The sequence below is a fragment of the Mustela erminea genome, chromosome 12, assembly GCF_009829155.1.
Source record: "Mustela erminea isolate mMusErm1 chromosome 12, mMusErm1.Pri, whole genome shotgun sequence".
Classification (NCBI taxonomy): domain Eukaryota; kingdom Metazoa; phylum Chordata; class Mammalia; order Carnivora; family Mustelidae; genus Mustela; species Mustela erminea.
Window position 1 is genome coordinate 12266977 of NC_045625.1, and position 116754 is coordinate 12383730.

The window sequence follows — 116754 nt, forward strand, 5'->3', positions numbered from 1 at the left end:
GGGCTGTTTACCTCCCTCTCACCGAAGCCTTCACAACAGCTCCAAGAGAAAGGGATCATTATCTCCGTTGCAAAAGAGGAAACTGAGGCTCAGGGACTTCCCTAGATCTTATGGTGAGGGGGAGGAGGATAATGAGGAGGAGGGGGAGGAAGGAATTGTAACTGTGTAGCAGACGTTATGCTGGGGGGTTTGGGCACATGGTCTCCTCTCAAACTTGTAACAGCTCCATGAGATAAGTGTTCTCCTTGTCCCCACTTTTGTAAATGGGGACAGATAATTTGCAAAAGGCCGCAGGCTAGGAAGTGGTCGAGTTGGGCTTGGACCTCTGGTCTGCTTGATGTTGACATCCGCAAGCTTCATTCCCCACTACACTCCATCCTGGGTTTTCTGGGATCCTAAACCCTGAATCTCTAAAACAAACACCCAAATCCTGGCGGAGGCAGGCCAAGAAGACAGATAAACAAGCAGGAGGTGGGTGAGTGGAGAGTCCCCGAGCTCATCTGGGGAGTTTCCACTGCAAGGTCCCCTGTCCTACTGGCCTCAGCAGTAAGCAGCTGACGCCATCTGATTTCCGATCGGCACAGGATGGCTGAGCGGTCACACCACTGGCATCCAACCCAGCCCACCCCCTCCAACCACGTAATCTGCAGAGCATCAGACACCAGCTCCTGAGATGGGGACCCAGCTGCCTGGGACTAAGGAGGAGCCGGAGGAACCAAGGTGGGGAAAGAATCACTGTCTTGCTGAGAGTCGGCAGTGCCTCTGGAAGTTGCTGGGGCTGTGAAATGTCAGGCTCCCCGTCTTTCTCCTCCTCCACCACAGCTGAAGGAAGAGGAGCCGTTTGCATAGGCCTCCTGGGGTGTGTGAAATACTGTCCTAACTCCGCCCAGAAAATTCAGTAGCTCCCATGGCCCCCAGACCTTAGCCCAGCCTTCAAATCTCATCGTTCCCTGAGCAGCAGGTGCCATAGGGAAAGACATGATAGGGAGATCCAGAAGATTCGGTTTCTAGTAACACAACCCCCTGAACTCACTGTGTGACCTTTGGCAAGCCACTCACCCTCTTGGGCCTCAGTTTCCTTCCTAGTTAAATAAGTCTGTTGAATTAGATGTGCTGGGGATCGGGGGCAAAACTTTTGGAGTCAGACAGAAATAGATTTGGAGCCCAGCTTCATTTATTCTTGCTGTGTGATGGGGAGCCCGGCCTGGGTCGTCTCTGAGACTCTTTCCTCAACTAAAAATAAGAACTAAAATAGCATCAATTTCCTGGGGCCACTGTGAGGATAAGACCACTTAGCAAAATTCCAGGCACTCAGGACCAGGCACTTGGTCAATGATCACTCTTGGTGGATCATGATAAATCCAGTTTTATCAGCCTGGTCCCAGATGCAAAAAACAAAAAAACAAAAACAAACAAACAAACAAACAAAAAACCCGAAACCAAAAACAAAACAAAAAGCCCTATTCTGGATTGTTCTGGACACAAAAAATGACATAATGGGGAATGGTGGCAGTCAAGTGCTCTCCTCGTGCACCAGCAATGCATGTGGCCACATATGACAACATCCCAAACATGGAAGCTGGAGAGAAGAAGGAGAAGGTTCATCAACCCTCAGAATAGGTTGTGTCCTCAGGCCAGGTTCCAGGCAGGAATGCGGTAGAAAGGAGAGACGCACTCCCCCAACACTCCCCCAGAACCTTCCACCCCTCTCACCAGAACTCTGTCACATGACCTCACTTGGCTGCAAAGGAGAATGGGAAATGGAGTTCTTGGATTAGGCAGGAACGACAGGGTGTTGGAAATGGAGAATGGTCCAGTGAACCTCCAGCACCTGCCAGATGCGGAAGGGTCTCTTTCCGGTGTGGGCTGTGGTTGCTGATGTATGGCTTCTTCGGGAGAACCCCGGAAGAAGTATATGCTGCTGAATCCAAAGATGAGCAGACTCTTTTGTCCCCAGGATAGGGTCTGAGAATTACAGGTCTGCAGCAGGTCAGAGCCAGGAGCTGCCCCCTAAGACAAGGTTCAATGCACCCACCTCCCTCTGGTGACAGACTCAGAGACTCAGAACAAAGCAGGGACTTGCCCAAACAGGTTAGGTATCTGTCCTTTTGTAAAACGACCAGCCTTGGAACGAGTCACACACAACAGTTGAGCCCAGTTGCAAGGACATCTCATCCTTCGAAAACTGGTACTCAGTAGACTGCAGATTTTAGTGGGCGAGAATATGCACTTCCAAACAAGCCTTCAGTTCTCAGGCAAGAGCCTTAAAAGTGCATTTTCTTGAGCCTTTCAGCTAGAACTGGACTGACTCATCGCTGGCATGGAATGTGTCCTCCTGCTTTTGCACCTCGTTAATAACTCACCGTCACTGAGCTGTGCATGGTTTAGGAAAATATTTTCACTTGCATCATCATCTCTTTTGATTCACACAGCAGTCTTTTGATGTTGGTGTTTTTAGCCCTGAATAAGTCAGGGTTATTTCCATTACAAATGACAGAAATCCGATTGCAACTAATTTTGGCAAAAGAAGGGGGAGAGTTGGCTCCCAAGCTAAAAATCTGGGGACAGGTATGGCTACATCCAGGTGTCAGGTTCTTTCTGCCTTTCTCGGTTCTGTCTGTCTGTCTCTCTCTCTCTCTGTCTCCCTGTTTCTCATCATGCTTTCCCCTCTTGTGGGCTTCAGCCTCAGGCAGGTGCTCCCCAAGCCCTCAGGCTGCTCCAGACTTACACAATCCTAGTTCTCCAATCTCACATGAGAAGACAATGAACTTTTGGGACTTCATCAAGATCAAAAGCTTCTGAACAGCAAAGGAAACAGTCAACAAAATGAAGAGGCGACCCACGGAATGGGAGAAGATATTCAAAAATGACACTACAGACGAAGGGCTAATATCCAAGATCTATAAAGAACTCCTCAAACTCAACACACACAAAACAGATAATCACGTCAAAAAATGGGCAGAAGACATGAACAGAGACTTCTCCAAAGAAGACACATAAATGGCTATCAGGCACATGAAAAAATGTTCATCATCACTAGCCATCAGGGGGATTCAAATCAAAACCACATTGAGAAACCACCTTACACCAGGCAGAATGGCCAACATCAACAAGATAGGAAACAACAAGTGTTGGAGAGGATGTGGAGAAAGGGGAATCCTCTTACACTGTTGGTGGGAATGCAAGTTGGTACAACCACTTTGGAAAACAGTGTGGAGATTCCTTTAGAAATTAAAAATAGAGCTTCCCTATGACCCTGCAATTGCACTATTGGGTATTTGCCCCAAAGATACAGATGTAGTGAAAAGAAGGGCCATCTGCACCTACCCCAATGTTCATAACAGCAATGGCTACAGTCACCAAACTGTGGAAAGAATCGAGATGTCCTTCAATGGATGGATGGATAAAGAAGATATGGTCCATACATACAACAGAGTATTATGCCTCCATCAGAAAGGATGAATACCCAACTTTTGTATCAACATGGACAGGACTGGAAGAGATTATGCTAAGTCAAATAAATCAAGCAGAGAGATTCAATTATCATATGGTTTCACTTACTTGTGGAGCATAAGGAATAATATTGAGGACATTGGGAGATGGAGAAGAGAAGGGAGCTGGGGGAAACTGGAGGGGGAGACAAACCATGAGAGACTGTGGACTCTGAGAAACAAACTGAGGGTTTTGAAGGGGAAGGGGGTGTGGGGTTGGTGAGCCTGGTGGTGGGTATTATGGAGGGCATGTACTGCATGGAGCACTGGATGTGATGCATAAACAATGAATTCTGTAACACTGGAAAGGAAAAAAAAAAGACACTGCCTCCTTCTCAGACACTTCTGATTGTTCTGGCTCAGCTCAGGTGCCCATCCCTAAGCCACATGGTGTGACCAGGAAGATGGAATATCCTGATTCAGACTGGCCAGTCCTAGACCATGTACCCACGTGAACTGAGAATGGGAGAGAGGTGGTTCCCAAAAAAAAAACCAGGGGCTGCTATCAAAAGAAGAGGGAAGGAAGGCAGGGTAGGCAGAAATAATAGCTCTCTGCTTCTCCATTTGACAGCCAAGGAAGCCAAGGCTCAGAGAGGTGAGTGGCTTCTGCCTGAAGCCTCGGGACGGTAGGGAGTGAAGGTAGGAAGTCAGACTTCCTTACCTTTGGCTTGAGTCTGGATGAAGAAAAGAGGAAAGAGCTACGTAGGGGAGGGTACTCCTGCCTGTTGGAGCCCAGCAGATATCAACGCCTCCCCAAGAGGGAGGAAGAAGGGTTCTGAGGAATGCTGGTATCGAAAGCTGTTTCTCCTCTACCCTTCCTGGTATTTGCTTGAGCAGGAAAGAATGTTCACTTAACAATTTCAAGGCGTGCCAGACACCGCTGGGCACTTGACATCATTTCTCCGACCATATTTTTTGGAAGTAGAACCCGAGGCTAAGAGAGGTAAAGCAACTTAAACAAGTCACAGCATGTTGCAATGGCAGAGCTGGGAGTCAGTCCAGGTCTGGAATGACTCCAAAGCTTGGGCTCTTTTCCTTAATGCTTTCTCAAGGTGGGGGGACTGTTAATTTTTTTGTGTAGAACTGCCCCTCACAGGGCAAGACGTTTAGCTGGCTAATATTAAGCTCGGTAAGGGCAACAACCTAAAATTACCCCTTGCATTTCCAACTCTCTCCCCTCCCGGAGGCTACCTCTGGCTCTGGAGAGGAATCACCAAACCATGAGGACCAAGTCTGGTTCCTTTTTGTGGACCCTGGGGGCCGACACAGAGGAAATATTTAATGTTTGATGAATGAATGAAACACTCTGTAGTAACACAGGACTACGTATGAATTCCAGCTCTTACCACTTACTAGCTATAAGGCACTGAGCAAGTTATTTAACCCCTATGTGCCTCAGTTTCCCCCTCTGCAAAATGGGGACAATATTAGTACCCTCCTCACAGCATTGTTGTGAAGATTAAATGAGTCAATGCTTATAAAATGCTTGGCACATTGCCTGATGCTTAATAAGAACTGTATTGTTTTTTTTTAAAACCAATGAGCCAAAAAATAATAATAAATGAATGACTATATTTAATATATACACACGCACACAATCAGGAGTTTACAGTTTACAAACACTGTGAGTTTTTCGCCTCAGACTGCCTCCATTACCCTGCAAGGGAATGTTACCCACACTTTACAGGAAACCCAGGCTCAGAGAGATGAGGTGACCTGGCTATCGTCTTCTGGTTGTCCAACTGCAGCTCCAGAATTTCAGACTCCGGCTTCTTTGGATCTTGGGTCCCCTGCAAATGTCCATTCGTAAGCCAAGAACGAAGGAACCAATGAGGGAGCTGCAGGGACCCCAACTTCTCAGAACACCTTGAAAGAGAAGGGTTGTCCTGACCCCACAGCCACCAAGGACCACTCTCCCCTCCAGCCAACCCAAGGCTCTCTCACCGCGCTGCCCAGTGCTGTGTGTGTGTGTGTGTGTGTGTGTGAGAGAGAGAGAGAGAGAGAGAGAGAGACCCACAGGTTTGGGAGGAAAGAGGCTCAGCCATGCGGCCAGAACCACAGGACCACGTGAAAGAACTGGGTGGTGAGTGAGAACTGGTCAGCTGCCTACCCACAGCGGGAGAGAAACAGCAGCTCTGCAGGCGCCCAGAGTCCCCAGGCCTGCTCCCCTCCCCCACCCCCTCTCAGGACAGCAACGGGCTCTCTCTCCTCTGGGCATCTCGCAGCCAGAGCACAGAGGGGCCCTCACTGCTCTGTGATTTTTCAGATCCACACCACCCATCCTACAAATAATCACGAGATGGCATCTGGGCCAACTTCCAGGCCGGCTGCTAGAGACTTCGGCTCTCACAGAGCTCTCAGCCAGGGAGGTGAGCCTCGGAAGAAGAGAAGAGAAAGGTTGAGGAAGGAGTCTCCTTGCAAGGCCACCCCCCACCCAGATCCTTCAGAGGATCCCAATTCCTAAATTCTGAAGGTCCACAGACCAGCACCTGATCCTGCTTCCTAGCAGAGGCTACAGATGCCATGACCAGCCTTTGACAAACATGGCGTCCCTGGGAGCCCACTCCTTCGGTGTCTCCCCTCCTCACCCTCCCAGTACACCCCCATCCTGCTTTAGCTCCTCAGGCTTTCTTGCCCCTTTTGCTGCACATCCATGCATTTTAGATGGTCTCTTGCTCCCTTGGCATAAAGGAAAAAATGCAGACTTTAGAGACATACCCACTAGGTCTCCATCACATTAGCTGTGTGACCCTGGCCATGTTGCTTAATTCTGTGGGTCACAATTTCTCCACTACAAAAAGAGGGATCATGTGATGATTTAAAAGTCTGATGGATATGAAAATACTCAGCATATGGCGGGTGTTCAATAAATGCTATATTTCCTTTTCTTGAGGGCTGCCACCGAAGAGTGGGGTTAAGAGACTAACAGGATATAGCCTCTGCTTTCCCCCTTCACTCTCCTTTTTAAAAATCTTGCCAGGGGTTCACACAAAGAGAACCACTTCTCTTTCTATGGGGCATACACGCGCATGTACACACACACACACACACACACACACACACAGGAATATTATTCAGCCATAAAAAAGAAAGAATTCCTACCATTTGCAACAACAAACTTGATGACTTATGCTACCTGAAGTAAGTCAGACAGAGAAAGACAAATACTGTCTAATCTCACTTACATGTAGAATCGAAAAAAGCCAAACTCACTGGGGCACCTGGGTGGCTCAGGTCATACTCTCAGGGTCATGAGATCAATCCCTGTGTCAGGGTCTGTGCTGAGCAGGGAGCCTGTTTCTACCCCCTCCCCTCTTAAAAAAAAAAAAAAAAAAAAAAAAAAAACCAACCTCACAGGGACAGAAAGCAGACTAGTAGTTGCCAGAGGCTGGCAAGTGGGGAAAACGGGTGACAAAGTGTATGAACTTCCAGTTAAAGATAAGTTAGTTCTGAAGATCTGATGTACACTGTGGTAACAACGGTTAGTAACGCTGTGTTGTACACTTGAAAGTTGTTAAGAGAGTAGATCTTACATGTTCTCAACACACAGATATAGGAAGTAGGTGAGGTAATGGATGTGTTAACTAACATTCTTGTGGTAAACATTTCACAATGCACAATCTATCAAATCATCATGTTGTACACCTTAAACTTACCAATGTTGTATGTCAAATACATTTCAATCAAGCTGGAAAAAAATTCCATGGGATATTGATTCTCAACAGGAGATGCCCTCACTAGGGAGGCATTTAAGAATCACCTCTAGGTGTTTTTTCAAATCACATACACACACACGCACACACAAATGCACACACGCATAAGTACACATTCAATGAGATTTTGGTATTCCATTCTTCTGATGGCAAGATGTAAATCGAAGCCTTAGTGAACCTCCACACCAGAGGAAGTGCAGAGAGGAAAGAGTTTGGGAAACACTGAAATAGATCATTTATATGCCAAACCATCTCAGGCTCACAGATCTGCTTAGATCTCAGCCCGGCATATCTCCCCTCACCAGGTCTCTCCTTGGTATCTCACTTCATTTCCTTCCCTGGCAATATAATTTAGATTATGCTGGATCTGGGTTCCTCTTCACTCCTGTTTGCTTGGAGTCTTTTAACTTTCTTATCCACACCAATCCAACCTAACTGAACTCAACTCAACCCACCACAACTCTCCTAAACTCAACTCAAGTCAACCCAACTCAACTTACTTCCACTTACCCCCACCAAATCCAGTTCAATAAAACTCAACTCCACTCAACACAACCCAACTCAGCTTAAGTCTAAGTTCGATTCAAGGCAAACTAGCTCAGCTCTGCTCCACTCAACCAAACCCACACCCAACTTCCATTCAATCCAATCAAACTGCATTTTATTCACCCCACCCACTCCTACATGATATAACACAACTCTACTCCACCCCAACCAAACCAACCACGCTCAACCCAACCAAACATAATTCAACTCAACCAAACCCATGCCGCCCAGCTCAGTTTTTCTCCCTTTGTATCTCCTTCTTTCCAACACTTAGTATCTGCATTCCAACCCTGACTCACTAACAGATTTCCTATCTGTCCCTAAATAGTCAGACCCAGAGTTAATGCCTCCTTAAAAGAAAGATGGGGAAATTTTGCTTTGGACTTTCCACCTTCTTGCTCTTCTCCCAACCCTAACTGCATCCTCTTGCCTGTAATAACCTTCAATCATCTCTGATTCCCCACCATTTATCCCTACCCTTTAATGAAGCCCTGGGGCCATGAAGCCTCAGATGCCCCTAGCCTGAGGCACTCTCATCTCTGCACACATTACCCCCAAGGACATGCTATCTGGAGAACATTTAGATCGGGGGTGGGGGGGCAGAGGGTTCCAGTCCCGGAGGAAATCGGAAGGTCAGAAGAGTGACCACCAGACCGGGCACAGTGTAGGCAACAGCAGGATCTTGCTTGACCCCCAGGAAGCAGAACGCTCTGCTGCTGCCTTTCCTGCTCACCCTCCTGACCTCTTTCTAATCCTTTATGGCTGCCCTGTTCCTGTCTTTATCTCTCAGTCTTGGTGTCTGTATCTCTGTTTCTCACTCTCTCTCTCTCTCTGTCCTCCCCGTTATCTCTGCCTCTGTCCACGGATGGCCTTGTCTCTCCATCTCTGTCTGGAACATGCTCTTCCTCTTTCAATATCTCTCTTACCGCTAACTCCCTCTTCTTGACTCTGTCCCGCTCCATCTCTGTCTCTGTTTCTGGTGCAATCAAGTTCAGGTTCCATGCCTCGGCTGGGGAGCTCTTTCTCCTGAACACAGTTGCCTCCATCCCTTCATCCCCTCCACCTGCTCCCTATCAAGGGAAAAGCCGTCATCCCAGGCCATCTGCGGGCCACTCCGGCCCCGGAGCTCAAGCTGCTTCCCCACCCAGGAAATCACAATTGTGCCCGCAGAGCTACAAAGGAGTTCAGGCCAGTTATCTTGTCTTATGGATGAGGAAACTGAGCCCCAGACACCACAAGGGGCTTGCCAAAGCTCATTTAGAGTTAATGGAGCAAGAACAAGACACTGTCGACTACAGACCTAAGACTCCGAAGCCAGAGGAGAAAGGTCTGGGTACCAGCCTGGCTGGGACGTGGATGGAAGGAAGTGACACCTGTCCCCAGAAGCCACCTGCATGAACAAGGACATTAACTGCCTTCCAAACCATCTCGGAGCAGCACTTCCCTGTCTGTCTGTCTGTCTGTCTTTCTGTCTGTCTCATAGCAACACGTATTCTTCAGGGGAGGGGGAGGGCTGGGCAGGGATGGAGGGTAGGGAAGAAAGGAGACAAGAGCATTCCGGGTGCCCTTCTGGTAAAGTTCGTTCACATTGACCCCGATCCTTCCTGACAATTCTGAGAGCATTAGCAGGAGGCCCTCAAAGGCCAAGGGGAGAGGAGGGAGCCAGGGATTGACCTCCTGCAACAGAACGTTCTATAGTGAGGAACAGGGCTGGGGGTTTAGTCAAACTACAGCCCCAGTCCAGCCTCTGATACCTTGGCTGCAGGCTCCCTGCCCAGCCAGGCACAGCCCCAAGACTGTCTGGGTCTTCATGAAGGTGAACCTTCGGGCCCAGCCACACGCCCGGACTGCATTCCTCCCCAGCCCCACCCGGCCCTGGCCTCCTGGCCGCTTGGGGCGTCAGCAGGAACCAGACCTCCCTGGTGGGTCTGGGCCAGGCCTGAAAAAGGGCCCTTATCCAGAAGGAGGCCCCCACAAGCTCCTCCAAAGCCCGTGACTCTGCACATCTCACTGCCCTGGGCCTGCCTCAGCAGCACCGAGTTCCTGGGCTGGCACTGGCCCGGGGCTTCCTCAGAACCCCAGAAGAGCTGAAAATAGAAAAGGAGAAGAGACGGCTGTGGTCAGTGTGGTGGGCAGAAGAGAACTTGGGGAGCGGAGGGGAACTGGTTCCTAGGCTGCGGATAGACGCCACCAAGACCAGCCCTGGCCTGACCTCCGGCACCCTCGCATCCCTTCTCTAAGCCCTGGCCTGCCTGCCTCTCTGTCGAAGGGGCCTCTGATCTTGGGCCCAAACCTCCGTGGAACAGATCAGAGGACTGTGGCCCAGAGAGGGAAGGAGGTTGCCCAAGGACAGGTAGCAGGAGAGGGAGCCAGGATCCCGGGCTCCTGGGATCGTGTGATGATTTAAAGGCCCGGCTCCTTCTCCAGCAGGTGTTCGGGGCGCAGTTCTTTCTGGGCCCCGAGCCTGCCCCATCCACCCACAAGGCCAGATTCAAGTAGTTTCCTCCCCGCATGAACTGTCCCAACCCGGGAGTGCCCTGTTCCTCAGAACACATAATGAGACTTGATTCCCAGCTCCCTGCAGAGGCTTTAGGAAGGCCAGGCCCTCCCAGTTCTTCCTGCCGCTTTTCTGCTGACCTCCGCCTTGGCTGGCTTTTCCTTCCCCTTTCCCTACCCCTCTCTCTCCACTGCCACCATGGGCCCAGTAGAGCCCGGGGTGATGGGGGGGGAGCCCTAATTCCACCCTCTCTCAGCCCTGCTGGGACCTCCAGACAGATCCCTGTCCGTGCAGCAGACCCGGCAGGGCTGGAGCCCTCTCCCTGCCCCGCCCCCACCACCACCTCCAGGCAGCCTTCATTCTTAGAAGGTCCTTGGACACACGAAACCGGAATCTGCTTCCCTGACTTCTCTGCTGCTGCTTCTAAGACCTTCCTCTGCCCGACGTCCCCGCAGAGACCAGCAAGCTACAGCCTTTCCTGACGGCGCGGTCCCTTCAGGAGTCTGCACGGTGAGTTTGTCTGACTCCGTCCCACATATCCCCTCCCCTGGCTGACCCTATCTGTACCCTTTCCCAGGAGTAAATAGTAACTATGAGTGAAAGAGTCTCGAGGGAGTTTTGTGAGTCTTTTAGCAGATGATTGAACCCGAGGGGAGTCTAAAGCTCTCACCCACTCGCAGTGAGTGTCCGAGGAGAGGGCGTCTCAGGCACAGACTGGGCTCCCCGGCCTTGCACTTGGCCCCGTGTCATTGCAATGCCTCCCACAGTCGTGCATCTAAACCCCATGACAACCCTCCAAAGCAGGTGTTCTTGCTGTCAGTCTTGGTTCACAGATAGGGAAACTGTTAACTCACCTGACTTAAGGGGCACGGAGGGTACATGAAGAAGGTGATTTTGAAAGCATGCAGCCAGGCCCACTGTTGTCTATGCCTGTCACCACTGTGCTGTCCTGTCCAACTCAGGGAGGCCGAGGGGGACACGTGAGAGTTTGTAGGGGAGAGTTCGCAGAGGGATTCCTTGGTAAAAAAGCTAAACTTTGACCTGGGGCCAGTGGGAAGCCATTGGTGATTTCAAGCAGAGGATGAAAGGAGTAGCTGCGGGTTTTGCCGAGATCCCTCGGGGGGGGCAGCATGAGAACAAGTGGGGAGAAGACCAAATCTGGCTACTGCAGCGGGCCAAGCACAGGGAGTGCGTTGGGGGACAAGGGTGGTGAGACCCGAGCCTTGGTCTTGGTGATGGAGAGCAATGGACACCTGAAAGGCAGACTTGACAGTATTTGGGACAGACTGGATTTGGGGAATAAGGGAGCAGGAGGAGCCAGGGGTAACACCAAGCACTAGACAATTAGGGTGCTAAGTCCTTGATATGGGGGTAAGACAGAGGAAGAATGGATTTGGGGTGGGCTGTACCACCATTAATAGTCCTAGAGTCCTGAAGGACAGGGCTGCCCCTACCCCAGGGCACAGGGCCCTTTGTCTGGACCAGGACAGTCGCAGAGCTTCAGAGTAGGGAAGCGGTACATCACCTACCTCAGCATTGCCACCAGGTGGCAGCATAGGCCACCTTTTCCCAGGAAGGACCCTTAAAGAGGAAGAATGGAGCATCTTCAGGCAGCAGATGCAGACACATGAGGAGACCTGCACATGGGCAAAGGGCCTCCTCAGGGGCCTATAAATGTGAGTTCTTGCAAGTGCAGCATGCAGAGACCTCCCCCCACCCCCACCCCCACCCTGCCGATCTAGGAGGCAGGAGTCCTGGGTTCTAGATACCACCTGTGACCCAGAGCCAGCAGTTTCTCCCCTATAAAGAGCGCAAGCCCTGCATGGGAGCCAGAAGCTGGCAGGGGGACTTGGACCTGCTTCTCTGGCTTTCCACCCCTAAGAGCTGTGGCTTTCACACATTGTTTTAGAGGCAATGTCTTTTTTTTTTTTAACAAAATCCCAAGTGTCTCATGTATGACACAAGAACAGATTCATACTGATGTGCTCGAGCTGGAGTGGACGTGCTTCCCAAACCCACCCGGAGGATGAAGTCCAGACCCCTCACCTCGGCATTCAAGGCCCTCCGCTCCCCGCCTCTTCACTCCTCCACCCGTCCACTCTTCCAGCCCAGGCTGGACTTGACCTTGGGAGTGCACCTCTCCTCCCCTCCTGATTCAAACCTTCCTCATCCCTAATGTCAGGCTCCTTGTCACCTCCTCTGAGAGGGCTCCTCCAAAGCCCCTGGGGCACTGCCCTGCATTTCAGCCAACATGCACCTGCTGTGGCTGGGTCCTTCCAACAGGTCAGCAGCATTTCCTCTTGCTCTGAAGGTCTCATGTTCTATGTATGCTCATGCCCATCTCTCTCCCTGCTCCTGAGCACCCCCGGGTGGGGACCACGCCTGATTCCCCCATAGTAGAGTATATCCAGCCTCATGCAGCTGGGAGCTGGCAGACTAGTCTCTGCCCCACCAGACCTCCCCAAGCCACATTAGCAAATAGTTTATCTTTCTTGGGTCTTTGCTTACCTCCCCCAAGACCCCCATATACGAGGGGGCTGCTGTTATCTGACCAGAACTCTGTATAGAATCAGGACTAACTACATCATTTGTGGGGTCCAGTGCAAAATGAAAGTGTGTAGCCTCTTTTCAAAAATTACTTAAAATTTAAAGACAGTGATAGTAGACCAATCACACACCCATGGAGGCACTCCTGACATTTATGGCCTACACAAGGGGTCTCAAACCTGACCAGCCCACAGCCAAATGTGGGGTTTTGTCTGCCAAGAACATAGTCACTTTTTTCTTCATTCAAGGGCACTGTCTTCTGGTCAAGCTGGGTCTGGCAAGGCTGCATCTGCACAAAAGGGAGTGATTTTTCCTTAAGTCACACAAAGTTAAGGTCTTGGCCAGTGGCAGCCCTGCCCACATTTGCTGAGATCTCTTGATCCTGGCACATGAGCTACCCTCCTGGACTTTTGGTTGAATGAAGAAAGGGGACCTCAAATTGTACACGAGACATTGAAGAGCAGGGTTTAGGGCAAGCTAGTACACAACTGTGGCCCATTACTGTTCCATAGACAAGTAAATGAATGACCAAGTGAGCGCTTAAGACTAGATAGACATCTAAGTCATGGAGTTGTGGAATTACAAGGCTAAGAGAGACTGAGAAATCCTCAAGTCTGGGCCATTCAAACCATGTTCTCCAAAGCTGTAGGAATCTGCAAAGGTGTGTTGGAGACATGGAAAGACTAGGCACTCAGGGATCCGGTCCCCTTCCTGCCCTTTGACCTTTTTATCTGTCTCAAATCCTGGGCTTCCCATATAAACTTTTCTTTCTTTCTTTCTTTTGCTTTCTTATTTTATTTTATTATTCTTTTTTTATTTTTCATTATGTTTAGTTAGCTAACCTATAGTACATGGTAAGTTTTTGTTGTATAACCTTTTGTTTAAAGAAGTTTGCTGGCTCAGGAAGGACAAGAGACTTGCCCAACGTTCCGAGGCAGAGCCTGGGGAGAGGATCAAAGAGGTGAGGTCAGAGGTCAGCATGAGGGCCCAGATGAGAGCCTGAGGCTATAAAATCCAGAAAAGTGGAATCAGTGTGGAGGACCCCAGACAAACCAGAGGGAGGAGATCAGGGATGGTAAATCTCAGCTCTGAGAAGAGAATCAAGGTCAAGTTCTAAGTTCAAAGGCCAAAGGTGGGGGCTCGTTCTTGCTTTATTCATTCAGTCGGTATTTACTGAGCACCTACTATGTGCCAGGCACAGTTCTAGACCCTGGGATACAGCAGTGAACAAGACCAAGTCCCTGCCTCCACACGGCTCTCATTCTGGGAGGCAGGGGTCTGTGTGCAGGAAATAAACATTATTACAAGAAAACAAATGAGGCCACCAGCTAGAGATAAGTGATACAAAGAAAACTGAACAGAGTAGGAGAGAGACACTGCCAGTAGGTGGGCTAGCTCCTATAGAGTGGGTCAGGGAGGGCCTCCCTGAGGAGGTGACATTTGAGCTGCACTCTGAATGAGTTGGGGCTGCCAGTGTCCCAGCTGGGGGTGGGGGGCGGAGCTGCCTGCCCCGAGAGCCTGCAGATCCACACAGTGAAGTTGGGCAGGCTGGGCAGGAAGTCTGGCCCCCTGTAACCGTATCCCCAGGAAGGAGGAAGCCAGGAAGGCGCTTTCAGCAGTTGCATTCATCAGGGCCAGCGGCGGTAACCCCCGGGCAGCACCAGAGCCTCCTCAGGGCCCCTATCCACCTTTAGCCGCCTGGGGAGGAGACAGCCAGGGAGGGAGGGCAGCCTAGAGTGGGCCCTGGATTCTCTTCCAGACAATAAATGCTTCCAGGTTCCTGGGGAGCATTCCTTGGGTCACAGCCGCATCTGATGTCAATTACCCCCGGTGTAGGGTTCCAGGGCTGAGCGGGGGCAGGGGTAGAGGGAAAGCCGCTTCTCCGTAATCAGAATCTCCTGGCCCAGCGGTAAAGGCACCCTGGGACAGGTCCCCCCCAGATTTAAGGATTCAGGGAGGGGTTCTCCCTGGAAAGAGAGGTCAAGCTGTGGTGGAGAGCCTCCGCTTCATAGCCATTTTGCTGTGTGACCTGGTGCAAGTCACTTAACCTCTCTGGGCTCCTGTGGAAATGATGACAATTCCACCTTTCCCTTCCCAGCGAGGCAAGAGTACCGTCCAAGTCTGGAGGGCAAAGCTCAGTGCTGTGGGCTGGGCTGGGGTGGGCTGGAATGGGGTGGGGTTGCTAAACCCTTACTTTTTCCTGCGCTGATTAGATCTTAACCCTCCAGCAAATACGTCCCCACCCAAGATTATGGTGCCAGAGTTGCTGGGATTAACAGATAAAACAGACCAAGGGCATGCTACCCCCACCTCCAACCTTCCCCAACTTGCTTGGGCAAAGCACTGTACCTCTGGGCCTCGGTTAACTCATGCCCCCTTCCAGAGGGGATGTGAGGGTCAGATGAGTAAGGAGCCTAAAGCCGGTTTGGAAAAGATACACACCAGTCCACGGTGTTCACTGGGTCACATTTGCGATCAATAACAACCACAAAATGGCCATACGTATTTCTACGCACCCGGAGAAAGACTCTGGATTTGTAACATCTACTTGATGCGGGTTTTTGTGATTGATGACCTTGAGCAAGACGTGCCCTTCCAGCCCTCAGTTTCCCCACCCACACTGGCGCCTGCAAAGCTCCACCCTGAAAAAGGTTTCCCTCTGGCTCCTGTCCCAAGCAGCCCCATTTGCACAAGGGGGTGTCACCCAAGCCACACGGGTGAGTTTTCCCCTATTGGGTAAAGCATTCCCCCTGCAGTCTGAGTTCCACTAATGTACCTTTTCTTCTCCGGGGACTGCAGCACAAGGTTGGGTTTTTCGCGTGACAAGCGAGCGGGAGGGGGCGGGGCCGGAGGTAGGCTTCCAGCGGCGGGTGTTCATTTACCAGGAGGGAGAGCAGGCTCGGGAGGCGGCGAGCCGGGATTCGAACCCGGGCCTGCGGGCCGCAGGGGCGGGGCGCGTACCTCCTTCCCGGGCTGCGGGCCCGGAGCGGATGCCGGGGTCAGCGGAGCGCGGGGCCGCCGGCCGGCCGGCCGCTCCGCGGACGCTGCTTTCTCCTTTTATGTCCGTGCGGGGGCCGGGAACTCCCTACCCGGGGTCGCGGGCCGCGAACAATGCGCCGCTTCCTGCCGCCCGGCCCCGCCACGGCCCCGCTCCCGCCCCGCCCTGCGGCCGCCGGGAAATGGGCCGGAGCCCGGGCCGACTGCGCTGGGACACGGGGTCGCGCCCCGGGAGACTGCAGGGCCCGGCGAGGGCCGCGGGCGGGGGCGGAGGGGAGCCGCGCTGGCCCCGGGCCGCAGCCGGGCACGTCCGTCAACTACACGTGCGCCCAGCGCGCACTCGCCGGGGGGTGGCCGGGCCATCCCTCCGTCTCGGCCACCCGGCTGCGCTCCGCGCCCAGGTAGCGGCTCCATCCTGCACACGCCCGGCACCGGGCTGCGCTCCGGGCGCACCGACGTCCCCTTGTCGATTCAACTGAACATCTCCAGCGCGCCCCGCTCTGGGCGAGGCCCTGGGGACTCCGTGGTGGACAAGGGTCAGCAAAGCCCCGGGCCTCGTGAATCTAACGTTCTAGTGAGGGGGGAAAACACCCCAAATTCCTGAATCACACAGTATATTTAAAAGTGATCCTTTTTTCAACAAAAATGAAGGGAAATGAGGTCTGTTTTAAGTAGGGTGCTTATGGATATTTTAACTGAGGTGGCATTTGAACAAAGACCCACAGGACACGTATCCCAAATATATACCTCTCAGAGAGGATATGCAACACCCCCCCCCAAGCAGATGCACTGCACAAACGTATACACTGTGTACATCAGCATGCCCACACATGTATGAGTACTCACCAGTCCACAGGCAGTGCATTGTACATGTACAGTACACATAGCCACTACCTGCCTGTCACCCCCGTGCATGCCCAGATGTGCACGTTGATGACCATGCCTGCATCTCCCATACCTACCATCACCCCCATTTCCATATAGTCTTCAAGTACAGAGCTCTGTGTCAGGCTCACAGATGCCATACCTCAAGTATAGGGTTTTTCTAATTTCATAAAACACTCGCCCATATGGTAACACCATAATACATGTATTTTCATGTCTTGTGTCCATTATGTAACGTAAGTCACATATGCATATACCCAAGTACACTCTACACACACAAGCATACCTACATGGGCCTCTCTTGCTCATACAAACATACCGTCTGTACATTTCCCACGTATTCCCTGTACCTATTTTATACATCCCGTTTACACGGCCACGTGCCAATAATCGTAATAATGTTTACAGAGTACTCACTATGCGCAGCACGGTCATAGGTGCTGAAGTTGGAGTATTTCATTCAATCCTTAAGGCAACTCTGTGTGACAGGTACTACCTGTTTAGCCTAGCCATTCAAAGCTCACACAGGATCAGGATGCCCTGGGTTTGAGTCCTGGCTACCCCACTATGTCACCTCCGAGAGCCTCGGTTTCCCCGTCTGTAAGGTGGAGGCAACAATCATCCTTCAAAGGTTATTGCGAAAAGCCAGTAAGAAAATAACGCAAGAGAACCGTATAGCACAATACCAGGCACACAGCAAATGTTCAATAAAAGTTACCCAGCACTATCTGTATCCATTTTGGAGAGGAGAAAAATGAGGCTCAGAGAAGTTAAATGACTTGCCTGGGGTCACACAGTGTGTAAGTGGAGGAGATAAACATCAAGCACAGGTCTATGGGACCACACAGTTCAGGCCCTCGAAATATTCTCCTGCTGGTGCTTCCATATTACACAGCAGAGACACCACACACACACACACACACGCACACACACACACATGCACACACACACAGCTCATACCATGCAGACTCCATATGCTTGTATCACATAGCTCCCATGGTATAGATATGAATTCATTCAACATTTATATGATCAAGTTCCATCCACAAAGCCAGGCACCCATCTAGGTATCTAGGTGCTGGGGGCACAGCAGGCAGCAAGGCAGACTTGATCCCTGCTCTCATGGCCCTTATAGACGGGCACACATGACTGTGAACACACACTACCTACCATCTGCATCCGTACAATGTGTCCACAAGCAGATACCCTGCACCCAGAGCCGAAGGTATGACTTACTCGCACACCTAATTGCTAAACCAGCTGCCCATAATCCACGGAACACAGGTCTTACACCATTTACACATGTTCAGTATATCTATACCACGTGTACACATAGACCTCCTATGTATGTGTCATTCACAAGTGGTCAGGGTATACACTGCCCATAACCTATGTCTACATATTACACATAATCAGCCTGTGTCACTCGTGTACCTGTTTCCCTTTCTGCCCCACGTGGGCAGCTTGGGAGGCCCAGGTCAGCCCCTCTGGGCCAGTCTGGGTGGGGGGCACAGTGGAGGTCAGAAAGACAGGGCCTGGACCCCCATCGCAGGGGAGAGAAGGTGGCCCATGGCTTCATGGCTGGCGGCCAGGAAATTATAGTCGACACCAAACCAAAGCGGCCCCTTGGCGGACCAGGTAATCAGGCCTCTCCCGGATTCAGCCTGACAGCTTAAATGTTCTAATTCCGCTGCCAGGGGCCCAGCTCCCAAACTCCGGCCATGGCCCAAGCCTCGGCCCTCCATCGTAATTGGACCCACGTTTTCATTACTTTGAGATTAGACAGGTCCCCTCCGGCCGGGCTGGCCGCAGCTGCACGGGAACCATCCCCCAGCACGACTGCATTTACCTGATTATGGAGTTTATTTTATAGCAATTGCTCTGGAGTGCTGGAGGCCCCCCTTCGCTCCGCCCCCTGCTCCCCAGACCCCAGAGGCCTCTACCAACCCAGGACGAGGAGTGTCTGCCTAATGTCCTGAAGCCACCTCCCTTCGGCCCTGCAATCCTGGAAGTACCCTCCTCTGGGCTCCCCTGCAAGGACTAGTTCCCTTTTCCAAAAAATCACTTAAGGAATTTGAAGAGAGAGGGAGGGAAGAGTGTTCTAAGACTTTTCTCCCGCGGTGCAAAACGGGAGCGTGATCTTCCTTGTTTCATGTATTCATTCAACAAACATGGGTCCAAGGGCACCTGGGTGGCTCAGTCATTAAGGGTCTGCCTTTGGCTCAGGTCATGATCCCAGGGTGCTGGGATCAAGCCCAGCATCTGGCTCCCTGTTCAGCCGGGAGCCTGCTTCTCCCTCACTCACTCCCCCTGCTTGTGTTCTCTCTTGCTGTCAAATTAATTAATTAATTAATTAGATCTTTTCAAAAAGGAAAGAAAAACAAAACATGTGTCCAATTCCTGAGCTAGTGGCCAAGGCTAAAGGCCAAGGTGAAGACGTAACTTCATTCGACACTGACTGTGTGCCGGAAAGGAATGTGGCTGTAACCGCGCTGCTTTCCTAGACATCACAGTCTAGCCGGGAAGCCCGGCAGCTTTCCTAGGGCTCGGTTGATGCTCAAGGGAGGCCAGGAGACCTATAGGAGGACACAGAGTTAAGAAACGGGGTTGGGCTAGGGCGCCTGGCATGCCTCTCTTGATCTCAGGGTCATGAGTTCGAGCCCCATGCTGGGTGAAGAGATTTACTAAAAAATAAATAAACTTTAAAAGGTGGGAGTTGGGGGGGCGGGGGTGGTTGCGGTGTGCGCCTGGCTGGCTCAGGCAGGAGAGAATATGACTCTTGATCTCGGGTCGTGAGTTCATGCCACATGTCGGGTGTAAAGATTACTTAAATAAATAAACTTTAAAAAAGGCGAGGTGGGGGTTGGGGATGGAAGTATTTGAAGCAGAAAACAGTGCAAGTGCAACACTCTGGAGAGAGTGAGAGCCTGGTGTGTGTGAGGAACTGGAAAAAAAAGATAATGAAGTTCAAGCTTCGGGTGTGCAGGGCAGAGGGAAGATGGGGGTGGGGGAACAGAGGTCGCCAGGGCCCTAATCATAAAGGGCCCTCCTTAAAATTGCTGGCACTTCTCCCCGAGGCTCCAGGAGCCGTAGGGTGGGGGGGACCACGCTGGAGGGACCCCCTGCATAGCACATGGGAATATTTTAAGTAGTTGCACAGTTCTGAATGCCTCGTGCATAGTAACTCAGCTTATCCACCTCAGCCCCACGAGGGAGGCAAACACTCCAGGCCCACGATCCCTTCCTCACAATGCTGAAATCCCCACAGCTTCAATGACCAAAAGGTTTTTACACGGATTTGGAGACAAACTGTGTGGTGCCCAAGTGACTTGAACCAAGCAGAAGTTATTTTTGTTAATTTCCCTGCCTGGTTTGGGAAATGGAAAATTGGAAAATATTCATGTTTTGTTGGGAAAAAATATATGAATTTGATTATAAGAAATGGCCCAGACCCCACCGGGTGGTGGTACAGTGTATGGGTTATGTTCTCTACTAGACTTTATTCTCGGGGAAGTTCAGAAACCCTCTGACTTCATACCTGAATAAGGGACTCCAGGCTTATACTAGAACCCTCATTTCACAGAGGAGAAAACCATACAGAGTGGAAGTGATTTGCTCAAGATCACACAGCAAGGTGGGGTCAGTCTGATTTCAGTCTGACATCCCGTCTTTTGGTTCTTTATGCTCTGAAATGGGGGTCTGAGCCTGACCCCGGGGACAAAGGGTCCTGCAGACATTGATGAGAATGTAATCGAGGCGTTGGGTGGGGGGGGGCGGTCTATGGCCTCTGACCTCCCGCTGTGCCTGTGAGCATTGTTAGTTCCCTTCCACAGGTGGTGGTGCCAGCATCAGAAAAGGGAGCCATCTTGGCCAAAGTCCTGTGGCAAGAGAGTCACAGAGGAGGGAACGGGGCTTGGGGCTACAGTCCCCAGAAACCTGGCCTTCCCACTGTCCTGAGGACAGTCAAGAAGGAAGCTCGAGCTGCACCTGGTGCTGCTGAAGAATGGGATCCCAGCAAAAGGTAGGTCCAGGTCAAGAGCCCGTAGCCCCAGGCTGCCCGGCAGTAGAGACCTGGTGCCCTGGTATTACCCTGTCTGACAGCCCCCATCCCATCTCCAACTCCAGCAGGACTGCCTCAGCCACACCTCTGCCCCCTCTGCCTATTCTCGGAGTCAGTGCCCAGCCCCCTCCAGGAAGCCTTCCCTGATCATTCTGAGCCGAGCTGCTGGCTTCTTGATATTTGAACCCTCTGACCATGCCTTCTTCACTCTCCTTCACTAACCAAGTATTTTAGCCTCACTTGCCCAGAGATGAATAAGGAACCACCTGAAGGAGATGAGGTTTGGGACGCACACACCCCTGTGCTGGCAGATCCTCAGGTGTAACGTCCCCATCCTGGGCCTCTCCTCCCACCCCCCCTGGAAGTGCACAGCCATCAGCCCTGGCCTCCTGACCACACACAGCTTACTCCCCACATCACGCTCCAGCCTCGTGCCTGGTATTGAGCCCAGGTCTGCACTCTGAATGTCCCCGAGAGCATCTGGAGGACAGACCCAGATGGCAGGCTGGAGGCCATCTCCGGGGAGAAGCTGCAGGAATCGAAAAGACCAGCCGTAGAAAAGGTGACTTGGCAGAGCACAGTCCCCAGTGCTCCCCTCAGGGGGTGTCCCAAGGGAGCACAGGGTCAAGGTTGGGAGAGTTCATGTTCATGGACAGCACCTGGGCAGCAGGGAGCCGAGGAAGCTGGAAGAGGCTCATTGCGGGGGCGGGGGAGTTGCTCCTCATCCCCGGGGAGAACTAGTGAGAACTGCTATCACTGTCCTCGCTGCAGGAATGTGGTGGAAAGGATTTCATCACCAGACACACAAGGGATCAGGAGCTTTCCGAGACCCAATTTTCAGAACACCCCGCCTCTCCACCCAAAAAAAAAAACGGCGTAAGAAATCAAGGAAGTAGTGAAGGACCGCTGCCTGGCCTCCAAACTTTCCCACCTGCCTTTTGAGTTTTGTGGGCTGTAGCCAAGCCCACAACGAGGACTGTGAAGGCAATAATAATAAGAACCATTGCATCCGTTGGGGGCAGAGCTACCGTTCAGCCGGAATGCTCTGCTGAGGCCCTAGGGTCATTAAACCCCGTGAACTGTGTCCCCACCAGTTGCTAAGGAGCCTCTCGGTCCCCAAACGTCCTGAGCACACCCCTAGGGGCCCACCTGCCTGGGTTATAACGCCACATCCCATTCTCTGCCCAGAAGGCCTGCCTCTGAGCATCCTCGCGTCTAGTTCACCTGCAGGAATATCATCCTGAAGGGAGATGCCCTGCCCCCTGGGGCGGCACCCCCTCTGCCAGGGCCCGTTCCCAAAGCCTGAGCAATCAAGGCCTGCTCCCTCCCTGGGCTGGTGCAAGTGCCCGCCTCCTCCGGGCGCCTCTCCGGCTGCAAACCCAGCTCATTTGCATGTGGATCGCGCCTGCCACCATGGGTGCTGGGGTCAATTGAAACTCAAGAAAAGAGAAGAAATTTATGCAAAACTGTTGATTGCATTTGTATGTAATGAAATCATCCAATATTCATCTGACTATAGAATCTAATCTGAGAAGAGAACTGAAGGACATGAGTGTCACTGCAAAACCGTAATGAGCCACTGTAGTGATTAAAAAAGCTCTTGAGCCTTCTGAAAATCCAGGCAGAAATAGCGTCTAATCAACTCTGAATATAGGAGGCGAGATTGGGCTGGCGCGCTGCGCACGGCCCGCCGCGGCGCTGGGGGTGCGAGGTAAAGCCTGGCGGCCACGGTCTGTGGGTGCCAATCGCCAGGCCACAATCAGCCGAGTCCTCCGTGCACAAAGCAGTCGCCGCCTCTTGCCACGCACAAGGAGCCCAATCACTTCGGTTGTGAAGAGCGGCTTCGGGCTTTCACCCACCTCTGAAGCCTGGCCAGAGGCCCCGTATGGGTTCCTCGCTCCTGCCCTGGAAGGCAGGGAGGGTTTGGGTCTCTGGGACTGTCACACCTGGACACCCCTAGCGCCCCACCGGCCTGAGTCGGGGAGAGGGTCTGTGTTTCTCGGGAGCCCTGGCTCATTACCAAAATGTCACCTCCTCCATGCAGCATTCCCTGGCTGCTCCCAAGACACTGGCAACTCCCACCAAACTGTTGAACACACGATGCTCCCCCCCTCACCCCTGCTTTGTTTTCCTTCATAGCACTTAGCTCTGCCTGGCATTGTTATCCATCTGTTTAAAACCATCCGCCTCTTCTAGTAGACTGTGAGCTCTGTGAGGGCAAGGACTTTTCTGGAGTTTGTTCGCCACTCTGGAATGTGGAGAAGTGGGCTTGACCCTCAGTAGATGCTCCTGAAGTCAGTTCAGTGGGCAGCCAAACGTGTGTACTCAGTCTCTCCACAAATACTTGTTGCCTGCACAGTGCGTGATGAGTAAGGCAGTCCCGCCCTCTGGCGCTCCCAGTCGGGGCAGAAGGCACACACTGAAGACGTTTACCTATAACCAAATGGGACCCCGGGGGGGCTGGTTCCGTCCAGTGGCTGGAGGAACAGCAGACGGTTCCCAGCTGGGGGAGGGCAGGGAAGGCTGCCAGGAAGCAGGGAAATGAGGTGGCAATCTTAAGGATGGACAGGGATCTTAAGGATGGACAGGAGCGATCCAGGCAGGGCTGGGTCTGGAGTGCCCCCCACAGAGGGAATGGCATGTGCAGTCCCCAGAGTGACCAGCATCTGCGGGGACCCAAAGGAGGTGAGAGCCAGAGCCGGCTGGAGCCAGAGCAAGGGAGAGCCCGGTGGGAGATGGGGCTGGAAATACGGACCAAGTCGCACCTCGCAATTAAGAGCCTGCTGGGGTTTTTTCCTGGAGAGGACCCGGAGCCTGTGGCAGGGAGCAGCATGACTTGCATTTTGTCACCGTATGGAGAACGGGTCAGGGCGCAGCTCTGAAGGAACACACCTGGGCGAGGGGCTGTTCACATACCCTGGCGATGCAAGATCCCGGGGGGCCTCTGAGCAAGGCCAGGTCATGCCAAAAGCTGTTTTAAGATGATGAATCTGACAGCAAAATACGGAGCAGAAGAAGGGACCCCCGGTGGGAGGCAAATTCATTATCATTCATTCATTCATTCATGCAAGCATTCATTCATTCAGCCTTCCAGCCCTTCCCCATGTGCTAATCTACAGTTTCCAAACTGCTCTGCGTTTGCCTACCAGGTGACCGATTATTAAAACGGTTCTAAAGCTGGAGTCAGTAGCTTCTGAGAATCGGAGGGATTCTGTACCTCATAAGGCTGCTTTTTTTGGCCTGGACTTCCTGACATCAAAAAGGCCTTGTGAGTCATTGGCCTTCTTTAGGCCTTAAACTCATCAGTACAAAGAGAGAGCCTCTCAAGATGATCTCTTGGTTCCCTCCCTGTTCCCCAAAGTCTGCAGCTCTAGGTCCCCTGAAGGCACTCCAAGAGGACAAAGTCCAGTGGAATGAAGGTCCTGAGGTGAGGTCTGCCCTGCTTTATGGGAGCCAGGGGAGCTCCCGGCCCAGCCCTGCCACTCACTTGTTCTGCTGTGAATGACTGTGCTAGTCCCTCTCTGTGCCTTGGTCTCTGCCCAGCTGCTGCCTCCTTCCCGGGGGTGGAGGGGGGCAGGGTTTAGACTGGCACACAAGGCTCCTTCTGGGCTGCTGCCCACACTAGACCCCCCCCCCCTTACAATGGAATTCCAGGAAACTACCCTTCAAAAACAAACAAACGGGGGGAGGGAGGAAGTTGCATAGGGAGAGCTATGCATCCCCAGTGCCCACACCAGAGACACACACCCCCACCTCACAGGTCAAGCTGGAGTCCCAGTTCCAACACTCAGGGCCATCCTGTGACCTCGAGCAAGTCATTTAGACTCTCTGAGTCCTCATCGGTAACACAGCGGGTCTGAGAATCAAGTTAGGCCCTGTAGCTCGGGGCAGAGCACGGACTAAGTGCTCAGGAGGTGGGGTTGGGGTTAGAGTTGGGCCACGCCTGCCTGGATGGCGGAGCAAGACTCCTCCATCTTCCTCCTTCGGCCTCTGCTACAGCTGGGACTCACTGGGGGTCAGCGGAATTCAGGGATTCTTTTAACAGGTGGATTTGGTAGGAGGAGCCAAACACCTGGGCCTCACTAGAGAGGGGAGAGATGGGACGCCCCCTCACCCCAGCTTTAGGCTTTGTAGCAATGGTGCCCCCCAACACTAGCTAGGATCAGGGGATTTCCTGGTCACAGCAAACAAGACCTCCCAAACCTTTTTTAATAGAAGCTACCACCCCCTAGATCCCCATTCTAGAAGGAATGCTTTGACTTTCAGGAACCCACTCCTCTCTCCCTAAAATTGATTATGGATATTAGATCTAAGAAGTCATCAGAGCCTTGGTGGTTTGCCTCCTCAGGTGGTAGATGGGAGAGCTAAGTCCAGTCTCACAGACATCCCTGGGAGCTGCCTCTGTGCTGGTCCTATACTGGAAGTCCCTGTCCCCCAGGGCTCCTATCCAATGGGGAAGACAGTCCATGAACATCACCAAAGGCAACACAAGACGGAAAGTGCTTTGAGCCCTGAGAGACTGAGACCAGGGAAAAGGGAGACCACCTCTGACTGATAAGTAGATTCCCGGAAGGCTTCCTGTAGGAAGTGGCATTGAGCTGGGTCTGAAGGATAGCTAAGATGTGTCTCTTTCTCTCTCTGGAGGAAAAAAAAAGAAAAAATTGAAACAAAACGAGAAAACAAAGGAATAACCACTTCTATTTTCACAACCCCAAGTTAACACTTGGCCAAGTTTTCATTTTGATCCACATACATGAAATGACTTTCTGGTAACTTTAAGTTCTTCCCCTTGTCCCCAGTGGCAATTTCCATTATGAATTTGGTAAATATCCCTTCACAACTCTGCCTCTAAAAAAATTAATTTATAGTGCAAAATAGGGTCAGGAATAATTTTTTTTTAATTACTTCGTGTCATTCCAGTTTACATAAGGGGTGTCACACTGTCTCTGCGACTCTGTTTGCTTTTTCCACTGCCCGTTATGTTTCGGGGGCTCTCTGGTTCAAACACATGGCTGGGGCTCACCACGGCATCCCACGGATGCACCGTGCTTATGTACTCCTGGACTGGGTCGGGTTTCCACGGATCGAGGTCATCCAGGGAGGCATTTCAGGTAGAGGAAGCAGCGGCAGCAAAGGCTCAAGGATGGGAAAAGTGGGGGGGCGCATCTGGGGGGCTGGCAGGAGTCCAGGGTGGAGGGAGCACCAGACGTGTGTGGGGGTGCTGAGGGAGGCCTCAAGCCCCAGGCCAGGAATCCACTGCTGGCATGCTGGCCATCTGGGAGTGTGGGGACAGACCCCCCCCTTAGAACCGCCCTCCACAATAATTCCACTTATCCACCCTCCAAGTCCTCCCTAGGGAGGCCTCTGTTACTCTTTCCATTAATTGTCTCATTAATGACCCACTGAAGTCAAGTACCCATTGTTCTCTGGGCCTGGGGCAGCCTCCCCGGCTTTCTACCCTGGGGGATTTGTAAACGTCTTTCCTTCCCCGCTTTCCTTTGGCAGGCGTCCTTATCTGGTCCCTGCAGCCCTGGCCCAGGCTGCTGCTGCCCCTTCCTCCACCCACACCCTGCCCACGGCCCCGCCGCGGCCTCCCTCTGCCTCACTCCGTCTCCGCTCTCTGTACGTCTCTTCCCGGTTTTCTGTTCTCTTTCTTTTCTCTTTTCTTCCTTTCTTCTTCTCTCTCCCTTAACTGTGTTTCTCTCCCTGGATTTCTGCTGCTTTCTCTCTTCGCGTGTATTTATCTTCCTCTGTGTCTCTATCTCCGTGTCTCTCTCTGGGGGTCTTGGAAAATCTCTTCAGGATGATCGCCTCATTCTTAACCCTCTGTTTCTTTCCGTCTTTGTCTCCGTCTCTCATCTGTCACTACCTGCTGACTGTGTTGTGTGTCTCTCTTTGTCTCTCTGATTCTGCCTCTTTCTCCCTCCCTCTGGCCTTTGTGCATCTCTCTGTCTCTCCCTGTTTGTCTCATGTCTGTCTCTCTCCTCTCTCCGACTCACCTCTCCCTAGCCGTCCCTCCTCCCGTGGGTCTCTGAACCTTCCTGATTGACTATTGTCCTGTTTCCAACCCCACTGCCTGCTCACCCACTGGGTCCCTGACACCCACACTGGTTGGAGTTTCCCTCTGTTGCCTCGTTCCCTGGTTACCGCTCCGGCTTCCCTTGGGTGATGGTGTCAGGACAGCAGTGCTAGGAGTAGGTGTGACATCCCGTAGCTAGCAGACTTCGGGATTCATGCATCTGTTAGGTTAAAAACAAAACAAAGCCAAAAGAAAAAAAAAACACAACCCACAAAACCCGAGGTGACCAATAGAGGGTGTTTATCTTTCTAAATGGGAATTTTTTTTTCTAGAATCACCAACTTCTTCTCATTCTGTAATATAAAGAACACTTTAAGACCAGCAGTGAAAGCAGCAAAAGCAAGATCTAACAGTAATAGAATAGTCCTTTAAGTGAAATCAATATAATTTTATGAAAACATTTGCAACATTATGTGTATTTTACTTATTCTGCCCCAAATGCATGACGCTATTGTCAGGGACCCGTCCAGTCAGAAACCACTGCTCTTGTGCAAGCCCCTCACTGGACCCGTGGGGAAACGGAGTGACTTTTGCTTTGGGTAGAAAAGGCAAAGCTGGGACAGGACCCTTAGCTCTTGGCCAGTTGGCCACTCCCTCATCCCATGGGGCCCCTCTGGTCTCTTCACTGACAGAACTTCCGGAGGCTGCCTGGCTGGGGGTGTGGGGAGGGCAGACACCAGACCCCTGCATTCTGTGCCTTCCTCTGGTCCTATGTGTCTCTGAACAATTTAACCCCTTGCTGTGCTTCACTTTCCTCATTTGTAAAATGAGCAAAAATAATAACTAGCTTCCTAGTTATTATAGAACAACTAGCCTCACGCACAGGAAAGGTCCAGGACTGTTAGCCACGATTAGTATTATTATCACAAAGTGGAGGGGGGTAATTTGGGCCGAGGCTAGAGCCTGGGAGAGGAGGCACATGTACCCCCCACCCCAGGGTGGAGGGGGGGTGGTCAGGCTGAGAGCCGAATGTCACGGGGAATACCGGCCTGGGACCCCAGCAAGGCTGCTCTGGCGGGGCCGAGGGTGGCACGGCACCCTGCCTCTTCAGGACCCCACCCAGCTTGTTCAGGCACCCCAAGCCCTGGAGCCAGCGTTCCAGTCACGGACATGGGCACTCCCAGAGGGAGCAAAGGCGAAGCTTCAGGTGGCATTCATGGCGACAGAGGCGAGCAAGGGGACCCTGGACAGGAGAGGAGCCGGGTGGACGCCAATGACCATGGACACCATGGGAGGGAGGCAGCCTTCAGATGCCCAGAAATCCTGGAGGCTGACTCAGCGGATGAGGTTGGAGGTCTGAGCAAACAGGTGAGAGTAATTAGGGAAACTTTGGGTTATTGATGTAAATTGACTTCATTTGTATTCAAGGCCAGGCAGGCCCGTTACAACTGGACAAACATTTCCTTAACAGCTGCTCCGAGCCAAGCACTGTGCTGGGCAGGGGATGTTCTTTCCAGGGATTCGCACGAGGCTGTCTTGTGCTGGTGGTGGTCTGCCTCTGAGGAAGGCCAGACACCGGGCGAGGCCAGAGTGAAACATTTGACGCTTATGTTCCCCGGTGCGTACCACTCCAGGATGTGCCCGGAAAGGAGAGCGCTTTGAAGGTAGAACTGACGGAACCTGGTGACCTCCTGGATGAGAGCGTGAGGGACAGGGAGGCGCGGGTGGCTCCCAGTGTCTTGGCTTGGCACTCGGGTGGACAGCGAAGGCATTCCCGAGAGGCAGCGTGGGACAGCCAGTGGGCCTGGCGGGGACATGTATTCTGGAGGGGGCGGGCTGAGTTTGGGGCGCTTGAGGCATACGCAGGTCAATGGGCGCACACACATTAGGGGTCAGGAGAAACATCAAGACAGAGAAATGAATGAGTGTAAGGATTAGGACCAGAAGGAGCTGAGAAGGCTAGAAAAATTTTGCCTCTTGGGCAGGGCAGTGATCTAAGGCAGCGCCGAGCAGGCAAACAGCCTGAGACAAGACATGGGGGGGAAAGAAAGCGGCACAAAAATTCAGAGAAGGTAGTAACAGCATTGAGCTTAAGCACTAGTTGCCTTAGGGTACATGTGAGAGGCGAACCACAACTGAAGAGCTACGGAGGCTTAGATGGCAGAAGTTACTGCACGCCAGAGCCAGGTGAAGTCTGCACACAATTCGGCGTCAACTGGGAGCCACTGAGGGGTGTGGAGCAGGAGAGTGGTGTGACCAAGGCTATGTCTGAGCTTGAGCTAACCTGACAGCACGTGACGAATTAAAACAAAGACCTGAACAGAGAAATATGAGAGACAGGGATCGCCGCTTCTTTGTTCCTTCAAAGCAGTTCACTTGAGTTTGTTCACTCAAGCAGTGAGCCTTCTCTGTGCAGAGGCAACCCTTCTCCTCAACCTAACACCTAGCCGCTTATCTCCTAAGGATTCAGACACCCAACCACCTAGCACTAATACTGCATGCAAAAAAAAAAAAAAGAAGAAGAAGAGTAACTGTAGGCTTCTACTTAACATTTCAGGATTATCAGTACATGTGAATGAGTTTGGTCACCTCCTAAAAGAAACGGAGTTTCATACAAACATGCAATGGAACACTATTCAGCCTCAAAAAGGAAAGACATTCTGACACCTGCTATGATGTGGATGAACCTGGAGGAAGCTGTGCCGAGTGAAAGAAGCCAGACGCAAACACTCAGAGAGTTCTGGAGGCCTCCTCCTCGCACGATGTGAATGTACGTGCTCCTACTGAACTGCGTGCTTACAAATGGTTAAGGCGGCCAAGGTTACAGATATTTTGTCACAATTAAAGATAGAGGTCATTTTCTAAAAAAGCTTCCAAATGGATTACAGAACAAAACCCAGCTCTAAAACAGAAACCACGCCTAGAACAGTCATTTAGAAACCTACAGGTAGGGGCGCCTGGGTGGCTCAGTGGGTTAAGCCTCTGCCTTCGGCTCAGGTCATGATCTCAGGGTTCTGGGATCAGCCCAGCATTAGGCTCTCTGCTCAGCAGGGAGTCGGCTTCCTCCTCTCTCTCTGCCTACTTGTGATCTCTATCTGTCAAATAAATAAATAAACTCTTTAAAAAAAAAAAAAAGAAAAAAGAAACCTACAGGTAAAGGAATGGGAAAGCTAAACCAAGCAAATGTAAACAAGAAGCAAGTGGGGGCTGGGTGCTTGATAGAGGACAGACTCCAACTCAGACTGCAAGCATCGAGTGAGATGAAGACGAGCAGAGTCAGGCTCTCCGGGCACCAGACAAGTCGCAGGAAGGCATCCAGCAGAAATTACAGAAAGTGCAAGAAGCAATACGAATGCTAGTAATAGGAGACTGGAACACACCAAAAGGCTGAAAAAGAATACAGAAAACCTAATAGAATCTATAAAGTACATTTCCCGTGTACATATCAAAATTTGTACACCCCCTCCCCGCACCACACAGAGACGATACCCTTTAGTGCACATCATGGAAACTGACCACGTATTAGAGCAGAAGAAACCAGAAAGCTTCGCTCAATGCTTTCAAGGGGACAGAGGATGTAGGAGCACTTTGAAAACAGAAAGGGACCAAGCCAGTATCAGTTATTCGTGCCATCGACGCTATTTCTGTCGTTACTGTCCTTATCCGCTGGTTCTCTTTCAAGTTCTAGGGGAGTCTGCCCAGCAGGTGGGAGGTGGAAATGTGCAAATATAAACCTTCCCCGTCATCCCTTCTGTGTTTACGGTGTGCCATCTCCCGTGCAGCTTTCAAAACACACCTTTATTAGAAATAGTTAATTGTTTTATGAGAGGGGGCTTTCTGCTTCTATCACCTTCGGGGCCTGGAGCAGAGCATTTTGAGTAAGCTTTCTTGAAGACTTACCAACTGAAGTGCACTGAGTAAGGACCGACTTCAAAGTCAGATCTGAGTTTCAAACTGACAAGCTGAATGCCCATTCTGAACCTTGGTTTTCTCGGATGTAAACAGATAGGAGCAGTAGTGACACCAGCTGACACTGTTCAGACGTTTAACTGTAGTAACTCATGTGAAGGGTCAGGCAGGGGACCTGCTCTACGGTAGGCATGCAGTAAAGGTTAGTCTGAGGTTGAGGAAAAGTAGGTAAAACTCACCAAAACAGATGAACTTAGACTAGAGGTTCTTTTTTCTCAAAAAGCAGGAAAGTCATCTTTAAATGAAAACATCCTCCAATGCACGTAAAATGATTTTTTCAAGATTTATGTATTTGAGGGGGGTGGGTCAGGAGGCAAAGGAAGAGGGAGAAAGAGGCCCAAGTAGATTCATGCCTGGAGCCCCACATAGGGTTCAATCCTATGACTCCGAGATCAAGACCTAAGCCGAAACCAAGAGTCAAACACCCAAACTGACAGTACCACCCAGGCACCACTATAAAATGATTTTTTAAAATATCATGGGGGCGGCGCACTGGGTGGCTTAGTCATTGTCTGCCTTTGGCTCAGATCATGAGCTGGCTGGGGGTCCTGGGATCGAGCCCCACATTGGGGTCCCTGCTTCGGTGGAAACCCTGCTTCTCCCTCTGCCACTCTCCCTGCTTGTGTTCCCACTCTCACTGTGTCTCTCGCTGCCAAATAAATAAATAAAATCTTTAAAAAATAAATCATAGGGGTAGCAGTGAAGTAAGTTAAGGTACATCCATAGTATGGAATAGCACACTGCCATGAAAAAGGGGTGAGTTGTATCTCCAGGTTCACATATGAGTAGGTGGCCATCATGTGTTGTTGCGTTTAAAGAAAAAAAAAAAAAAGCAAGCTTCACAATATGAACAGAATTGTTTCATCCTCTGCTTTTTTAAAAATTATGTAAGTATACAGGTCTGGAGGGATACACATCTGATCATTAAAGGGGAGTAAGATTGGGAAGTTGGTCTAACTTTTTATATTTCAGTTTCTTTGGTAACTTCTAAAACACACACACACACACACACACACGAGCATGTAAGAAAGTAAAAAAAAAAACAAAAAAAACAAGACAAAAGTTTTTGAAGTCTCTTTGGTCTGTATGTTTCATGGGACTTGGAAAGCTGGTGAGCTGAATGGAGGAGGAGGTTAATCCTTCTGGCGAGGGTAGGAATTTGCATCCGCAGCTTTTCCTTGTGAAAGAAAGAGGTTCAAGGAAGGAGAAAGGGAGAAGGCATTGCCCCAGCATTGCTCACTACTCAGCAGACCTGAGCAGGTAGTCTCATCCTGGTCCCTGCCACCACCGCAGCCCGACACAGAAGAACAGAGAAACTCTTTGATAAATGTCAACTGAAATACAGCAATCAGCTGAAAGCCATTTGCTGAGCTGTCTGACTGCCCTGGGCTCGAGGTTTTCCTTTATTCATTTATCATGATATACAGCTTTGGCCAACATACACACAGGAGAGAAATTGTTGACATGTGGGACCCAAGTACAGAAAATCTTTCATTTTCCAACCCCTCCCCAACCCCGTCTGTTCACCAAATAAGTTTTTGTTTATTTAAAGACTACAGAGGATTTGGCTGTTAAGAACCAAATGCCTTTGGAGTGGAGTTACAACATAATTTATCATTTCCTCTGTTTATTAAAAAATCCTGCATCTTTGAGAAGCACATTTGCTGTGAGTGGGGGATTTCGGCCATGCCCCCGCCATGTGGCTTACCCCCAAAACGGCTCCTTGATTGCTGAGTCTATCCCTGTCCTTCCCCGACCTGACTTCTGATCGTGCGATGGCTACTCAGGGCTGGTGAATGGGGCTGGACTGAGGACAGGTAAGCGGGGCAGGAGACTAGGTTAGCTTCTTTCATTTTTGACCTGATTCTGACCTTGAACGCCAACCGGCTGTGTACACTGCGCTCTACCAGGACAAGCAGAGGGTGAAGAGCAGACTTCCCGCAAGGGACAGGATCTGAGAGGAGGCAGACAGCAAGGAAAAGTCGGATGCGGCTTCGAAGGAGTGCAGCCGGGCCCCAAGCTGCCCAAGTCGTTCCACTCCAAAGGCAGACATCTGGCAAGATGGGAATGAACTTCCTATCTTCCACCCGAGACACTGTGGCTAACGACTTAGTCCAGCGTGCTATGCACCCCTCCAAGACAGAGGTCACGTCTTACCCAGTTTTGCGTGCCCAGCACAGAGCACGCACGGTACCTGAAACACAGTTGGTGCTCACTGAATGGTCATGAAGGCTGCAGGATGCTGTGGGCCGAACACAAGCTTCAGATCAGGCGTCAGTCTGAATCCCAGCTCGGCCACTTGCTCGCTATGTAACCCTGGGCAAGAAATTTAACCTCTCTCGAGCTCTCCTGTCTCTGCAAAATGAGTCTGACAATGAATAATGAAACCCTCTGTCACTTACTAGGCTTGTTACTTTGGGGGTTATCTAATATTGTCAAGTCTCAGTTTTCCTACTTATAAAATGAAGATAATACATTATCTCGCAGATTTACCAAGATCAAAGGTGATGCCTAGAACTGTCCCTAGCTCTGTGTTATGAATGAGAGAATGAAAAGAGAAGAGCAGAGAAGAGAAAAAAGAAAAGAATATTACTAGAAAGAAAAAAACGTTACTTTACCCAGTACCCAAAGATAAGCCACAACAAAGCACTCGTCTATCAACAACAGGCAGCCCTGTGGGAAACCTATCTCATTACCAAGTAAATGTTGAGAACAAAGGCAAGAGTAGAAAATGACAGAGTGATGGTGTTATGACTGGAAAGAAAGGAAAAGCAGGCTGTATTTGTTGAGCAGCTACTTTGTACAATTCATTTACAACACATTTGAATGCCTACTATGGTCTAGGCATTATGCCAAGTTCTGAGGAAAATAAAGATATACAGACTAATTATCACAAAGACTAGTGAACGTTCAGATAAAAGCAGTGGGCAGTGCTGACAGCCAATGATGGGAGTCCCAGGCTGGGGGGAAAGGGAAGACTTTCCAGAGGAGGTGATACCCAAGCTGGTCCGGACCAGGACCGGCCAGGTAGGCCAGCAGAGGCACAACGGTCTGGGCAGAGAAAAGAGCGCGTGCGAGGATGACTCAGAGGCACAAGTATTGTTCCGGCGGCTTTACATATGAGTCCTCAGAGACCAGGAATCTGGACTCTCCATTCCTTTGTGGTGATTATTCTTTCCAATTGATTTTGATTTTATTTTTTGGTAAAAACAGGCCTCTAGCAAAGGGATACAGTCACAGGCGAAGGCCCACGTCAGCCCAGAGTTCAAAGCCGGGGATGGGGCCCAACTAACTGAAAAGGAGGCTCCCGAGATGAGAAACAGACGGTGGTGAGCCCGCTGATAGTCCTAGTCGCTTGGCAATGTCACCATCAGGGCAAATGCCCTAAGTAGAGGCCACCTGTCAAAGCTGGTGCTCTCTGAGGGCCTCCCAAGGCAGAGGGCCAGAGCAGAATGGGGTGGGCAGGGAACAGGAGGAAGACAGTGCCCGAGAGTGTCTAGTGTGTCACACTAGAAGGCTGAGCCTCACAACGACTGATAACGGCATGATGACAGCCTTCCGTGCGGACAGAGAAGAAAGGGGCCAATCTGCCCCCCATGGGATCCACCAGGAACTGGGCTCTGGAGTACTGCTGCCCCGGGGGGTCTCTCATCCAAGGAGTTCTTTGGTCTTCACTGCCAGATGCCGGTCCAGCTCTGCAACGGTGTCGTCGGCCATTTGGCTGATCTGCAGGAACACAGAATGAGACAGCCCGGTAACTGGGGCTGGGGAAGGGGAGGGGGACAAACATTCCAAAACTATGTAAAAGTTACCTGGGAAATATTGATGGTGACAAAATCTCACGTTATTTTGTCCCAGCCAGGCACTGTGCTAAGAACTTTATATACACACTCTTACTGATTCCCAACAGCAGCCCCGTGAGATAGATACTATTATTATCCCCATTTCACAGATGAGGAAACTGAGGCAGTTCGAGCACTTGTCAGGATACACAGCTGAAAGTAGCAATGATGAAATTTAATCCCTAGTAGTCTGATTCCACAGCCCAAAATTCTTAACTATTATTATAGAATACAGAGAAGTCAGCCCTGTTGGTCACCTAATGACCCTCTAGAATTTCCTACACCTCAGACACTCTGCTGTGTAAAGCCCTCATACTAACTGGTAAGACTATCAAGATCGTAGTAGTTAAGAGGGGAAAAAAGAAGTATTGAAAAAACAAGAAATACATCTGATTAACAAACATGGAAAATTCAACAGACACTGAAGAAACACCAATTAAAACAAGATATAATTCAGTTACCATAGTTAATGAAGTTTGATGTTGTAGTTTTTAATGACAACATTCCACGCCAGAAAGCTATGGTAAAATGAATAAGCTCGTATAGCAATGATAGGAATTAGAATTGATGCAAATGTCCATACCACTTATTTATCTATTTATTTATTTATTTATTAAAAGATTTTATTTATTTATTTGACAGAGAGAGATCACAAGTAGGCAGAGAGGCAGGCAGAGAGAGAGGAAGGGAAGCAGGCTCCCCGCCGAGCAGCGAGCCCGATGTGGGACTCGATCCCAGGACCCTGAGATCATGACCTGAGCCGAAGGCAGTGGCTTAACACACTGAGCCACCCAGGCGCCCCTGTCCATACCATTTATTAACCCCCCAAATCTCTCAACTGGGAAATTACCACATGAATGGAATCTGAAAAAAATTTCCAAAGTTCTATATGCAAAGATATTTATCTAGGCTTTATTTTTTTTTAAAAAGATTTATTTTAGAGAGTGAGTGGGGAAGGTTCAGAGGGAGAGTTTCAGGCAGACTCCACATTGAGCATGGAGCCTGATCTCACGACTGAGATCACGCCCCAAGCCAAAACCAATCACAAATGGGGCCAAAACCAAGAGTCAGTGCTTAACTGACTGTGCCATCCAGGTGCCCCTATCTAGGCTTTATTTTGAATAATGAAAAATCAGAAAATCTAAAGTGATAGAACAGGGAAGTAGTAGAATACATATGCCCAAAAGGGTATAAATATGAGTAACATTCCAGTACATATTTCTGAAATGCTTGAATGTTTACAGCAAGTATAGATTGCTTCTGTAATCAGAATAAAAGAAATAATGTTTCAAGATATTCTTTATAATATCATGGGAAAATGCTCATTATATATTTTTTTAAATATTTTATTTATTTGCCAGACAGAGATCACAAGTAGGCAGAGAGGCAGGCAGAGAGAGAGAGGAGGAAGCAGGCTCCCCGCTGAGCAGAGCCCAATGCAAGGCTTGATCCCAGGACCCTGGGATCATGACCTGAGCCGAAGGCAGAGGTTTTAACCCACTGAGCCACACAGGTGCCCCTTATGTTACCTTTAAAGAAAACGCAGGATGCAAAACTGTGCATATACATAGTAGAAATGATATCAGATATGTAAAAAAATGCATCTCTCTTAAAAATGGAAGGAAATGTGAAAATATTAATAGTGTTTATCTTTTAGGGATGGGAAGATAGGTAATATATTATTCATGTCCCCATCTGTCATATCTTGCAAAAGACCTAGTATATAGCAAGTGTTCAAGAAATATTTATTAAATAAATAATTATTAAAGTTCTCTGTGCTTTTCTATACTTCCCAAATTTCCAAAAATAAACATGCACTAAAAGTGAGGAACAAAATACAATACAATTTAATAGGTGTTGCTGCTTCCCTCCTATGTCTAAAAGAGACCAAAGACAGGAAGCCTTGAAGTATGGTGCCCAGGATCCGTGTCCTCAGCGGCACAGGGGCTGCCTGACATCTTGATTTGCAGACCACAGGCCTTGGCCAAGAACTAGGAACTAAATGCACTGGAAAGGGTAAACAAAAAAGGATTTGGAGCAATTGGTCCCAGGCACGGAGACAACCAGGCTCTCGCCATTGCAACAGCTGCACATTTTGCAGCAGGTGGAAGGCACGGCTTTGGGGGCTGCTGGGCATGCTGGAAGAGCGGCTGGGCTCCAAATGGCTGCTTGGTCCCTCCTCACTGGGCCACAGGCTCTGAAGATGCTACCATCCCCATGGAGAGCAGCTGCCTTGCACGGCAGGTGCATGACGCCCAGCAGCGCTCACTCCAGCAAGCCTCCTCCGGAACAATGGTGCGAGGGCAGTGTGGAGACAGGCATGGGGACTGGGGGGAGGAAGAGTACCTAGGCTAACACTGTGATAATGTGGGTGCTGGGTTAAACTCTTGGTGGGGTAACAGTGTGTAAGCTCCTGAATCTCAGTTTCCTCATCTATCAAATGGGGATGCCGGTCCCTTCCTCAGAGAGTAGTTGTGAGCACTGAACGTGTTCATGCCTATGCAAGCAGAGTTTAACCTGGTTATTTGCTATGCAAATACTGCTTGTGCTACTCTGATTTTTATTATTACTTCCTGACTTCAAATTAATCAATTAATGAAAATATTTACTAACTTTCTACCAAATTAGGCACAGAGTGGCATTGGGGACAGTCTGTCAGCAAGTTCATCTTCTCCATCTTTATCAGACTTCTTAAATAATGATGATGAACATGGGGTGCCAGGTGGCTCAGTTGGTTGAGCATCCGACTCTTGATTTTGGCTCAGGTCATGACCTCAAGGTCATGAGATCAAGCCTTGACTCGGGCTCTGCACTCAGCACGGGGTCTGCTGGAGGTTCTCTCTCTCCCTCTGCCCCTCCCCCTGCTCGTACATGCACTCTCTCCCTCTAAAAAAAATTAAAAATCTTAAAAAAAAATAAAATAAAATGATGAGAAACATCAAACAAAAAACAACGAGAACAGCACCACCAACAGCTCCCTCTTACCGAGTATTATTAGGTGCCGGGCACTAGGCTAAAAACTTTAAACACATTATTGCATATAACCCTCAAAACCGATGAAATGCTGTGACTACGTCCCTTTAAAAAACTGTGAATATTTGACTATTTTACCTGGCAGCTGCACAGTCATACATGGCATATGCAAAGGGGTTTTGTCCAAATCCAACAACCCCACATAACCTGCCTTAGCAGGTGAGACGAGCATTATCCCCATTTTACGGAGGAATAAACCAAGGTGTAAATGTTAAGTAATCTGCCCAAGGTCATGTTAGAAAGTCAGTGGCGTGACTGAGCCAGGAACTCACACACCCCGACCGCCAGTCTGGTGCCACTGCTCCCTGTGAGGCGTCCCCAGCACCTGGCCTCGTCCTTCCTCACCCCAGGCAAGCTGTGTGAGGGTCATTCCAATGGCCAATCCCAGCCCATATTCAAAGTCAAAGGGAGGGTAAAGGAATGGGACGAATGGGGTGGACAATGACCGAGGACCAGCAACCACACCAGCCACTTGAAACTATATGTGTCATCTGGTCCTCGCACCAAACCTGGGAGATGCACACCTTACAGATGAGGGGACAGAAGCTCAAAAAGGTGAAGCCATTTGCTCACCTTCGAGAAGTCAAAGACCTGAGATTTGAACCAGTCAGGCCTGCCTGACTCCACAGCAAGGGCCCTTTCCATTTTCATCTGCCTCATAAAGACTGGATCGTCACCATCTTCGTCGTCGTCATCATCATCATCATCACATTCACTCTTTTCTCACTCAGGGACGTGAAAGGCGGAGACAGGAAAAGGGGAGGCACAGTGCACGGAAGGGGCAGGCGGGCAGCAAGTCCACCTCCCTGAGGCCTGGCTCAGAACACCCACTGCCTCAGCCAGCCCAGCCTCCCTGCCTGCTTGCCCGACCGCCAGGAGCCCTTCCCTCGGTCAGCCCGCTAGCACCCAGCTCCACTGCAGAGCAGCACCGTTTCTCAGAAGGCGGCGGCAGTGAAAGGATCTTGGCCAGATCTACTGGTGTTTCTGCCAAGCGCTTTAATGCTCAGCAGGCCCATTTATAGTAAACTGAAGCAAAGGTGAAACAGCAGGCCGGCAGATGTCAGAATCCCCAGTGGGCAGGCCCTGGTGCTTCCTCAGCAGAGCTGGTCTGGGCTGCAGGATGGGAAGTTGGGGGTGTGTGTGTGTGGGGGGTGTCAGACGTGACTCTAGGGATAGAATCTATAACTCAATGCCTTCGTTTTTATACACCAAAGGAAACATTTTTAGAATAGAGTTTTTAAAAAATCTGACCTCAAAAGAATTTGGGAACATTTTTTTAAAAATCCTACAAAGAATAATATTGGAATTGTCCATCATCCCATTGCCTCAAATGACCACCATTAACGTCCTCAAGTAGAGAAGCTGTCAATCTTTTTTTTTTTTTTTTTAAGATTTTATTTTTAAGTCATCTCTACAATCAACATGGGGCTTGAACTCACAACCCCAAGATCAAGAGCCATGTGCTCTACTGACTGAGCCAGCCAGGCACTCCTAAGCTGCCAATCCTTTTATGATGAAAATTTTTATCACAAAAATCGAGTCATCGTATAATATTGTTGTGCGACCTACCTTAAAAAAATTAATTCCAAAAGAAATTTACCATGTCCGCAAAATATTTTTTTAAAGAATTTACTTATTTATTTGAGAGAGAGAGAACAAGTGAGCATGAGAGGGGAACAGAGGGAGAGGGAGAAGCAGACTCCCTGCTGAGCAGGGAGCCAGACATGGGGCTCAATCCCAGGACCCCCAGATCATAACCTGAGCCAAAGGCAGATGCTTAACCAACTGAGTCACCCAGGTGCCCCTGCAAAAAAATTTTTTTAAAGATTTGAGAGAGAGAGAGCATGGAGGGGAAGTACAGAGGGAGAGGGAGAGAGTCTCAAGCAGACTCCACATCTAGTGCAGAGCCCAACATGGAGCTTGATCTCATAACCCTCAGATCACAACCTGAGCCAAAACCAAGAATCAGACGCTTAACTGTGCGACCCAGGCAGCCTAGCAAAATATTTTTAAAACTGCCTCTATATGGATATAAAACAGTTTATTTTCCCACTGTCAGAAATTTATACATTTTTTAATTTTCTGCTATTATATATAATACATCAACAGACACCTCTGTAGGTAAGATTTCTTGACAATTTATTTTGGATAAATTCTTAAGCCTCTAGTCAGAAATACATGGATTTTGGTATATACTGCTATATTATCCTTTAGAAAGGCTGTATAGATTTATATGAAAACTAACTTAATCTTTTCTGTGGTGTGTAGAAGTAAAAGCAATACTTCTAAGGTCAGCAGCACTTCAAGCTCACATTAAAAATTCTGGGTTCAAATGTTATAGATTAGAAAAGATAAAAATTTTTAAAAGTACACATATCCTAAAAACCTTTGTAAGTGATTTAGGCAGTACATACCAAGAGTCTTAAGAATATGCACTCCCCTTGTGCAATAATTCTACAGTTGGAACTCTATCCTAGGGAAATGATCTCAACAAAGATTTATGTATAAAAATATTCATTCCAACCTTATTTATAACAAAAAAGTTTAAACAAATTCGATGTCCAACAAGAGGCTTATGAAAGTGAGTTATGGCATAACCACAAGACGGACTATTTTGCAACCATCAGAAATGACTGTTTATAGACAGTTTTTTAAGACACAAGAAAATGCTAATAGTTTTTAATGCTAAACAGAAAATAAAAAGCCGAGTACAAAACCATATGCACACTACATATTCAGCCATGTTAAAAACTATGTAGTTAAAAAAAAAAAAGAAGGAAAGCAGAAATACTGCAAAATGTTAAAAATACTGCAAAATGCAGTTGCTTCTGCAATGTGGGTTTATGGTGTGAATTTTCCCCCATTTTTTAAAAACAGTCTTCTGAACTCTCTACATTTTCTACAGGAAGTATACATTACTCGGATAATCAGGAACAAAGTAAACAAATAAATTTTAAAAAATTTGATAAAACAACAATCAGCCCCCTGCTTTGCTTATTTAAAAAACAGAAACAAAAACCACATACTCAAAACTCCAGCTTAGTGTCTCCTGTCAGGGAAAAAGAACAAAATAAAGTGTGCACAAGGCTGTCTCCTGAAGATTTTCTCACTCCACTTTTAATATATGACAGTAAAGGCAGTTATTAACAGTGATGGTAAGAACTCATCTTTAAATAATAATGTCTTGGATAATAAAGATTACTGCCCTGGGTACGTTATGTGCATACACTGTGATCTCTTGTAATATTACACGTCCTCACAGAGATGGCATGTAGGTCTGCACCAGAATGTTAACAGTGGTCATCTCTGGGTGATGAAATTGCAATTACTTCCTTCTGAATCAAAACAAATTTACACTAACATGTACGGCATAGTATCAGAAAAAACTAATAAAGTTATTTTCCTTTTGAAAAATAACAACAATCAACAGAAATAAGCACCGAGGAAACAAATCTAACCCGAGGAGGAAGGTGAAACGCGAGGTGCTCATGTGAAGGCTTCTGGCCATGTCTTGGTCACACGGGTCTGACCAAGAGTACTGCTCATCTGATCATTCTTCCCTTTCCAGGGAACGTGGGCTCTGGCCCCTGAGGCAGAGGCACAGTCTTGTTGAGTGAAGAGTGCCTGGCACTTTCCCAAGGTCCACGGGCTTACCGCAAAGAAGCACGGGAAATGTCAAGTGTTGACAGCAGAGATGGGAGTCCCTGGGGACGGACCAGGAGCTGGCCCAGCTGGGGCCAAGGACAGACTGCTACACGGCCTGACTGGTGCTCAGAGAAGACCAGCCTAATCTAGGAACCTCTTCTAGCTGGTGCAAGGCAAGAGGAGGGCACAAGGAGTGCAAGAAGGGAGCTCCGAGGGTCCAGCTGCCAGACACTCTAATGGTGCTTCTAGCACGTCCTTACCCTTTGCGGTAAGAATTACAAATCCCCTTCTACAGAACAGACTGCAAGGATTCAAGTAATGTCCTCAAGGTCACAGGATATCAAGTACAGAACAACCCTGATCTAACTCTGGTACCATCACAGGGATACACCATAAAGCTTCTAGATCCTTAATTACCATCTGTGTCTGCTTTTGCAAATTTATCTGGGGAGCTTTTAGAAAGTATACGCTCCTGGGGAGACCTACTAAAGATCAGCAGAGGCAGGAGCAGAGCCCAGGCATCCATCTAAAATTTCTTGCTAGGTGATTGTTAGGGCTGGTCTACAACTGGCATTCTAACTGCTGGTGCAGGAGAAGGGGAGCAGTTAGTCCACTGACGGCCTCCTCCAGATGTCCCTCTAACAGCGCTCATGCTCCTGCCTCCTTTCTCCCCAGCCTGCCCACACTCACATTCAATCTCCCGAAAATAATGCTTTCGTGGTGAATGTAGAGGCTCTGCGCAAAGCCCTTCGTATTATGCTAAACATTATTCTATCTCCTAAATACTGGTAAATTCATCTTTCGATCTTAACTCCACCAGTACACTCAGGTTCAGGCCGCCATTTCCTTCCAGGATTCCCACAACAGCCTCCCTGGCCTCCTTGCCTCCCCTCTTGATCCTTACAATCTGTCTTCTACCCAGCCACCATAGTCAGCTTTTGTAAACACAGATGGGAACTCCCCACTGTCTGGGAAAAAAAATCTTTCCAGGGACTTACTGAATCAGGATCACCTGGGGAGCATTTAAAAATGCAGATCTGCAGGGCCCCAATCTGGGCGTGGGGTCCCAGAAACCTGTATCTTTATAAGCTCCTTAAGTTATCGTAATGCTGTGGTAGATTCGATCATTGTTCAACAAATCTTCATGCCCTCCCCTAGACCTCCACAAACTTAGATATTTTTCTGTCCTGGTGCTACTGGGCTTAGCCCCTGTGATGTACCAAGAGGGGATTCAAATGTACTTGAATGGTTGGGCTTATGTTCTTAGCATCTGCTGTTGAAAAGATGTCCTGCGGGGTATGTCTGGGTAGCTCAGTCAGTTAAGCCACCTGACTTCAGCTTGGGTCATGATCCTAGAGTCCTGGGATCGAGTCCCGCATTGGGCTCTTTGTTCAGCGGAGAGCCTGCTTCTCCCTCTGTTTGCTGCTACCCCTGCTTGTGCTCCCTCTCTCTCTCTCTCTGACAAATAAATAAAACCTAAAAAAAAAAAAAAAAAGAAGAAGAGAAAAAGAGAAAAGATAAAACAAGATATAATAAGATGTCCTGGGAAACTTACTGACTCCAGAAGATTGACTCCAGAAGATAAAGGAGACTTGAACCCAATCCAACATCTGGAGCCAGGAGCCAAGCCCACTGAGCCCAGCCTCCGAAGCAACTCCCCAGGTGACCCACAGAAAGGAGACCAAGAAATAAAGCCTGGTCCTGTACATCACTGAGCTGTGAGATAGTCCATCATGCAGCGCTGGCGTGCTCACAACTGGCAGAGCTGCACAGCCAGTGTGGGAGAGTCTGGACAGGCTGGAGGTCCAGCTGCTCAGCCAGGTCTCCAAGCCCCGTTCTGATCAACCCAGATGGCTGCTGTGTTGTCCACTCCCAAGCCTCAGCCATCTTCATGCGGCAATCGCCCACTCGCAGGATGTTCTTTTACACAGCACACCTCTGCACGTGTTATTCAACCTGTCCCCAGGCTCTGCTTCACTGCAATCTGTTCGAGTGCCACCTCTCAGCACAGTAAGAACACTGATAAGTCCTCACTTGCCAGCACCCAGACAAGCCACCACACATGCACACAAGAGCGTCAGCGTCCAGCTCTGAAGTTAGTCTGCCTGCTCTGGGATCCATTTCTAGCGGACCCTCATGTGACCTGGAGCAAGTTATTTAGCTGTTCTGAACCTCAGTTTCCTCAGGACCTCTTTCACAACTGCGTATCACAAGGATAAATGAAATGATAGAAAGCATTCAGCATGGAGCCTGGAATCCAGGGAAGAGCCAACAGCGTCTTCTCTTCCTCCACATTCCCAGGGCTAAGTCTAGAACAGAGACTCAGCCAATCCTCATCATGTCAAGGAACGCATCAGGGGTATTCTATTTTAGTCTTCCTCTCTTCACACGTGACCAGGTGGTTCCCTGGGTCAGACCCACAAGTACCACATCTGCTGGCAACAGTACCTGTTTCTCTATGAGCCTAATGGTGTCCTCTGAGACCTTGTCCTTGGATTTCTTCAGCTTATTCATTGCATTGGTACGAACTTTCCGCAAGGAATCCTTGGCCTTGTTGGTGTTCTGCTTGGCCAGTTTCACCAGCATTTCCCTGTGCTCCCTGGTTACTCTGATTAAAAAAACAAAACACAAAAACATTCAACAAAATCATCCCACACGTTAGCTGCTAGCTGAGAATTTAGTGTCACTCTGTCTGCTAGCTGTGCTCTTCATCGTGATGATCTTTACGTTCCTGAAGCATGCCCGGGGTGTGCTTGGGGCCCAGTGAAGTTCCTGGAGAGTCAGGTGAGGACAGCCAGTAAGAGGACTGCTGAAAACTTGAGCCAGCGCACCCTGGCCACTTACCACATGCGTGACTGACTTGTCTCTTCAGAGTCCCCATCTGTAAGACGGAGATGGTGTGAAGGTGTTAAGACAGGATGCACGTATAAACTGTTTAGCGCTGACCCTGGCCCATGTGAACGGCTCAACAAAAGGAAGCAATTCTACCCCCTTCTCTCCCACTAGAGATGCAGCGCAAATGAGCGCCACAGAAGCTGCACCATACAATCTCTAAGTCACCTGAAACAAGTCAAGTTGCAATCTTCAGAATCTTACTAATGATTATAGCAAATTACTTATGAATCACTTGAAAACTGACCAAGACGCAACATGAGTCCCAACATGGGAGAACCGCCGCACCAGTTAACTTCCGCCAAGAAGCCGTAAGAGGGTCTGGCACGTGTGAGTGCTTCCTGGATGTCAGCTCCTTCCACTGTTCCCTTCCTCTTCGTCTCACCACCACGAGCACGAGCACAAGGAGGGCCTCCTACAAGCCCCTGCCACAAGCACTTCCTAAGCTGGTCCTTATGACTACCAGAGTACCAGGCACTTATAATTATTCTTATTTTACCTTCCCTCATCACAACAACCCAGCAAAGTGACCCCACGAGCTTGTTCAGTCTTTGTTTCTTCGTCCTCTGCACAGTGAGGACGACTCACCGACCATAGCCGGGGCGGGCACGAGGGTACTACGGTGAACACTGACCAAGGGAGCTCAGCCAGGGAAAGGGGCAAGCAAAGAGGCACTTACAATGGGCGCGTGGGATGTGGCGTGGGGAGGGAAGCCACAGGAACACTAAGGCAGCTCCACTGACTCACCAGCAACCATCCGAGCTCAGGCAGGCAGCAAAGTGAGGGAAGAGGCTCCTGAAGAAATAATCCCAAAATGTGGGAGTCTTTGGGTCTGCTCACTAGTGTTCTGGTTCTTAGCTTCCCCAGTAGGAAGGCATTTTTCCCCTACCCTCTCAAGTTTGGTGTGGTGCCATGACTTGGATTGGTCAATGTGAGTAGAAATGAAGGGGGTCACCTCGGGGCAGGAGCATTAGAAGCCAGTGTGGCCTCCAGCACATTTGTTCCTGTTCGCTGCAGTACAAGTGGGGATGGAGCGCCCATCAGCGTGGGTCCCAGAGTGACCACGATCAACAGTGTCCACCATGCAGCCGGGGCCAGAAGCAGATGGCTGTGCCAAGCCACGGAGACTTGGGGGTTGCCTGTTACTGTAGCATAACCCATCCGGTCCTGACTAACACACACACTGGGATCTGAAGAATGAGGGCAGGCTGCCTGTGCTGGCATGCCAAGGGGGGCTTCCAAGAGGAAGAAAGGGCATCTACAAAGGCTCGAAGCCGCAAAGAGACCATGCTTCACCTGAGGAATTATTAGAGCACAGATAATAAGAGTGACAGGAAAAGAGGCTAGAAAGCCATACCATGGAGGGTTTTGCAAGGTCTTCAACTGCATTTTACAGATGAAGAAAACAAAGCCCAAGAAGTTTGGGCCAAACCCAGGCTGACCTGTCTCAAGCACCAACAGTCTTAGAAAAATTCCTCTGTCCCCCGGGTCCTGAAATGGACCTCCCTGGCATATGGTTCCTGACCCTCAAATTAGCGTGGTTCTTGCTTGGTAAGGACGAACCCACATTCTGGGTATATGTTCCAAGTGAAGCAGTGATAAGCAGGTGTTAAAAGATTTAGTGGCATCTACCTGTTATTTTCCCCCTGACAGGATGAGGAAAAAAATTAAAGAATTTTGAGAAAAGATGAGCACTGAAGACAAAGCGGCCGCTGCATTATGAATCAATCCTTCTGGATTCAGCTATTTGAAGGTATTCTTGAAATAGAAATGATCCTGATTACTGCCATTATTAAGCCCGTCTCTGCCAGGTGAGTACTGTAAGTGCTGCACCTCACAGCCCCTCGCAACAACTCTTCCAGCTAGATCCCCATCCCCCCATCTGCCAAGGCGGAAACCGAGGCGCACAGATGTTGAGCAACTTGTGTAAGGGCCTGAGTGACAGGATCGGGATTCAAATCCAGATCTCTGGCCTGTGTGCTTTTGCCTCCTCCGTGCTGCCCACCCCTTGTAATCTATTTCAAATAAATTATGCACTGCTGCCATCACTTCTGCTTCCAGGCAGAAAGCTTTTCAAAGTCAGTAATATGAATCTTGGGACTGAAAAGGGCAAAACCACCATGTCAGGAGTTTAGGGATTTGGATCAGATCTTGTTACTTTTATGGTTTTTAATTCATTGAACAAAAATCATGCTGACATGTTTAGGTCTCTTTTTAGTTCTGCCAAAGCATATGTCAGTATAAGGAAGGAACAGGAAAATTAAAACTTGATCCACTGATTCAAAAAACTTAATCCCGCTGAAATACTAGGAGGAGCAGAAAATAAATGAATTTAAGTCAGTAAGAAACTTCTTAAACTTCTCTAAAGAGAGCTATTTCAATCTTATATTTCATATATAATCTGAAATAGGTATCCCACTGTTTGGACAACCTTTAATAAAATAAAAAATTTTATCTAAGGAACTTCCTTTTCACTATGTTGTTACATTTACATTTTACATGAAGAAAAAACATATCTTTTAAAAAATATATACACTGGGACTCAAAGACATCTTAGGAGTAAAAGGCTATATAAAGAGAAAACAAAATCATGTAATGTAATTTGGCTTTAACACAACGTATTATTTTGTATTTATTAATATTAATGTGGCATTAGTATATTATTAACACCTGTTTCTACACATCACAGCATCCAATTATCACTGACAAAAGCATTTCGGCTTCAGGATGCAAGTACAGGGCGATAATCTTAAGGAAATGGAAAGCTGAAGGCAGGGGCGGGGGCGGGCACAGGGCGAGCTGAGGGGACAGGAATATGTGTGCTGGTGCAGGGTGTTGGGCTGAAAGGTATCTCAAAAACAAGTTCAGAAGCAGCTGGGCTGATGGGAAGGCACTGGTTTGAAACCAGCCAGACCTGTTGCATTCCCATGTCTACCACCCAGAAGCTGAGTATCCTTGGGCAAGCTCCTTAATCTCTCTGAGTGTCAGATGCCTCATCTCTAAAACGAAGACAATAAAAACATCTCACAGGGTGATGGGGAGAAGCAGACACAACACATACATAAAGACAGCAGCACAGAGTAGCCCTGAATAAATGATAACGATTATGAATGTTTTAATCAAATACACCTAATTACTTCCTCATGAAACAATGAGGGCACATCTGTTTTAGAAAAGAAACATACTACATTATGGAAATATCTTAATTCCTTTCCAAACCCGTGATTAATACATCTGATCATCTCCATCTCGCATGCATGAGGTTCGCTGAGTACGCGCTAGTTTGTTCTTGGGCTTCTGCTCTCGGCCCGCTGGTTCTGAGCACCCGCTCTGCACTTGGCATGCATTCACTCATCAAGCACTGGCTGAGGCCCGAGGTGCATGCCAGATCCCGGGCCAGGCGGAGGAGCTCAGAGAGAAGGCGGGCCTGGTCCGACTTCCCCGGAGGCTCAGCCCAGTGGTGGAGACAAACCCGTCAGCCACTACTGAGAAAGAGCGTTGGTGCTGCTAGGGCAGAGGGCTGGGCCTTCTGAAGGAGGAGCAAGCAGAAAAGTACAACTCATTCTGTCTCTAGATTTGGAAAATGCGTTAGAAGCATTTTGGTCTGCTGCAGAAGAGAGGACAGGGCCTTCCAGGCAGAAGCACGGTGGGAGATCTAATGGCAGGAGGGCAGGAGGCTGCGAAGGTCAAATTTGTTCTGCAGGCCTGGAGTTTTCAAATTCTTCTTTCGCCACAAATCTCTGGCTTTAAAGAAAACCAAGGCAGAGGCTCCATTTATAAATGTATTAAAACAAACGGAAAGAGAGCTCTTCCAGTTAATGAGGGGAAGGGCCCTCGGGGAGGGGTGGTGCTCTATCCAAGGCTCACAAAGTTTAGCCCCCCGACTCCCCTCTACTTCTGGGCCTACCACTAGGGGCTGAGGCACCTCAAGCAAGTTATTTAAAGTCTCTGGACTTTGGTCTACTCATCTGGAAATAGAAATTAAAATAAAACAAACACACATAAAAAAAACCCTAGCATCTACCTTTCAGAGTTCTGGCGAGGATTCCGTGAGAGAACACATAGAACATCCACACTACAAAAGCCTGGTAGAGAACAGACACTCAGAGGACATCAGCTGCCTCTGCTGCTGCTGTTGACGTGTCGGCGCTCCCTGAGGCATCTTCAAATAACGAAGAGTTTATGCTTGGAAGGTTTTATCAATAGAGAAATGAGAGCGCAAGTAATCGATGCTTCAGCAAGATGACTTTTTGAGATCCTAATTTAACAACCTGTGTACATTTTATAATCCAAATGCTCCCAGCATGTTGCCCTGAAATTTTCTCTTTTCGGTACTAATTCATTCATTTAGTTTATAGTTTCAGTCAACAGCTGTTTACTGGGCACATACTGTGTGCCAGCCCCGATGCCAGACATGAGGGATGTAGCAGTAAACACATGAGTTTACTGTCTGGCAAGGAAAGCAGGCATTAAACAAACACATGCACAACTGATCAATAAGTTACGGTTCTAATAAACACAATAAATACATACAGAGTTCCATGAAAATAATTAGCAGGGGAGGGGAGTCTGATCGAGGTCCCCTGTGGGGCTCCAGGAACTAAATGGGGGACATTTAAACTAAGTGATATTTATTTATTTATTTATTTATTTTAAAAGATTTTATTTATTTGACAGACCGAGATCACAAGTAGGCAGAGAGGTGGGCAGAGAGAGAGGAGGAGGCACGCTCCCTGCTGAGCAGAGAGCCCAACACAGGGCTCGATCCCAGGACCCTGGGATCATGACCTGAGCCAAAGGCAGAGGCCTTAACCCACTGAGCCACCCAGGCACCCCAAACTAAGTGATATTTAAATTAAGATGTGTAAGAGGGGCAGGGCTCCTGGGTGGCTCAACTGGCTAAGTGACTGCTTTTGGCTCAGGTCACAATCCCAGAGTCCTGGAATGGAGCCCTTCATTAGGCTCCCCGCTCAGTGATGAGCCTGCTTCTGCCTCTCCTTCTGCCGCTCCCTCTGCTTATGCTCTCTCGCTCTCTGTCTCTCTCTGTCAAATAAATAAATAGAGAGGTAAATCTTAAAAAAGAAGGAGGCATACATTAAAAAAAAAAAAAAAAAAGGCCGTGTAAGAGAGGAGGGGTTGGGGGATCTCATTTCCACCCGTGGTAATGGTCTGTATAAAGTAAAGGCATCCCGGGCGCCTGGGTGGCTCAGTGGGTTAAAGCCTCTGCCTTCGGCTCAGGTCGTGATCCCAGGGTCCTGGGATAGAGCCCTGCATCGGGCTCTCAGCTCAGCAGGGAGCCTGCTTCCTCCCTCTCTCTCTGTCTGCCTCTCCGCCTACTTGTGATCTCTGTCTGTCAAATGAATAAACAAAAATCTTAAAAAATAAAAATAAAAATAAAAATAAAATAAAGTAAAGGCATCCTTCCAGGTCAGAAGATGGGTTCTGCTCTCTGAGGGACTGGAAAAGGCAGTGAGGATAAGGACAGAAAGAGGAGAAAGACTGTCCCAAACGAGGAGGCTGCTGAGCTGGCATGCACAAGAGTACGCACACAAGCCCTTGCATGACACACCTTGCATGACACATAAGCCCTTGCATAACACACCGAGGCTTCGTCGGTCCACTGACGAGTGAAGAGACCCACGGGTGGTACACACACACACAGGGCAGCTGCATTCAGCCTGGAAAGGGAAGGAAATCTGACACATGCGATAGCGTCAATGAATCCTGAAAACATTATGCTAAGTGAGATAACCCACACTCAAAAGGACAAATACGGCACGATTCCACTTTCTGCGAGGCACCTACAATAGTCAAACTCACAGAGATGGAAAGTAGAATAGCAATTTCCAGGGGCTCACTGGGAGGTGAAGGGAATGGGGAGTTACTGTGCGATGGGTACAGACTTTTAGTTTTGCAAAATGTAAACGGATACTGGAGATGGTTGTACAAAAATGCAAATGTACTTAATACCACGAACTATACATTTTTAAATAATGGTAAATTTTTTATGTGTATCTTACCATGATAAAAAAGTTGAAGGGTCCTAGCAGATTGTTCCTAAAAGTAATTCATGGTCCTGTGAGTCTGGGGGAGGCCCAGGAAACATGACCAGATATGTATTTTGTGCAGATGGCAATGTACAAGCGAGATCTAAGATCCTGGCAAAAGTCTACCCAAGGGCTCCTCAGCAGGCAGATGGGAAGCTGCGGAGCCGCCCTGTAACAGCTTCTTGGCTGGATGATGAAGACAGCAGCCTTTTCCGCTAGGGTCAGAGAGCCTCCCAGCATAAGGCAGGGGTTGCGGCTGAGCTGGCAGGGTCACACTCTGTTTGTACATATCCAGCAGGCAGGTCTTCCAGTAACATCCTGGATGGGAGCCTTCCTGCAAAATTCCTTGAGCATGTTCTCGTGAACAATAAGCAGAGGACATGCCCTGATGGTAACTCACACAGCAGAGAATCCCCCGGACTGCACTGATACTTCCTATTGTTTCACTGAGAATGGGACACGTGTACAAAGCTATTCACCAGGTGTATATCAGAGGAAGCCCTGCTCAGCGTGGGCAGTTACAGTAAAACCCAGTTACGATATGTCAGACACTCGACTTCAAAAGGATCACTGGTTACTTAGAAGGGACTTTAAAAGGTGGAAAAAACATGCTACAAAGTCAAGAAGACTTCAGTTGGAATCCCCCTTTGCTCCTTCCCAGCTTCAGAACCGTAAGCATGCTGTTCAACTTCTCTAAACTGATTCTTCATGTAGAAAGTGGCAGGAAGAATGATCCTAAGAGGGCAGAAGCCACTATTAAGCAAAAGGGTGGTAGCAGGGCCTTGGCACACCGCCTCGTGTGCGCTATAGAAGCTCACGACTGGAGGGCTGCGTTCTTACTCTTACCACACTCTCTGGGGCTTGTGGATACCAACAGGAAATGAACGGCAAGGGAGAAAACCATCAAAAAGATTTAGTGCCTTGAGCTTGGGCTGCTGAGTGGATGGTGAGCAGAGAGGGAAAGAGTGGGAACAGAGGCGAGAGGGCACTGGGGGCAGTGGGAGGCACGCGTTCTCCTCCAGCAGCTGAAGGGGCACAGGCTGGAGGAGAAGAAAGCTGCACTTCCAGGGAATGTCCCATCAAAATACATCTCTGACAGTTCCACGAAGATAGACCTCGCCACCTCCGCACCGGCTTCTGGGAGACCTCCCCCCAGCAGGAGCATCAGCCTGCAATCAGCAGCTGACACATGCCCGGCTTCATTGTTCGCTGGTGGGCGCTGCCCGCTGCCGGGGGGCCCCTGGCCCCGAAGGAAATGTTTTTGTTTGTGTAGCTCAGCCAGACTTCCTATGCTTCTAGGTATACGATTTCCCCCTCCCCTCTTTCCTCACCCCCACCCCCTAGCTCACCAGCCTGCTGTCCATACACGAATGTCTCATAAAGACCTCAGGTGTCCTTTTTGCCCGAAGGAAATCATATCTGCACTTCGGAGGGACATCTACCACCCGCAGTCACTTTAGTTCTCTCTGGGGACACAACCTGCCACCCGCTTGCAGATGATTGTTCTGTAAGCATAATCTTAAAGACTTGGCTAAGCCAGACAAATGGTGCTGAGCCACAGCCCAGCAGGATGCAGAGATAAGGAAGGCAGATGTCAGGGCTCACATCTCCACATTCTTAGCCGAGTGACCTTGATTAACTCAGCTGATTTCTTCCCTGTCACTGGAGTGGGACAGAAACCCAAGTCCAAAGATGAGTGCAGGTAACTCTTCCTTCAGCTCTCACATACAGAAAAAAGAACATAGGTTTGGTGGTGAAGGCAGACTTGGTTTCCAATCCCGGCTCTGCTCCCTACCAGCTGGGTGATGGGCACAAGTAACCTGTCCTCTCTGAATTGAAAAGACATCTGGCGAAGCAATTAGGAGAACAGTCCCTGAAGCCAGTTCACTGGGATTTGAGGCTCAGATCTCTCATGTCTTAGCTGTGTGGCCCTGGACGGGTAATTTTACCTCTTTGCCTCAGTTTTTCCATCTGCCAAATGTGTATAATACCATTAACTTAATGGGACTGTTTTGAGGATTCAACATTAATACATATGTGGCACATAGTAATGCCCTAAATAAACATGATCTGTTGTTATTTCCTCAACTGTCAAATGGAGGGGGAGTAATAAAAATGTTCCATTTCTTCCACAGTGAGTGTTGGGAGCAAATGAGCAGACGGTTAAAAAGACTTGGCCTATGTACATATTAACTATGTAAAAGCTGTCAATGCTATCAGTAATAAAAACACTGACGATGTCTCCTACGGACGGAGGGCACAGCAGAGGGGGATCCAAGCCCTGGCTCTGAGAAAGACTGCCTGCTTTTCCACTTACTAACGTGTGACACGGGACACAAAGAATCCCCTTCCCCTAGGACTCCTTTTCTTTAGCTGTAAAAGAGGGCTGTTAGGAATGCACGGAGAGCACCAACAGCTCGTGGAATAGCAGTGAGCACACAGGAAGTGCTCGTCTTCGTTCATTCCATAAACGCTGGCGGCATTTTGGCATTCTCACTACCCACAAGGCCGTGTTCCAGGCCCGGGAACACAACCATGAATGAAACTGACGGAGCAACTCATATACATGTTCTACGGAGAGAGGGAAATGAGTAAATAAAACAAACTGTGAGTGACGTAAAGAAAATAAAACACCACCGTGAGATATGGGAGAATCTTACTGTTGTCGCTTAACTAAGGGCCCATTTGCGTTTGCCTGGACATCTGACTCGGATGGCAGGGGCTCCCCTTCAGTACTAATGATACCTAATTTTTGCAGAGCTCTTTCTCCGTGCCAGCCCTGAGCTGACACAGTCTCCGGGCATTAACTCCGTGAATCCTCACAACACTCCAGACATAGTGACACTATTACCTTGCTTTCACAGATAAGAAAAAGGAGGCTCAGACAGATCAAGTAATCTGCTCAAGGCCACAGGACAAGTTCCTCGGAGACCTGGATCCGAGCCCCGTGCAGCTGACTCCTGCATTCCAGACCTCCCTTGTTGGTGCTGACAAACGGAAGCAGCTTTTCTTACTAGCGGAGGTGATAAGAATAGCACCGCTCTTACATTAAGGCCTGCCTAGATACCTAGTTCATTACTACTCCTCCAGCTCCCCTACAAGTTCAAGTGTAATGGGGAGAAAGGAGAAAGGGAATCTAGAGAGGACTGCCACGGAAAAGTGATCTGACCTGTTGCCATCAGCTGCCACATTCTGTAGAGAGGCGCGGGACACAAAGTGGAGAGGACAGCAGTGGGGCAGGGAGGACGGAGGAGGAGCAGGGCGGAGAGGAGCCTGTCCTCTGGGTGCAGCTTTTGCACAGGTGTTGGTGGCACTTTGTCCTCTGTCCATTTTCCACTCTTGATTCCTGATCGCACTTCCTTACACGTTTCAACCAGAACCTATGTGCTGGGAGGGAGCCCCCATTTCACACACATGGATCCTAAAGTAGTAGGAGGCACGCCTGAAAAGCTGCAGGCTGGGTGGGAAGCCACAGGGTAGAGGAGGAGGCAGGCACCCTAACAGTGCACGGAGGCCCTCGAGGGCCTGGAAGGCAGGAAGAAACAAGGGACTGGAACCCAGCCAGCAGAATAAGCCGCCCCAAGCAAGCGGGTGGCAAGCAGGCGGTGAGAAGGCAAGGCCTGGAAAAGTAGCTGCAGTGGCTCAAATGCAGTACGCGGCTGCCCCAGCTCGAATGAGGTCCTTCGGCCTTCTTCTCTGACTTTTTCCCCCTTTCAGGTCTGCTGAGGGTCTGCTCGTGTGTAGGCTGTGTTAGAAAAGGGTGTTTCCTGAAATGCACACGTCAGACACACTACTCGGGTATAAGGTCCACAAGGCCCTACAGCAGCTAGTTGAGGAGGCCATAGAGCTGGAATACGGGCTCTAGGTGGGCAGCCCCATGAGCAGTGGGAGAGTGTGACAAGAACCTGGGTTCTAGAAGCAGACAGATTTGATCTGAATAATGACTCCTCTGTTTACTAATCTGTGACCTTGAACAAATTAAACTTTCTGATGCCCCAGTTTCCTTATCTATATTACACCCATCTCAAAACGGTATTCTCTGCACTGGCAAAAACAATGAGCTCACCATGAAGAGATGTACACAAGGCATGGAAAAAAAAGAAAAAAGGCAGCTATTCAATCCTGTTTATGTAAACTTAAAAAAAAAAATTATATATATATATATATATTTACAGGTTTGTACACGCATCTTTTACAATTTGGAAGGATATACATCAAACTTATCAAATTACTTCATGGAAAATTATTTCAGGAACAGTAAAAACTTTCTATTTTTCTGTAGGATTTGAGTTTTTACAATAAATGTGTACCATTTTTACAATTAAGAGGTGAAGAATTATGTATCTAGAAGTTTAGTTCCAGCATATATAAAGACTTCTTAAAACTCAACAAAAGGACAAACCCAAAAAATGGGTAGGGGTGCCTGGGTGGCTCAGTGGGTTAATAAAGCCTCTGCCTTCAGCTCAGGTCATGATCTCAGGGTCCTGGGATCGAGCCCTGAGTTGGCCTCTCTGCTCAGCAGGGAGCTGCTTCCCTTCCTCTCTCTGCCTGCCTCTCTGCCTACTTGTGATCTCCGTCTGTCAAATGAATAAATAAAATCTTTAAAAAAAAATAGGTAAAGAACTTCAATAGCCATTGTTCTGAAGATATACAAATGCCAAACAAGCCCATGAAAAGACGCTCAGGCTCAGCAGTCATGAGGGAAATACAAAGCAAAACCATGACGAGATACCACGTCACACTCACTGGGGTGAGGGCAGCAACAATGACCTAGAATGACAAGTGTCGGCAAGGGGAGGCAGAAATTAGAGCCCTCATACATTACTGGTGGGCACAGAAGATATGCAGCCTCCATGGAAAAGCTTGGCAGATCCTCAAAAAGTTAAAAAAAAAAAAAAAAAGAGCTGTCATATGACCTAGCAACTCCGTTCTTATGGATATACCCAAGAGAATGGAAAGTATGTTCACACAAAAGTGTGGGCAATGACCTTCACATGGCAGCATGATTCCTAACAGCCAAAAAGCAGAAACAACTCAAATGTTCATCAACTTACGAATGAATAAATAAAATGTGGTCTATGCCCCTAGAATGGAATATTAGTTGGCAATAAAAAGAACAAAGCGCTTACAGATGCTAGAACACGGATGAACGTGAAAGCATTATGCTAACGGAAAAAAGCCAATCACCAAAGACCGAGTAACGTGTGATTCCATCTCTATGAAATGCTCTGATCAGGGAAACCCACAGAGACAGAAAGCAGATTAGTGGTTGCCTGCCGCAATCCCTAGTGGGGCGCGGTGTTTAGAGGATAAAGCTGTGAGCGACTGCTGGCGGGTGCAGAGTTTCTTTTTGGGGTGATGAAAAATGTCCTAAAATTGATTGTGGTGATGGTGGCACAACTCTGAATTTACCAAAAACCACTGAATTGGACAGTTGAAGTGGGTGAATTATATCTCAATAAAGCTGTTTAAGAAGGTCCTATGCCTCTCTGGTTCTTGTTATTTAACGGTGCTCATCTCCCGGACAGAGAGCGTTAAGGACAGGAGGCAGCCCTGGTTCCACACCGGGGACCCACAGTGCTGACACTGCTCCCTGCAACAGTTCACCATCCCCACGCAGGGAAGGTCACAGGAATGCTCTGCGACAACAGCTACTTTGACAGCGACCACTTAAAACCTACCATTCACTCTCCTTGACTGACTTTCTTGCCTCTCCTCACGGGTGTCAGGCCTGTGCCACGGTCCAAAGGCTCTCCCTCCACTCCTGCTCCGCCTCCCCTTTATCCATCTCAGGAGTTTCTCCCAATTAATCTGCCCCAAAGTAAATGTGGTTATTATCCCATTCTACAGATGAGGACAATGAGACACGAAGAACTGAAATAACTAGTGTAAGGTCACATAACTCTCTTTATTGGTTTCCCCGTCCCGGTTTTTCTGATGGTAACCTTGGCGCCCCCCCACTTTCCATGCTGCTTCTCCCTAGCTGCACTGTGGCTTCCTGCCCCTGGTTAACTCAACCTGGGGACCATCCTTCTCGCCTTACCCAGCTTGCTCTCCCCTGGAAAAACCTGGTCATTATTCATGAGAAGCCATTTGTCAGGATATGGTAGGGCAAAAGCACTTGGGAAAGGGAATTCGGGCTAGGTGAACTATAACACAGGCTTCTTACTGAAATCTGGTGAAACACCCGGTTCTGAGCCCAAGTAGAATTCTCCCCCACGCTGTCACCTTAGAACAAAGTCTGGGGGAAGGAGCCTTGCCTGGGGCACAAGGTCTATCATCCTGGACGACCCCCGGAGGAAAAGTGGGAGCTGGGCAACTATCTGACTACTGGGAGGCTTTGCCAAGCAGCTCAGTGGGCTGAGGGTGTTAAGAGCCGAGGTCCCTCTGCTCACCAGAAACACAAAGCAAATCTCACACCACAGCCAGGGGTGGTCCTCAGATTTTCTTATTTGGGATATACCTTTTAGGAGGTCTTATTCGCCATAATTCATTCAAAGAAACTACTGAATCCTCATTAACAATCAAACTATAGCACTCCTGAGCAACTGAAATTCCAAGATAATTACAACATCATGACTCAACTCCTCCCACCCCTAAAAATGGGGGAGAAGATAGACAAAACATGAACATGAGGTTGGGGAGGGAGTTAGGAAGAGAGAGAGAGTTAAGGACTAAAAGAGCAATCACGAAACAGAAGTTAACATATCATTGGTTTTACCTCCAAATAATCAGAAAAAGAATGTTTCCAAGAACTCTTTTAGCAGGAGAATTGGATAATGTCAAATAGTATCAGATAAAGGAATTAAAATCGATTAGGTACCTATGACATGCCAAGCCCCACACTAAGAGCACCATGTTATGATATCCCATTCTCCTCACAATCACAGAAATGATTCACATTTTATAGATAAGGAAGCTGAGGCTTCTAATAATTAAGCCGTGGGCACATTCCCCAGACTGCGAGGCACTGGCCGTACATGACAGAGGGGCTCCTTTAATGGACACTCTGCTCAGGAGCGCCCCTTCAGCCAGGATGACCTTCCCAGGGGTGCACTGCAGGGGGTCTCCTCCCACCCAATCCCCCTCTTCCTTTCTTCACTGGTGGCAGACCTGCACTCTGTCCCTTTCATGGGCATTTCCTCCCATAAACCTCTTACACATCGGATTCTGTCCCGGCATCTGATTCTCATAGAACCCAAGCTGACATACCCAGAGTGACAGAACAGGGATTTGAACCCCAAAGCCCCTGTGCTTTCCTTTATACCTAGAGATTAAGTGGTGGATAAATCCGGTCACTAAAACCAGTGATCATTCTCAGACCTTCTCTCCCTGGACTCACGAGCATGTTGAGCATAGCCAATGATTTTCTCCACTTTAAAATGCTTTGCTGGGTTTCCCAGACCCATGCCCTCCTAGTTCTCTGGCCACTTAGTCTCAGTCTCCTTTGCTGGCTCCTCCTCACTTACCTGACCCAAAAACCTTGAAGTGGAGCATCAGGGCCACAGCCACCAAACCCCCTCTCTTCGCGATCTACATTACCCTATAAAATAATCTCACCTAATTTCACAGCCTCTCCTATAGGTTCACCTCTCCCAGATTTCTCTGGCCCATGCCTGTCCTCTGAACTCTAAACTCATAGATCAAACAGCCCACTTGACCTTTCCACTTAGGTATCTTACAGTATCTCAAAATAAACATGTACCAAACCTGTTCTTCGCTTACATCCAACTTGCCCTCCACAGTCCGCCCTGTCAGTGAGGAGCACTTCCATCCTTCCAGGTGCTCAGACCAAAAACCTTGGCGGCATCTTTGAGTCCTTTCTAAATTCACAACCAACCTGCCAGCAAACCCTGGCAGCTTTTTCTGTAAAACGCATCTGGAATTCAACAAGTTCTCACCATGGTCTCATCAGGAGACCAACGAGTTCCACCATGACTAAGCTATCCAGACCATCATCATGCCTGGGTGAAGCTCCTCACTGGACCCTGTTCACCCTTTCCGTCCTACAGGAGAATTCTCAAAATAGCAACCAGTATGAGCCTTTCAAAACCTAACTCACATCACGTCACTCCCTAGCTCAAAACCCTCCAGTAACTTCCCATTTCATTCCAAGCAAAAACTAAAATCCTTATAAGGGTCTATAAAACTATGGTGGTGGATTTTATGTGTCAATTTAATTAGGCCACAGGGTGCCCAGATATTTGGTCAAACATTATTCTAGAAGTTTCTATAAGGGTGTTTTGGGATGAATTTAACATTTAAATCAATAAACTGAGTAGAGCAGTTGGGATCTGAGCAGCCCGGAGGGGTCACTTGGGTGCATTGCCGATGGCTGTCTGACCCTGAAATGTCCACTTCGCTAAGAAACGCTAAGGCTCCCCTGTTCCCTTGTTTCCCAATTACAGTCCCCCTAGGCCTACCACTTTCTACTCCCAGCAGAACCAGAAGCAAACCTTGAAGAGCCTTACAACACTGTTAGTAAAAGAGAAAAACTGTCAACAACCAACACATTCAACTGTGAACTAGTTAATGCTGTGTGTAAAATGCAACCGCTATGCATCCTTTAAAAAGAGTGTGGAGGAATTCTCATCAGAGAGTAATGACACATTGTTAAGTTAAAAAACAAATGCAGAACAGTATATGTAATTTAATCCCTTATCATTACAAGAAAAATGGAGGAGACAGAGACACGTGTTTGAATCTGCATAGAAAAAAATCTAGAAAATCAAGGTGCTGAGAGTGGTTCCCCATGGAGAGCAGGATGGAGGTATTTTAATTTTTTCTTTAATTCTACTTAAAATAAAATCAGTGCGGACATTGATGAAAAATAACGACAGAGGGGGACAATCAAGGAGGAATGCAACCGCAGCAGGGAATGAGTCAATCACACGTACTTTTATTTCTTCAGTGAATTCATGATTCCTTACAGGTTTCTTGAAAGGCAGACATGAGGTCAGCGCTCTCCAACAAGCAGCCTCATTCTACTCTGTGTGGTTTTCTCACTGAAAGTTGGTAAAATGATGAGCCATGGAGTGTGTGTGTGTGTGTATGTGTGAGTGTGCACACTTGTTTGGGGGCATAATAAAGATGTGAATGAGGCTGGGGAGGAAATATGGCCTGATGGAAAGGATCTCCTGCTCAAAATTTTTCAGGGTGCCCACTCACTTCACTCAGTGAAGGCAAAGAGTAATATTCCAGAGAGACCTGCCATCAGGAGACCAGAATGGGGGAAAAGGCAGTAAAAAAAGACCTGAGTTCTAAACCTACTTCTGCAACTTAGCAGCTTTATGAGAACAGGTATTTCACTTCTGTGAATGGGCACAAGTCAAACAAGCATAAGAACAGTCTCCTGACCTCATGGGAGTGTTGGGAGAATTCAGGGAGGAACTATAAGGTATTCAGCACAGCACCCTCATGCACTACCCCTTCACAGCAGGTGGTCAATAAACAGTACCCCAAATGTGGTTACATAAATAGGAAAGAAAAAGTAGAAGGAACGATTTCACTGACTCTGAAACATTAACAGGAATGATCAGAGAGTCCATCCAGTAGGCTGACTTCTCTAAATGAAAGAACACGGGCCAGAGGAGAAAACAAATCTGTACACACTGCCCGTGGATACAGACAGAAGCCTTGGCTCAGTTGTACTGTACCAAGGACAGCTGGGAGGAGAACCTATGCACAGCCAATGGGGCTGGATTCCCAGAGGCTGTGAAGGAGGCCTCCAAGTCTGACCTGTTGTCGATTTAGGATTTGTCTTCCCCCTATTTCCCAAAAGGATCAGAGGCAGATTCTAGTAAAAATCACATTCTCAGCAGATTCATTTAAATAAGAATGTAAGAATCAGAGGACTATAATGAGGACGAGGTCCTAGCCATCATCTGCTGCAACTGCAAATAAAACTTAGCTCTGGGCAGCCAGAGTGAAGCCAGAAAACTTGCAGACTGATCATTAGGCAAAGGAAGAATCAAGATCAATCAGGAAAGGCAAATTCTCCTAGAACAAAACTTGAAATTTTATAATCAGAATCCAATCCTAAGAACACATGCTTCTGGTTCCCTCACACCTCCCAACCTCCTAACAGAAGCTTCAGCATATTATTTTCCTCCTCACAGCTTTGTCAATTACCAGCTCTCTGACCCGAAACCAACGCCCCATTTCTCTGGATCTCAGCTTCCTCATCCTTAAAATGAACAGTGCTCTTCCCTGTTTATGAAAGGGAATGGAGGAACCTTTGCTAGCATTCACTGGGTGCCGGCTAAGCATCAAAATCTTTGTGTACACTCTCAGTGAAATCTCCCAATAACCACAGAAGGCAAGTCCTGTGAATATTCTACCGATGACCTCCCTGAGACTCAGAGAGGTGGGGACATCTGCCATTGGCATGCAACTAAAAAGTACGACAGGATGAACCCAACTGCAGGCTTCTGCGGTACCAAGGTAGAAATTTAGCCACGATACTTTCCCACTTTCCCCGTCTATGTCAAACACCCACCAGGTCCTGGGATGTAGTCGGTACTCAGCATATTAGTTCCCTTCCTCACATCCCCATCCTCCTTTGTCCTAAACTACCATGACATATATCTAGAAAATTAAGTTTACTAAATGATATCAGTATCTTATATTTACATAGTTTCTTTCCTCTAAAGAGATTATACGACTTAGCCTATTTTCTCTACTAATCCCACCAAATCTCTACCTATCATTATGCATTATTTCACTTATTTTGCAAGTAAGGAACTAGAAGGCAACGGGCTGCTAGGGTGACGTGCCCACGGTCATGTGGAAGTCACTGCCAAAACCAAATAAAAACCTTGGTCCTCTTTATGTCTAAATCAACCTTTATCCTCTCATATGACACAGCCTCCGTAATGAAGAACAGATCATTCATTTTTTATCTGGAAAACGACCAAACGTATAATTCAGTAAGGGGCCTCATGACCTTACCACCTTGTCAAAGGGAAGTAAGTATATAAAAAATGAGGTTTGCGAGAGCAGACGGTTTCAGTCCATCAACTTTCTCTTAGATTACTCCCGTTAACCAACATAAAATAATGTAAAATACAATGTAACGGATCCCCAAGTCTTTGGAAATTTAAGTAAAACTCACTGATCTTTCAAACTTGCATACAATGCACAAAGGCAATCGTCAGGTCCTGCACGCTGCAGAGGGGCACTTTATGTCCACTGGATCCCCGAAGGGAGAATACGATACACAACTGGGCCACTCTCAGAAGAATCCAAGTCAGCAATGAGCATTTAGCAGCATAAATTCATATATGCATCCACAGAATTTTAATGTTCCAGAGGGACGTGGCAGGCCCCTGAGAGCAGTCTCTTCATCCTTATATATAAGGAAACTGAGGCTCAAGGAGGTTAAGTGGTTTTCCTGCAATTTCACAGACAAAAGAACAAGAACTAAAAAAAAAAAAAAACAAATCTGCTCATTCCACTTGCAAGTCTTACATCTGATGTCCACGAACACACTTAGCGCTTTCCAGAATTACCCATCTAGAAAGACACTGCAAGATCAAGAGCATGTACTCGAGCAACAGAAAGACTAAGGATTCAAATCGTGACTGCCACTTAGAGGCCACATGATCTCGGGCAGGTCCCTGAATTTCTTTGAATGTCAGTGTTTTCACCTGTAAACAGTGGGTAATAGTTAATGCCACAGACAAGCTGCAGGCGGCATAAAGAAGGCCATAGCCTGTGAGCTCCGTGAAGACAAACATCAGGTTCATACATCCCCAGCCCTTGGCACAGAGCCTGACACATGATGCATCTGTAAAACTTTACTGAGCAAATTAATGAACTAATCAAGCCAACAGGTACTGGACTTGAACCCAGGGTCTACTTGGCTCTTGAACACTAGGTTCCGTTGACTGATTTCAAAGCAGAGTGTTAAATCTGACTTACAGAATACTCAAAACACAATGGAATAAGAGCCATTTTCTGGCCATATAGCAGGAAAAGCTCAGTGGATTTTCAGTGTTGGGACTGATTATTGTTGCAATCATGAGGCTTTAGAATCAACCAGACCTGGGCTGAGGTCTCAGCTTTAGTGTAAGCTGAGTGACTTCAGAGGATGCTACTTTACCTCTCTGAGGCTAAATTTCCATACCTGCAATAAATGGGGATTGTGTGAGAAGTAAGGTAACACATGTAAAGAAACACAGAATGATGTGCAGCATTAAAAACTCTTACTCTATTTCCCTTCTAGTTAGTTAGAGGCTTCATTCATTCATTTCACTTAGGTCTCAGCTCAAGTATCACTTCCTTTCAGGGCACCTGGGTGGCTCAGTCAGCTAAGCGTCCGACTCTTGATCTCAGCTCAGGTCAAGAGATCAAGCCCCATTTCAGGCTTCGGGCTCCACACTCAGCATGGAGCCTGCCTGAGATTCTGTCTGTCTCCTTCTCCCTTTCCCCCACGCCCCCTCTCCTCCACTCATGGAAGCTCTCTCTCTCTCACTCCCTAAAATAAATAAGTCTTTAAAAAAAAAAAAGTCACTTCCTTTCTGAACTTTCCTATCTACAATAACCCCCCCATTCCCTATCCCCTTACATCTCTTATTCTTTTTCATAGTCCTTATCATCACAGGACATTACATCATGTATTTATTTATCTTTCTGTTTACTGTGCCTATTCAACCAGAAGGTAAGCCAGGAGGACAGCAGCTTTTTGTTTATTTTGTTTACTGCTATACCTCAGCCACCAGGGAAGTGCTGGCATTTAGATAGTGCTTAATAAATATGCGCTGAATGACTAAATGAATTAATTCAACGCTGATTTGGGATCTGCTGTCTGGGAGGCACTGTGCAGGAAGAGGGACTTAAAGATAATTGGCGACAACAGGAGGAGAAACTACTTTGGTTGGTTGTGGAATCTTCCCAGGTTTGGAATCTGTGGAGATCCCTACCTCACCTGGGCCATCCCTGTTGAACTCCTGACTGTTCTTGTGTCTACTCTGACCCCCCACAAAAAGTCAACATTGGATCAGATCAGATCAGATCGCTCTGCTTAAACTCCTCCAGTGGCTTCCTATTTCAATTAGAGTAAAGCCCACACTCCTTACCACAGCATGAAAAGCCTTTCCTACCACTCTCTCTCCTGCCCTCCCTGAGTTTCAGACACACTGGCTTTCTCATTCTCAAACATGCCACGGTCTTGTTACTTCTTTTCTTTTTTAATTTAAAAATAAACATACATTTTTATTCACTTAAAACTCTAAGTTCTATTTATATAATTAACAATATTCTGTTCTAATGCTTATATTTTTCAGCAAGCAAGGACTAATGTAAAAAATAACACTGCAAGGAGTGTGAGTTGGAGATCATAAGTGTTGAGGTCTATTCTGATTTGGGGCCTTTGTGCTGGCTGTTCACTCTGCCTGAAAAGCTCTTCCCCTAAGGCTGGCTCTTGCTCACCATTCCGTTCAGCAAAAATCTTACCTCTGAGGAGAGTCTTCCCAGGCCAAAGTTGTCCCTCCACCGTCACCCTCATCAAGCTGCTCTACTGGGTCCCAGTGCCTTTTCTTTCCTCACAGCATTTTATTACCTGGGATGACTCGGCTATTTATGTGTTCTACCTTCTACCAGAACGCACTTCCTGTACAAACAAGGAGTTTGCAGGTTTACTGCTGCATTTCCAGCCCCTAGTACATAGCAGGCACTCAATCCGTATTTCCTCAATCTGTACACTGGATCTCAAAAGACATCAGAGTTCGCCAGAATGAAAGTACAGGTAAGGCACACTACTGGCCTACCAGTGTCTTGACATGTTGGTTTCCTTCCAAGAACAACTGCCCCATTCCATCAAAATAAGTGAATTTTAACCAAACTTACTTGGGAATGGGTACCCGAATTAGCGTCCCTTCCACTTCTGGGTTCAGATTCATTCCACTTTCTCTTATAGCCTTGATAGCTGCAGCTGTACACTGAAAACCAGATCAAAAGGTAAACAGAATTAGTAAATAATTATTACCAGATGCAAGCCCTCTGTCGATAACTGGCAACCCATCTTGGCAGAACATGGAAACATTTAGTTCTGTTACCAGTAAGATCAGGAAGTTACATTGGTGTAGAGTGCTTTGATCAAGCTGAATAGCAAACTATGTCCACTCCTGGTACCAGTGTACTGCGGGAGGGAAGAAAAGCAAAGAGAAGGAAAAAATAAAAAGAAAACAGCTCTGCTTCTTTGAAAAGATTTCAATGGTTTGAGGCAACACAGATCAAAACCACAATAAATCCTCAAGGGAGGGGGGCTGGTCTGTGCAAAGATTGGTGTAAAGACAGATGAAAGATTTTATACATTAAAAATTCCAGTTGACATTTTACACTCAAAATATACCAGTGCCGATTTGGAATGAGTAAATAAATTTAACTCATTCGCATCTACACTCACACCAATCCCACTCGCGTCTTGGAATGAGCAATGGGTCTCTGCTGGGATGTGCTCTCGGGAAGGCAGTACGGGGTTCGGAGTCAGAAAGATCCCAGTTCAGATCCTAGCTCCGGTAACCATGTGACCTGGCCCAACAATCCTGACCTCTCTGAGCCTCCATGTTGTAATCTGAGACCACAAGGTACCTAGATCTCCCAGAGCATTAAATGAGATAACATGAACAATGCAACCTGCTCTGTGCCTAGCACACAGTGACACAGGCAAGGAGACTTATCATATAAATTTATTACATAAAAGTAAGAATGCACAAATCCTCAAACAAGGCTGAGTTGTTGTTATCACTCAGCTGATGCACTGTTGTCCCGCCTGACATCCTTCAGGGTCTTCTCTGACACAGTCTTGCTCTCTACTGGGCTAGGTGGCACAAAGGTACATTGATTTTCCAAAGTGTGGGTCACTTCACCTCAGGCAACAATATAACCACACCTGCTATGAAATCCTAAAGGATAAAAAAAAGTGTGGAAGAAAGTTACTTTCATTGGCATGACAACGTGGAATTCATGAAAAAAGGGCCTCTGACATTTTCAAAGAATTTCAGGTTTGACAAAGCCAATCTACTTCACTTGGATTCACTGGGCCAATTCTTGGCCTTGAGTTCTTCCCTAGACTTTGTGGTCTAATGAATGGGATTTACTGTACACCTATTCTATTTTTCTAGGTTTTGTTTTGATTTTTGATCGAGTGCCTATAAAGCTTATCCCCTTCATCTTAACATGACCTCAATTCTACAGGGACATAAAGATGCTACCCAAAGATCAAAAAGATACACTGGATGTCCACATGTAGATGAATCATCCCTCAGGGAGGCTGTAGACAGAATGTGACAGTGTGACTACTGCTTAAAATAGTAAATTCTTAAAATGGTACCTCTAACTACAGACTACTGGAGCTTGAAGGGATCTCTGACATAATCAAGTACAGTCCCTTCTGTATGTACACAGGGACCCTTCACACATATGCCATCTTCCCTGAGAGCCAAGAGCAAGGGCGTGAGGACTTTGCCCCCATAATTCCCTTACTGGCAGAGGTTAGGAGGAGATCTGGGCACCTCAACTCTCCATCCAATGACATAACTTTGAATTTTCTTTCAGATCTATCAGCACATTGTATTCAATAATTGAGGCACAGAGAACTGGATTTTTTTAAAAATAGCCAAAAATAGGGGTGCCTGGCTGGTTCAGTCAGTGCAGCATGTGACTCTCATCTCAGTGTTATAAATTCGAGCCCCACACTAGGTACAGAGATTACGTGAAAATAAAATCTAATTAAGTAAGTAAGTAGCCAAAAATAATTTGGAATTGGTCTGGTGTATAAAGAGAATGGTCAAGGTAAATAAAAGAGCTGGAGAAAGAAATGAAATTTTCCTCCATTTCTAAAGTTAGCAATAAAGGGAGAATCTCTACTTTGAAGTGTCCTGGTCTCAAGTCTCCAAATCCCCCTCTTTTGAAGCTTCTCGTTCAATGACCAAGAACTCAGCTGTCACATCCCACTGCCACCAACTGCCTTTGGCAATCTGGTCCCCAATCATCCCATACAAACTTCCCCCACAGGTTTAGGAACACCCACTGCTGCTTCCAAGCTGGGCAGGAGCTATGCCTCAATTATGTACACCTTCCCAGTATCTTTATAGAGCCAGATACGTGGTAAGCCCTCAGTAAAATCATGCTGAATAAGGAGATTAATGAACTGGCTTAGATCTGTTAGAAAAACCAGCTCCTTACTTTTACTTCATGTATATAATCCCTTCCAAAACTTTATATTATACTTTACTTGTTCTGTCCTTTCATATATAGAAAAATTGTGAATCAAGAGGTTTCATTTGAAAAAAAAAAAAAAAAAAAAAAAAATCTATTAAAAGAGATAGTTCTTCTAAAATATTCTAAGTATGTAAACTTTCATTTGACATGGTAAGATACAGAAACTCGGGGAATCACAGTTATTTTTCCAACATGACTTCTTAACTACTCACAATTTAGACAAAAAGGCACATATTTCTACTGCACTTCCATCTCAGCCTGTGCCAAAGGGATGCTGACCATACCCCAGGGAAATGGGCTTTTCTCAAACAACAACACTAACCAACTATTTGTAGCTGCTTAGAGTACAGTGTGGGGAAAGCTCATCGGTCCCATCTAGGGTCAGTCAAGAAAGAGTACCGTGATCAATTAGCAATGTCTGCTATTGCTATTCTGAAGTTAATCTAGGTTAAAGGATGAAAGATGATAAAACTTTCCTAGACAGGTGAACAAGAACTTCGGCAATGTGGGTTCAAGTCAACTTTGCTAGGGCCATTTTCATTACCAGCCTTCCATTCTCTTTGTATCCCACTGAGTCCCTCCCACATAAGGTCTATGAAGGCAGGGACCCTGGCTATCTTAATCACTGAATTCCCAACACTTCAAACAGAACCTAGGAACTCAGAGAAACTCAATAAATATTTGCTGAATGACTGTAGGAATGGTGAAAGGAACACAGGCTTTAGTGTCAAACAGACCGGTTTCTAAATCCTGGCTCCATCCTAACAGTATGAACCTGGGGAAGATATTTAACTTCTCTGGGCCTCATCTATAAGATGGAATAAATAACACCTCATCTTAGCAAGGACCTATGTTGATCACTGAACAAAACACGAGAAAGTAATGCCTGGCAACATAGTAGACACTCAATACACATTAGCCTTCTTCCTTTCACAAGCACAAGAGTGGAGCCTGTGGAATTTTTTCTTTTTTTTCATTTGCCTTGTTCAAATCAAGCTGCGGTTTTGACTCCCTTCTTTCCTTTCCCATCATTAACTCTAGCTGCAGGCAAGTTTATGGAAGGCAGCAACTGTGTGTATCATTTATCAAGCAGGACACATGTTAAACAAATGCAACACAGTTTTCTGTCCTCAATGCATCTGAAAAGATTATGCATGTAAATCTGCACCCTGTCACTACGGCAGGACACAGAAATGCTAAGGTCTGGAAAGAAAGCCAACCGCATGTGAAACAGAGAGGAATTACATAAACACAAAGGGGATTAGCTCAGCATTTTGAAGCTATGAACCTGGGTACTCTATGGACAGTTTCTAAACTGGAGGAAGGAAATGTTTAGTTAGAGCTATTTGTTTAATATATACACCAGATGAGATAAAGGAATTCAAAAGACAATGTAACTCACACTTCCTCACTCTGTCCTTGTAAAGAACCTCTCTACTGAGATTATGAAGGTTTTTATTTTTTTTTCAAAACTCATAGAATTTCAACTTAGAGAAATAGCAAAGATGCTTTGGTTGAAAAAGGAAGATATACTACAACTTCCTAAGAAAAAATTAAGTCGTTAATACCTCCTCCTGCCTCATAAGATGCTCTGGTGGCCAATCAGGTGCTTCTTCTGTGAATGCCATTTGCTATTTAATAACAGAAGTGGCTGGCTCTGAAAAGCAATCTGCATGATGAGGTCTTCAAGCTGTGTAATTAGGAGGCTATTCCCTAAATTGGCCCGCAGTGCCTATGGGATCAGATGAACAAGGCAGAAGGCCTCAGCCATTCAGAGGGAGCCAGAAAGGGAAAGAGTTGACAATTCTCTTTTCGTCCATTTCTCTGCTTCTCTGTAACACTAAGAAAGAGTGGCCTCCTTCCATCAATCTAATGACAAGTATTCATGCACTTGAGGAGAAGTGACTGAGTGCTTCCATGTGCCAGGCACTGTGATAGGTGCCGGACACAACAAACAAGTTAGATAGGATTCCTGCATCCCAAGCTTACAATCTAGTGGAAGTGAGATGGAAAATGAAGAGGTAAATAAATGCCCAACTGTTAATGATGAGTGCAATGAAGAAAAAGAACTCGGCCATGTAAGAGAGGTCAGCGTGGACAAACAGGTTAGATTGAGCACATTAGGGAAGGTTTACCTGAGAAAGTACCATTTAAGGTGTGATCCACAATGAATAGCAATTAGCCACACAAGAGTGTTCCAAGCAAAGGGAATAGCATATGCAAAGGCCCTGAGCATGCAAAGGGTGTGGTGTGTTTGAGGAACTGAAAGGCCAACGTGTCTAAAGCAGTGTACAGGGATGACCGTGGCATGAGACTACAGAGGTTAGAGACAGGCAGGGTCCCCATCATAATGCAAAGCCTTCTAGGGCACAATAATTTTTTTCTTAAAAATTACATGAAGCCCCTGATAAATTTAAAGCACAGGAATGACATAATCTAATATATACTTTTGAAAGTTCACTCTGGTTGCAGTATGGAAAACGGAATGGGGGAATGATAACAGCCCCCACCCAAGTGTGCCTGGAACATAAGCTACAGTAGCCTTCTGATTTGAAACAGTCTGTTCATAGCAAGGGCTTTCCCTTACTCATACCTTTAACCCAGTTTGTCAAATCCAACAGCTTCCACTTTGGTCTCTGGAACAGAACTACTAAAGAGACCATGGGAAGAGGAGGGGACCTCAGATTCCTTTACCTCTTATTAACAGATTAGAAAATGGAGGTCAGTTGGAGGGAGAGGTGGGATTGGGCTCCAGGTTCTCCAGAACTCCCAGTCCAGGTCAATTCCTACTGGACGAACAAGGACAAGCCCATTTATCTTCCTCAACTAAACTTCAAATCATAGCCTCGAGGTTGCAATGATCTACTGCAACCCATCCTCAACCTTGGAAGCTCTGCAATTCTACAATGACCAGTCCAGTTTGAAAGGAATATGAATTCCAGAAGGTCTGCTCCAAATGGTAATGTGAAGGTCACAAACTGGGGGCCCATAAGCCAAATCTGGCCCATGAATATGTTCTGTCTCATAGTCTTTAAAAAAAAAAAAAAAGTGAATCAGTTATATCAATATTTAACAAAGATCTCATTTAAATTTGAGTTACTGACTTCTTCTAGAAATAAAAACCTTAATATCTGGTAACACTTGGTCTACATTTCTGCCTGGTCACCATCAGCATGAGCCAGGCAGAGGCTGCTTCCTTCAGACAGGGCACAGGCATTCTCATTTACCCCAGCCCCTTCCATTTGGCTAAGTGCCAATCACTGTATCGCCACTACTGTCTTTCTTTGCCTGTTTCAGTATTCAGATTACTTGCCTCGCCTTTTAGTGTTTGAATTGAACAGAAAAGGAATTTAGAAACAGGAAGAGAGCTTTTCCTTAAATCCATAAATTCCCTTTTTTATGCTTTCTCTCTTGTTTCATCCCAAGCTGGAGGGAATACTTCCTCCTAACTTGACCCACTCTCCTCTACTCCAAAAGAGACCATGAAGAAGAACGCTTTTTGGCAAAACCACCTCACCTCTGGGAAGCTGGCCATATTCACCAAAATCAGTTGTGGAGACTTCATGGAGATCTGGCCAATCTGGTTTAAAGCAAGCTTCCCATCAGCAGTTACCACAGTGATATGATCAAGGGATCCTAGAAGAAAAGTCACAGGGTTTTAGAATTCAGGACTTCAATTAAAAGCCCCATATCTAAGTCCCCACCTAATTTAAATTCAACAAATATTCTGGGGTCCCTTATCAAAGTGGCAATACCATTCAAGGGGCTTTTGTAGGAGCAGCGGTGTCACATGATGGAAAGAGCTCGGAAATGTTGACAGAATGAGGACTTCCTTGCCAACCACCAGGGTAGCCAACCATGAACGGTTCATTCCAAGACACAAAGACAAAGGTGGGGAGAGGTCCTTTTTGACAAACTGGGTTGTCCCAGCAAGCTGTTGCTACAATAATGCACTAGTTTACTATGGCCCAAAGATCCGATTTGAAATATTCAACCAGATTCAATGTCATTGCAAGATAGGAGGTTGTTGATACCACTGACCTCAATCTGGAAGAGTCCACTATGTATAATGGTAAAAGTCTCCATGATTCTGAAGACCAGTGATCAGGGTTCAAATACCAACTCTGCCATCTCCTGATTATCTGACACTGGGCAGATCCCTCAACCTTTTGGCACCGGTTTCCTGAACTCTAAATGGGGCATAAAAATTGTACTTCTCTCATAGTGTTTTTAATGAGGATTCAGTGAAGAGTTTCTGAGAAGCACTTGTAACTGTGTCCTGGCATTTACAAACACCCAATAAATGTTAAATTATTTCCTTTTTTTTTTTTTTAAAGATTTTATTTATTTATTTGACAGAGAGAGATCACAGTAGGAGAGAGGAAGGGAAGAGATCACAGAGAGAGAGAGAGGGAAGCAGGCCCCCCGCCGAGCAGAGAGCCCGATGTGGGACTCGATCCCAGGACCCTGAGATCATGACCCGAGCCGAAGGCAGTGGCTTAACCCACTGAGCCACCCAGGCGCCCCTGTTAAATTATTTCTTGACTTTCTCGTATTAACCAAACCAACCTACTTTCAATTTCTTTAATACAGTCTGCTCTTTCTTGCCTCAGGACTCTGAGAATACATTTTTCTTTCTATTGAGAATGTCCTTCTCTATTCAGATAACTCGGGCTCCTTCTTTAACACGCAGCTGTAACAGCATCCAATCTCAGAAATCTTAACTGACCAATTACAAATCGGGAACTTATGAGCTCCCAAGGACCGTATGCACTCTTCTACAATAATCAGTATTTGCTGAACACTTCCTATAAGCAAGACATTGTGCTGAATGCTTTCCATAATTTCTTTGCTTTGGTTATCACAGTAACACTATGAATCATACCACTATTTTTTGGATGAGAAAACTGAGGACCAAACAGTATCTTGCTCAAGATCACAACAGCTCTTAATAACGGGGCCTCATCTAGCTAACTCTACATGGTCTTCACCATTCTACTTTGCTATATGGTTTTGTCCATGTTGGTTTACTTGTCTCTCCCTTCACACTAGGCTCTAGGCTCTTGGAAAGTGGGAACAATATCTTTTCTTTCTCTGTCTACAGCACCGATGAATCAGCACGGCGTAAGTGCTCAATAATGTTCTCGTGAGTACATGAGTGTGTAAATGGACAAATGAATGGAAAAGTGCGAGAACAAACACGTAGATAAATCTGTATCTAGACAACTATTAAAAGCAATCAACTACCTTGGAGATAGAAATCGCTGGTAGACGGATGGAGGTGTGAAAGGAAAAGTGCCTGCTGGCTCAGATAGTAATGAAAGAGGATATGGACGAATCTGGCACGGAAAAGACTGGCTAAGTTCAGTTTCACCCAGTCTCTTCACAGCCCCAAGTTCTACAGAGAACGTTACACAAACATAACCCTGAAGAGAAGGAGGCAAAGAGGAAATACCAACGGGAGGCCTTTTGAAAACGGATCTTAACTCAGCCTTCCTGATTTGCCATAAGATCCTTTGCCACAGAACTTGCAACATGGGCTTTTCAGTATGCAATTGCGGTGGTTCCCGTTCCCTAAATCCATATCGACATAATGCATCAAATCCTTTTCCCTCAATCTGTCCCCAGCGAGAATCTCCCTCAGCCTCATTCCTGCCACTCATTTTCTCAGAGGTTAACATTTAACAAATTACACTCCCAACCTCTTTCCAGGCCCATCATCTTTTTAAGTTCAACAAGAGTGGAGCTTGCTGGCTAATTTTAAGTATCACATTTCTCCCTGAGCTCCTCTCAAACTGCTCTCTGGTTTCGGCTGCAGAATGTTAACAGGCCAGAAAGCACAGGGGAGACAAAGCACTTTATCAGTTTCATACCTAAAATAATAAGCAAGTTTAAAATAAACAGTTGGGAGAGATTGAATGGCACGCTCTACTGTCAGCAAAGGCAGAAATGCCCCAGTCCAAAGGTTGACAAATGACGGAATGGTCTTCTGATTTCACATAGGATCTCGTCTCCCTGAACTCCGTGTGTTTCTGCTAGTGTTTACAAATGGAGCTGTATATTATTCACTTGATTTTATTAAGAACGAGTTCATGAAATATTTTCTAGTTTCCTTAAGAACAATCCCAAGCAAGGTGTGAGTAGCAGCAGCCCAAGCTCCCAGAGACACCCTCAGAGGGGGTCTCAGGCTTGACTCTAGGATGATGACAATTTCCAAAAGGCCAATTTAACAGCAATTGGATTTTTCCTGCCTGCCTGCACCATTAGCTGACAACTCACTTCTTCCATCACATCTGCAAACAGTTCTCCTAGACAGTTCTGACATTTCCCACTTAGAAAAGCCACTTTCAGGAAGTTATTAACCCGAACGGAATCTTCCTGGTCAAGCTCAGGGGTACAGAAATGCCTCAGATGGATAGGTTTGCAGCCACTTGGTTCCCAGTAAGGGATAAGAAGGGCCAAATAGGACACATTACAAAAATCGACCATCGATGTCAGCTACTTTGAGATTACATACCTAGAAGTGCTTAGATAGTATAATCCTAATAAAACCCTCATTTTTTGAGAGTGCAATTCCATGACAGCAAAGACAATGCCTATTTTTTGTTCACCACTGTGTACCAGCACAATACTTAGTTCACAGCAGACAAATATTTGCTGAATGGATGAATAAAGTAGTGTTAACTATGAGCCAGGCACTGTGTTCCAACCATTCCGTATGTTACCTCATTTATTTTAATACCCACCCCAAAGCTATAAAGTGGGAATTAGATGAGGAAACTCAGGACCAGAAAAGTAAAGTAACTGCCCATGGTGACCAGTAAGAAACAAGACTAGAACTGAAACCCAGCTCTGCCAAAGCCATGATCTTTATACTATGTCCCTCTGCAAAACACTGGTTCAGCCACTAACCTGGTGAGGTCCTTATATTGACAGTCTTATTGAAATTGTCTTTCAGTGCTTCCATCACGGACTTCATTTCTTCATCCACCTCTTCCAAGTTGATTATATCCTCAACCAAGGCAGCATTAAGATTCACTCTGGTTTGGAACTGTCCTTTCCCTTTGGCTAGGAAGTCAACAATTAGTGAATAAAAGAACAGCAGCATAAACAGAGACAATAAACAATTAGTGAAGAAGTGTCACTAAGTGCAGAGGAAAATGCCAAGTGTTAAAAAATTGTACATTATCAATGCCCTAAAAAAAAAAAAAAAGAGCCTACACTGATTGCCCACTACGTACCCAGCACTGTGCTAATCACTTTCTAAGATAATGGTGAAGGTACAAGCTTTAAATGAAACACCTCAGGTGAAAATCCTGGCTGTGATGCATACCAGTTTTATGACTTTGGGCAAGTTACTCTACTTTCCTGAGTATCAGGTTCCTTGCCTGTAAAACAGGAATAATACCTATATTGCTAGGTTGCTATGATACAAATTCAGTAATTCAAGTACCTAAAAGAGCACTATCCATATAGAAGGCACTCCATAAACGAATTCCTTATTTTTCAGAAAAATAAACAGAAGATGAGGAAGGTAAAGTGACTTGCCTAATTCCAAAAAGTCATGAAATAGTAAAGCCAAGATTTGGTCCCGGATCTGCCTATTTTAAACCCATGAACTTCCCGTTAGATTGTCTCTGAAAAATCTAATTGGAGACACAGAAAATACATTAATTCATTTTAAAATTAATACTAAGACAGAATATGCAAAGTATCTGACAGCTAGGACAGACAAAACGAACAACAGTAGTTGTATTATTACCACCACCAGTGGTAATAATAATGGCTTAGAGTTCAGAAAATCAACAGCAGTGGCGGCTGAATAAAATTCAATTTTATGCCTAAGCCACCACGGTGATTTTTCATATATGTTCTATATATATAGATCACTTCCATAAGTAGAACAAATATTCCTGCCTTTCTTCAGGGAAGGTGAGTAAAGGGAAAAAAGAATAAAAATATTAAGTAATACTAGCCTATACTTGTTAACTACTCAACAAACATTTATTGAGATTCATTCATAACAAATTTTATTGAACATCTACAGTGGGCTAAATCCTGTGATATTTGTACAGCACATTATAATCTGCAATGCGATTTAAAGTACATTCTTCTATTAAAGAGTAAGAGCAGCTCCCAGAGTTAGGAAGAACAGAGATTATTACTGTCCCCCTTGTACAGGGAGATGAGATGAGAAATCTACAACACAAATCATTTAAATACTTCCCCCAAGTACCAACCAGCAAACAGCAGCAGAGTGATTTTTTAAAGACATGTTACTTGCTTGTGTTACCATGCTTGAAACCTTATTGCTCTTAAGTTAACAGAATAATGGCTTAGAATTTTCAGAACTGATGAAAGATGAGAATCTTCAGTTTCAGAAATACAGGTTCCAAAGAGGATAATAAAATTCATACCTAGACATTTCTGTGAGTGCAGAAAACCAAGGACAAAGAGATCCTGAAAACAGCCAAGATAAAAGACAAGTGATCCATAAAGGATCAAAATTCAGAATAACAGCTAGAAACAATGGAAACGGTATCTGCAACTTCAGATATTTTTAAAACTAAGAATGCACATTAAAAATTTTAAGTTAAGGGGTGCCTGGGTGGCTCAGCAGGTTAAGCCGCTGCCTTCAGGTCAGGTCATGATCCCAGGGTTCTGGGATCGAGTCCCACATCGGGCTCCTTGCTCAGCGGGGAGCCTGCTTCTCTCTCTGCCTCTCCTTGCCACTCTGCCTGCTTGTGCACGTGCTCTCTTTCTCTCTCTCTCTCTGACAAATAAATAAATAAATAAAATCTTTAAAAAAAATTTTTTTAAGTTAAAAATTTTAAGTTATGCCTATCAATATTAGGAATGGATAATATGAGTGAAACAGTATACAGCCATGAGAAAGATCTACAACTACACAGAAGAAAATGATTCTCACAAACATAATGTTGAGCAAAGATGCCAGAATACAGAGTGTGCAGTATAAAAGCCAGATACAAGAATATACAGTACAAGAGACAAAACTAATCTGTACCATTAGAAGTCAGAATGATAGTTACCCGCCAGAAGTAGAAGGCAGGAATTTACTAAAGGGAGCATAAAGGGGACTTTTGACATGCTAGAAATGTTCTAGCTCTTGATCTGGGTGCTGATTACACAGGTGTTTTCAGTTTGTGAAAATTATCAAGCTGTTACCTATGACAGCTATACTTTTCTATGGGCGCTTTTTAATTTCTATAAAAACTTAAAAACAGAAATTAAGGGTAACTATTAAAACAATAAGAAATAAGATGCACAACTTCTAACTCAGCAGAAATGAAAAAAGAGAAATAAAGAAATTTGATTAATTTGATAGAAAACAGGGGAAAAAAGAAATGAAAACTATGATAAAGTACAAAATAAAATGATAGATACACAAATATTCAGTAATCACAATAAATATAAACAGACCAAGAATATCACTTAAAAGTTAGAGATTCTCAGTAAGCGGTTTTACAAAAACATGAGATTATAGAAAGTTTAATATATGGGAATGGAAAAATGATAACTCTGTATAATATTAAACAAAAGAAGGCTGGTGCAATGATATTAACACCTAAAAATAGACTTTAAGACAAAATGCATTATTAGAAAAATGAAGACCATCTCATAATGACAGTAAAAACAATTCACCAGAAAGATATTACAATTCTGAGCTTAAATATACCCCCATAACATAGCCTCAAAATTAATGGAATGAAAAGGAGAAACTGATCAATCTACAATCATACAAGGACATCCAAAATACCTTTCTTCGTAACTGATAAATTGAGCAAATAGAAAAAAGTAAATGGAAAATAGCCAACTCAATCTAATTGTTATATATACAATCCTGTACCCAGCAATAAAAGAATACACATTCTTCTTTTTTTTTTTTAAGATTTTATTTATTTATTTGACAGAGAGAGAGAGAGAGAGATCACAAGTAGGCAGAGAGGCAGGCAGAGAGAGGGGGAAGCAGGCTCACCACTGAGCAGAGAGCCCGATGCGGGGCTCGATCCCAGGACCCTGAGGTCACGCCCCGAGCCAAAGGCAGAAGCCTAACCCACTGAGCCACCCAGGCGCCCCTAGAATACACATTCTTCTTAAGCACACATGAACTTTATACAAAAAGACCATGTTCTAGACCATAAAGCAAATCTCAATAAAAATCAAAGAATCTATATCATATAGGACACATTCTCTGATCACAGTGGGATTAAACTAAATCTCCAAAAAGCATATATTTGAAAATTTTTAAACACTTCCAAATAACTCATGGACTACAGAAATGCCTAATGAAAATTTAAAATATTTAGAAAAAGACAATAAAAATCATATATACCTAAAACTCCTAGGAGGCACCTTAAGTTGTATTTAGGTAGAAGTTTATAGCTGTAGATTCTTATAAGAAAAGAACAAAGGTTGAAAATTAATGGACTGTCCAGTTCAAAGGATAGAAAAAAGGACATGGAAGAAAATAAACAATAAAGGACAGAAATCAATAATACTAAGAAAAAAGAGATCACCAAAATTAAAAGCTCTTCTTTATAAGACTTATGAAACAAACTTAAAAGGAAAGTAGACAAGTCAATATTAAGAAAGAAAAGGAGGAGACAGTTATCAAAACATTAGAGATTTTAAAAATCTTAAGCAACTATTATGGACAACTTTATGCCAAAAACTCTGAAAACTTAAAATAATGAAAAATTTCCTAAAAATATAGAATTTACTAAAACTAACCCAAGAAAAAAAGAGAAAATCTAAGCAGCATCATAATCATTAAAGAAACTGAATCTTTGATTTAAAGTCTGTCTACAAAAAAATAAATAAATAAAAATAAAGTCTATCTACATGTAAGACCAGGTCCAGATGATTTCACAGGCACATTCTACCAATCATGTAAAGAACCAATTAATCCTAACCTTATCAGACCATCTACTGAGATGTCTGATCACAGAGACACAGAGACAGAGATGACATACTCCCCAACTCACATTATGAGACTAATATAGTCTTGATACCAAAACCGGACAAGGATAATGCAAGAAAGTTATGCTCATCAATATCAGAGAGTTACATTAAGGCTAATTTCAATTAAAAGTATAGACTCAAAAACCCTAAATTAATATTAGCAAACCAAATCCAACAATGTACATACAGATTATGTATCAAGCAATGTACATACAAATTATGTATCAAAAGCAAGCAGACCTCATACCAAAAAAGCAAAAGTGGTTTAACAACAGAAAAACTACTGATATTGAGCCACCTCATTAACATATTAAAAAATTTTAAAAAATAGATGAGCAACTCAATAAATGCAGTAAAAACATTTGATAAAAACTTAATACTCATTCATAAAAGATTCTTAACAAGACAGGGACAGAAGATATTTACTTATAAAAGAAACTACTGAAAAAATAAGCAAACATAATTCTTTTATATATATAATTTTTTAAATTAACATACAATGTATTATTAGCCCCAGGGGTATAGGTCTGTGAATCGCCAGGTTTACACACTTCACAGCAATCACCATAGCACATGCCCTCCCCAATGTCCATAACCCAACCACCCTCTCCCTACCCCCCCTCCAGCAACCCTCTGTTTGTTTTGTGAGATTAAGAGTCTCTTATGGAACAAACGTAATTCTTGATGTTAACATATGAGAAGTGTTCCTGATAGAGTCAGAAATATAGTAAGGATGCCTACCTACTATCATCAGTCATGTTTATTCAAAGTATATTTGAGTTCTTAAGTTAATGCAGTTGGGGAGGGAGAAAGGGAAGGAGAGAAAGAAAAGGTATATGGATTAGAAAGGGGAAAAACAAAGTTATCATTATTTACAGATATTATAATTACATAAAAAATCCAAAAGAATATAAAATAGATCTAAGAAAAAAGTATTTCAAAGGTAGGGAAATTTTTCTAAAACAGAAAAAAAAAGGATGCCTGGGTGGCTCAGTGGGTTAAAGCCTCTGCCTTCAGCTCAGGTCGTGATCTCAGGGTCCTGGGATTGAGCCCACATTGGGCTCTCTGCTCTGCAGAAAGACTGCTTCTGCCTCTCTCTCTGCCTGCCTCTCTGCCTACTTGTGATCTCTAACTGTCAAATAAATAAATAAAATCTAAAAAAAAATTGTTAAAAAAATAAAAAATAGAAAAAAAAAAAGCACTATCCCTAAAGGAAAAAAATGACAAATTGGACATTAAAATTGAAAACTTTTGTTAATCAAAAAACACCATTAGAAGAGTGAAAAGGCAAGCCTACCAGCAATACGTATGCATGACAGAAGTCTTACCTTTAGAATATATTAGAACTCCTACAAATCCATTTTTTTAATGGGCAAAAGACTGGAAAGAGGATAAACAAAGAGCCAATAAACATAAAAGTGCTCACATCATTATCCATCAAGAAGCTACAAATTAAAACCACAATGGGATATAACTGCACACCCAACAGAATGGCTAGAAATATAAAGACTTACTATATTCCAAGTGTTCATGAATATGTGGAGCAAAGAGAAAGCTACAACATTTTTGGTAGGAGTGTACACTGGCCCAACCATTTTGGATAACTGTATGTATAGAAACTGAATACAGGTATCCTCGAAGACTCAGACTCCAAAAAGGTATGCATAAGGGCACCAAAATCCACGTACAGGCATGTTCACAGTAGCATTTATTTTAGTTGAAAACTGGAAGCAACTCAAATGCCCATCAACTACAGAAAGCATACATAAGTTGTGATATAAGCATTCACTAGGATACCGTAAAGAAAGAAAAATGCACAAACAACTACCACATGCAACAGCAGGGACAAATCTCAGATTGTTACCAAAGGAAGGCAGACACACAAGAATTCATACTGAGTTCAAAAAGGGTGAATCTAATCTACAGTGCTAAAGTCAATAAAACGTTACCCTTTTGAAGGGTGACAACCGAAAGGGACATGCGGGAAGCTTCCAGAGTATGAGTGATGTTCTATATCTTGATGTGGGTGATGGTTACAAGGCTGTGTTCACTTGATGAGAATTCTCTGAACTGTAACCACTTGCAAGTTAAGCACATACTTTCCTGCATACATAACTCAAAAAATTACTTTAAAAATATACATATGACCAAAATGATGATACCCCAGAAATACACCTGATAAAAGAAATGTGTAAAATCTCTATGAAGAAAATCTCACAATATGATTATAAATTTCATATATAAAAACAAAAGGCCAGAAAGAAGAAAATGAAAAAGTGTGTGCATATGGTGAACGGAGAGTTTTGTACTACCAGATTCAGGATATTATGACAGTGATTCAAGAATTTAGGAAGGAATTTAGTGTAGGGAGAGAGAATTCAACAAAATTAAGTGCTCAGAAATAAAATACATAAAAGAAACCTGACATGCTACACAGAAGGAAAGAAAGGGTTCATCAGTACCTGATATTGACACAACTTAACTACCCATTATAGAAGAGAAACTTAAAACTAGATTCCCAACCTCACAATATATTCAGCAATAAATTCCATATGGATTAAAAACCCATGAAAAGTAAAAAATCTTAAAAATATTTAGAAGAAAATATAGAAGAATAGCTTTAGGACCTTGGATAGGTAAAGATTTATTAAATAAGACAAAAAAGTACAAGTGATACAGAAAAGGACTAAAAAATATGACCATATAGAAACTTATGCTCAACAAAAGATATCATTAAGTAAAAAACAAAGCAGACAGCTGTGACACATATAATCGACAAAGAACTCTCACTGCTAACATAGAAAGAATCCAATAAACCTAAAAGAAAACGTCAAGCCACTGACTTTTTATTTAAAGAGGCAATCAAAAAAGATGAAAACTGAATATAGCCAATTAAAGTTGAAAAGATGATGTTTATGCGTTGTTGCTAATGCATGGGATACTGTGTGCACCTGAAGCCCACCGTTTCCAGTTCTGCCGTGAACTACATGTGACCAGGGACAAGCAACTTACAAAGGCATCTCGGCTTCCTCATTTGTAAACGGGGAGATCTGTACTTCACCAGATTAACTACAAAAATTTCTTCACTGGATAATTCTAATTCTTTCACTGGATAAAGATCAACTTATTAAACACGAGAATTAAAAAAAAAAAATTGGCACAACATACAGATTAAAAGTTGTTGCCACTATCACTGTTAATAGAATGTAAGTCTTCTAAGTATTAATGCTCTTTCAGCAACTTGTTCATTTTCCTACTAGTAGAAAAGGGAAGGTCCATAAGAAATGATAAAAGGAAAGCCAGCAGAAAAAATACTGAGCAGTGTATTTCCAGCCCCATCCTTGGGAACGGACGCCCTGACCCACCACTACAAAAAAGCAGGTGTGCCTGACAATTTTCTGTCACTCCATTCACTCAACATCTTTTGATCCATACTACGCATCGGGCCCTGTTAGGTACTAAACAAGATACAGACCCTATCCTCATAAAGTCTGGCATAGAAGACATATAACAAATAATAATTAATCTTACAATTAATTGATTAATTTAAGGGCTGTGCTAAGGCCGTCAGAGGTAAAATAACCGTGTGTATGAGTGCACGTAACAAGGGACCTGACCCAGTCTGAGAGGTCAGAGAGGGCTTCCATGAGGAAACGCCATTTAAGCTGAGACCTGCGGTATATCAAAGTCTCATTCTTGGATGACACAAACCATTAAGATCATCCATCTAAATCCACGGCTCTAATATCTCCTCACCCAACAAACTTCTGGTTTTAATTTTACTTCCAACATAGGTCTTGCTATAAGGAGAAAACACGTTGATCTCTGCCACAAATAGTCTGATTCGCTTGGCACTTACATCTCTAATTCTAAAACTAAAAGAAGGAAATCAGACACTTTCTAAGCAATGGTAACATAGGAGGCAGCATGGTAATGACTGAACAGACCTTCAGTTCTACCACTGTCTCTGTCACTCTGATAATCTCTTAATCTGATCCACTGAACTGAGACACCATCTCCTCATTCTTCCACAAGGGGAGAAATCCAGTACCCGACATCCCTTCCAGCGATGACAGTTCAAGGGCTAAATGTAAGAAAGCGGTGAGGAGGTCATATATCTCTACCTTTGGCTTTCTTGGTAGCAAAATGACGGATTGGTACAGCCGGGAGGGCCATGGATTGCCCACAGTCATTTTGTCTTCCACTCGCTGTCTTCAGTGTCCCTTCTGAAACAGGTCTGGTCCAGGCTGCAAGGGAGTTACAAAAGACAGGGTGGACCAAGCGGAAGCACCTTAAACCCAAGGCCATGACTGAAGACGATCCTTGTGAACATTCACTAAAAAGAGTAAGACAAAAAAGAGATCTAAGTAAAACAGACTGTATTACAACTTCAGAAAGTAATCTGTACCAATTATCAAGCAACCCCTACAAACTGAGCTATGTGCTAGGCAATTTACATATATTATCTCCTCCCAACAGCCATCCCAAGGAAATATGATGAGCCCCATATTACAGGATGAAGAGACTGAGGCTCACAGAGATTTAAGTAACTTGCCCACAGTCCGTAAGACTCCAAATCACCAGACTCTTTCTACTGTACCAAATGCCTCTTAGAGTACAGAGGAAACAAATGTGCAACAGATGAAATCTTTAATGAAGCTAATTAAACCCTTACAAGAGAAAAGGCAAAAAATCTTGATAAAGTTATACTATAAAGACACAGGGCAGAGCACTGAAAGAGGACTTTAAATTTAAAAAAATCATTTCAACAGGCATAAAATGACTGGAAAATTCACACGACAGCATTTAATTAAAATTTTCTTTGGTTCCTTATGCACTGATTACCAATTAGAATGCACTTTACTTTAATGTGAGTCTGAAGCACAGTCGAGGTTTGAGGTCTCCCATGTTACAGAATTGGAGCTCTGGAAAATGCCACCCTCCTCCGTGTTAACACAAGTTACACATTATACATCTAAGGTCTGACCATGAAAAGATGCTAGCGTCTATCTAATGTACAGCTAGCGTCTGCCAGGGATCTGGCTATCACTCAGTTAAAACCAAGGACAGTTCCCATCAAATACCTGGGAGCTACTATCTTTGAAAATCCATCCCACACCTCATTAAAACACAACAACAACAAAGAAAATCCTATCCTAAATGTTGATGCTGTAGAACTAAATTAGAGCATGTGCTCTGTGGCCAGAAAGACCTGGAATCCAATCCCAGCTCCATCATTGACTAAATGCCCCTAACTCTGCACCTCGATTTCCTCAACTGTAAAGAGGGGATAATTATAGTTATTTCTCTTTTTTTAAAAAGACTTCATTTATTTATTTGACAGATAGAGATCACAAGTAGACAGAGAGGCAGGCAGAGAGAGAGGAGGAAGCAAGCTCTCCGCTGAGCAGAGAGCCTGATGTGGGGCTCGATCTCAGGACCCTGGGACCATGATCCGAGCTGAAGGCAGAGGCTTTAACCCACTGAGCGACCCAGGTGCCCAATTAAAGTTATTTCTTAGGGTAGAGAAGAATAAATGAGTTTATGCAGGTAAAATAATCGGCACAGTGGGGCACCTGGATGGCTCAGTCTTTAAGCAGCTGCCTTTGGCTCCAGGTCGTGGTCCCAGGATCCTGGCTTCAAGCCCCACACTGAGGACCCCGCTCAGCGGGAAGCCTGCTTCTCCCACTCCTCCTGCTTGTGTGCCCTCTCTCCCTGTGTCCCTCTGTCAAAATAAGTAAAATCTTTTTTTAAAAAAATTGGCACAGTGCTCAGCAGACAGCAGGAGCCCCCAAAAGGGTATCCGTTGATAACTATCACCATTCCTTTCAAAAAGACTTTCACACAAGGGTCAGACACAATAAAGAAATCTTGCATGTCCTTATACAAGATAGTCTAGTCAGTCAGATCTGGATGTACATTTCAACTTTGGGCAGTTCACTTCACCTATCTGGCCACCACTTTCCTCATCTGCAAAATGAGAAAAATAATCCTGATCTTAAAATGAAATAGTAAGTGTATGGAAAACAGCTAGCACAGTGCCAGGAATATGATACCTGCTTAATGAATGCTAACTATCATTATCATTATTTCTTAAAAGAAAAGCAAATGAGCAGAGCAAAGGCAAATAATTTCTCCTGATGGAATATTTTTCTCCGAATGGAATTTTTAATAGCAAGGGATGCTAGAGATCAGTGATTAGTATATGAAGTTAGTAAAAACAAATCTGGATTAAAAAATAAATAAGTATCTTTTCCTCTTCTTTCATTATTATCAATAGCTGCTATTAACTGAAGACAGACCCAGGCTGCTTGCTTTACCTGTACATATTTCAGTCAATCCTCCCAATAATGCCACAAAAAAAGTGTAATGACCTCCATTTTACAGATGTAGAAACTGAGGTTCAAAGAGACTGTCACTATCCAAGGGCATGGAACTAATAGCTCTGCCCTATTTTGGCAAAACTGTTCACAAAATTTGGCTCTGAGTGAGGTTTCTATATCTAGATTTTTCTAATATAGCCAATGCCTAACCCACACTTATATCCAAATATGGCTGTATAATAATGTGGTTTTTTTTATTTTTTATTTTTTTTTAATCTACAGGGTCTCAATTTGGCTGCTCCATTTAAGACAGGTTTCCTGGTGTTCCTGTTGCAGGTCATAATACCAATCCACAAAGCAACAGGAAATCAAAATGGGTTAGAAATAAACAACCTTTGACAGAAAATGCAGCACCCAAAAGCAGACCCAGTTCATGTGAACCGGAAGACAACTCTATAAATAAACCACATTGCTGAAATGTTTTAGGCATAGATTTTAATTGCACAGAAGTCAGGAAATTTCAAAGTGGAAGTTCAATAAAGGCAGTCCCTTGGGCCCTTTACCTTAAGGACATGCATATTAACAGTGAATTAAAGTCGAGGAAAGGAACTGTTACAGGAGCCGCATCCAACAAAATTAACCACCCATACTCAGAAAAAAAATCTGTCAGGAAGAACCTGGGCTTTGGACACAGTGTTGAACTGGAATCCGGCACTTATTAACTCTGTGAATTTAGGTAGATCATTTTGCCTCTCTGAGGTAGTCTGCACCCCATTTTATGCTGATATTAATGAACCTTTAAAGAGATAATTATAACAATAATAACAAAACAATTGCCAACACTTACAGACTTACAAGTATGTGCCAGAAACAATTCCAAGTGCTACAATGCATACATGAACTCATTTGAACCTCATGATACCACTATGAAATAAGTACTGTCAGTATACCCATTCTACGGATGAAGAAATAAAGACACAGATAAATAATTTGCCCAGGATTAGATTTCAGGCAATTTAGCTTAAATCTGTGCTCTTAACCATTATACTATACTATTAACATACGTGAAACACTCAGAGCAATTACTAACATTATTATTGAAACAGTTGAAGTAATTCTTAAAACTAGTTGAAGCACATACTGTTTTTCCGAAGTTAGGGTGCTCAAAACGACTTTTTCTGTTTTCCATAGGTATATTTTAATTTTAAAAAGAACTAGATGAGGGATACAAAGCCCACTGTCCATTGTCCCAGCAACCTCTCCAAATTTGGCTGTATATTAGCTTACAATACACACATTTTTAATATTCTCACATTTCTCACATGTATTATCTGATAACTATTTGTGATTACCACCCACATTTTACACATAAGCACACTGATTTTTCATTTCCTAGAATGTTCCTTCTGCTTCAAGGTCTTCAAACATACTGCTGAAGTTGAATCTGCTTGGAATGATCTTCCCCCACCTCTTTAATAAACTACCTCCCACTTTTCTTTCAGATTTCAGCTTAAGCATCACTTTCTCAGAGGATGCCTTCTCTGGCCATATCCTCCAACCCAACTAGATCAAATGTCCTGTAGCCCATTTTTGTTAACACCCTACACTTCTTCATAGCACTTAAACAAAAATTAGCTAATATTTGCGTAGTTATCTGATCATTGCCTAATTCCCTCCACAAGACTATAACCATCACAAGGACTGATCCACGGTTGTCTTGTTCACTGCCATACCTCTAGGACCCAGCACAGTCCCTAAACATAGAAGACACTGAATACAAGTGATGAATACATGAATGAAAGTCTAGAAAGAGTAAGTCCTTGTCCAAGGTCACAATTATGGTTCAAGATTTGGAATCTAAGCTCAGACTGAAGGTCCTGGGATCTGCTTCCCCACGATGCTTCGATGATCTCTTGGTTTGCCAGATTTTCCACATATAGAGAGTATGTTCTCTAAATTCAGGGCCATGTAAAGGTGTTTATAGCAACTGACTATATAGTATCTGACTATTCACAGTATCACAACTGTAGTATAGAATCATGTTCCTGACATAGCCAAAGGAGGATAAGACACTTTAACAGGTAGAGAAAGAGCTTTTGCCTAAGAGCTACAAGGTATGAATCCCAATATTTCTATTTCCTCTCTCCTGCCAACCATCTTCTATAGATTCATAACCACCTGTACTCAAAAAGCATTTGTGCCAGTTCTACGACCAACATATGACTTCTGTCAAATCATTTCTCCCACCCAGGTTGTGTTTCCTCAACTGTAAAATGAAAGGTCAGACCAGATTCTGAGTAGTGCAAACGGCACCTAAGTTAGAGAAGACCTGGAAAAGAGTCTTGGTTCTAACACTTCCTCGATATGCAACTTGCATTAGGTCGAACTCTCTGGACCTCAAATTCATCTGTAAAAATGTAGATGACAATACTATTTGCCAGGGTTACCAGGACGATAGAATTAGATAAGGGCTGCAGAAACATTTTGTAACTAGAGAACAGATACTGAAATGGTTAACTGCTCGCCGAGGGAAGACACAGAGTAATGGTTAAAAGTTGAGGCTTTGTAATTTAAGCTCCGTCACATACTAGCCGCACGTCCCTGGTAGTTATTTCCCTGAGCTTCCATTTCTTCATCATGGGGCGGGGGAGGGGGTGGAATAATACCTACTACCCTGGGAAGATTAAATGTTCCTGCCAAATAGTGGGCCAGTAAGTAGTGGCTACTATTGAGTGAGCTCCCTCCTCCTCCGCCACCATCGAAGTCCCTAGCTAACGGGCCAAGCCCCGCCCCCCACCCCATGAAACTCTCGGGGAAGCGACAGGTCCCGCCCCCAATCTTAAAGGTCAAGCCGGAATCGAATGGAACCGGTCGGGGGACAGCGATCAGACTCCCTAAAGTCCCCAGAAATCTTTGAGTAGAAGTCTCTGGCACCCGGACCCAGCGCGCGCCTCGAGGCTGTGCAGAGGCCACTCACCAGCTATCGCCCAGGTTACTAGGAAAAGACCTATGCGACCCCGGTGACGGCAGCGGCGCGGGCGCCATGACGTCACGGGGCGGCGCGGCGGCGCAGGCGTAGCGCGTCACCGACGGCCTGGCAGCGGGCGGCGGTGAGGCGGACGCGTTTGGAGGGCCGTCGAGCCGCGGAGTCGGGATCTGCTTCTGGGGCATGAGCCGAGGGGACGACGCCGAGGCCACGAGGTGAGTCCGGCCGACATGCGCCCCTGCACCCCAGCGTCGGCCCCGCGAGGGGCTCGCAGAGGAGACTGCCCTAGCAAGACGGCTTCTCAGGCCCCGCCCCGGATTGTCCCGCCGCTAGCCCGGAAATAACAATCAGAGAAATGACCCATCGGGTCTGGGAATTCGCGGCCAGGAATCGGGAAGCCGGGATTCCAGGCTTGACCCTGCCGTTACCGTTAGCTTTAGGAACGAGTGGCTTTGGTTCTCTGGACTTCAGTTTCCCCGTATGATTTTTCCTGCCTTTCAGGTTGTTGCAGGTCAGCTGCGAAAATAGATAACAGCGTTTTGTGAGCTCTGTTAATAGAGGGGGTTGTCGCCATTGCAAACCCAAAAGATTTTGATAGTCGCATGCCATCTTGGTCTCATTACACTTTACCGTTCCTCAAAAGGCCCTGTGCTGAGCTGTCACAGGTACTCTCATTTAAGCTTCTTAACGACCCACGAGTTAGGGATAATCATACCCATTCTAGAAAGGAAGAAGAAACGGAGGCTCCAAGTGGAGCCTCATTCATTCATTCAGTAAATATTGAGCACCAGCCAGGAGCCAGGCAGTATACTAAGTGTTGGGGATAGAACTATGATCAGGATAGGAACGGTCCTGCCATGTAGAAGCTTACATTCTAGTGAGGGAAATAGAAAATGGAATAGGAAATAATACTGAATTGGCATTACATGTAAAGGAAAGGTGGCTTTGATACAAACTAACAAGGAGCTCAACCCTTAGGGAATGCTTTTCTGAGAAGACATTTATTAAGCCATGCAATAACTGGATACAAAAGCCAGAATTTGAATCTAGATCTTTTGGCCCCATATCCTGTACTCTTGCCACTAAAACGTGGTACCTTCCAGTGATATTAGGTAGTTGTTGGTATTGCTGTTTTCAGACATAAAATCAGGAGGTTCTGTTGAAGCCTTATCTCAAATGTCATGTTCTGTAGAGAGGCCTTCCCTCTCCACTAATCCTGAAGTAGTCCAACCCCTATCTCTCTGTCAAATTACCTTGCTTGATTGTGTTTGCAGCTGTCAGTAATTACATCTTGTTGATTTATTTTCGTTTTCTTTTGTCCCACCCCTCTTCCAAATACAAGCATCCCTAGTGGGACCTTGTCTGTTCACTGCTTTGTCTCCAGTGTCCAGACAATGCCTAGAAATAGGAGCACATTTTTTTTGTTTGTTTATTAAATGAATAAGTGATCTATAGGAAAATTGGAGGAAAGGAAAGCAGGGATAAGGCAAAGTGTTTCTCCTCCTCTGTTTCCACTCCTGAGATTGTTTCTGTGTGTTTCACCTTTTCTCTCAGGAGATAAGAGCAAGATCTATAGCTTATTCGTTTCTCTATTCAGCACATGGCCCTGGGCTTAGAAATTAGCAGTTGCTTATCAATGCATTGCTGAACAGATTGACCATGGGAGTGAAAGAGAGAGAAAAATACCCTCACACGTGGGGCTAGAAAACTTGTTCAATGAACAGTTACTTAGGGCCCACCGTGTGCCAGACTTCATAGGCTCTGCTGAGGTGAATAAGAGATACTGACATGTTCAGTATATGTCACCTGTTGTTTTTAGGACACAGGTCCTGCAGCACTGACCTCTGAGGCACATCTTCTTACATGACACATGGTTCATATGTGTATTCTAGTTCTGAAGTCTGGCACAACCTGCCGTCTTCCCAGCTCTTTTTTCTTTCTCTACCACATTATACATTTGTTAAAGCTTTATTTTACATCTGTCATCTCAGTTTTAGCCCTCTCAGCAACCTTAAGTTACAAGCAGGGTAAGGTTTAGTATGTAGAGATGAGGAAACAAACTTAGAAGTGACTTCCAGTGGAAATGCCAAAATTTGAAACCAGGTCTTCTTGACCCCCATGTTTTTTTCCTTGCCTCTACCATCATAACCCTCATCCTCCCTTTTTGGTTGTGAGATGAGTCATTTCAGGATGAAAGACTAGTAATAATTTAAACTAACTTTAATTGAAAGCTTCTTGGGTGTGATGCATCATTCTTAACGCTTTGGGTGTGTTAACTCAGTAAATCCACACAACTTTTATTAGGTGTTGTTCCATTTCAGAGATGTGGAAGCAGGTAGAGACTGGCAGACTAACTTGAGCAAGGTCACACAGCTAGTAAATGGGCCAACTGGAATGACGAAGGAGGGGTTAGTTTCTTCCTCTGAGTCTCTCCCGTAATATTAAACGTGATGCTAGTGAACATTTATTGATTGCTTGCTGCTGTTAGATGCAGTGTTTAATGATTTTTCATGCACTGTCTCTCATCTTCACAACAGCCCTGTAAGATAAGAACTGTCCTCGCCATTCCTCGTATGTATGAGGAAATGGAGGCCTAGAATGTTCAGGTTATTCACCAAGTCACACAACCCGCTTTCAAACCGAGTTCTAACTCCAATATCTACAGCTTTAAATTTCCTAGATGGCCTCTTCCATGAGGAAGACATGTCTGCTGCTCTTTCCCACCCATCTCCTTCTGTGCCATTAACACTCTTCTTTCTGGTGATTCCCAAGACTTATTTTGGGGGTGACGGTTTTTAAACTGGAGTATCATGTAGTAATAGAAAAGAGCCTTTGGCCTCCTGCCCAGTCTGCCTCTGGCTTCAGAAGAGGAAAACTAGTTTCTGCACACAGAACCCCGCCCCTTTCACCTTAAATGGAAGCTTTTGCACTTTGGCTGCCAGAGGAGCTGTCCCAAGGGAACTGGTGCTGGGGCCCTGGTTGTGGAATGACTGGGGCCTTTGAAGAACTGGCCAGAGCTTGCCCTCCTTGAATAAATGTTTGTTGAATTGAATTTGAAGCCTCATGTTCACACAGTGTTGCTCCTCTCCTGCCTGAATGTTCACATTTCCTTTAGTTTTTCATAGAGATTGATGGAAGCAGAAACCAAAACTCTTCCCCTGGAGAACGCATCCATCCTCTCAGAGGGTTCCCTGCAGGAAGGACACCGGTTATGGATTGGCAACCTGGACCCCAAGATCACAGAGTGAGTCTGAGTCATCTTAAATCATTACCTACCACACTGGGATGTTTGCACGGATAACGTTCAGAAGAATTTCCAAGAGATTCAGGATATATTTTGGCCCTTTTGTGTATGTTTTAATTATCTTTGAAGGGTATGTGCTTTTGTTATTAACCTGTTATGCTCACATTTTTCTCACATTTGAACTCTTCTGCAAGAACATAGGCTTGGGAATGGTTTAAAACATACACCTCTTTTTTTCTGTTGGCCAAAAATGTTTTCCCGTTTTCACCACTTTGAATCCTTGTACTCGGTGACTGTAGCGCATTATTTTCTAGAATCAGCCCACGGCATACTCTTATTCCTCAAAATGAAGGAACAAGTAGGAGAAGTCTCTGTACCTTCACAAACAGGCAGAGGGTACCACTCGATTGTAATTCATGTGAAGCATCCATGGAACCACAGAAGGTCAGAGCTGGAAGGCATCTTAAAGATCACATCAGTCCCTTTGGTTTTCATTCAGTCATTAAATGATACGAGTACTTGTTGTGTGCCAAGTGCCCATCTGTGCCAAGTGCCATGCTAGGCAGTGCTCAGATGTTTTAAATCTGAGGAACCTTGTCTTAAAGTAACCAGGACCTGTTTTTAAAATAAAAACTCAGAGCTGCTCTGATTAAAGGATGGGGAGAGGTCCACCCAAAGCCTTTTGGCAACCGTTACCCTTTCTGTGATGCTAATTTAGTTATAGGACTCCATGGAGCATACTTGAAAACCTCTGATATGATCCAGCTCTCTTACCCAGCAATAAAGGAAACTGGGTCCTAAGACATGGAAGTACCTTACCCAGGATAACAAAAGCAGTTAAATTGTCCTGACTCCCCACTCTTTGTACTCTGGCCATTGTAATGGAAAGCAGTTCCTTAGCAGAGTGAAGTAAGGGTTTTTTTCCTTCTCCCTGTTGCTCAGTAGTTACAGGGCTGTGGTTGGTGGCAGGATGGTTAAGGAGTGAGTAGATCGGGCTCTGAGGGATCAGTGCTAAAGCAAACCTGGAGTATGCCATCAGTCCTAGAAGTTACTCCCTTTGGAATAATGTTAAAGGTAGGGTGAGGGGAAACAAGAGAATCCATTTACTTGACTCTAGGATGAGAAGAGGTATACAGAGGGTTGGGATTGGGAGAAGGGAGGGGATGTGGCCTGATGGGTCAGGATCGTAACAAAGTTTAGTTCTTTAATTCTGCTCAAGTTCAGATCAGCTAAGTATAGATAACTTTGGGTCCCTCTAGGAATTATGATGCCATTTAAGATATGTTGTTTCCATGTTATGTTACCTTGGTCACTGGGGCTCTGGAGTATGAACTGTGCATTTATTTTGGTTCTCTTTATGGTTCATGGCTTTGAGGATGAATGTGTGAATCAGCCAAGCCTCTCAATCATGTCTGTTGATCAGAGAAGCTGTTTCCATCATCTAAAACCCAAGCTGTGAAAGGATGCTCCCGAGATGTTTTCCATTCCCACCTCTGCTCGTCTGAATGGAAATCTGGGGCGTGGAAACACTGTCCATTGTTTTGGCTGCAGTTCCATAATGAGGCTTGTTCTGATTGTGTCTTGTTGCTTGATAGGAAGGTTCAAATGGGCATCTGCCACCTCAGTTTATGTCATAAATGAATGTTTTCTTCAGTTAGAGCATTATCAGGAACATTGAAACAAAACTTTCCTACTGGTATCTCTGCCCTTTTTATGTCAAGGCGAAGGTGGGCATAACGTGCTGAACTGCAGATGAGGGCTTCGCAGGGTCTGCCTGTCGCTTCCCCACCTCTGTGTCATCTGCAATTTTGTTCACTGTTTTTCTTCTCTGGATTCCTTATGTTAAAACATTTTCTCTGCCAAACAAACTGATTTGTTAAATAGTAATAAATTTCTTTTTAAAGATACAGCTACCAGTTATAGCTATGGTTAGCATGAAATACTTATTCATGTTGATTTGTGTTTGTTATTTTGTGGTTGCAGTATTCACCATCTCATGGCCGTGCTAGCTGCCGAGAACACCTGTACGACCAAATAGGTTTTAAAAGTTTAGCTTTATTATTATTCGTGGAGGTAGCAGATCCCAAACCCATGTTCTTTTTACCCTATTCTGATTCCTCCCAATTATATTACACTTCATATTTCTAACCTGTAAGGTGAGAATGTTCAACTAATAATCTGCACATTTTTTCTAGCTCTGGTATTACATTAGTTCCTCTTATTTAAACTCATAACGTTGTGAGTCAAGTAGAAGAGATAATATTTTCCTTGTATTTATTTATTTATTTTTAAGTAGGCTCCATACCCATCATGGAGCTCAGTGCAAGACTTGAACTCATGACCCTGAGATCAAGACTTGAGATTGAGAGTCAGACACACTTAAGCAACTGAGCCACCCAGGTGCCCCTTTCCCTGTTCTATGGGACAGGAAGAGTTAAGTAGGTTGACTTAGTATACTGAAAAGTAGTTAATGATGGGACTAACTCCTGTTACCTAATTTAGTGCTCATTGCACAGATATTCTAATAGTCCACATAACAGAAAAATCATAACCTAAAGTATCCTATTCAAAATTTTAAAATGTAAGGACTTCTTTTAAATTGTTGTGGGACCCAGTCTAACCATAGGGTAAAAACAGTACCTCCATGTACCGTTGCTAGTGCCTGCAACAGAGAAGCCAAAAAAGTTAATGTCCTTAGACATTGTCTGTTTTCCACACTGTGGTTTCCTCTGAAAGGATTAATGCTGGCTCTCTTTTTCAAACATTAAATGTGCTGTATAGAAAGCCAAATTGGTAGCCACTGCACAGCTCATAAGGGGAAATGAAGAGCAAGGGGTACCTGGGTGGCTCAGTGGGTTAAAGCCTCTGCCTTCGGCTCAGGTCGTGATCTCAGGGTCCTGAGATCCAACCCTGCATTGGGCTCTCTGCTCAGCAGGGAGCCTGCTTCCTCCTCTCTCTGTCTGCCTCTCTGCCTACTTGTGGTCTCTCTCTCTCTCTCTCTGTTAATTAAATAAATAAAAATCTTTAAAAAAAAAAAAAAATGAAGAGCAAAGCCAGCAGAGATTCTTAAGGAAGGGACATTCTAAGTAGAGGGTATAAGTAGAAGTAAGAAAGAGTGGGTGAGCAGAATATCGGGAGGACCTTTTTGACTAAAGGAGAGGTTGAATACTAAGTGATAGTGAAAACAGTAATTGGGTAGATAGAATACTATCAGATTAAGACAGGGTCTTTAAAATTTACTCAGACAAGAAATTTGAATTTCTTGTGGAAGAGACTTGCTGTGGGTGTTTAACAGGATACTGACAGCATGAAAGTGCTGTTTTAGGGGGGAAATGAGACATCAGTATGTAGAGTAGGTTGGAGGAGCAAAGACTAACAACGAACATTAGCTAGAACAGACTGCCAGAAACTAGGCCTATCATCTAGGTAGAGACAGTGAACTTGGAAGTCAGTCTAAGAGACGGTGAAAGAGATGAAGAACACGATTGAAGAACAGAGAATTGAGGATGACCCTGATGTTTCTTGCCTGAGAAATGGAGAATCGTGTCAACGCTGACCGGTGGGATAGCTGGAAAGGGCATCTGTTTGTGGAGGGAGGTGGTCAGTGTGGGTTATACGAAGTAAATTTAAAGGCAGTGGAGAGCCATCTAGGGGAAAATGTCCTTCTGAGGTCGAGTTTCAGAGATGAACTAGAGCGTGTGCATGGATGTGGGAGAACAGTGTGTTTACCCCCAAAGAAACCCTGGCTTTCTCAGCCTTTTCCTTGTTTTTCCATTATGATTCATGCTTCTTTTAGTGCCTTGGTTTGCATGAATCAGCCTTTACTGTTTGCTATTTAAATTTGAAACCCAGTAACACGATTTAATAATATATAGAACATACAGAACAGAGAACATAAAGACCTAGCAAATAATCATTTCTGTAAGTTTATAAAAAACATTTTTCACTAAAATTATGCATTTAAAACAGTCCTGTCATTTCATTGACTTCCCATTGCCTACCATCAAACTGAAATTCCCTCACTAAAGACACCAGCATCCTTCACAACCTGTCCCCTGCCTGCCTTTCAGCCTCATTGCTGAACTGCCCTACCCCCACTCTTTTCCAGTGGAGCAGACTCTTTTTCACCTTTATGTCTTTGTACCTGATATTCACTAATAACCATGCCCTCTGCACAATCGGGCCTTTCATCTATGTGCTCATGTACATACCTCTGTGTGCAAATATCATAGTGTTTTGCAATTTTTTGATTGCATACATCTCTCCTCTAACCAGAATGTGAGGTCCTTGAAGGCAGGGTTCTAGTTGTTCAAGTGCCTAACACAGTTTTTGACAAGTAGTAGGTGTCTATTTTATCATCTGTGTAAATTGATTACTTCTGTGCCATTAGGCAGGAAGGCCATTTTCAAGACCCAATACAGAAAGGACTAAGTTGCAGAAATATGTTGGGACTGGTGTACTAGCTCGTGAAGCCGCAGGGCCCACGTTTCATTAAGCGAAGCAAGGCTCTGATGAGTAGTGAGCCCTCCCATACTTCAGCAACAGATGAAAGTGCTTGCAGATGTGAAAGCAAGATTCTTCAGGCTTTTTTCACTATCAGAGCTCGCAGTCCTCATCTCCAGGAAGCAAAATAGTAAACATTTCATTCCTTTTGTTTCGGTGTTCCGATAATTTCAAGAAATTATCAAACAAGGAAAGAAATCCTGGAGAAGTTGAAAGACACAGACCTAAGCAGATGTTCCTGGAATCTTAAGGTCGCACTCTTCGGGCAGAATGTATTTGTTAGCTTTTCAAAGAATAATCTGTCGGCATTTTTTTTTCTGAGTAAATTAAAATTCATTTCCTAGGAAATGCCGATCGCCTTACCTTCCTGCTATTAAGCAGAATGGAGCTGATGAAAAAATGACCAGCTCACAGTAGCCCTTAGATTGTTTTTTAGAAAAATGGGTTTGACCCACCATTCATGGCAACTAACACATGGGCATAGTAAGTGGCAGATGTAGCTGTGAGTTAAAGACCCAGGGGAGGGGCGCCTGGCCAGCTTAGTCAGTGGAGTGTGCAACTCTTGATGGCAGGGTCATGAGTTCGAGCCCTAAATTGGATGTAGAGATTACTTTAATTAATTAATTAGGACATAGAGATTAATTAATTAGACACCCAGGGGAGACTCTTCCAGCCCATCTGTCTGTGCATTTGAGAGGTTCACCCTTACTGTATGCCTAATCAAAAATCAAGTAAAACCAGAAATTTGTACTTGAGGTATCTCTCTTTCCCCGAAGGATCACCTCCTACATCCTCACTAGCAGCTGAAGTCTCCTGATGGGAGTTGAGAATTTAAAATGTAGGGGGTTACAGTTGTTTTCCCTTTTCAAAACTGGTCTAAAGACCAGATTAATGTCCACAGTATGCCTTGGGATCCTTGTATCCTGCCCCAGTGCCAGACCTGTATTATGTCTTCCTTGCTCCGCTGTCAGGCACCTGATCCAGGATAATGGGCTTGCTTGTTGACGGGCATTTGTATGAGATTTAATATATATAGCTTATGATCCACTTCATATCTTTCTGCCTCCCAAAGGAGATTCTTACTCAAGAATAAAATCTTGATGAGTTTCTCCTAGAAAACAATGTGAATATAAATGTGGCTGTAACGACAGCTTTACTGACTCCCTGTGGGGTAGAATTCCCAGTAATAACAGATTTAGCATGTGGGCTGATACCTTTTTAGTATCACAGGGACAGCATTGTTCAGAGAAAGCCTTGACTCCATTTGAATAGTGTGGAGGATGCCAGGAGGAAGGCCAAAGGAAAAGGAAACGGGAGAGCTGTTGGTTTGTCTCACCCTTACATCAGATGACAGGAAGTCGGAATTGAGATTGGCCACAGCAACCTGTTAAGGCCACATCTGTTTGAATAGCTTAAAAGCTCTATAGAAACCAAGTAAGTTTTAGAGAAAGGAATCCAAGAGAGGACGAGGGGCGGAATGGCAAATAAGAGCTAGGGGTGAACCTCCTGCCTGGAAAAAAATTCTTCCTGGGCCATCCCTATTCTTTAATCGATCGTGCTCCAAAGTGTAAGCTGTGTTAAAGCAACTGAAGTGGCTTAGTTACCCACAGCTGGGTGATTTATAGGACTGGCCAGGTTCCCCTGCCCTCCAGGAGACCAGCCCCCGGCACATTGTGGTTCCGCATTGTCCCTAACATTCGGTTACATCAGGGATCGAAACTCACAGGCACTTATGGAAAGGCCACTAGCTGTGGTTTGGTTTTTGGCAGAGCTTCTCACAAGTGCAATTCGGAGCTAATGATTAATTATGGAATGTATTACAGAAGTCCTCCAGAGTTGTTCTTCTGTTTGTGTGAGTGTGTATGTGTTTACTACTTTATGTATTTTTGAGATAGGGTAGGTTTTGGCATTTGGAGTGTGGGTATATGTTCCCGATGGAGTTGTAGTTATTCACAAATACTAGTTCATTACTAAGAAATTTAAAAAAGAAAATAAATCAACACTGTTTTTTGAGCTTTTCTCCAAAAGAAAAGCAAATGGTGCTTGTGGGCCAGACAGCTGTTTGTTAGGTGTGGCTTTTTGTTTGGTATTTTTGTGCTGGACAGACACATAGCCATGACAGTTTGAGTTCCCTTTCCAAAGAGAGGCAAACACGTCTGTTTGCCAAATAAACTAACGCAGCAGTTTGAAAAAAGGCAGGGGGCAGGGGTGTGAGATTTCCCCCCACCCAGGGTAAATTATCTCCTGCTTTTATCTCACGCTTGAGCCCAAGTGGCTGTCCCAGTGCCCAGAGTGTGCTCACGGGCTGTGCTTTCTCTGCAGATACCACCTCCTCAAGCTCCTCCAGAAGTTCGGCACGGTCAAGCAGTTCGACTTCCTCTTCCACAAGTCAGGTGCATTGGAGGGGCAGCCCCGCGGGTACTGTTTCGTGAACTTTGAAACGAAGCAGGTAATGGAACCTCTCCCCGTTCATGGTGTTTCTTATACTCCCCCATTTCTTGCTGCATCCCTTTCGACTGCTAAGAATAGCAGTGCCTTGCGGGCAAGAGCAGGGTCGGATTCCTCTCTGTGTGCCTTGCCGTGCATCCTGGAGGAGACCCTCGGTATACGAAGGAGGGAACAGCTTTCAAAATCTCCCCTCCCCAGGCTCCCGGTCTCAGGCGGCTGACCTACTTTTCTGACCAGATGCTTTGGGGTGCCCACATTAAGCACATGGACATCCTCCTCCCTGTTCTGGTTTGTTTGTTCCTTTAGTGGCAGGCCAACAAAGCCTCCTTTTCTTTCAATAGTTTTGCCCCGTGGTGCAGAAACCCTCCCTGTGTGTGGTGAGCCACCCACAAACTCTTTTATTTTGATTTCTTAAAAATGTACCCTTCTTCTCAGTGTCTCAGAACAACTGCATACGGATTGGAATATATAGGAAGGAGGAGAGCTTTCAGCTTCAACCATGCTATATATGTGTATCTTCTTGCAGTAACTTTGTATCTATCCTCTGAGTGGACATGCCTTGATAAAGAAATTGAATTTGAATGTTATTAAATACAGACATACTGTTTAATATCCACTATAACTTTATTAGTCATGTGGAAACACTTTGCCTAGTTATTGTTGTGTTAATAATCTATTTGGATGTTTTTCTTGTTATAAAAGTAATATTTATTAGTTGTAGATGAAAATACAGATCAGTGACTTCCCTTAATCAGCGCAATACCCAGAAATAATCACTGTTAATATTTAGTTATAGATCTTTCTTTATATTCACATGTGCACACACACATACGACTTAGAGCACAGAAGGAAGATTACACCATCCTGTTTACCACTCAAAGTATATTAAGAATTTTCTGTCCTCTAGTACACATCCAGATAACTTTCTATATCATGATACTGTATATCCAGATAACTTTGTGTATCGTGATACTGTGGTTTCACCAGTGTGACTACATATTTGTAAAACTTCACTGATAGAGCTTCAGTATATACATTTTGTTATATGTAACTAAGACCTCAATTTAAAAATGAATCAACATCAGACACCTGGGTGTCTCAGTTGGTTAAGCTACTGCCTTCGGCTGAGGTCATGATTCTGGAGTCCCAGGATCGAGTTTCATGGGATCGAGTCCCACATTCGGCTCCTTGCTTGGCAGGCAGTCTGCTTCTCCCACTGACCCTCCCTTCCCCTTCTCATGCTCGCTCGCTCGCTCTCTCTCTCTCTCATTCTTTTCCTCTCAATAAAATCTTTTAAAATTTTTTTAAAAAATGAACCAACATCATTTTGATGACCGTGCAATATTTCATCATAGGAATATATATAATAAGTTATTTGACTAGTCCCCGATTGTTAGCTATTTAAGTGGTCCCCAGTGGCTCACAAGTATAAACTGTGTTAGTGAATATCCGCATTCCTCTGATTATGTTCACACATACGTATATTAATGGAAATGGAGAGGCGTCAACAAAGTCCTTGCAGACTTCTGGATACGACTGCCAGTTGCCTTCAAGCGATGATATGTCACGATGTTCTGAGACTGTATGAGAGTGTCATTTGTCTTTATCTACGCTGGGGATTCTTTCAGTTTCCTCTAACTTTTGCAAATGAGATTGGCACTGAGGGCTACATTGCTGCTCTAAATGGGGGAACTGGAAGGATGCTGTAGTGTGGTTAGCATTTTTAAATAGTTTATTCTTCACTAATGATAGAGTGTGATTTAGCAGACAGCTAAAGTCAGTGGTCATGCTGGGCTAGATGTTGGTTTTAAAACACTGGATTATAAGTCACAAAGCCTAGCTTCTGCTGCTGGCTCTTTCATTTATCAACTTGGGGCACATCTCTTAATCTCTTTCGGCCTCAGTTTTCATTTAAAAATAGGGATTAAAAATACCTTCCTTACCTTCCAGGAAGTTGAGAGAATAGATAAGGGAATACAGGAAAGTACCATTGGCCTTTAATCATGCTGTTACATACATGAACTCTGAAGTGACCTACAGAGATTGGACATTTTGGGGGGAAATATTTATCCCCTTGCTGGCATCTTATGACTGCTAATGCTGTAGAATCAATAGAGAGTACCGCATAAATTCTAATCAACTAGATTAAACTTAAGAGTAAAACATCTCTTATCTGTCTCTGTAACTGCTAAGCAAGGATGTCAGTGACTATGCAGTGGCTGATACCTAGTGAGTCTCAGATATTTGTTGAATGTCATGCTGGCGAGCTCCAGAGGGATGAGAGGATCACCGGTAACACCAGACTCGGAAGTCTGCCGCTGTCACACTGCGGTCTCAGATAGGTTCATCTTTTCCTCTTCCTGTTCCTTCGGGGCTTCTTCACGCTGGTAAACGTGGGTTATGCTTGGCCAAATGCCTCTTGGATACAGATGGAGCCGAGAAGGTTTGGCAGGATGGAAAAGTACAACCAGGCTTCCTGGGAGTGTCCTAGAGTGACTCTTACCAGCTTCAGGAATTCCTTTTAACCTTGTTGCTCCTGTCTGTGATAGGGAAAGGGTCAGGGAACTTCTGGCTCCAAAAGCCAGGTGCGTAGATTGGCTCACACAAATACCTTGCTCACAGGCTCTTTGACTCACTCCTGCTTTTTCCGGCCTGGTTTCCTTCACTCCCATAACGTTTGAAGCCCTTACTGTTTCTCGCTTTGGATCCAGAGTAAAAGCCCTAGTCTGGGGTATAGTTCCAAGGTCCCTGAAGGGAAGTAAATTTGTTAGCACGGTGTATAGAAAGGTTTCACCGAGCAAGAACAGTCTGGTAGCATTGCTTGATGGAGCGCTAGTCATATTACCCATATCTTATAGGTGAAGAAGTTAATATTCACAGAGATTAAGGGACCGTTACACTGGCAATAAGCGACAGCCACCGTTTTTGTTTGACTGACTTTACAGAACTCATGCCCTTCCTGTTATTCTGCCTTTTTTCTTTATTGTACACCCTTTGCGAGCTGTTTATCAAAGGCAGTCTGGTTAGGATTGCAGCCATCAAAGCTAGTGCGGCCCTGTGAGATATACAGCTAATTAGGCATTTGAATTTTTGGCTAACATCCGTCCCTTTCCCGGACAGGAAGCAGAACAAGCCATCCAGTGTCTCAATGGCAAGCTGGCTCTGTCCAAGAAGCTGGTGGTGCGGTGGGCTCACGCGCAAGTGAAGGTAAGTCTTCTGGGCTGGAACGACAGCACCGAGCTCACCCGAACTGAGTGTTCCAGAAGATCACTGTCCACTTTACCCATTTGCATCCCAGCCTCTTCACATCTGGAGCAGGCATACTTTGGTCTCCTACTTGTATTTACCATGTGTGTTGCCAGATTTTTCTTTTGAGAAACATCTCAGGAGGGATTAAGTTCCTTCATTGTTTCTCTCCACATACCCACAGATTCTGTTTTTGATTGATTTTTCCATGTGGCTGATGTGTATACTCAGACCTCTATCATGTTTTTGGTGGGGGATGTTCTTTGGAGGAGAAAAATGTATTTATTTATAAAATTAGTTGCTTTCGGCATTATTAGACTCTCCCCAGCCTCTCAGTTCTGTGGAGAGTTTGAATATGTTTATCCTAAATGCTTGAGAAATGGGGAGTTTGTAGGAGTGCTTAAAGCACCGGCATCTCATTACTCCAGGGAGTTTGAGAGTTACTTGTGGTACTTTGCGGTCTGAATTGTCTCCAGAGCCCAAGAAGTGGCCAGTCGCCTTGTTCATCTTACAGCTGGTCTCTTGGGAGACTGCACTGGAAAAGATAGGACCATTAAAAAAAAAAAAAAAAAAAAAGGATGGCATCTATTTCACCTGGCCCAAAGGTGCAAAAGTCTGGGGACTGGAAGGATCCCAAGAATTGGTTCTCTTTTATAGTGGGGTCTTGACAGATCTGCCTATAAAGAGATTTGTGGCAATGAAGATTGGCGCTTCAGTCTTTGGTTATAGGAGCATGAAGCACTTGCGCTCGGGGTCCAAAGTGAAAATTTTGCTCAGACAGTTTGGGTCCTTATGAGGGTCTCAGGTCATCATGGAGCCTTCTCAATTTCTAGGACACATTGCCTTCAAAATAGAAACAACAGAGAATTACCAAATGCTTTTTTACTCAAAAGAAAATCAAGTCTCATTTGCCAGACTGACTTTCGTTTTCTTATTCTATGTCTCATCGAAGAGAAACGTAACAGAAATCATCCTTGTTTCTGTCTTTCATTTGAGATCTTGATACCTTGTGGTTCTCTTGTCCTACAAGTCTTTTTGACCACAGGCTCCTGATTACTCTTTAGTATTTAATTTGCTTTTTATAAGAGGTATATAATTATCTGACATCAAATTAAACTGCCCTTTTGCTATAGGATGTTTTCTCTATCAGTGGCTGAAAGCTGTTAATACTTTGCTTCTCTAGTCAGACCTGTTGAGAGTTGAATGTTATGCTTGGTACTTTGCAAAAGTCTAGCCAAATTTTTAAGTGTTTTGAATAAAGCAAAGTAAATATTGTAAGAGGTGATATGTGACAGTTAAAACAAGAGTGTAGGAGGGCAATCGTATTGTGTATTTATACCATCTGTGAATTTGAAAGATGAAGTTCTTTCCCTACCAAATAAGGAAGACTAGTGGCTAGAAGGGAAGCTTCTTCTAAACTTCTTTTTCTAAACTTATAGCTTTTAGGCCAAAACCGTGTGGAGTTTTGCATTAACTGTAAACATAAAGCAGTCCTCAGATGGTCTAGAAATACGCCAGTGATATGCTGGTGGGGTTGGAGTTTCTAAACGTGCGCACTACAGTAAAGGACTGGTTTTGCTCACCCAAGTGGTTTCCCTTTTTCTTTCAGAGATATGACCATAACAAGAATGATAAGATCCTTCCTATCAGTCTTGAGCCATCCTCAAGCACTGAGCCCACTCAGTCTAACCTAAGGTAAGATGGTGTACTACAGAAAGACACAAGTATTCAAGAGTGTGAGCCACTTCTTCACTCCAAGCCTTTTTTCATACTTCAGTGATTCTTTAGACTCTGAATTCAGGATAGAATGTACTAACTTTTGACGTGTTGAGAGATGTATTCAGTTAATCTCCAGAAGGCGTACATACCCTCTCCTTGCATACCCCTAAGATCACATACTTGTAGAATTCATGCATTCAGAAAAGGCTGGATGGACCTGCCACATAGCAGCCAGTGTGCTAGGCGCTGGAAACCAAGGTATGTCAGGCAGTCCTTACCCTAAAAAGAAGCCTTTTCATGAGGCCTGAAGTCTCATTGGCATTTGTCATTGTCCACTACTTCCTCTCCAGCTCTGAGTTCCTTTACCCGGAGTACCTTCAGTCTCTGCTGGCTTCTGTGACAGCAACAGTGTTGCTTCTAGTGTGCACACGTTGTCAGTTACTTCTGCGGAGTTAATTCAAACCAGAAGGAACGAAGGCCTGGGTGGAGAAAGGGGAAGTTAAGTGAATGGTTGAGCAGAAGTAGAGGGTTTTGGGGTTTTGTGTTTTTTTCCCCCTGCGTTGTAGCCTAGGGAGAAATTTTAACAATAGCAACATCCAGGATTTATTGAAGTTACTCTAAATCAGGCACTGTGCTAAACACTTCACATGCCATATGTCATTTAATTATAAAAATTCTGGTAAAAGTACTGTAATAGTCATGTTTTACCTCTAAGGAAGCTGGCGCTTAGCAAGGTAAACTATCTTGGCCACGCTCGCACAGGTAGCAAATAGCAGATTCCAGATTCAAAGCCAGGCCTCCTGGACTACAAAAGTCAGTCTTTGACTTACTACTTCAAAGAAACTTCATGCTGCAAACACAGGGATACTGTCCTGAAGCCTATTCCAAGGGAGGGAAAGCAGATATGTGAAGGAGCATCCATGTCCTGAAACGGTTAGAAATCAGCATGCAGTCACAAAGTCAAGAAAACGATGCCTATTTGGATGGAGGACCAGACAGCAAAAAACCTTTCTTTTGTATTTTCTGCACCAAACAAAACAGATTTGTGAGCATCTTATTAAGCTGCAGGGAAGGGTAACCCTGAAATGTTTTCAGGAGTGACAAAGTTAGCAAAGTAAAATTGAATTTATAGTTAGTAGTCTAATATCATTAATTTTTATAATACTAAAATATTGGACTTAATATTTGATAAAGTATTATGTATCATATATTGTAAGTAAATTACTAAATTTAATGTTTATAGTAAATATTAAATGTAATAGTTACTATCATTGATTTCTTAATTTTGTTGTCTTTTACTATTTTCTACTCCCAGAAATTTAAAAAAAAAACATATGATGACTTTTGTAGGTTCACTGGGAACCATATCACCCCCGTGATCACAGATTTAGAAATCTGATTCCTGTTGGGAAGAGACCATTGCATTTATGCTTGGAGCTCTACACGTTACAGTGACGTGTCTTCAGTTTTCTTTTCAGTGTTTACACTTATATTAGACAGTCCAGTGTTTTACATTTATTTTGTAATACAGAGAACCTCAGTTTACATCTTTGTATTAGCATCTATACCTAAATAGAGAAAGCTGTTTTTTCATGACTCCTACAGAACAGCGGCTGGCAGTCCCGCTGACGGAGGAGGTGCTGGAATGCATCTTGGTAATACCTCGGTGTTCTTTCTAATTGTAATGTAGGTGGTTGATTCTGCACTGGCCATGTAAAGTTAGGAGTGTGTGCAGCAGGTGCACACTTTCTGAGGATCTCTAAAAGGCCATTGTAACGTTCCCTTCCAAGTTTCTCTCCCTGTCTGTACACCACTGACAGCATCGAGAATGGAAAGGGAACCATGGGTCATAGAATACCCACTGCCTGAGGGCTTTGCATTCTGGTCCCAGGATGGCAGTCGGAAGGGAGTTCCTCCCAACTTGTGCAGTGTCTCCTCACCCCTTCTCTCTAATTCAGATGCTCAGCTCCCAACCTGATGGAGAGGAAAGAGCAAGGGCTTTGGTGATAATATACCAGGTTTGAATCCTGGCTGTGCTGTGCTGTTAGCTGTGTGAACCCGGGGCAAATGACTCCCTCGCTGCATGTGTTTCTTTATCTGTAAAGTGTGGATATTATCACAAGCACTAGAAACAATATAGGTGAAATTCTGGGCCCAGTGCCTGGTTCATTGTATGCACTCCATAAATGATTGCATCTAGAAACACCTATTTGTTAGCAAAAAAAGATCTTGTAGGATCCAGGGTGTGTTTTCCATCATTATTCAGTGATTCAAAAAGTGGTGCATTGTACTAGTTAGCCTTGAGTCTCAGCTCTCCCACTTACTGGCTGCGTAATATTGGGCAGGCTGACCTTCCTGTGCCTCGGTCTTTCATCTGCAAAATGAGGAGCGTGACCTACCTTATCGTGCTGTTTTCAGTCCTACACGAATTATTTTATTTGTTTTTTTAATTGTGGCAAAAGACATAAAATAGCATTTACCATCTTAATCCATTTTGGGTGGACACTTCAGTGATACCAAATATGTCTGTAGTGTTGTACAACTGTTACCACCATCTTTCTCCATCATTCTTTTCATCTTGCAGAACTGACACTCTGTGCCCATTATATAATAATTTCCCATTCTCGCCTCTTCCAAGCCCCTGGAACCCCCGTTCCACTTCATGTCTATGATTTTGACTAGTCTAAGTACCTTAGACAAGTGGAATCATCCAGTATTTTGTCTTTTTGTGACTGGCTTGTTTCCCTTAGCATAATGCCCTCAAGGTTCATCCATGTTGTAGCATATGTCAGAATTCCCTTCCTCTGTAAAAGCCCAATAATTTTCCAGGATATGATACGATACCACATTTTGCTTATCCATTCATACATCAGTGAACACTTGGGTTCCTTCTACATTTTAACCATTGCGGCTGATGCTGCTGTGAACACACGAGTGTACAACATCTCTTTCAGACCCCACTTTCAGTTTCTCCGTGAATTATTTGAGTGCCCACTATCTGCCTAGTACTAAGGTGTCAGACAGTGTTTGTGTCTGAAGATTAAATGTAGCCACATGGGAGTACCTAACGGTATCTGAGTTTTTTGTAAAAATTTAATAGATGGTTTAGGTTTGATCTTTTTCTTAAAATGTTACTTGGGTGTGTGTTTTATGTGACATATTTGCATATTCATATTTGAGTTATCTTGTTGCTTCTGTGACGTGCATAAAAGGCACAAGGAAGATAAGATGCACACGTATTTCCTGAGTGCACCCAGGCCCACTCTGATCCTCTGCTGTCCTTTTTCCAGTGTCACCGCAAAGATAAAAGCCATTGAAGCAAAGCTGAAAATGATGGCAGAAAATCCTGACGCAGAGTATCCAGCAGCACCTGTTTATTCCTACTTTAAGCCTCCGGATAAAAAAAGGACTACTCCTTATTCTAGAACAGCTTGGAAATCTCGAAGATGATGGTTATGAATTATTGCGGCAGCAAAAGCAAATTGGTCTCCACACCTGAAATCCTCTGCCTTTGTACTTTGTCGATGTGAATGGTACTACCCAACAGAGCACAATCACATGTTAACGTTTGGTAACGTAACATTTTCGGATGTTCTCATGGATGTTTCTTCCCTGAAGTATGCATGGAATTGAGCATCATCCAGAATAAATAGAATTGTGTCCAAAATTGTGATTTGAACATGGGGATGCTCTGGTTGGCTGTTTTGTTTGGATTTGTAACTCCAGAAACATAGTATGCCAGAGAGAAAGGCAAACATAAGAAATGTTTATTATTTAAATCAGGAAACTGACGTTATTAACGTCTGTCTTTCAGAAAAAAAAAGTGTTTTTCTATGCTCAAATGTCTTTACAACATAAAGAAAAAGTAAGAGGGAGGGAAATAAGAGATTTAGAATCATGTTGAGAACTATTATTCCGGAATTTATTATGGAAATCCCTTCAACTGGACTAAAAAGAAAAAGTTCTTGGCAAAAGGGAGCTGATTCTTTGAGCATACGTTGTGGTGATCTGTTTAAGAATTATGGTTACTGGGGCGCCTGGGTGGCTCAGTGGGTTAAAGCCTCTGCCTTCCGCTCAGGTCATGATCCCAGGGTCCTGGGATCGAGCCCCGCATTGGGCTGTCCGCTCCGCGGAGAGCCTGCTTCCTCCTCTCTCTCTCTCTGCGTACTTCTGATCTCTATCTGTCAAATAAATAAAATCTTAAAAAAAAAAAAAAAAAAAAAAAAAAAAAAAAAAAAAGAATTATGGTTACTGTTTCAAAATCCCAGTTAGGAAAACATGGTGTATATCTTATCATTGTCTGCATCAACAAAACTGTAGATTCAAATTTAGCATTTTATACCACAATGGAAGTTCTCTTTGGAAATCCAGTCTTTATTCTATAGTGATCATTTTTTTAAAAATCTAAATAATCCTGCCTTCTATAATACCAAATGTTGTTATTAACGTGGGACTTTTAAAATTGCACTTACTGCATGAGATTGTTTTTTACAGCATGAGAATGTTCTATTTGGAATTGTATCATGGTCAATCTAAATAGAAAAAGCAAAACTTCTTGGAAAATCTAATCGTTGCTATATTGATCTCTGTCAAGCATACTATTTATTAATAAATATGTAGGGGGGTGTGTCGAAGAAATTGAACTGTCTTGTACAGCTTAAGGAGGGGACATGCGGTGGACACAGAAAGTCAGCGGAGCAGGCCTGGTCTGGTGCCACCATTGTAAAATGACCTCCTGTTTTCTGTAGTTCTTAAAGGCTTGGAAAGACTGCATGACTTTCAAATGATTCGTCCTTCATAGAACATACTTCTGCCCAGATATGTTTTGCCAGTTGGAATATCTTAACTATAAGAACAGAGGAAGAACAATTAAATCCGCAGAAGGGGGAGCACGTTTCTGTCAGCAGTTTGGGTGCCTGGTTGACAGGATGTTCCACGGGGCAGCGCCTTTGCTTCTTGACCAGGTCAATCATTCTGAGAGCAAGGCGCCATTCTTAGTGATTACAGACACTTTACCGTGATAGCTGCTCGCAAGAGGAGGCTTTCACGTTAGGAATTCAAGTTTTCCTATGAGCATAAGTGAGTTGAAGACATTTGAACCAAATCTTGAGCATAGTAAGGACTCAGAATTCACAGAACCGGTTCAGAGAAGTTTTCATCCCCTTTCCCAAGGTAAATCTTTTTAGATATCTTTAGATATTAAATACTTTCTGCATTTATTAGCTCTGTTTATGATGCAAGTAACTCTCCTTCCATTTGAGGGATAGTTCAGGGAGATGGGAGCAATAATCTCCCATTTTTCTGGTGACTTCTTAAGAGTACAGAATTCACCATTTTATCCTTACGTCCTCAAAGGGTATGGTGGGATAGGACTTACTTAATGCAACATAGTCTCTATTTTTAATAGGAACCTAGAAAATACTTAACTTTGAATTATCTAGAATTGTTTCCTTTAGAAACCAGAGCTATTTATTTGTATTTAAAGCAATGTTTATTATTTGTATGGATTCTTAATTCCTCTGTGTGAATAAATGCAAGACAGTGTCTGTGCGGTTGTGTCTTCTCTCATTTATTTTCTGGACTAAAGACTACAGTTCTCTGGCAGGCACGTTTCCCGTCAGGACTTGGGCCGGTGTGTCCAGGCGGGGTGCTTTTTCTAAGTGCCTTCTCTGTAGAAGGCTCTGGCTAGAGGCATCCTCAGACCGTTCCCTCCATGCATCATGCCTGCCTACTTCTGTTGTCAGAGATGAGAAAGAGACTAGTCGTTCCACAGCAAACCCAACCATTTGAAAAGAAGCCATAAGTGGAAGTTCGTGAAAGTATCACACTATGTTTGGTCCTTCTTCCAGAGCAGAGGTTTCAAAGAATAAATGTATGTGTCATAAGTGTGCTGAAAGCAGCCTGGTGAAAGGTTTGTAAAATACCAGTGTTAACTTGGTTGATTGACTCACTGTTTGAAATTACAGGAGTGGGGGCACCTGGGTGGCTCAGTTCATTAGGCATCTGGCTTCGGCTGGTCATGATCTCAAGGTCCTGGGATGGAGGTCTGCGCAGGGCTCCCTGCTCAGTGGGGAGTCTGCTTCTCCCTCTCCCTCTCCCTTTGTCCCTCTCCCTGGCTCATGCTCTCTCTCTCTTTCCCTCTGCATTCTCTTACATAAATAAATAAAATCTTGAAATTACAAGAGTGAAGAATTGAAGGAAATATTCAGGAAGGAGATAGGAGCTGTATCCGTAATCTCATCTCTTTTATCAGATGCAAAATGTAACCCTAAGTGGGCATTCTGTAACGCATCTTCCTGTTGGGTAAGAGGATCACATGAAAGGTTTCTCAAAGCATGTTGAGAATAAGAGTGGTTGAAAACCAAATATTCCAGAGCTCCGTCCCCGGTCTATTAAGTTACATACAGTTGTTTTCTGAATCAGCAAATCTGTTACCTTTTTAATACTTGTATAAAAGGAACAAGATTAAGTCTTGCCTTATAAATTGAATATTCAGTATTTCCTATGTGTAATCATTATGTTCCTAAAATACAGTTTGATGCTGGAGTGCCTGGCTGGCCCTGTCAGTTAAGCATCCAACGCTTGGTTTTGGCTCGAATCATGATCTCGGCCTTGTGACCTCTCAGCAGGGAGTCTGCTTGATATTCTCTCTCTCTCCCTCTGTCCTCCCCCTGCTCGCTCACTCGCTCTCTCAAATAAATCCTAAAATACTATTTGATACCATCCTATTTATCCTTGATGTCTCTCTCTCCTGCTCCTGTCCTGTCAACTATACCTTCAAAATCCATCTTGAATCCAACCACTTAGCACGCCCAGCACCACTGGTTTTTTTGCTCAAGCCATTGTCACCTCTTGCATGGGCTCCTGCAGTGCCTTCCTGCTGATCTCCCTGCCTCCCCTAGTGCCTCGTTAGGGTCCATTTTCCACACAGCCAAAACGACCCTTTTAAAAATCGGAACATGTCATGCCTGTCTGAGTGGCTTTGCATCACACCTAGAATAAAATGCAGAGACCTGCCAAGGGCCAGAATGGCCTGACCCCGACCACCTGTCTGTCCTTAGGACCTACTGTTACCGCCTTTGTTCACTGCTCCAGCCACACTGGCTTTGGTGTTTCTTGAATACAAGGGAGCCCCAACCCCAAGGCCTTTGCATCAGCTGTCCCACAGAGTTCACTGCCTCATCTGTTCATGTCTCCATTCAAACATCAATGATCAAGAGGCCACCTGACCTCCCTTTCTAAAGTCACAGCCCTGTCACTTCCCAATCCCTCCCTTCCTCATTTTCTTAACACCATTTATTGCTACCCAATTTTAGATATCAATTTATTTCATCTTATTTTTCTCATTACAATGTAAGTTCCATGTGAGCAGGAACTTTCATCCACTGCTCTATGCCCAACATTTAAAACGATGTGTGGTATATGTAAGAGATGCTCAGTAAATACTTGGTGATGAAAAATCAAAAGTGTGGTACTTCAGAGATGAAGGGCCTTGAGAGGCTGACCCACATGGCCTCCCATGGGCCCAGATTGAGAAAAAAAAATAATAACCCCAGAGAGAAAAAGGGCCTTGGCTAGGATCACACAGTTAATGGGAGAGCACCAGGTAGAACCCAGTCCTGCAAACACTAAAGTTTGGTATTTGTTACTCAGGCAAGCTGGAGCGTCCCTTCACTCTGTGTGGCCCACAAAGCTAAGAATGACTTGCGCACTTTTAAACATGGAGGAAAGAAAAGAACACCATGTTGTGCCCCAGGAAAAATACATGAATTTTGAATTTCAGTGTCTGTAACAATTAATGTTTCTTGGAACATAGCCACGTGCACTCATGTCTGTCTGTTTTCGCATGACAGTGATAGAACGTGCGATGAGCACTGTCCGTTCCTCATCACATCTTTTGGGATGGAGAACTGGCTGTCCATGCCTAGTACCATCGCTGCACTGAAAAAAAATGACATGCACTGAAAAAAAATGACGAGATGCGCTCCTCGTACACATGAGGAAACTAAGACCCAGAGAGCTTTGGCATCAGGTATGCCCTGAGCCAGACTCATAGCCCAGGTGAACAGGCTTGTCAGGACCCAGTTCAAGCAACAAACACTACTCCAACTGCCTTATGACAGAAATTTATTCGGCTCACGCAACCCAAAAGTCCAGGTGTTCAAACAATAGGGTCAAGAATCGATCTCTTGATTGTGTCTTCATCTGAGTTGGTTCATTCTCAGGAAGCCTCTCCCTAGTCATGTCTGGAGAGAGACTGGGATCCCAGGTATAAAAAACAGATCTGTCAGAATTGATCCCAGGACATGGGACTGTGTATTCCTTCGGCATTTGGTCTTACTCGGCTGGGATTACTAATGACACAGAATGGCATTTCATTTTTAGTATGGCCTGCGACATTTGTAAGCTAGAAGTAGAATTTAAAATTTAGCCTTAAAAAAAATCAAACAACTTAAGTTCTCCTCTTCTGAAAACAGGTCTCTCCCCATTGAAAAGCTTTCTGGTGGGTGATCTCATCCAAAGGAAAGTTGCTCATTCCTCAGACATGCGCTGACCATCTTCTGTGTGCGAGGCGTGGCGAGTAAGACACGCGCCCTGCGCACTATCGTGTGCCATGATAAAGGCAAGATCTGGGAGCTGGTAGAGGACAGAAGACAGGCACCTGACCAAGCTGGAAACACAGGGGAGGGCAGAGACCATTTCCCAGAGGAAGCAACACCTGAGATGAGTGCTACAGGATGTTTAAAAACCAGCCAGGCAAAAGGGTTAAGAAAAATGTTGGAGGAAGAAGAGCAAAGCCCATTCAAGGGAGAGCTCATCGAAATCGGAGTTAAGACGCTTCTGAACACCTAAACCCATAGGAGAAGCCAGGTGTATGAGGCCTTCCACAATCTGCCCCAAGCACATTCTCCCCCTAACCAGACCCAACTGCTTGCACACCCCGATTACAGTGCAATCTGCCAGACCTCCCGTGTCCTTGTTCAAGATGTCCCTTCTGCCTGAGAAGTCCCTCCCGCACATCCGCCCCATTTGTCAAACACACATCTTCCTACTCATCCTACCGGCCCCGAGACACGCTCTTGTCTTTCCGTTTCTCAAATGCCTGACTCTGTTTTAGCTTACATCACCATACATTTTATAGGAATATAAATAATAAAATGTACTTGTATTTTTTTGGTCATTTTAAAAATTATTCAAAATGTTTTTCTAAGTCGAAAATCATTCTCGTTGAAAATAAGAGTCTCAGGGACAACTTGCTTTCCCCTGAAAACAAATAGCTGATGAATCAACTCTCTTCTGTATGGGGAGTTAACCCTCGATGCTGTAAAAATCTCAACTCCAGTTGGCTTCAGCTGCCATCCCTCTACTGATGTTCCCAGCGCTCCGTTCTTGAGCTCTGGCCTATCTTCTGAACCACAGACCTAATATCCATCCAGTTCATTCCTGGGCCCCTCCACCTGCACACCCCCCCGCTGCACCCCCCCCCCGGAACATTGAACCCAAACTGAATTCCTTATTCCCCTTTGCCTTCCTCTATGACTCCTGTGTTCCATGCCTTGGGGAACAACGTCATAAGTGAAAAATCAGAAAACTACGAATTCTCTTTAACATTTTCCACTCCCTGCCCCTCACATCCTGTCTCCTAAATAACCAACTTTACGTATTAGTTATATGTGATATTATATGGACTCCTATAATACATATAATAAATGTATCCTATATATGAGTAGTACATATTCTATGTCTCTACATTACATACAGCTTCAGTGTATAAATATTATTTGGGGACTGGGTGTGTTATACATATATATATAGTTATATATAATATATGATCACATATAACATAATGAAGTGACATGACAATTATGTCTTCATCATATTCCTTCTTTCCATCCTTCCTGTCCCTGCAAGCGCCTCCTCAGGTCTCACTTAGGTCACTACAATATCTTCAGGGCTCAGTGAGGGACTCAACCCCTTCAAATCCATCCTCAAACCACTCCTTCAGTCATCTTTCCAAACCCCCACTTTGACCATGTCATCTTCATGCATAAAAGCCTTTGATGGCCCCTCCCAGTTTATATGTTAAAGTTGAGGTTCTTTAGCTGGTCATACAAGGCTTATTTATCTCAGCGTAACTTGTTCTTTTGCCTTATTCACCCTCTGCTGGAAAAAAAAAAAAGGTTAATAGGAGAGCTTTACTTCAAACAGTGTGGCCAAGGGCAGAGTTCTGCAAGGAGGGGACATGGAGCCCTTTGAGGACTCACCACTTAATAAGCTCTCTCTGTGCTTTTGTGACCCCCCACTGGGTGACCACCTGCTTGCTGGATGCCAGACCAGTGCCAAGCTTTCAACTTGGAGATGTATCTCGGGCTTCCATGCCCATCGCAGCTCCTGCGGGTCCTCTGTTCATGCCTAGTTTATGGTTGAGGAAACTGAGGCACATAGAGTTTGCCACTTGCCTTAGTTCCCACAGTCAGTGTGTAGTAAAGTCAAATAGAGCTCAGGCTACCCGACTCCAGACCCAGCATCCCCAGCCTCTGTGCCACACCGCACCTGAAGGGACAGGATGGATGATGCTTTCTGGACAGTTAGGCTGGAAGACCACAGCTTTCCAGATGAACCCAAACTCCCCACCCAGCACTCAGCCTTCCGAGATCTGGCTCCTGCCCAGCCTCACCCAGCAAACCGTTCACTGGGCACCCACTCTCCATCCTCACCCTGCTCCCCTCAAGCCTGGCCTGAGTCACAGTCCCTCATTCTTTAGGACTTCACTCAAAGGTCAACTCCTTTCGGATGCCTTTCCCAACGTGCCTACCCTATAAGCCAGGTGAACTACCCCTCCTTCTGTGCTCCCCGCTGTGAAACCCTTGTCATGTCAGACTGCAAATGCTGGCTGTCTTCTCTCCCGTAGACTGCGCTTCTTGCGGGCAGGGACCAGGACGGTTCACTCTGTGTTTCCAGCGCCTAGCCCAGCAAGGAGCAAGTGCTTTATTATCACCCGCTGACCTGAACTCACACAGCGAACATCAGAAGTGAAAGGGGGCTCCAGGTGACTACGGCTGTCCACATTCGCAGTATACGTGCCGTCTAAAGTGACCTTTCACACTGATGATCTCATTTACTCCTCTGAGACTGATACCATCCCTATAGGTGAGAAAACGGAGGTCCAGTTAAGTGACTTTTCCAACTTCGCCCAGCCAGGAAGTGGCTGGGCTGAGAATGACCTAGGGTCTATCTGACTCCAAGGCTAGTGCTCTTTTCATTACTTCCCCAGTGATCTGATCCAAATAACACACACAGTTAACTGATGAGGACACCGAGGCCAGGGGAGCAAATTTCTTGCCCAGGTCATACAGTCCATATTCTTCTACTCAAACGGGAAATGCCCAGGAGGGTCACGGGGTGAGGACTGAGTCCTGAGCTGGGAAAGCGTGTACTGCCTGTGTCCCTTCCCATTGCTCATTTCCCATTTGTCAAACCTGAATGTTTAAATCTTCTATTTAGTATTTACTCTGAAATGGCTTTCATCTAACTTCCCCCCTTGGCTCACCAATTTAGCTGTCAGAGTAAATAAATGTGAAGCTGGGTCTCTAGCCTCCCCTGGGCTCACATTACCTTCCTAGAATTACACCCCAGTGGGCAGAAACTGCTGCTGGGGGTGAAGCAGGGGGAGCTCTCATGATTTATCCAGTTACTTTTGAAGCCTCTTTTTAAACCCAAACCTTGGACCTAGACTCAGGTGCAGAAGGATGGCAAAACTCACCTTGGAGGATGAGATGACCACATCCTGTTTAGTGACCAGGAGAAAGAATGAGGTAAGGACTAGATCACATCATACCTTCAGGATGCTTATGACCTCATACATGCATGATGCTGATGACATACGACATACAGGCTCTGTATGACATTCTACACCTACGGTGTTTATACTATGCCGGAAACGGAGGCAACACTTCAAAAATACTAGTTTTTAACATGTGGTTTACTATCACTACGCTCCTGAGAGATAAGTGTCATCCCTCCATTTACAGGTAGGGAAACTAAGGCCTAGAGAGCCTAAGTGACTTGCCCACAGTCTCTTGTAGGAAGAAAATATGAATGGCAGTGGAATGCACTGAGTATGCTGATCCCGAGTTTGCCACGGTCACTCATATATGGACTCTCTTTTCTGCTAGAGGCAGGAGTTGTTAGAAAAGAGATTTCTTTTCCAAAGTAAGTTTACTCCTGTCCCTTTTGAGGTCAGGCAAGTCTTGGGTTGGAATAAGGGCTCTACAGCTCCCTTAGGTAAGTTATTCAGAAGAATATTAGATTATTTGATTGATTGATGCCCTGCCATCCCCCGTTTAAAAAAAAAAAAAATGAAAACTATGGGGCGCTTGGGTGGCTCAGTGGGTTAAGCCTCTGCCTTCAGCTCAGGTCCTAGGGTCGAGCCCCACATCCGGCTCTCTGCTCAGCAGGGAGCCTTCTTCCCCCTCTCTCTCTGCCTACCTGTGATCTCTCTCTCTCTCTCTCTCTCTCTCTGTCAAATAAAAAAATAAAATCTTAAAAAAAAAAAACTGTCATCTAGTAGAATAACACCTGGAAAATGTAGCCAGTCCATCCTGTAACAATGGGAACCCTTTGACATGGATCATTTGCTCTATTTTCCTAAGGATAAGAAGTGGACTCGGGGCACCTGGGTGGCTCAGTGGGTTGAGCCTCTGCCTTCGGCTCGGGTCATGATCTCAGGGTCCTGGGATCTAGCCCCGAATCAGGCTCTCTGCTCAGCAGGGAGCCTGCTTCCTCCCCGTCCCCCGCCTGCCGCTCTGCCTACTTGTGATCTCCGGCAAATAAATAAAATCTTTAAAAAAATAAAAATAAAAAAAGAAGTGGACTCTGTTATCACCCCCACTTCACAGATGAGGAAGCTGAGGCCGAACCAGGGGCTGAATACCTTGTCCAGGGGCTACCAGATCATAAGGGGCAGTGCTACGACTCACATCACATTGTCTGACCCCAGAGTCTCTCTCACTATTGGGATTAACACCTTTTGTTCCAATTTTGATTTCCTGAGCATCTACTCCAAATTCAGGAGCGGACCCGCATAATAAGTATAAGAGTTTGGGTTTTGGAGAATGAGTGCCACAGCCTGAAATGAGGCTCCTATAAGCTTGTTTTCTCAACTATAAAATAAATATAAAAATATATAAATATAAAAACAGGGGCACCTGTCTGGCTCAGTCAGAAGAGCATGCAACCCTTGATCTCTTGGTGGTGAGTTTGAGTCCACGCTGGCCATGGAAACTACTTTTTAAAAATAAGTAAAATTGGGCGCCTGGGTGGCTCAGCGGGTTAAGCCGCTGCCTTCGGCTCAGGTCATGATCTCAGGGTCCTGGGATCGAGTCCCATATCTGGCTCTCTGCTCAGCAGGGAGCCTGCTTCCCTCTCTCTCTCTCTCTCTGCCTGCCTCTCTCTCTCTGTCAAATAAATAAATAAATAAATAAATAAATAAATAAGTAAAATAACATAACCTCCTTGTAGGGCTGCTGCATGGGCTGGAAGTATAATACAGTAGCTGAGTTTATTCGGTGCAAAGAGATAATTGAGGGGGAGGAGGTGGGTCATCTGTGGTTATGTGGATGTTTAAGGGGGCACGTGTTTATGTGTGTGCACACATGTGAATATGCACACATCTCACTAGCTTTCTCACTGCAATTGTGCTCTTTGTATAAAAGACTAGGATTCAGACAGAAACTTTTCACTCTGAATTTCTGTGTCTGAGAGCAGTCAATGACTAGGAGGAGGTGGGAGATGGCGCTTGCTGGGGCTGGGGCTGATTCTGTGTATCTGGGTGTCTGTAAAGGAACAATACTTGTGTCTTTTAGGGGTATAAGTGTGGGTCTTTGGTATGACACTGCTGTGCAGATACCCTTGTCTGCCCTCTGAGCCCATGTGTGTACGTGATTGGGGCTGTGACTATTGGGAATCCTGTGTCTGCAGAGGCGCGTATGCTGTTTTCGCCTTCAAACTGCCATCTGTAGGGATGTATGTGCATATCTGTGGGTGTCCAAGTATGGGACATGAGGTTTTATGTGGGTCTGGAGCTCTGTAGGTGTCAGCGCTCTCTTGAGTATAGGTGTATGTACAGGTGTAAAAACAGTTATGGGAGGTGCATAAATGAGGGCAATTAGGGACTGTGATGGTAGGCACAATGGTGGTGGTAGGGGTGTCGTGATGTTGAGAAGATTGGATCTAAGTCTGAGTGCATATTTGTTTTTCAAAGGCAATGTGTATTTACATGTGTCTGTCTAGGTTCAGTCTGTGTGAGGAGAAGGGATCTGGAAGCTGTGAGTGTCCACTTGTGTGTGTATATTGTGGAGTGTTTGAGTCTGAGGGGTGTGCGTGTGTGTGTGTGTGTGTGTGTGTGTTTAGAGGCTGTGTGTCCTAGCCACATACCTGGGCTCCCCAGCCTTCCCTACCTCTCTATCAGTAGAACCCCATAGAAGGTGAGGTGTACATTAGACCAGATAGCTCAGCATATCCCAGAGGGAATGGGGATATCCTAGGCAATTCCTCCCAGAAGAATTGAGGGTAACAACTGCCCCCCCCTCCACACACACACAGACACACCAAGTAACTCCCCATCCCCCATCCAACCCAATCCCATTCAGTGCCATTCCACTTTCTGATTGTTGTGGAGCAGAGACATGTGTGCAGGTGTGTATGTACGTATGTGTATGTATGCCTTGTATTAAAGTAAATGATGGGAAAAGGTAATTGTTGGCATCAGTAGGTACACAGATGTACCAGAAGTGGAACTACATCAACATACTATAATGTGCGACTTTCTATGGACTCCATCTCGGCCGGAAGTGGGACCATGGGTCCCTCTTGTACCTGCGAGTGGGGCTGTGC

At 45.3% G+C, this 116754-nt stretch overlaps 2 protein-coding genes and 1 long non-coding RNA gene across 7 annotated transcripts; 2 read left to right on the plus strand and 1 right to left on the minus strand.

The window, feature by feature from the left end:
* Positions 1 to 15332: 15332 nt before the first annotated feature.
* Positions 15333 to 28262, plus strand: LOC116570191. 2 transcript variants are annotated; one of them, XR_004277311.1, is made up of 5 exons: positions 15333 to 15511; positions 20510 to 20697; positions 21508 to 24163; positions 27088 to 28123; positions 28227 to 28262. It is a non-coding gene; the product is annotated as an uncharacterized LOC116570191 (long non-coding RNA). The 2 variants fall into 2 exon arrangements; XR_004277310.1 differs by lacking the exons at positions 27088 to 28123; positions 28227 to 28262 and having other exon boundaries at positions 15345 to 15511; positions 21508 to 26326.
* Positions 28263 to 32054: 3792 nt separating this feature from the next.
* Positions 32055 to 86908, minus strand: MRRF (mitochondrial ribosome recycling factor). Of its 3 annotated transcripts, none has more exons than XM_032306929.1 (7): positions 86691 to 86908; positions 81515 to 81726; positions 73320 to 73475; positions 69925 to 70043; positions 64032 to 64123; positions 43774 to 43852; positions 32055 to 34450 (listed from the first exon to the last, which is right to left on the minus strand). In XM_032306929.1, exons 1-7 carry the CDS (start codon positions 86882 to 86884, stop codon positions 34373 to 34375), a joined length of 930 nt encoding a protein of 309 aa, XP_032162820.1. In that variant the 5' UTR covers positions 86885 to 86908; the 3' UTR covers positions 32055 to 34372. The 3 variants fall into 3 exon arrangements, with proteins under 3 accessions (XP_032162820.1, XP_032162819.1, XP_032162821.1); XM_032306928.1 differs by having other exon boundaries at positions 43693 to 43852; XM_032306930.1 differs by lacking the exon at positions 43774 to 43852.
* RBM18 (RNA binding motif protein 18) lies at positions 86801 to 105674 on the plus strand. 2 transcript variants are annotated; one of them, XM_032306931.1, is made up of 6 exons: positions 86801 to 86914; positions 89815 to 89943; positions 96769 to 96895; positions 100015 to 100101; positions 101750 to 101835; positions 105150 to 105674. In XM_032306931.1, the coding sequence occupies exons 2-6, from the start codon at positions 89831 to 89833 to the stop codon at positions 105307 to 105309; spliced, it is 573 nt and encodes a 190-aa protein (XP_032162822.1). In that variant the 5' UTR covers positions 86801 to 86914; positions 89815 to 89830; the 3' UTR covers positions 105310 to 105674. The 2 variants fall into 2 exon arrangements, with proteins under 2 accessions (XP_032162822.1, XP_032162823.1); XM_032306932.1 differs by having other exon boundaries at positions 89825 to 89943.
* The last annotated feature ends 11080 nt before the right edge of the window (positions 105675 to 116754 follow it).

Bases quoted from the DNA above. Each gene is read 5' to 3' on its own strand.
- MRRF (XM_032306928.1), bottom strand. From the start codon at position 86,884: ATGCCCCAGAAGCAGATCCCGACTCCGCGGCTCGACGGCCCTCCAAAC. The intron at 81,727-86,690 runs GTGAGTGGCCTC...TACTCTTTTTAG, and splicing joins AGTAACCTGGGCGATAGCTG to TGAATGTTCACAAGGATCGT. The intron at 34,451-43,692 runs GTACTGTTGCCA...GTGTTCCTGCAG, and splicing joins TTAGGCTCATAGAGAAACAG to ATCAGCCAAATGGCCGACGA.
- RBM18 (XM_032306931.1), top strand. From the start codon at position 89,831: ATGGAAGCAGAAACCAAAACTCTTCCCCTGGAGAACGCATCCATCCTC. The intron at 100,102-101,749 runs GTAAGTCTTCTG...TTTTTCTTTCAG, and splicing joins GGGCTCACGCGCAAGTGAAG to AGATATGACCATAACAAGAA. The intron at 101,836-105,149 runs GTAAGATGGTGT...TCCTTTTTCCAG, and splicing joins CCCACTCAGTCTAACCTAAG to TGTCACCGCAAAGATAAAAG.